A 144179-nucleotide genomic window follows, 5' to 3' on the forward strand; every position below is an offset into this window, starting at 1 on the left:
CACAAAGAGCCACTTCACTGAGTGTATCCTTAGACAGCCAAAACTTCACTGCCTCATGCATGAGTTGTCCTTTTTCCCTTGAAAAAATGGGAATGCTCCCAAGACCTTTATTCCTAGAGAGGTCTGCTAAGTTCAATGGACTTTACAAGTTACAACAGTGAAATCTCGATGGAGAGGGAATGACTTATCATTGTTAGATTACGGGATGTATTTTGTTACATCAGTGTTCTCTGTAAAAACTGAGGAAGAAAAAATGATTTCTCTACCTACTGTGCTTCATTTGTCCTTACATTTTTTTTAGTACTGCATCTACATTTTGCTTTTTCATTTAAGTTCCAGTTCCTGGAATTCCAGCATGATTTGAGCACTTCAGATTGTATTGCAAGAGAAAGTTAGTTCTGGCATTCCTTTGCAGAGAGCAATTTGAAAATTTGACTCAAACCCATCCTACAGACTCAAAAACAAAAAGGAAAGTACATATAATGGTATAATTTTCAAATCTGACTTTTAAGCCAGTCTCCTGGTTTTTTTTTTTTTTTTTTTTTTTTTTTTTTTTTTTTTTTTTTTTTTTTTTTTTTTTTTTTTTTTTGTTAGAGCTTTGTAGTAATTCACTGTCTTTGTCCAACTGCTTCTGACTTTCAGCAGTCCTCTGGAGTTGCTGTCTGGAGTTGGCAACACAGATTACCTTAAAGCATTATTTGCTATGTGGCACATTGAAATGCAACAATGACTTTAATTTATTTATTTTTAGATTCTTTATCCAGTTATGGAATCCGAGTTATTCACTCTTTTATAAACCTTACTTTACAATTACTTTACTTCATTTTCCTTGTGTGTAAGCTTTCTCTGGGAAGGGTCATATATCTGGATTGAGTTACTAGCATGAGACTCTTTCTTTCCCCTCAATTCTGTCTGTGGTAACTGCATATTTGCACTTCAGTCGCCCCCTCAACCTACAGACAGCACTTCATGCCTGACTCATTTCTTGGTGACTTGCAAAACTCTTTTGAGATGCGTAAATGTTGATAATTTTTTCCAGGCTTTAGCAATTTTAATGTGAGGAGCTAGCTTTAAATTCAAGCTTAGATCCTTTGCATGGACATACTCTTTTGTTTTCAGGCAGTCAACAACAACAAAAAAAAAAAAAAAAAAAAAAAAAAAAAAAAAAAAAAAAGGAAAAAAAGAAAAGCAGAAGTCCACAGCCAAATATTGCAACATAGGTTGGATACACATCCAGGGGTGGGAACAAGACAATCCTTTTCTACAGACTGTCTCTAGGGTCTGGTCCTGTTTTTCAGTTGGCAAAAAGTGGTTACAAAACATTTTACACTGACAGCAAAACCTCACTGCTGTTAAGGACAAGGTTGGCTTGGGCCTTTTGAAGGTGCAGGACCTCTGCAGGTTCCTGCTGCCGCTGCAAACACAGACGTTTGAAGCAGTCAAAATTGTACACATTTAAATGAATGATGGTTTCTGCCTATGAGTAAGACTTTGACCCAGTGTAGTAGAGAATCAGACTGCTAAAAAATATAAGACCCCTATGCAGCTGCTCTCTGGTCATTATTGGAACCTTGGATCTTTTTCTGATATATTAAACAAAGGGAGAAAGCGTTTGGTTATCAAAACTTAACTTTGAGTGCAGGTTATTAAATGAGAGTTATACCATCCAAAGCAGTCAGATTTTGCCACCTTAACAGTCAATGATGAGCAGATCAAATTTACTTGCCATCACCATCATGTACACAAATGGATACTGGAAGACCCACAACATTGTATTCTGAGGGTGGAAATCCATTGGCTTCATGTCCAGCAGTACAAAATAGCCAGCAGCTCACACAGAAGTCTACTGCTCCTCTGCCTACATCAATGAATCCTATTTAATCATCTTTATTTTACATCCTAGAGTAATTTACACCAGCTGACTCAACCTGAATTTTAGAAAGGAAATTAAAAATCTTATGAAGTGACATCCAGCATTTCATGTTCAAAGAGTTTTAGATCCTTTGACAAAGATAATCTGATATAATCTGATAGCATTTTTTTTTCTTTTTTTTTTTTTTCATAGAGAGTCTGGTTTTCCTTTTTCTTTTGAGAAGAAGCTTACATTTACTACTCACAAACATTTCTCAATCTTTAATAAATACATATATTATATACAGAAGACAGTTGGTTTTGAAAAGGTAAGCTGATAGGGGAAATAATACAGATGGAAGTTCTATATGTTATGGATTCTGAGATGGCACTATTTATTTTTCATCTAAGTGAAAATTTAAACAGGATTTTACTACTTCTGTATCGCTCTGTGTAGTCGCTTTGTCAAAGTGTTCCAAGAGCAATAACTGGCATTGCCTAAAACCTGAGGAATGTTCTCACAGATTTCCCTCTTTCCCAGGAATCAGAAGAACTGGAAAGAGTGGAGGCAGATATACAGTTAGTGTCCATAAAAAATGTGGCAAATACATTCCAAAGACAGAGCAGACTTAAAAGTGATAGCTGGGATTTTGAAACATCTGAAAACTGAGAACAAGAGATCCAGGTAACAATTATTAAATTTTCTGATTCCCAAAGTTCTAACTGTATTATAGATGTATTGCAAAAAAATACATTTTTATGCAGAACACTAAATGTTTTGTGCTTTTCCAACACAGGAAAAGGAACCCAAATTTCTTTCCCCATCCCCCAAAGTTCTTGCCCCATCCCCCCCACCCCGATGGCATATTTGTTATTATTATTTTTTGCATACAATCTCTGCACATGCAGGAGAGTTTTTCAACAAAGGAAAGGCTCGCATTTGAAGTGGTGTTATGGAAAATGTTCCACATCATCAGGTCCTTGACACATCACACCAATGTGTCAGCATGTCTTTATAAGGACCTGGAACAGTCAGTCTTGGCAACAGAGCTAACCAGCAAACTCTTTGACCCCAAATTCCTCTATTTTGATAATGCTATCATGCATTTGACATAGGGTCACCATTACTCTCTTACATACAGGAAACCTTCATAAGAGAAACTGAGTAATTCTTATTAAAGAGAAATCTAGTTTGAAGTGATAAGCTGGAATCTGAATAAACCATGCTAATTCCAGATAATTCTATTTGCCAAAATTCTAACAAAACTTCCATGTTCAGCTCTTTCTCCAAGCCTGGCAGAGACCTCTCCAGATCCTCAGAGAATGCAAGAGAGTTCAAAAGTTCATTTGTTATTTGCACTTCAACACATTTGGTTAAAATAATGTTTCCAATCTTTCTGAACACCAGAAGTGGTATATATTACAATTCTAAGATCAGAGAAAGTAGAGCAGTTCAGGGAAAAAATTCAACACAAACATTTAAAATGCATTTATGGCATTTAAGAACCAGTGTATGTATATATGTGTATATATGTGTATACATGTGTATATATGGAGCAACTATTCTCCAGTGTACTTGGCATTTTATATGTAAAGCTTATGAAGTATATCTGTGTATATTCAAGCCTGATTATTTTTCTAGAAAACACTAATACTTAAGAAATATTAACATCAAAAATTACTTGGGCCTGCATAGCCTAGAATGCGTGTTCCCACGCTGCGATTCAGTGGGTGATTGAGTAACCGGGAATTAGATGGCTCTGGGAGCCACAAAATATCTCACCAGGATGATACAAAACCTAAAAAATTCAGAGTGCTTTCTTTCCTACAAGAAAAACAGTTTATTTTATCACCAAACCTTTTTTTAAAGGTTAATTCTGTCTTGGTGACCTTTCACCAACCCAGGGAAGTTACCTGATCATAATGGTGAGGAGAAGTGACCCATAAAATCTTCTGGAACAGGGTATTTGGCATAAGTTTCAAGTCCACTGCAAAGATATTTTGTAATATGTATTCACTAGAATCTCAAATCCATGCCTACCTGTCAGTGTGGAAACAGAAATAGGCCTTAGGAGTTGCACTGGTAAGACCATCCTTAATCTGCCATAAATCTCTCCTTCTTAGGTTGATAGATGTGTCAGTCTCTCCTGATAGACTGGTCAACTCTCCTGCTACTCCTTGCATACCTACCTGGTATTCTGTTTTTGGGAATTCCAGCAGTTTCTATCTTTCTGCTCACCTTCCCTGTGCCATCAGCATCCAATTGTAGGGAACATCCAATTGCAGGGAACTCTTATCACACTTCTGAGTCTCCTGGGGACTCTCAAGTCATATGCCAGTAGTCTCCATGGCTGGTTCATGTCTAATCCCAAACTGCTTCAGTCTTGGAAGCATCCAATAACAGGGACATAACAAACTCTCAAGTCTCATTTTGGGAGATGTGAAACTTAAGACCTAAATTTCAAAGCCAAAGATGTCTGATTCCTTATGCTCTTATTGCTTCATTCCCTACCCCACACTCCTCCATTTGGAGTTTTCTGGGGACTCTTGCTTATCTTTGAATCTTGTTTATCTTGGCACAGGAAGGTGCCAAAGATTAGTAGGGTAGAGAGACTCTACCAGCATCACAAGCTTATTCCAGGAACAGTTAAGAGGAAGAAGACCCTTTTGGCTTTGAGCAGCATGAGACAAGTACAGACAGCACTCTGCCAGCACTGTGGCTGGCCTCCCAATGTTTGTTTCCAGAGAAAGAAGGACAAGAGTGGTCAGATCTTGTACAGTTCAGATGCTCTGACATGGACTCCTAAAGGGGCTCATTTCTGGAGGTAGATATAATCTCCCTCCAGAGACCAACTGGATAAATCAGTCTTGGTCTGACCACCCACTTTCAGAGGGACTTTTTCCTTTCAAGCTCTGCACAACAACAAACTGCCTTTGGCATCCAAGGGCTCTCCACTTGGAATGTACTTACAAACTTCAAAACAGTGGTTAAAATGCCAGTGAAGGACATGATTAGTTGCAAGCTTGCACATGTCTGTGCAACACTGCACTGCAACAGCAACACACCACAACTCACTAACTGATCTCACCGGTCCCCATTTTTAGAACCATGCTCCTGCAGCAGTTTGACTCCACCGGCTGTGTTGTATGCCTCAGGTCAGTTCAGGTATGAACGATGCAAGATGAAGTTGCCACACTGAAGGCAGCTCTCTGTAAGCTATTTATCTGCCAAAATGACCTGCAACAGAAGCAGGCTCAATTTCAGCTTGTGAGGCCTTTCATGTGTGACCCAGCCCTCAGTGTGCTTTCACTTCAGCAGTTCTGCTTTGACTTCCCATCACTGCTGGGTTAGCTCTGGTATGCATTACCAAATTTACTCATGACTGCTTCTGCCAAAGTCCTTAGTATAAAGAAGACTTCTAACCATCCCTTCTCACATCTCCCAAGACAGTCTCTATCCTAGAATTGCTCCAGGACTCTGCTGAAGAAAAGAAACTATTGAGCAACTTGTAGAATGGCCTCCTCCATTGTTTCAGAAGAATTCTTTTCACTGCATTCCTCAGGCTGTCATGAATCTTCCTCTTGCTCAACCAGCTCTTCCAGTTTGAGCAGAGCTGGACCTTTGATCTGTATCTTCTGAATCAGTTAGTTTAGGTTAATACACCATCACACAGGAGCATGCACATGCTAAGAGACCCTTAGTTACAAAGAAAGGCTTGTGGAAGTAAGACAGGGCAGGAACATGACAGTCTACCTTTCCCTTTTCTTGTAAGGCAGTCTTTAGCTACTAATTTTATGACATTCCCAATTCATTTCTCTAGTATATTTTGTTTATAAGAACAAGCTAAAAGCAGGAGCTGGATTTAATATGAAACATTTGTTTTCACTAGCTGTTTACTGGGGAAAGTTAACTTTTAAATTTTTGGGATCATTCCCATTTTCCATTAAACAAAGTAGGAGAAATTTTTAATTCAATAGCTCAGTTTTTTATTCAGTAACTTTTGAATCTACCAATTTATTTTTTGTGTGTGAAGAAAGATGAATCAGAGATTGCTGCAGTTAGTTTGTTCATCATTCTTTGAAACTTTTAAGTACACTGAGGGAAAATAATTTTTCTGTTCTTGAAATCAGCCTTGACTGCAATATTTGCTGCATGATATGGTTTAATTGATTTACCAAAGTTGCAGGATGAGGGATAAAGAGGGAGTAAATAATAAGAAATGAGAGCCCACTAAATGTCTTTTCAGTAACTAGAAAGTAACATTAATTTTCTAAAAAAGGTGAATACTATATGATTTAGGCAAAGATTCTTGGGCTGTGTTATTAGATGAAAAAAAAATCTTTCATAAATTGTTCCTAGGTAAGACAGTGAAACACACAGTTCTGCTGATGTAAAAGTTATTTTCAGTTTTTTGAAGGAAGGTCTTAGCAGCCCTGTTTCTCTTGTGAAGTTCACCTGTGCTTGATGGTATGCATACAAACAGGGCCTAAATAGTGTAGTCATAAAGAGCAAGGCTACTGTAAAATAATAACCCCCAAAGTAGTGAGTGGGGATTTCTTTAGAGCCCTCATAAATACTGAGTCCTATAAAATCTAGTCAGAGTTGTTAAGAATACTTTAACATACATTATAAAATTTGTGGAATTTACATATTTAGAAATTGAAAGTGCTGTATTTTTTTTTTTTGCCTCTAATAATTGAAAATTTTCCTTAGTATTATATATAGGCTGTATTAAAATAAAATTGCATTTAATTAGTTTACATGCATACCTTTTTAAAGTCAGTTTTTATTGCTAAAGCTAGGGCTACTCTGCACTTAGAACCATTTCATGGCAGAGAAGACATGCCAGAGAGGCAGAGATAGGGGACAGGAGCAGCTAAAGCACATCCAGTCAACACAGTAGTTCTTCTGGAATTTTTCCACAGTCACAGTGGGTGTGGAAGAGCTTGCCTATGGAAATATAGACTAGAGGAACTGTATGTACACATGTACATATATAACTTGGCATGTGTACGCACATCTACATGTCCATACTTTTTATGAACCTGAAATGATGCATATTCCTGTGGGGAGATGATCTGGTGTGGCAGGAACGTCAAAATCCCTGGATACACCCTGTCGCGCCACAGGCAGAAAGGGAGGCAAACAGCTGCACTTTACTGATACTGGTACTGCTGCCATCAGTAAGACACGTTCTACTTCCAAGATAATAAGCAAACTGACTTTTAAAAAAGAAAACATTAAAAGCGATTTGGGCTTCTCCTATGGTGTACTGCATTCTGGCAGGTGAAAAGGAATTTACTGCAGATCTGGTCTGTGATGGTTGCCTATCCTTGCCGTGTCATCATGAAATGCAACTTTAATGGATTTTGTTTCTTATGTATTAGAAAAACCCAACCCTAAACAGAACAATTTTGGAGCAGAATTTATTGGGAGAAAATGTTGGTGCATGAAGAGAGATGTTTTAATGACAATTCCTTAAAAATGCTTTATTAAATATCCACAAAATGACACTACCACAACTGCAGCAATGTACTATAACAAAAGTCTTTAGAACAGCCGATATCTTTGCTGTTAAAAAGCAAGCAACTTACCTTTCTCTTTTCCCATTGTGACCAACAGAAGAATGAACCATTCCCCAATGGTGACTGCAAATCTCTTTAAAGGCTTAGCTGAAATGGACTTCAGGATAGCAATATAATGCTAACTTAATCAAATATGCATCTACTCTGGAGGTTTCAGCAGAAAACTTCTAGTAATTACACTGCTACAGTCTCACAATGTCTCAATGGACATTTGGAATGCATGTTTTTCATCCAGGCTACTGCTGTAGCAACACCCTGCAGTGGTTCCCTGCCTCCCTTTTGCTTCCTGGGCATCATCCCTTCCTCCTTCTGCCTCACTGCTCTTTCCCTGAACTGCAGCTCTGGTGACAAGGCGACTCTGGCCCTGGAAGAGGCAGAGGAAGTCCCAGACGAGACACATGGCTAGAGAAGTACCGGTGATCCTGGGACAGTAGAGATGTAGAGTCAGGGCCATGATACTGATGGTGGGGCTGTAACACTGCAAGGGTGGTTTGGCAGAAAGGATTTGTCATCCAATCTACCTCCATGGGTTACATGGGGAATCCATCCCCACTCACTTGACAGGCAGTCTCTGCATCCCTGGGTGCTAGCTGAAAAGCAGGCCCAGACCAAAACCACAACCACTTTTTCCCAGTTTCCTGCATGGATTTCCACCAGCCCCATATCAAATTAGTGAGGACAACACACACTGCTCAGCATGACTGAGGTCCCTGCTCTGCTGTATTGCAGAGTAAAGAGTGGGTAAAGGAAAAAAATTGACACTTACCTTCAGAGCTCCAATTTGTTGTCATGACCAAATCAGCTGTCCTCAACAATTTTACAAAGCAGTGACTTGCACTGTGGTAACTTGCTATCACTCTGCTGGAAAATCCTCAAAGTTCCCTGGTGAAATTTTCTGAAATCTGATAGCTATTGCACAAAACTGGAAACCATCCTCAATTTTCTGTTTGCCTCTTCCACCAGGGAGATATATCACATGATGCTAATAGTGGCTACACTGACTACCAAAGGCAAGAGATTAATTCCAACAGGAAACACTTCTGCAGGAATACATATTTAATCCAATAGGATTCAAGGTTATCCAGAGACTGGAGACTGAGGCTAGGCAGATATCAGAATTAAAATAAATGCATTTAAAATAAATACTATCAAGTAACTTGGTGTGGTGGGACAAATTATTACATGGCAAACCCTTCATGATGGCTACCTGATTCAAGACTTGATGTCTAAATTTAGAGAGAAAACCAGAAAAAAAAGAGGTAGGGCTAGCTTAGTTTCTTGCTGGTGTTACATGTTATACTTGAATATATTTATTTTCTTTAAGGGTAGGATAATTTGATGTTTAACCTGTCTTTAAGCTTTGGAAAACCTTCAACCACAAATTACACTGCCTTATTTCTCCTTAAGTTGGAGAAATTTCATTTTATTAGAACTATCACAGAGAAGTATTTTATAACTTCTAGCAGAAGACCACCATGTCTCTTGAAGCCTAAAGTCCTTTTTCAGAAAAGGAGTATGTGTATAAAATGCATGTTGCTGAGAGTACAGATCAGTAGATTTGGCGTCAACATTCACTCCGAAGCAGAAATTCTTTGAGGCAGATGTGAACCCACACATCCTCCACACCCCTGAACACTGTCTCCTATGTTATTTACAGGGCTTCAACTAATAACTATTATACTTTTCAAGTTTAGCTTCCTGCTCTTGCCCTATCTTTTTCTTTCAATCAAGTCTGTTTCCAGCTGCTTGCTCTGACCCTGGCTGAAATTCTATCTTTAATCATGCCTGATCCTCTTCTGCCCTGTTCATCACTAAAATCTTTGCAACGCAGATCATTAAAGCGACCTTTAACTATCTTCCTCAAGACAGCTTGGGATGCTTTTTAAATTAAAATCTCATTTCACGACACAATCTATTCAACACAAGTGATTGTACTGTCAGTGCTTTGTACTGAAGCAGTTTTATTGCAAAGATCTTTTCATAAATAAAAAAGAATATATTTAAAACTTTTTTTTCACACACGAACATAAAAATTCTGAAAGCTTTTAGAAATGAAAATTAACTATACAAAAATTGGGCTAACAATGTTAAATACTTACACTTTTCTTCCTACTAACTGAAATACATTTGTATCTTCTATCAGTATAAAAATCTTCAGAGTAATGGTAATACCGCATAAGTATTTCCTTTAACTGAATGTATTCACATTTTCCATACACAGCTTTTCCCAGCCAGTCTGATCAGTCTATGCCTTTCTTTTCCGTGGAGTTCCATTAAGTTCTGAAGGGGCCATTTGCAGCACTTGCTGTTGCTGCTGCTTTGCAGGAGAGGAGATCCATTCTTCTGAGCTAAACAAAACAGCACAGTGGCTTATAAACAAAGCTTTTATTTTTTATATATATATAAAATATATATATAGCACAGAGCTCCCACAAGTATAAACAATATAACCCCCATATTCGTACACAGCTTTTTATTACTGTATTTATTTTGTTAAAATTAGGAATAGCAACAGGCTAATAGTTTAACTACATAACCACTTTAGTTCTATATGTAGATAAAATAGTAGCAAGTATAAAAATTAAGAGACACAGCACTACAGTGAACACTTGTTTTGAGAATCACATAACACTACTGGGTAAGATTTAAATAATCCCAGAAAAATGACCCTAGCTTAGCAAAGACAGTGATGTAGTCATGAGGAGAGACATGAGGAATGGCAAAGACAGTTTCATGTCACTTTAAAGGTACAGATATAAAGATTTTGCAAATTTGTGTGCGTGTTCAAATGCTCATCAGCACAGAGGGAATGAGAACAGATACATGGGTAAAACACTTTACCACCAGTTCACCTCAGACAGTTACTTAGCAAAAATAGTGTAAGAATGACTATTACATAAGAATAATTATTTCTGTGTTCATCTATTGAGTATTTGACAGCAGACCTTGAAAGAGTTTACAGACCAAGCTATCTCAAATAGTTTTGGGTGTAACAGTGTGGAATACACCAGAAAATATGGGGAATGTGATGAACAAAGATAACAATCAGTTCATAAAGAGAAAAAGAATTAGAATTAGTAAGCAAATCTTTATATGAGGCTTAACTTTTAAATGAGGCAGAAACTTTAAAGAAATTAAAAATTATCTTGAAAATCAGCTTTATGCAAACTCTATTAATTGTTGCTTATTAGATACAAATATGAATTAAAAATATGCAGAATAAACTAGTTTTTGTCTTGAATTCTGATTATGGGAAAATAATGACTAGCCTCAGAAAATACTTACCTATACAATTTTTTCACTGTGTCTCTTCTCATTCTTTTGGGAGGAATGGGGGTGTCAGATATATCTAACATTATAGGCTGAAGTAACGATTCAGCACCTTTATCTGATAAAGCAGGAGTCATACCTATGAAAAAGTTGCAAGTAAGAACCAGTTACAGAAAAATTAAACCTGTTGGTTGCCAATGGGCCCTATAACAACACAGTTAAACCTTTGACTTTAGAAATATCATGAATTTTATGGTTACCTTATATCTGAAACAGAGTTCAAAGATGACAGTTAAAACAATTTATTTATAACTGTCACAGAGTAAATGTTGATTTTTAAAGTATTATTTGATATTGACATAAAAGCCTTGTAACTCAGACAATCCTTGCAGACTTTGGGGTGTTTCTTTTTATAGCACAATGTTTTGATTGTGTTTCCTTAGCAAAAGCAATTCAGCTCTTTACTACACAGTCATTTCCAAAAGCATGCCAATGTTCTGTAGCACGGGGCCAGCCACACTAATAGTTATATAATCTCTTATTAGTGAGATCATAGTTTCATGTTCACAAGACAAACTGACCACATTCTTATTATCTGAACACAATACAGGGCAGTGCTGCTCTAGGCAATATCCACAGCATCATACTAGTACATACAGTTTTTCTATTCTTTCCTTAAAATGTGACATCTCTAAGCTACTATTTAATGTTAACAATTTTCATTCATAGTTTGAACTTCTTAGTTTGTAAGAGCAGAATTCATCTGGTTGCAGTTAACTGTTCTCTTCCTATAGCACACCAAAATTATAGTACAATAACCTACCCAATTTTTGTTTTACTAGCTTGAGGCTTTTCTCTTGCTCAGCAAGTTCCTGTTTTTTCTTTTGCATTTCTGGAGTGTTCAGTGACTGCAAATGTAAATCCAGGTCCTTATTCACATTATCAAATTTAATCACTGCTGCACGGTATTGCTGAAGAAGATCTAATTGATAAATAAAACAATAAGCCACAGAACAATAAGTAAATGACCATTTTGATTTAGAATGCTACCAATACAACTTAGGCAATGTATAAATCCACAAGAAAACACACCTTTCAACAACACTACTTAAAAAAAAAAAATCAAAATTTCTAGTGGCTGTTCTTAAAAATCACTGTTTAAAAAAATCATATCCAATATTTTGACTCCTCTTTTCAAGTCCATATCTTAGATGACCACAAACTCTGAAAATGATGTGGGAAACTGGTATCACTGTACACATCTTGTTGCCTGTGTGCTCCAAGTGAAATTCTCTACCTCTGATGACATTAAGTGCTTGTAGCATGTTGTGTTTTCAGTGCTACAAAGCAGAAGCTTGTATTACTGACTTGAATTGTATTCCACCTTGTGGCCCAAGTGAACATTTACTGAGTTTCACTCTGTCCCACTATGGAAATTTAATCAAGCAGACTCAGATTAACAAAGGTGTATTTTGTTGACAATCCTTTTTCCTCTTTAAACATATGAGACAAAAATTTTTCCACATCCAGGCATTGAATAAATATGTCAAGTAATAAAGGAAGTGTTCAAGCATATTAGCCTGGACTCATTCATTTTACTTTCACGTGAGTACGAGGTATTATGCACAAAGCTTAAATGAACACTAAATTACTTTAAGTTTGCCATGGGGTGAAAGCTCTCACACAGAGAGCTGCTGCAGACTGACAAAAATCTGCAGACTCTTAGTACAGCTTATTTTACAAGTACCTTGCCAGTGTAATAACAGATTAAGCAACTTTTATCCTACAAACATTGAAAAAGAGCATGTCAGAACTAATGCTACGTGTAAAATTAAGTTCAAAACAAGCCCTGTGTAATGAGATGCTGTCCTTGCTGCTGATGGAATTTTATTATGATTTTCCTTTAAATATCTAGTATCTAAGTGAAATTAAAGCATGCCCTTTTCTTCTACCACTATTGCTCCAGTGAAAATTTCAAACTATAGAAAATTTCAAATTAATTTGTATTGGGCAATATTTGAGTTCAACAATTGAAAACACGCTGATAGACAAAGTATGCTAAACCCAGTGTATTTTAGTCTGTGACTCACAGGCTTACTGTGTTTTCCCCAGGCATAATATATTTTTACTAAAATGCTGAGAAAAGACATTTTTAGTCCTTGTTTTTTTTTCCCCTACTGAATTGGTCAGTGCAAAGTAGTTTGCTCATATATATGGCTACTTTAATAGGTATGTGTGTTCTCTCCCCACACCCCTCCACTGCACTGTCATGGATACACTTCATGTCCTTTCTTTTTAAAATTAAGTATTTAAGAACAATCTTGTTTGCAAGTAAGACTTTTCAGTGTTTTACTCATCAGTCAAATCAGTTGTTACATGTCAGAAACTGCACCTTGTAACTTAATTTCTAACCTTTATTCTGAAATGAAGAATCCAAGCACATAAAGAAATGGAAGTGATCCCACAGGAAACAGGGTAGTTTATGAGATATTCTCTCTTGAGAACTTAAATTTTTTTACCACTGTTTCATAGAGCTCACTTGTACTTAAGAAATTTTAAACTGATCATGGTGTTTCCAGAGTAGAAAGACCTAAAACTTGTTTCTCAGTGATGTCAGAATTCAATCAGCTAAAGCTTCTCGTGCGACTGTTTGAATGATTATTACTGCTTATATTCCTTTAATAAGACTAAGAAAAAAGGGATTGTTTCATTATTACTACCTTTTATTTTAGGAAATGTAATAGCTATAAGCTTTTAAGAAAAGGCAAATTTATAAACAGAACACTGTACAGCTCCTACTTCTTAAAATAACTGCATGCTAAATTGAAGTTTTCCTTTCTGTATTACATCAGAGAATAAAAAACACAGGACAAGCAATATAGTTTTGTAAGTTTTATATGTTTGTGACTTCATTAACCCACCTATCTGTCCAGAGATAGTAGAGTAAAGTTTTGGCATTGGTGCTCCAAATACCATTCCTCTGAGCTTGTCCATTGGAGGAGCTTTATTCTGCAGGCCTCCAAATTTTCCATTGCTGCGAATCCTGTCTCCTTCCCTAGTCAGCAAGGTAGGGCAGTGTGTAATTTTTACAACCTGCACAGGTACAAAAATCGAGAATAAATTAGTAACTCCACAGAAACTCTAAGTTTTCAGCAATGCTGCAGTGAACCTTTGTATTTTTCAACTGCAATGCAACTTTGTCCCCTAAAGAAAAACATATTTTCTGAAATTACATTGTGACTTTGCTTTCAAGCAACAGAATGCGTATATTAAAATTAAGCATTATTGTCAATATTTATGAAACCAGTTTTTTTTTGGTTTGTGTTCTCATATTTTACCAGAAATCTGAAGGCAGAATTTAGATCTATACCTGGGAGAAGCTGATTATCAACATATATTAGGAAGCAGTGGCAATCAGTACAGTTCTACATTCTTATGCTCAATCATTTTTTTTATTCTAGCAAACTCATAGGCTGAAAGTACAAGTGCCCAGTGTCAGCACTTCCTCAGAAACTCTTTCCTGCTAAAACACATACCATTAAACCTAAATAAAATGGGTCTCTAAGATATCCAGTAAGTTTCACATCAAATTTTTAGTCAAGTGGACCTGAAATTTCACCATGTGCCTTAGACTCCTGTGTTTTATGACACAGAATGACTAGGAAAGTACAGAAGAACTTGTGCTTAACACTAACACAGCCAAACTGAAGATGCTTATCTTTGGAAACATGGTCCCACGTGCCATAGCAACATTCACATAATGGAATTTGTTGAATGGAGCAAATTTTGTCAGTGCCAATAACAGAGATTTCATTCACTGTTAAGTGCTTTGAGACCCACAGACAGTAAACACACTTACAGCTAACACAGCATTAAACTTGGCAGTTACTCTAAGTTTTTAATGTATTAAATATGTAGCTCTACAATATATCTGTATCATAAAATTTAGAGAAAATTTGAAACATACCTCTTTTCTGTAGTGGTTGGCAGCATCCAAGTTATCTATAATGATAGTATCACCCAAGAGCATACCAAACACTGAAAAATATAATTTTTTGAACTAAGAAATTTCACTGGAGCAAAGCAACTTGAGTTTTCAAAAGTCAATTCTGAGGCATCATTATTACAGCTTCTAAGATAAGTGCAAGGGAAATCACACGTAAATAATTTTTGTTTCAACAAATTCTCTTGAGGTTGAGACAGTTATGCGATCTTCTGCTTTCATCAGTGAATTCATAAGGAAAAACATTAGTACATTTAAGTGTCTTTTGGCATAATTGAGTGCATTTTCCAACAAAATACTCTTGATACTTTACATTGATCAAGACACACATAATAAAATTCCAAGTTTCATTAAATTATATAAATGCTATCTTCTTAAAAATCCTCCTGGAATGTTGAATTTTGTTCTCAGTTTCTTAATATTTTTCTTCGTATTTCAATGGTTTATCAAAGAAAAAAACCATTCCCAGGCAAATGATCCAACTGAGCTTAAGACTCTTCTGCTAATAAAAGTCTGTTCCACACAGAATCTAACAATGTATTCATGCACAAGATACGTCATGCAACGTGGTTTTTCAATTCCCTCAAGGGGCATGAAGAAGAACTTATAGTTAAAAGTCTGTCAATATCTAACTTTCTGAAAATGCACAGGGTTAAAAATTGGTCTTTATTATCAGTAGAGAGGAATACTTCAATAGTGGGAAGTCGTGAAATAAAATGCAAAACTTACTGAAGTAACTGCAGATGTCAACTCTCCATATAAAGGAGCAGACCTACTTAATTTTAAAAAAAGTGCAGGAAAAGGTAGGGATTGCTACATTGTTAGAAAGAGCAAGAGTACGATAGTTTCCTAAACTAAAATCTACATAAAAATTGAAAGATTTCTCACAACTATTAAGCTGTTGAAGCATAACATACACAGTTATGTACAGTTCAGTCTGCATGTACTTTAATCTATGTATTACATATTTCTGAGAAGAACCAAACTAGAAACAAAGCCTAACAAAAGGCTTTATGAGATTATAAAATTCATCTTGTGATGGTCAGTTCCCTCTGCAGGAATTTAAAAAAGAAAAAACCTGCCACACATCTAAGTAGAGAAAATGAAACTAAGACAACAAGCAGAAGAAAGTGGTCATGGTTGAAATTTTCACAGCTTTTGTTTAAAAATAATTAATGCTAATGCCCTCCTATTTTTATCAACAGAACTCAGGCGGAATGTACGTTGGTATTTGCAAATGTTGAAGGGATTATAATTTGTGATGTTTCTGCATTTCATTCTTTAAAAGAAAGAAGTTATTAATGATTTCTTTCTTATCATTTACCTGTTTGACAATGCTCTACATTATCTGGAAATGTTAACAGATCTCTGGCAAATACAGGATTTCCAATAGGCCTGAAGAAGGTTCTTCCATTTCTCATGTGAGGTAAAGGTCTGGTTAAAGAACGGGGACAGCAAAGGAGAAGAAAAAAAGAAAGCAATTTGTCATTATTCTAGTCCGCAATCTCCAATGGAATTGAATGCATCTTAATACTTCCACATTAGATAAATGATCGCACCATTATCTGAAATGCCAGTTACATTAAAGATGTTTTAGTGAAACGCTGATTTGTTATGAGACATTATTTCCAACAAAATCATATGACTAATTTATGGACAAGTTTTAGTGCACTGTATTATGAAAACTGAGAATTTGAACATTCTAAATACATTTATACATCAGATCTTTTGTAAAGGGCATTCTTATTATATTAGCAGTCACCTTCATAAGCAAATTATTTTCAGGAGCAGAAATACTGTACTTTATTTTTCAGGCTACTGAAATAGCAAAATGACTTTCTATTACTACAGATGATTTCAGGAATGTATTTTGAAACTGGATTTTTGAAAGTTATAATCTGATTAGAAGCACTATAATTATTTAAAATAAATTCCTGCTCTAGAAAACATGCAGACATGAAGAAAAAAAAATACACAAACTCCTTATTATATAAAGAACATCACACAGCAGTTAAAAACGTAAAGCTGAGATTTCAGCTAACACTTCAAGTGAGATTACTGTTGCTATAATAATAAACCCAGGAATTTATACATCAAATCTTAATTGAAGTTAACAATCAAATTAGACAAGAAAAAAGAGTTGAAGTATGTAATACAAATGCAGAACTTTCATTTTTTTTCCTCTACCTGGTCCAATCTGGAAGTGTCTTCTTGTAAATAGAATCAAGGGGTAACACTTGCTGTCGACCTTGAGTTTCATCGAAGATAGAACGCGCAGCTTCCGTGGTCAGTGTGACTACACAGTCCATGTCACTTGCCAGGTGCCAAGAGATGACTTTTGCTGCTTCGTTATCCTCAATTTGAGCTAAATGTGCAATCTGCACCAGAGAAGTTACAACAGTCAAAACAGAAACCAAGACCACATCCCCTTTTCATAGTAATTACAATAATCCTGCAACTTCAGACAGACATTTAATTCCCTGTTGATGGCTCTGTTAGGGCAGCTGGTCATTGGATAATTTTTCATCACTAGCACTTTGTGGAACCAACAGAACTCATTAGAAGGCTCCCTGCAAGAAAACTCACCTTGCCTAGAATATCCTGGCTACCTTTTGGGTAGTTTGGGAGTGTACAAGTTCTCCTTGGCTGCTTCATTACTCCTTCTTGTTCCAACATCTTTTTTTTCAGAAGAGAATCTACATACTGAAGCTGAGAATGAAGATTTAAAATCAGTAAGCATGTATGAGTGGACTGAGCAGCAGAAGTAGTTATCTGTCATCAATTAACTTTCTAACAATAACATTCAATAACCTGAAACAGACTTTTAATGTATAAGGGACCACCATGCACAATCCCAGAGAAGAGCAAAGGGAAAGCTCACTGCAATTGTGACCAAACTTTTTAATTACTTTTTTTTTTCTTTCTTCAATTTTTAAGGGTTTCAGGGAGCATTTCACAAAGAACTATCAGTGCTTGATTAGAGACAAAAGTGAAGAAAGTTTAAAACAGCAGGAAGATACAATCATGAATGCACAAAAAGAAACCATTTCAGAAGGTGACTATGTCCAGCCTTGAAAAATTTAGCCAGCAGGGGGAATTTCAGTACTGTGACTGCAATTTAATTCTACTGATTTGTGATTAATGACTATAACTTGGTCTTATTTGATCTAAAGATAATTGTTTACATAGGTGTTTTCTTCCCCCAAATGTTAGTAGTTTGAAAACTTTTTAAAGTTTCTTAAAACATAATTGGATCTCTAAGGGAAATTAGTAATGGGGTACATTGCCCTGAATATTTCCAAACTTACTTTTACATTAACTTTGGCAGTAACATATGCAATTCTCTGATTCTCTAAAAAAAAGTGCTTTCCTTTGGCTTACTTATGCCAGAATACATCCCATATATATTGACCAGCCTCCAAAAACCTACTGTAACATCTAGCAGTACCAGTAACACTGGTAACCTTAGCAGAAACATGACCAGCAGAAAAACAAGACCAGGATATAAAATACAAGGTTTTTGTTAGTTCTTTAACAGTATTTTAAAAGATCCTCACACTAACAGAACAATAAAAAAAAACCCTTAAGTTGGACATTGATTCACAAATTTTTCTACAGTTTAAATTTTCACTGTTTTGGTAACAGGTGTGATTCAGCAATATTATTATTGATATTAATTTCAGATATATTAATGGAGTTTAGTAAGAATCAAGTCATACTGTGTTTGTCTCTGGTAATTCAATTTGGTGCTTTTTCAGTTCATTCTTCAGGAGAGCTTCTCGCGTTTCAGCTTCTTTAACCTGACCTGAAACAAAATCAAAAGAGACTGAGGAAGTGAAAGGAAGCAATGGAACACTTAGAGAATTTCTTACAACTTTTCAGAATTATGCCAGCTGCAACTGACCCTATCTACTTAATTTCAGCACAGAATGTAAGAATTTTTCAACAAAAATCTTGCGATTTTGTCCAGTTTCTAAACAATTTCAGCAGATGCCACACCTTCAGCTTCAAGAAGCAAAGGGGCCTAGACCTTATATCAGTCTGAGAACATTAGCTGGTTCTAGTTTTCATCGTTAATTATCATTATAAATGGTTCTCCAACAGGGAAATGGCAAGACAGAAGAGAAGAGTGGTGGCTGGCACTACCTTCTTTTGTCTGTTATATGGGACACCACTTTCTCAACACTATTTCCTCAGCTCTCATATCTGAATTAATTTCAAAAACAAATGAGTAAACAGGTGAGTTGCTTTCCACCCTCTATTCACAACATGTTTATATTTGAAATTATCTTATTACTCAAACATGAAGTGTAATGCTGTACTCTAACTTACTTTCTGCAGATGTGCATGTATGAAACAAATATTTTATGCCTTTCACGCTGGAATTCAAGATTTTCCATTCATAATGGAAATATGAAATATTAAAATGACAAGAAACAGCAGCATCTTCTATGCCAATCTGCTTTATTTACACTTGGTGATTATTTAAAATAAAAATTTAAAAAGCAATTATTAAAACAAACCTTTTGATCAACAGGCAGGATGATTCAAACAAAAAAACCAGCAAAGAAAACATGTCCTTCATTCATAAAGAATTACATTTGCTGAAGAACATAAACAATTACACAACACTTCTGAATAATGTACAAAGGATCAAACATGAGGGGGAAAAGTAACATTTTGAAAACCTAAGACTTAACTTTTAAAAAGGTGATTATCTATAGTTCATTCTTCTTAAATTGTTTTTAGGCAACTGTTGAATTTCCAGATGTATGAGCACACAAAGATGGGAGTAAAAGGCAGTCATGGATAAAAAGAACACCAACTTTTTCTCCTTTTGATAATTCTGATGTAAGACATTCTACACCAAACCAAGACTTTTATAGGTAGGAACATCTAATGCTAAATAATTAGATGCTTCCCTGCAAGATATATACCCCTTCTGTACCCTCTAATTACTATCTCTCATGATTTCAATATTGATTTTTCTCCCCTTCTCTATATTCTCAAAATCATTATAGGATGGAAGTTTAATTCACAGAAAAATTATTTACATATTTGAACTTACATTTTATTTCAGCTACGAGCTGATTCGTAGTATCAAACATCTTTCTGTAAAGATCTATGGACTTAGATAATTGGTCTTTCTCCCTGGTCAGTGTTGCCATCAGCTGCTGCTTCTTGGAATCTACAGAAATAAACATATTCACTTTTAGAAAAACATACAGTAACATGTATGTTTTAAGCATTAGCAAAAATCTATTAAGCTATTACATAGTTCTGAAAGCATATTAGGGATCCAAAAATAGCTGATTCTAAGGAAAAGCAAGTATTTGAGAATACTTGAAACATACCATTGTAAAACATAAATGAGAGACAATATGGTTCCAAAGGTTTTTTCAAAGCTGGCAGACGTGGCTCAAAGACAAGAATATATTCAGTGCTATCTCTTCCAGGACTGTCTTCAGCCAGCACTAAATTCTAAGAAAATAAACAAACAAATATAAGTTTATGGCCAAGCTTGAGGTTACACACAAAACAAACATTCTTCAGATGTAAATCTTGTAAGTTACATAACACATGATGTCTATACAGTAGACAGCCTTTTATAACAATTAAACAAAAGTAAAAATACAAAGATACAGCTATTTTATTATTTAAGAATTAAGATTGTCATTTTACCTGTTTAAAAAGTCTTAGTATTTTTGGCTATATATTTTATTTCAGAGACACATGCTCAGAAATAATATCCTCTGCACTGTCTGATAAGCAAGATATCCTCAGGTGTACTTCATTCAGTATGTGAAATGTAAACAGATCATTAAAAAGAAAGACCCAAAGCATAAATGCAGAGATGGAAGAACAAACTATTCCCAGTACTTAGTTAAAGTTACTGCTGTTACCATGGAAATAGACAGCAAATCCCAAATGAATGAACAATATACATCCAAACACTATCATAAACATTTAACTTCTTATCAATTCCTTATTGAAAAGGCATACTAAATCTTTTGCCTTACTTTATAAACGTGAGAAATATCATAAAACCATACAGGGTAAACAGAAATAAAATTAGTAAAGGTACTATCTGAATGCGTTGCTACTTTGGGAAAGGTATCATGCATAAAATGAAAAATTCTTATAATAAAACTCATACTTTAACATGTAGAAATTGCTACTCAACTGGCCAAATCAAGACAGTGATGGTTGCAGCCTAAAAGAAGAGATAGATATATAACCTTCAAAGACAGCTTCACAGCTTTCAAAAATATTGCAGCTACATATTTTATCAGGAGCAGTCTGTAGTGGAAATATCTTTTCCTTAGAAAAGATATGCCAACAAACATGTTAACATTTTCCTTCACTAAACAAGTTTAGTATTCCTGAACTTGTGACTAAGGATAAACATGTCAGATTATCACTTTCATCATTTGTGCTAATTGCATACAACTGTCTTTACAAACAATATGGGACAATTTCAAAATACTTGAAGAAAACAAGTATGTCCCTTCCCTCCTCATTACAAGTCATATGAAAAGGACAGGGCATCACAACCAACAAATCCTTTCCACATGGGTTTTGTGAGTAGTCTGAAGTCAGTGAACTCAGTATAAACCAGATGCCTGAAAACTGCCTGAGGTGGGGAAGAGATACTGGGTTCACTGAAACGCAATTGGTCCCCATGGATGACTGGGGAACACAAATTACTGTCATAAGTAGCAGAATATCTTCAGATCATAGTAATAAAAAGGAATAAGCATGCAAAACCCTCCATCTTCCACCAATCCAGGAATACCTACGTAGAAAAAAAAGCACCCTATTGGCTTACTAAAAAAGAAAAAAAAGGGGGGGGGAAGGGCAAATCAAGCCAAACAAACAACCCCCCAAATACCATGAAACTCAGCACTCTCCCCTCCATTACACAGGTCAGGTTTGTCACTGATGGGGAACTAGAGAATTCAGGTCACAATTATGGAACAGAAGGTTACTACATGGAGACAAACCAAAAAAATTATTTCTGCATTAACAAAATCTTCAAAATCATCCAGTAATTTTATCTGAACCATCACAGGTTGTATACGGAGTTATTGTTACCCATATAAAGGTGTTCAATTTACACCTTTTACCACAGGTGTAAATAGAAGAATTGCAGTGTTTTGTTAGACCAGTAGTTTTAGCTGATCTTTTAGCTATACTTTTGCACCTTTTCTTAACTCCATCTGCCTGAGAAAAATGTCTTCACAAACCCGTTAATTACTCCTGAAACATGTTACGGAAACCAGAGAAACCCAAGAGTGTACCATAAATCAATCGGTATATTAATTTTATCTGATACCTCTATTCAGTCTCTGCGTTTTATTTTACTAGGTTGGTTTTCATCCATATTTTGTCACTTTTCTGTATGGATTAGAGTTTTGGCCCATTAATAACATTTGGCCATGTTAACTAGATGTTTCTGTTCCTGACTGTTACTGACAGAGAATAACTTATGCTGTGTCATTCAGTTTCATATATGTAGCTCCATAAAAGCAGTCAATGTACTGAATAAATATATTATAAAAAATTTTCTATGTAGGACCTGTAGATTTTAGGATTCTACTGTAGTCTTATGGTGGGGATTTCCAAGATGTATTTGGAGAATTCGTTTGGATTGCTATGCAGCGTCTGTCTCCACTTGGCACACACTGATGTTGGTCTGTCATAAAGCTGCTTCCAAAGAGCGAGCTAGAAAAGGTGGCTGAGAAAATGTCCTTAAAAAGTTGGATCCTCCTTCAGTACACCTTCTAACTGTTTGAAGACTTCTGTAGATGTCAGACTTTTAAAAGAAGTGACAACCAAATGAAGTAGGGGTATAATTTTGTTCTGCCATTCTTACATATTTCAAGTTGAAAAGAAAAATCAATATACAACTGTTTCACTACAGGAATACTACCGATTGAAGTTCTGTGCAGGCTTGAGATTGTAGACAAAGATTGTGACATTCTACACAGAAGAAACGCCACATTCAGTTGGATTTTCTTTGGTGTGTTTTGAACAGCTCCTGGTTTTGAGCATGTGCACATTTTACACTGTGTCTATGATATTTTATAGCAGCTGTGACAGATGGAACTTAGAGGTTTTAAAATTCAATTTGCATTTGCTGAAGAAAAAGTGACTGCAGTGACGTGACTACAATATGCAGTACTTTCAGAGTATGCATGACGTCAGAGATTCAAACCAAAATAAGGAAAGCATTTTTAACAGCCAGGTGCATTAATGAGTGAAACAAAGCACAAAGAAAAATGGCAGTTTTATCCTTGCAAAATGAGGGTAGGACGCCTTTCTACGAAGTATATATATGCCCACTACTTAGACAAAAAGTAAAGAGAGCCTAGCAAAATTTAATTAGAAATATATGAAGAAGTCATTCTAAATGATCTTAAGATATAACAGCCTGAGAGTATTAAAAATGAAAATGTAAAATGCCGGTAATAGTAATGGTTTAAGTAAACTGGTTAAGTGTTATTCACATGTGAAATTCAAAGGAAGAAAACATTTTTCCTGGATTTTCCTGAATGTACTGGTCCCTAACTGAAAGTATCTGTACACTTCCCTCACTTGGAAAGGATAAACTTTTTAAAGAATGTCCTTCCTTCAGGTTTTCTGAAAATCAGCAACCAAACACAGAAGAAATAAGTATCTACTTATTTCTAAGGGAAAGCTATAATATAAACTAAATCTCCACAGAACACAATGAGGTGTAAGATAACTTTAAAACTGCAGCAAAATAAGCCTCACACAGTGACAGTGTGAACAGAGCTCTGTATTTCAGTCACTTACAATTTCAGCTGATCCACTCTCCAATGGAAACTCTACTGTACTGACTTTCCCCTGAAACTGCGGGATCTCTATATCTTCTTCATTGGGGCTTTTAATTTTTGCTATTATTCTGCCAACCAGATCAAGTCCAGTGTGGTTGTTATATTCATCCTGTGAGTAAAAAAGAAATTAAAGTTAGTTTGGGACTGATAATAATCAATTCCTGTACTGCCCTGGATTTATATGGCAGGGTGCTAGCAGTTTCTGCAGAGGCAGCCTCTGCGAGGAGAGGCTGGACATGGCCAGTGCTCCGACTGCGCACTGAGCCAAAATGGTGTTTCTTTATGTTTAAGAATGGGCAGAAATGCACAGGCAGGTGAGAAGGGAAAAAAAAAAAAAGAGAAAACAGTAGATGGTGAGAGAAGGAACAGCAGGAGGAGCAGAAATTCCCCTGCAGCTCAGAGGGAAACTACACTGGAACAGGTACTTGCCTGTAGCCAATGAAGAACCACAGCGGAGCAGAGACCTGCATGGAAGCCCATGGAGGACCCCATGCTAAACCAGGCTGCTAATTCCTGGACTGCAGCCTGTGGCAAAGGCTTACAGTGGAGCAGTTTGTGAAGGACTGTGGCCCATGAGGGGACCCACACTAGAACGGGGAAACTGAAGAAAAAGCACTGGCAGGAAAGAGCTGAGGAGCTGTTGACTGTGGTCCCCATTCTCCATCCCCCTGCACTGCTTGGGGGAAGGTACAGGAATCTGGAACAAAGCTGAGCCTAGGAAGGGTGGGGCAGCAGGTGTTGCTTTAGTTTTTTGGTCTTTGTTTCTTATGACACAAATCTTTTTTAACTGGGAATTAAATTAAATTACTTTTCCACAAGCTGAGTCTGCTTTGTTATTAAGATAGCTTCTAAGTGTGTCCTTTTATCCCTGTGAACACTCAAAGTTCAAGAAACCTTATTTTTGGTAATATAAGATTTCTAACAGAAACTGTACCTGGGAAGAAAAATCATGGAAAGAAATATCTGCTGTACATGCAAGTGTTTTCCCACTAGAATCTATTCTTGAAACAATTTTTTTGTGTGCAATAAAACATGGATTTCAACTGAAATACCTGACAGCAAGGACTAAACATTTCATTTACATATGGATGACAGCTTTGGTCATCCATATGTAAATTGAAGAAGATGGACCTGTCATATGCTGAAAAATCACTGATTAACATCTTTTTTAATGAAGTGAATCTGCAAAGAAACAGTAGCAAATGCCTTACAGCAAAATTCAACATAGTTTCAGCAGTCTTCTATATTTCCTTAATTATGATTTTGTATAGTAGTATAGTTACCATTAAATGGAGGTATAAATCCTTGACCAGTGTACGGCTGGTAAGAGCTCGAACATTGGAAACTGCTGGAGTAGCTGGTAAAGAATCAGGTAACAAGCGTACAGGGTCATTAGGTACAACTTCAATTATAATCTAGCAGAAAAAGAAGGAAAAATGGAACAAAACAAAATAAAGACTGATATAATTAACTACAAATCACCTGCACACCTGGGTTGCTCAAAAAACACTGAAACAAATGTATGCAAAATTTACAGACAGACCTGAAATAAATTAGCACAACCACAAAGAAGTTCTGCTAGGTTGCAAATTATGCACCTCTGTTAGACTGTCAAATTGTTGGTTATAGAAATTAATGAAAACATATTTTGATAATCAACAGTTTGAAATGAGTAACTATCAAAAATAAAAATATAATTTTTTTCAAAACTTGTGAGTGAAATATTTCCATTCTGAACATAAAAAGTACCTTAACACTTTACCCAGATGATTCTGTATTATGTGTTCTTGGCTACTAGCAATTAATTATAGATACAAACCTGCTCACTGTTGAGCATATTTGTCTTATCCATTGCAAAGGTAAACTGGATCACATAAGTGCCCACTCTCTCTGGAACTACTTTATCCCTAAAAAAAACCAAAAATAAAACCCAAGCAAATATGAGACTATATTATAGTCACAAGTATGTAAGTACACAAGCAATTAAAACTCTGAGTAGTCCTCCAAACTAGTTAGAAAGCCCTACTAAGGCATAATACTCCTCCTTCAGCAAGGAGGCCATCAAACTTCCCTGAGAATTAAGAGTATGGCTTTTGGAAGCTTGAGCAAGGGAAGTTTCCTCCAAGATTTTGTCTCTTCTAGTTGACAGGAAGTTTATCATGGCCCTATTCAGAAATCTGCAAGCCTAGACCATTTAATTTCCTATTCAGAATTTTCATAAAGCTACCAGAACAAAACATAGACATGTCTAGATCTGGAACAACCACCATTTCTCTCCAAATTTAATAAAATTTTCATAAAATCAGAGTATCTAATTCCTTTCTTGGTCAGATTGTACAAAGTTGGGTGACTTGGACCACTGGTCAAGGCTGAGTACAGTGAGAGAGAAATAAAGATTTTTCCTTCTAACTTACAGCACTCCAGAGTGTAGACCACTGGCGAAGAACCCCTACCACCAAAACACGAAGAAAAGCCCAGACACCTGAGGTTCTGCTGCTATAATTTCACCCAGCAAGGAAGGTCATGCGCATCCAGAGGACCTTTGCAGTATTCAGCAAGGGACAGCAGTGACTTCAAAATGCTTGCAAACTTTTGAAGAGATGCAAGCAGCCAAGATGTAGGTATTTCTCCAAGCATGACATGTGGCATTCCTGAATTATTAAGAACTCTTGTTTTCAACATATAGCAGTTTAACTGTTTAACAACATTAAGTAATTTATTTCTTCTGATTTTGTCTGGGAAGGACTATTATGCAAGATTCCCTGGAATGCTGAGCTTGGAAAAAATGAAATCTCAAAGCTTTAATATTTCTAGAATAGCCCATGACTTTTCATTTTTTAGCTTTCACGTACAGAAGTAACAATTCTTTTCTTCATTTTATCTAGCTTAAGACTGACAGTAGCATCTGCCTTGTCAGGACACGTTAACACACTAATTAGTAAATAATCAGCTAAGGATCTCATGGTGAACAGACATAGGCTTTAGAAAAAGAAATTACAATTGCTATAGAAGTTGTTTAAGACTGTGTAATGGCATCCATGTTACTGACTGGCAATAAATAGATAATAACCTTCAGAGTGTGCCAAGAACAGGAAAACTTGAAAGGAAGTCAACTGATAGACAGTGGTGCCACAGACACTAGCAGCAACATGTAAAATGTACTCTTCTACAAGGGCTGCTAATGGGCAGTGTGTACTCTCCTTTCAAATTTCTCAATAAGGCTGGGAGTTTTAATTCTGGACATTTGTGGACAACAAGCAAACTACAGGCACCTATGTCAAGACAAGCCCACTCCCAGGAGGCAAAAGCTTAAATCAATAGCCAGTCCCACAACTATTTAGCTAATCCCATAGATTGTCTACTAGAAATAGATGGAGAAAGAATGTGGCAGTCAGGCACCAGCTTATGATGAGCTCTAGTTCTGACAACTGTCATTTAAGACACTATTTCTCACTAAGTAGCCCAAGGAATGATTACTAACAGGACCAATGTCATGGCTCAGGATTGATGCACAGCTAGAGAAGATAGTAAAAAAAGAGTTAAGCCTGCTTTGTCCAGCCTGCAACTCTACAGCAGTTAAAGCAATATTGAAAAGAATTAAAGAAAGTTACCTTATAAGTCACAAGCTGATTATTTAGTTCCCTCATTGCTAGTGTTTCTCAAAATGTATTGTAATATATTATCTTAGACTCCTTTCTTCTCTACTCTCAGATTATACAAATGTCAAAAGTATCTAGGAAATAATTCAATCTTCATCTCAATGCATCTTGCTAGCATCTTTCACCTCTTCTGTATCATGCTAATTCTGTGATGGACTGTTATTATCAAAAAAAAAAATAAAACTCTTCTTCTATTTCAAAGTATGTATTTTGTATAGTAAGTTCCATGAGTAATTACAGAATAAATGCTGTTATACCTGAAGTAGAAGAAGCCATCTTCCTTATCATCCTTCACTTTACTACAGCTAAACGTTGTAACCTGTAAAGATGCAAAAAAATTAATGCAATGTACTGAAAATACTTAACTTACAATATGCTACCAAGTCTTAATGATTTGCAGTACTGATTGCCCACAGTGAATCAATGAGACAGCCTGTATTTTAGACACTAATTTCATGTTCTTAATTCTCAGGCTTTTCTTTGCAAAATTCAATGTGGTTACTCTCCCTGCTATGAGTTAACTTCTGCAGAACAGCAACATTTTAGTCATTACTGTAGTACTGATGCTTGACCAATCTGACAAGTTGTAACAGGACAGACACTAATAAACATGTAGGGTTGACCTGCAATATTTGTTACTTAAAATCTAGAACAGGACCCAGATCTAAGTCAAATGAAAGACAGCTTCTACTATGTTTGTCCTATGCTGGCATTTTCATACCCATTTTGAAAATGCATTTTGATGACTTACATCAACTGGTGTCCTAACCCGGCTGCTCTGTGCTTCCCACATTTTCATAGAAATCCGTGCTGGATTAATGTTTTTAATAATGGTGTCATTTTCAGAAAGAACACTGACCATAAAATCTGTAGGATGAAAAACATGTTTTGAAGATTATTTTTATTCACAATTAAGCAGCTCAAACTTCGTTAATTTGTGTCTCCCTCATACTTAAGAGAAAAAAAAAAAACCACTTACAAAGCAAGCATTTCAAAAAGAGCCAAAACCACTAAGAATTTCAAGCCAGGTATGAAAAACCTTCCCTTCTTATCCCTGTAATCAGACCAGGTAACAATCCTTAGGAAAAACCAAACACATATTATATGACAGCTTAAAAAAAAATCCTAAAATTTCACATCTGCCTTTCTCAAATTACCATTCTTATCAAAACAGAACACCAGGCTGCTTCTTGCTCTCAGGAATGAGTACCAGCAGCTAGTTAAGTAGGTGATTCCTTCCTTCAAGGACAGGAAATCTAAATCCCACTTTTCCTTCACAAGTGCTTTATTTCCTGCAGACTAGGATCACACAGTTCTCTCTGTTACAAGTAGGCTATAGGGAGACTGTCAGGTTTTGCAGTCAAACTACCTGCTATTTTATATCCCAGTATGAAAAATTTCACTTTTCCTGTAGGTCCTATAGAAAGTGCAGTGATCTGAAGGAAATGGAATCCAAACTAGAACAAAGCTACCCTTTTTCTAGTTCAAAACATGAACAAAGCAAATGGGTTTAATGCATGTAAATGAACTTGCACTGTTCACGAAGGACTGAATTTTGCACTTTAAGGAAGGACTATGATTTGATGTGCATGAAAATTTTAGGCATGACCCCCCCCCCCCCTCCAAGATTACAGTGCCTGCCCTCAGGTATACCCAAGAGCAACAGTAAATTAAATAATTAGGATGTGATTTCATTTATTTAATATGAGGCTGTTAATACATAATTTATTATTTAATAATTTATTGTCAAATATACTATATATATTGTCCTGAAGAAGCTGTTTAATTCTCCTTCTTAACTAAAAACCTGGCTGATTTACACTACACACTACGTTTGAAAAATGTCTGTTTGGCAGGGAGGCTGGAGGTAGAGGACTTTACAGGTCCCTTCCAACCCAAACCCCTCTGACATTTTATGATTCCTCCAGGAAAAACTAAAATACCTTGTGAATTTAATCATGGTCATAACACTGTATGAAGTATTTTAAAAAACAAAAACTTCCTGACATAAAAACATTGGCTAATCAAGTTATAACAGCCAAGTGTGGGAGAATACAAGCAGGAGAAAAGAATATTTTGTCTTGTCCTCCTGCTGATTACTTTTGGTTTGTCTTGGCTCACAGCTGGCCTAGAATTTCATAGCTACTTCCTCTGCTACTATTCCAGAGAAAGAGATGAGGGAAAACATACATGCACTAGCTAGATCATATTTTAGTAAGACAGAAAAGAGATTCTGTAGTTTTACCATTTATAGATGGATAAAAGGAGCAATTTGGAACAAATAAATAAGGTCTTTTGAAATGCTTTTGAAAGATGACCTACGTATCTCTCCTGTCCAAGTGTTACATCTCAGACACAGCTGTTACAAAGAACTGAGAAAACAGACCAGAAAAAGAAAATACAGTAGGCCACTGTAACCACCATAACAGTTTACCACAGATTTTCAAAGCTCTTGAATGACTGGTTTCCACCAAAAATTTATATACTTACCAGGAAAGGTACCTCCTGCTGGAAAAGAAGGACTTTTGTCATGTTTAACATTCAGGCAGACAGGTTTCTCAGGATCAGGCAGGACATTTATTGTCATTACAAGACATTCTAACATAGCCTTGTTGTATGAGGCTTTAATCTGTAAAATGTGCTCTCCCCTGCAAAATACAGAAATCACAAAAACAGATGTAAAACTCTTCTGCAAAGACAATTTTCAACTAACTTGAAGTCTGAATAATGTACATGAAAGCATGCTAAACAATATCTAGTAATGTAGTAGTAAAGAGCAGAAAAAAAAGGAACTGTTAATGCAATGTTAGATAAGTATAGTAATGAGTTTAAATTGTTCTTAAGATATTAACTTATTTATACTAACTTATTAATTTTGTGTTAATATTTCATTTTTTGACCACGTTTCATTGCCTATAAGACACTAGCAACTGTAGCCTCAAGTAGCAGAAGACAGTAAAGTAGAAGGCAGTTAAAATGGTGAGGAGCATTCTGCTTTGATAAGTCACATATAGCAAAGTACACTGAAAGTATGTAATGTCTTCAATGCTATCAAATAACTGGTTTTTTTTACAGTATTAAACACTTAAATTTCAACTTTTTTCAAAAACTCCCAGTTTTTAAAAAAATACAACTGGGAATATAGTATTTAACTGCACAGAGGCTGTACTTCCCAGCCAGTTTTGATTATGCTGTAAATATTATGATGTCACACCTGTTTCTAACCTCCAGTAGTAAACTGGTAACTAATATTCATCATCCTTATATCAAGTCACAGACATCGTAAGTACACTGAGCACTATCAACAGCATTTAAAACAATGCTGTTCTAAATTTCCAAATGCGAGAGTATTATAAGTCAAATCATCCACATTTGAATGCAAAGAACAAGCACTTATTGCTAGTTTCAAAATAACCTAAAGCCAACTCAGTCTCCAAAAACTTGGGGATACAGGGAGTGGTTTGCAGAACTGTGAATATGAGGAAGATACAGAAATGATGAATTTGAAAAACCATATGGGATATAAGTGTGTAAGGGAAGCTATACATGAAGTGAGCATGAAGAAGCACAAAATGAAGAAACAGGAGCCACAGGATACACATCTGCTGGAAATGAGACTTGAGCAGTTGAACTGCAAGCAGGAAAAATGAAATACATCTATTTAAAATTTCTTTGGACACTCTACCTAATCCTTTAAAATGATGTCTAGCACACAGAGAAAAGTGGGATCTAAACCATCTTAGAATGTGTTCCTACTTTAAAAGCATACTGTCTGGAGCAGCCACCTAAAGACTGTACATTTCAAAACATGAAAGTGGTTTATACTACCACTTGCACTTGATGCAGGTTGACAATAACAAGATGATGTTTACTATCGTCAGAATAAAACAAGATTCAGAAAACTACAGCAGCAGCTTCTCAGTAGATCAAAAGAAGCAGCTACTGAATTTTATTTAGTTAAGCACTTAGATTTTTAGAACTTACTGTCTGGCCATCCACCTGCATATAAATAGTAAATCTTAGCTATAGATTAATAAATATTTGGTAGTACTTTATGAAATCCATCTGGTTTTCACTACTTACCTAGGTGCGTGAATACTAAAAACGCCCAGGTTAGCCCTACCAGCGTCATCTGTTTTATGTTGCTGGTTTGAAGGAACAAGCTGTCAAAAAAAAAAAAAAAATCTTTCAATGGTACAGAAACAGTCTTAGGATAAAATGTTTACCTCATTTGCCTGCAATTTGTCTGTTAATCTGAGCTGTAGCTAAAATTTTGTACTGTAAGTTAGGGAAAGATATACTATTATTAAGACAGTATTAAGGAAGAGGGTTCAAATTCCCTACCAGTTTTTAAAAGCAATCACTTCATCTGAATTAAGATATAAGTCTTCATTAATATATTCAAATATGTTATAAATGTTATTTTTTAAACTGCTACTGATGCTATCATATCATCCATAGCAGATGTTAATCTGAGTTTATTTTCAGATCCAAAAACTTTCTACAGACTATTTAGTGCTTGTTAAAATGTTCCTCCAGTTCTTATTCAGTTTTGGATCTGTAAGATAAAGGAGTACAGGGAATGCATGCTGCAACTGCAAAGTATCAGGCTTTGGAGACTTAGAGGGTGGAACCTGAAATATAGAGAACATCTTATTTGAGAATTTCCATTCCCAAAATCTTCTCATTTCTTTTGGGAGACTGTGCATACAACCTATTGGAAATGCCAATGCAGAGCATGCTGTAATAAACACTTTACAACAATGATCAACCTTTGCTTTCAGAACACTTTCTCCTGGACACATCCCACTAAGCTAAAGAACATGTGGACTCTAAGACATGCTGCTGGTGCTCCCTGAAAGAAGGCAAAAAATCTGAAAAGACACAGCATGCCACCACAATATCTCTTTGACCAGGCAGCAAAACCACGCAGTGCTACCGCCCAGGTTGTGTCTTCTCTGAAGAAGAACGTAACTGGAACCCACCACAGTGAGCTTCAGCTGACACCATAAAGGCCATAGTTGGTGTAAAGAAAAAAAATCCCCAAACTGTGACACAGGGTTCTGTGGCAATAGAGTAAAAAAGGCAGAAAAAAAACGTGTTCAGGATATCAAGAAATCTCCTTCAAAATATCCAATTAAAAAAATAATAATTGCATAGTTAAATTGGGCAAAAGCTAAGGTTGTGGCACAGCTCTGGAGGAGTGAGCAAAAGAAGGTTCTTGGCTGTTTTTTATTCTGAGAAAACTGAGGAACGCAAATGCAAGACAAGCAGGAACAAGAAGGGAACAGGACCCACAGCGAATGAAAAAATGCTATGTGCAGAGGGGGATGAATATATCCTGTGTTGGTAATATACATTCAATATAACAGTCTCTGTACTGACAGGTAGGAATGTTTGACTTCCCCTTTTTTGTTCAAACACAGGAGTAAATTTTTAATGAATGGGGTATTCTCTCAAAGTCCTTCCTTTGCACAGACTGATGTGAAAACCATCTGATACTCATACCTCACTACGGAACAGACAGTAACCACTTAAATCTGGGCATCCTCATTGTTTCAATTTCATTTATCCTGCTTTTCACAGGATAATCAAGTAGGGCCCAAAGCTGGTCAGCACCAGCTTTACATATAGACCAGTAAGTCATACATTCAGGAATCAAAATCAAAGAACCACCAGATAAAAATTATTTGGTTGCTAGTTGAAACTGTACCATTGTCATTACCATCATTCAGTAAATTACCTCTGATAACATGGGAGATGAGGTAATGTGATGTGGATGCAAAATTGGAAAAATGTTGTGCAGAATATCTGGAATGTATTTGAATTATACACAGACCCTATCCTATCCGAATTTTTTTTATTTGTGGTTTTTGTACTGGGACCAGTTTATGATATTTGTTGCCACAGTTCTTATACTGGACTAGCTATTCTTTTGTGCTCTTACAATATTTTATTAATATTTCAAAAAATGTCTAGATAATTAACATACCACAGACATGACAACAAAACTTGTGTTAAACAAAGTTTACCTAATAAGGCCAATGCTTACCTTTAAGTTGTTACTCTTTGTAAGGCTGATTTTGACATTAGGTTCAGGAGATGGATTTCCCCACTGATCACACAACTGAACAATAAGGGGCCTCTGCAATTCTCTACCATTAATCACTGCAACAGGCTGGAAGAGATACAAACACATGATACTCAAATGATATTCAATTGTACATATCTTGGACATTCACAGCAGTTCAGAATTCCCAGAGCAACAGAGTCCACCTTTCCCATACTACCTGTCTCCCAGAACAGCTAGACTATGATTGAATGGTACGCAGGCATGTATTTCTAGAGTTTGTTTATAGTCTCGTTTCAGAATAAAATGCACTACTTGAATTAAATGGCATGGATTACTCATGCTGATGTGACTAAAAGGAAGGACATTATTCTGAAGGCCTCATCAGTGTTCTTGTTGTAGGAAGAGCTATGGCCTAAAACTTTTATTTTCTGATATACTTAAACACCTGCCTAGAGAACAAAAATAGTTATTACACTCCCTGAACCTTTTGTTAAATTTTCTTCAGTAACTTCTTTCTCCATTTTCCCAAACACCAGTCTTGATTCCTGTCCTCTATTCAGACATAGAATTTTCTTTTTTCTACTTTCAATTTTCTATTCTGGTTTCTGCAAGAAGTTAAGCACTATTCTTTGAATAGCCAAAGTAAGAACTGAAAAATAATTTTAAAAACCTAAAGCAAATACATGCACAGCACCAAAAATCTCCAGCCATTTCCTTTAAGTCCTGTACTCCACTGTCTCTAAGTGTTTACTTTGTGACAGTAAACATATGTAAAGTGAAGTAAATCTGGGCCTGCCATCCTACATCCTGAACATCAAAAAACCCCAGTAAGAGACAGAGAGATGAGTGCCAGCCATTACTACCACTAAGCATTGTATCTTTGGAAAACAGCAGTGAAAGATGGGTATCAGGATCCAGCCCACAGCAAAATTACTGCACCAAAGTTACATTATCTGTAGAAAGGCAAATGGGGCAGAATAAAGTTTACAATACTTAAGGTTGTAAACATACACATACGAATTAGATTATTCCAAAATAAGTTTGCTTTTAAAAGCCTAATGTAGTTAGCTATTGTATGAAAAATTGAACTAAAATTCCTGACTAGAGACCATGTTGCTTTTCTTCCAAAGCAAAATTGTTCAACTTACCTTTTCTAGCTCTGGCCAATCCACAAACTGCAATTTAGCTGGGGATCCTGCTACTAAATTCACTCTGACAAAGTCAGAAAATTCACGCCAGGCAAAGCACAATTCTTTGCTTCCGAGTAAACAGGGTTTGTATCGAATACCTTTTACTTTCATTGTTTGAGTACTTTCCTATTGAGAAAAAAAGAGAAGATTTTATCAAGAACAAATAAAGCAAAGTAAAATTTATTTGTATTTTTTCAATATAGCACTTACGCTATATTGTTTGGTAGTTTTAAATACTGTTTGGTATTTTACTGTGAGACAGTGGACCAGTGGACTAAAAATTAAACTACAAGTTCTACTCCTTCTCTTAAATTTAAATTAACTTAATGAGTAAGAAGTGACCTATTTCAAACTCAAGAATTTCTCAGAAACCTGTTCTTCAGGTTCTATCCAGTGTATTTTAAAAGGTATAGATACAAGTCCGTTCTACAAGGTTCTTCAAAAGATCTTAAAATCAACTGTACCAACATAAAAAAACACAGAAGAAAAGACTAAAAGCAAGATGAAGAAAACATATGGAACAACAACCTAGAAACAAAGCAAACCTGACTGAAGCACAGAGTGAACTGGCCTCCACATTGTATAGCTGCAGCAGTGATAAAGTTTTTAACAGATGCAGCTGTGCTCCTTAGAACAGGATCACACAATTTTAATGCCTTAAGCAACCAACTAGCATGTAATTTGACTACCTTTCCATAATTTTGGTTCTGTGTAACAGAGTTAAGACAATTACCACACAAATGCTGCAAAGAAGTAAGCTATATGACATCTTATAAATACCTGCCAAGTTATTTTCAACTTTGATTTATCAAGTCCAGGCCCAGAAACTCCTAGGGAATTTACACATGCAGATGTCACTGTCTGAACGTGATTTCCAAACTGATCTGTAATCATTACATCTGTTAAAAAAGATGATGATGATTAAAATGATTATTAGGACAATTACCTCAGCAGCTGCTTTAATGAAACATTATACATCATACGGAATATAAAAGTACACAACACAGACACAATATAGAGAAAATTTAAATAACTATCACTAAATCACAGGCTGAGGTTGGAAGGTATTTCTGATGTCATCTGGTTCAAACCCCCTGCTCAAGTAGGGCGACCTTGAGCCAGCTGCAGACAGCTTCTGAGTATCTCTAAGGAGGGAGGCTCCACAAATTCTGGGCAATCTGTGCCAGTGCTCAGTCACCCTCACAGTGAAAAAGTGTTTCCTGATGTCCAGGGGGAACTTCCCGTGTTTCACTTGGTACCCACTGACTCTATTTACTGTCTCTGAACACACCCAGGAAAAGCCCAGCTTTTTTACACTCTCTTCAGGTTTTCATATACTTTGATAAGAACCCCCAGTCTTGTGGGTATAAACCAAATGTATCTATTTAGTTATATCCCATATTTGTGCTTCCCTCTTCTTTGAATAAAAAGATTATTTCTTACCAAAAAGTTAAAAGAAAAAAAAATCTTAAAATTGAAAGCTTATTTCAACCTCTTTTTTTTTTTCTATCTCTTTTTGTTCTATGTGTTTTCTTCATTCATACACAAGCTTTTAATGTCCCAAAATACTGAAAGAATTTTTTATTTCTCACTATGTCATGTGGCAACTGCATACAGAAACCAAAGGAGAATGAGAAGACTGATCCCTAATACGCCTTCCTCTTAGATTAAAGTTAAACTCAAAACGTGTCACTTTGAAGTCCATGCCTTAGCAATAGTCTGAATGCTGTTATGGCCTTTGAGATTTCAGAACACATGAACTAAACAAAAATTTATGGACAATTTGAACTAATTGTGATGAATGTCCTGATGTACAAAGTAAGAAGAAAATTTTATCAGAGAGTAACTCCGGTATTGTAAAATGGCAATTCAGAAGTCCGAACATCTTTCTTTGAATGAGAATGTAAACCTGTTTTTTATATTAAAGTAGTTGAAGATAATTTTCTCTATGACATCTGTATACATAACAGTCAAACTGCCAAGAATAAGAAATACAACTTAGAAGAAAATGAAGAATATGCAAACAACTTACCAATTTCACTCTGCAGTTCTTCACCCATCTGCAGAGTGTTTGAGCCTTTTAGTTTACATTTAATGTGTTTGGGTTCATCAGGAACTGGTCTGAGCACATGAAAATTGACTTATTTCTCTCATAAAGGTAAATATAACATCATAGCAGGCATGATAAATATCTTAAGGAATCTTAATGCTTGGTCATGTAGTGTATTTTATTTTCCGACTGCAGACCTCTGAAATTACTAATTGCTGCAAATCTACCCCTGGCATCAGAGTACTGTGAATTAATTAATTTTGACCTATAAAAATCACTTTAAGTACACTGAAGTAATTTAGAATCAGATTCCTCTTCATAAACTTTATAAGATACAAGTCTTAAACTCACTAAGAGTAATAAACAGGTAATTTTAAAGTTCAATTTACAGCCTATCAATTTTACTGAGAAACCAGATAAGAACTAAACTCTCAGAGATATTTCTTTCTCCTCAGTCACCAACCACCTTATTCTGTGAGCTAATGTTTCCTTCAACTTCACAAAAAAAATCAATAGTCTTCTGTGTATGTATATTTACACACGTGATTACAGGGCTGGATGCAAGTCAGCAATCACAATGGAGTCTTTCACATAAGTAATGCTCTCACATGTAATAAATTTACACAAACCCTTCCCATTTTCCAAGCTGACATTCTCCTGTTAATTTGCCAATTGCTTTCATTATTTCAGCTTCTCTAGAAAGACTTTTGTTTTACCCCAAAGTAATGAGATCTACAATGCTATGCCAATAACATGATTAATAAAGAAATATACCAAATGAACAAACCTGACTGTGAATGCACTTTCCAAAGACACGTGTTCATCAAGGTAAGTAATTAGGCAGTAACGTACATCTTTTACTGAAGTCGGTACTTTTAGATCAGGTAATAATCCCTGCATCAACAGCTCTCTGTCAATTTTAGGTGTCCAGTTCACCTAAAATTATAATTTTATAAATTAATCAAAAGCTAAATTATAAATTACTAGCTACATAATACATTCTGTAGCCATTCTAAATATGATAATGTAACATACAGGCAATAGCAGCTTTCAATGGAAAGCCTGGACATTTCCCAGCAGTAACCAATGCTATCTGCTGAAATATAGTCAATTACTTGAAAAAAACCACAAGCAGATCAAAACATAGATTGGGTTACCCTCAAAGAACTTGAGTTAGGAAAGATACAAGTGTCATATATTTGGTTAATATCTAATTGTTTTAGACTCCACATAAGTACACCCACAGGGGGATAAGATAGGCAAGCAAGCCCCCATGGGGAACATACCTATCTAAAGTTCCTAAATGTTGGGAAGGCTCTGGATCTGAGGAATTATAACTACATGATAATTATTTAATCCATTTAGGAGAAGCAGTAGAAATACTACCCTGATTTTCATAATATTACCCTGAAGCATTACTTGACATTCAATTAATAAAAATATTAAAAAAATAATTAAAAGGAGAGTTAATTTTCCATGTTTATTAATACAGTTTTGAGGAATTTTATTTAGTAGTCTGACATGTATGGATTTTAAGGGTATCAGCTTTGTGTTTCTCCCCCATATTATGCTGCTGTTTACTCAATAGTACTTGCCTTGATTTTTTCTGCAGCAGCTGCAGTTATGGGTACTTCCCTTTCTGCTTCATCATACATTTGAAATACAAGTTTATTCATGACTTGGCCAGCAACACAACTGATTTCATCCTGATGTTTAATCTGAAGAACTTTTTGTCCATTCATACTTAAGACCTGTAGTCTTGCAACATGACTGCTAGGAAGAAGTTTTATAATCTTTTCGACTGGTGACACATTTATGCAATTCTATTCATGAGTTAAAAAAAAAAAAATAGACATATAATTAAGATATTAAATTTAGATAGGTATACACATAATGCCATAATAGCCTATGGCTCTACTCAGAATTACCAGGTATGCTCAGGTATCCAAACATGAAATCAGCTTTACTTGTCAAAAGTAAATCAAAAAGATATGCCAACATACTTACAATTTTTAACAGATACTAGACTTGATGCTAGCTTTAGATTTTTTTTTCTATTCCAGAAGTAGTAGGTTATAAAATTTACAAAATACTTTTTAAGTGCAATCCTAAGTATCCTTTCATATAATTCATCTTGCCATACTAGCATTTATTCACACAGTTTTCCAGGGTAAAACACACACAAGGGTCTTATTTTCTCCAGCAGTGTGACTCTCCTGACTGCCAGAAAACTAGAATGTTCAATAGCATTAAAAAAAACTAATACTTCATGAGCTCTGCAACGCTACAAAAACCTATTGATTGCCATACCTATTCTTACACTAAAATGTTTACACAGTAAGGGCAATTTGTGAAAACAATCCAGGAATTAACAAAGGGAAGAAAAATCTCAGAAAACATGCATATTTCTGAAACAGCTCAGGGATTTAACAAATAGAGTCAGAACTGAAGAAAAAAAAGGGAAAAACTCTCTGACTTTTTATGATTTTCTAGTGATAAAAAAGCATAGCCATCTGATTGTAAGGTTTGTGATACCTAAAAGCCACTAACTTTGGTAAAGATAAGCTTATTCATAAAAAATGCTGGAAGACAGTAAAATAAACTTTGCAATCTTTTGTTAATCCAAACATTCCAACCAATACTCACAAGTACTTCAAACCTTGCTTTCAACATCTGGTCTTTCTTGATATTCTGTACATGTATAACTGGGCCAGTTAAAATGTTTGTTCCTCCATTACTGCAGTCCACAGAATACACGGGAAGGTCTGAAGCACCTAAAAACTATTTAAAATGTAAGATTAAGCATCAAGTTTCTTTTACAGAACTACCATGATTATTTCATAAATTATTATTTGCAAAGTCCAAATATATATACAATTATTTACAGAAAAAAATATATTTCAGTTTTCCAACAACTGTAAGACAGTTGGAAATACACCTCTATTTTTCTGCAGGTGATAAGAGATGTGTGGGAGGAAGGAGTAAGTTCTAAAACAAAGTATACTATATATTCACTTGCTTTAATATCATACAATAATTAGACTCTTCTGCAATAAATTCGATTAACTTGTGAAGTAATTTACTAAACACCACACATTAAAGGAATTTAAACATCACATTCAACATGCCATCATATCACTGCAAACCCAGTCTACAGGAAAAGCACATAGCCATATAAAGTGTAAATGGAATGCAGCCTGTTTTGCAGTGGGAAAACACTTTTATATATCCTTGCTGGATTTCACTAGAATTGGGAAAGTCACTTTCTTGAGGCAAAAAAAGGTGGCCAAAAGGAGAAGTTTTTTTACCTCTTAAAGTTAGAACAAGATACACATTCCCTTCTGAGCTTATATTGGTGCTTATGATAACTTCTAATATTATTATTAGGCATTAGACTTGAATTTTCAACTTAAAAATACCAGAAGTAAGCTTTCTGAAGTTATTTTTCTGAATAAATTTTAACATTGTGTATGATAAATATGGTCTAAAATTGAACCCATACAGAATTTTCTCTTCCTTTTCTAAGGTCATGTTCTACTGATTCTAAAACTTACTGAATGGCTCATAACAGATAAGAGGTAAGAGAGTCACAGCTATGGCTAGCAAGCTGTAGAAACTTCAAAAGCATTGCTAAAGATATTAAATTCTATGTGGATTCCAACACAGATTCTTCTTCCAACCCTTTAAAAGCAAGAATAGAAATCCTTATGGCACACTAGAAAATGCAGTTTACCTTACAGTGAACAATCAAATCTGGCTGCGCTGTTATATTTCCTGATTCATCCAGAACTTCAACCTGAAAGGGAAAAGCTGTACCATTCTCAATCTTTAGAATTTCTGAATCTGGTTTTACTTTCAATTGACAAGGAGGGCCTGTAAAAAATACATAATTGCAGAACAATAGTTACATTTTAGATAACTTGTGAGACAATAAACTTCAGTTTTTGCTATCTCAGAGATTATAAAGCCAAACTACCAAGATATTTGTGGTAACAAATAATTTCCAACAATTCAGGTATATATATTGGTTTGTAGTGAAAAGTTCTAGACCTTCTGTCCTTCAACACATATCATCTGCCAACTTTTTAAATTATTTTAGTAGAGAACACTTAGACAAACATGATGAAATTCAGTATACACAAGGTGTAAACACATGATGTAGTTCTGTTTACATGGTACATGGATTCACATTCATCAGAAAAGAAACTTTGAGTTTTCTTGTGACATGATAAACCCAAAAATATTAATGTTGAGATATCCATTAATTGCCAAAGCTATCACAGCTAAAATCTGCATTCAAAAATATAAAAAAGAAAATTTTGTTGTCATTACTTAGAAAACAAAGTGAAGCTAATCAGGTAAGTCTATCTCTTGGAACACATAATTATTTTATCAGTTTTTAAAAAGAGAAGGAAGTAATAGATTACTATTAAAAGACAGGCTCTGAAGGAACAAAGATGGTAATTTTTCAGAAGCACCCTTTATGCATGATTTATTAAATCTTCTATTTCAAGCTCACTGATTGAAGAATGAGAAATAGCTTTTATTATTCCTTCCTCAGAAAACAGCTTACAAAGCCAAGGACATATCTCTAGTGAGAAGAAAGAGGCAGTGAAGCATCTCTACATTGTCAAAAGCAGAATGAAGGATGAAGGTAAGTAACAGTCCAAGGTAAATAACACCAACACACAAGACAGTCTGTCTCAAGTCCAATCATTTCACTGTTTTCTACATAAACCCTTAACTCCTCAAAGGATAAAGAATAGTGAACTAAATTGCACATTGTTAGTCCTACAAAGTAGAAGAAAGTATCTCTGCAAAATGAGACGGACAAGCCTGTGGTAACAAGTGTGGTAATCTGGGAGGCCAAAACTTTCTGTTCATACGATACTTTATATCCCAAATCCAGCAAATCCCAGGTAACAAGGGATAACAGATCTCATGTAAGGGAATCCTCCGAATCAAGACATCCACAAAACATAAAATTCTGGTAAGGGCAGTGTTCTTACAGACCTCTATGTTCCTGTCTTGCATTATGATAAATTCATGTAATATTAAAATTTCAGACACAACTCAACTGCCAAAGCATCCCCCTTTGCTTGGTTAAGAAACTGAATGAGCACTTATTCATTCATAAGAGGTTTTCTGCAGGGAGAACAGGTTAACAGTCTTAATGCTAAATAAAAACAAGATAAGAAATTCATTTGTTCAGTGGTGCTAGGTATAAAAAGATTTAAAGTAATTATAAAAGAAAAATGTGTCTCAAATAAGCAGACAAATATTCTAGCCCCTAGAATAGTAGATAAGATTGGGCTGTGAGTACAATGATACTACTGCCAAGAATGAGATGCTCTTGGCTTTATTTGCTTTCTAGTTATCACCTGGATCCTTTTTTATGCCTCACTAAATATTTTACTTTCTTGGGAGAAGCTTTCGTTAGTGTCAGAATAAAATTTAACAGCATTTCACTAAATATTTTAAGGATACTTACCAGGCTGCAATCTTATTTTAATGACTTGTGTATCTTCTTTCAAACCAGGAAGAGTAATCTTCAGATTAAAGTTCTAATGAAAAGAATATTTTCATTATTAACCTTAAATAAAACCATATATTAGTTTCACATAATCATGTCAATTTGCATACACACTAATTTCAGAAGTCCCTAGAAATTGTCTTGCAGTGCTACAAAAAAAAAAAGTTTCCCCCCCTGTACTGAAACCTCTTTTCCATGTTATTATAACCAGAGATGTTCAATTCAGGATTTATATGCTAATCTACATGATTCTGAAATTACGAAAAGCAGCTGTCATAACTTTCCATTTCCTGCTTAGAGGCTGTTTTAATGGGGAAAAATGTAACAGTTAAAAAAAAGTTTTAAAATAAGTGTCTGCAAATTCTGTTTGTTATTCCTTAGCAAGGCACCACTATCACTGTCCATCTCATCCTTGATTAAACATGTAAGAAAAATAACTGCTGTAAACTGCATCACTAAAACAAACTTTCACATTAAAATCAAATAATGAAAAATAGTAGTAAGAATAATTTTTAAAATTATTATGGTATGATATTATTTCTGTACTGCAAGTTCCCTAAATGATTCTTGGTCTTGCCCCTCACCAAATTTATCTCTTGCTGAAGTCTGGCACATTTGCTCTTATTTCTCATAATCCACTCCATTTTATGTCATTATTCTTGGCCTTCACCTCAAATTCTGAACTCTGTCTACAAAATTTACTACACTGAACACCCTTTGATTTTCAATAAGTGGGTATATGCTCTTTCTCCTCTTTATACATCTTTCCACCAGCAACATTATTTGCTATTTTATAAGCAACAATATCAACAGTAAAATGGGGTACCTCATCTCCTGTCTTTACTATGCTAGACTATGGGACTAAATGAAAGGATAGGAACCTGGCTAAAATACTGTGTAATATGCCTTATAAATAATTTAAAAAATATTGAAATCTATATTTATCAAAAGCATTAAGATCTGTTTTATGAAAAATCTTTTTCACATGGAATGTACACTTTGGGTTTTACAGTAAAGTAGAAGCTTGACAAGGTGCTGAGAATCCATCAGTAACAGGCTGGATTTGGATAACATAAGCGGATAAGCACAACTGTCTAAGTGCAACAAGAACAGTGGAAACAATTAAAGAAGCTTGAGCAGACACCCTGCATATTAGCTGTTACTACTCATCATCTGAATTAAGTATGGAAGATTTCATCTTCTTTAGCTTCCTATGATCTTTCAGTGCAAAAGTCACCAGATGATTTGGCTTAAACCAATCTCAGCGCTAGTTCAAACTAAGACAGCTGATTTAGCCTGCTGGGTACACTCTATCACATATCCAAGTGTTGCTCAGCCCTTCTAGCTCCAGTCCCATCAGCTGTGAAAAGAGTGCAGGTATGGGAAACACAAATTGATCCAAATAGAGCTCTAAGCGATAATTTAATTATCCAAGAAATATCTGTAGAAATTAGCACAGACCAAACTTAAGCTAAAACTACATGACAATTCATTTTACACAAAAACTATCTTCTCTGTGTCTTTTTTTTAAAAATTATGTTACTTCAATTTTAAATTTATTAGCCTACCTTGCCCTGGCAACTATTTACACTGCCTTTAGCAGTAACACCCTTAATGACACACTTTGCTGCCACAGGTATGCCTTCATGCTTCAGTGTTAATCCACTAGAAAAATATATAGAAAACACAAGAGAATCAGTTTAAAAACAGTGTTTTCATATACAAGATAGTTTCAGACATTCTTATGAAAATAAAAGCAAAAATATCAGTTAATTTATGTGAGACATTCACAGTATATAATTTAGATAAACCCTAAAGTATTATTATATTATTGTCACATGAAGAAAGGGAAAAAATAAGATGGCTGAATTACCTAGCTTCCAAAATTGGTCTAATGTGATTTGTCAAGTGTGTTGCATGACCAAATTCATCCTGCAATTCCAAAGGAATATTAAAAGGTACTCCAATTCGAAAAGGAAGCTCCAAGAGACCCACCAAAAATTTCTCCGGTTTGCCCTCTAAGAGAAAAGAACAAAACATTTTCAGAAAGAATTATGTGTGCTCCTTGGCCTTTTCTTGATTAAGGCTGCAATTAAGCCAATAGTTTTTCAGATGCAAACAGGCTGTTCAGAATACTGTTATAACCAAAGTTATGCTTATGTTCTTTTTTTTAACTTACACTAAAATAAAAACAATAGTTAAAATATAACAGTGGGAGACTACAGTGTAAGAAACATAACAGGATAGTCAAAATTCCCAAAGTATTCAAAACACCAATACAGCACCTGGAAGTGAAAAAGTTCTGTGTGGACAGCTTTTCCTAAATATTTAATTGCTTTAATTCTTCAACTTATTTAATAAAATAAATCATTCATGCAACAGAACATTTTTGTTCTACAACTGCCTCAAATTTGAGAAATAAAGATATATAATGATGAGTATTAGAAAAAGAAACGTGAGTGTATCTTTCCTGTGAAACCTGGCCTCACTACAATGCCTCTAATTAGGCACTAATGAACAAGACCAAACAGTGTTAACAAGTGGAGTGTCTATCAACTGGAGCATGTAAATTAAGAGTCATATTTTGTGGAAACAAAATGTCTTGACCAAGTAACCTTGAAAAAAAGAAGAAATGCATGCTGAGCTAAATGGCAAATTAATATCCTACCAAAAAAATTCAAACTCAAATTTCAAATTAACAACTATTTATAAAACCTAGGGGTGCCCATTATCAGGGAGCTTCCTTTGCACAAGGGACAACAGATACCTTGTATTGGCCAAAAGTTACTGGTTGTAACAAGAGAAAGACCTCAACCTTACAGTGTCTACAACTTTATCATTGCAATTGAATGATAAAACTGTAAAATGATTTGAGAACGTAACAGCAGAATAACTTCCACAATATTGAAGTTAGCAACTGCCAAAAGAACATGTCTGAACTAAAACCACAAACCTTGTAGACTGACTTAGGAAGCTCAGTTTTAACCAGCACTTATGGTGATTTTTTAGCTTATCAAGAACAACTGTAAACACTCAGCGACAACCTTCTGTTAGAGAAATAGAATAATTTGTTTCTCAGCCAAAAATGCTTTTTCAGTTTACACTGTTTCTTTTCTGGATTTTTTGAATCTACATCATAAATAGTAACACAAATGCTAATATTTTGGAATAACAAGTGTGAAGCTTTATGGCTGCCTCTGAGAAAACAGAATTGCAAAAATAAAGACTTGAAATATCTGCCTTTATAAACTGACAATGTTAAAAATGTTGATTTATCTTCCAAATAAATAAAAAAGCAGCAATAGATAGCTGAAGTTGATTTTGGTATCCCACATGTTAGAAGTACCATACTATTAGCTAAATCAGTTTTTCAAATTTTTATTCCTTTCCATTGAGATTTGTTCATTTCAGTTGTTACAGCTGAAGGAATTTTTAATTGAAATGCTGCCATACTGGGGGAAGCCACACAATTACTGGAAAACAATAAGATTCTTTTTCACTTTGATGAAGAGATAAAAGAGGAGGGAAGGTTCATTTTTGTTCAGAGAACCAGTTTTTTTTTCTCTTCTTTACTTGAAAGTTCACAGAAATATCTTGAGCCTTCCATGGCATGTTTTCAGACATATGTCTTTATAACTACTCTTTTCAAGTAATGCCAAACATTTTTTTTCCTTTACTGTCATACAAGAATACCTCTTTCTACTCTGCCAATAAGTAGAAACTTTCAGAAGAATATGCTACAAAGAACTATTTTCTGCCTCAAGAATTTGCATTCAAAGCCTCTCTTTTGTGGAAGAAATAGAAAACATTGATTTTTTTCCCCCCTTTGATCTTCTGAAAAGAGATGTTAGCTGTACCTCCTAAAACGGTGACACAAATAACCAATTTAATATTAAATGCTAAGAAATTAGTTTTTTTTTGCTTTCCCTCTTCCTGTCCCCCTTGTAGATAAAGTTCACAGACTAGCTCAGGTCAGATGGGTTTTCTGGAGGTCATCTTATCCAATGCCCCTGGCTCAAGTCGGACCACTTAGGATCAGTTGCCCAGGGACACCTTTAGACAACTTTTGATATCACCAAGAAAGGAAACTCCACAACTTCTTGGGCAACTTGTGCCAGCACTGCGTCACCTTTATAGTGAAAAACCCACTTCCTGATGTCTGGAGAGAACCTCCTGCATTTCAGTGCGTGCCCACTGGCTCTGGTCCTGTCACTGAGCATCACTGGAAAAAGCCTGGGTCCACCTTCTTTACACTCCTTTCAGTTTTTTATAGACATTGGTAAGACCACCATGAGTCATCTCCAGGCAGAGCAGTCACTGCTCCCCCAGACTTTTTTCAGGTAAGAGATCATGGAATCATAGAATGGTTTGAGTTGGAAAGGACCTTAAACATCATCTAATTCCAACACCCCCTGCTGTGGACAGGAACACCTTCCACTAGACAAGGTTGCTCAGAGTCCCACACTACCTGGCCTTGAACACTTCCAGGGATGGAGCTACCACAACCTCTCTGGGAAAATTGTTTCACTGCCTCAGCACCATCCAGTCCCTTGATCATCTTCAGGGGCCTGTGCTAGACTATCTCCAGTATATCCATGTCTCTATGCTGTAATGTAATGTGTCCAGTTCTGGGCACAGTACCCCAGCTAGCCTTACCAATTCTGAGTGGAAAGGATCACCTCCCTTGACCTGCTTCTAATGCAGTCCAAGAGGTTGTTGCTGCTTATTCTTTTGAGGGCACATTGCTGGTTTGCGTGCAGCTGCTGTCCACCAGGACTTGCAGGTCCATTCCTGCTGCTTTCCAGATACCTGGGTGGCAAGCAGGGAGTTGTCCTTCTGCAGGTGCAGGACTTCACCCTTCATGCTGAATTTCCTAAGGTTCCTGACAGCCGATTTCAGCGGCCAGTTGAGGTCACTCTGCATGGTGGCAAATTCTCAGGTGTATCAGCCACTCATCTCAGTTTTGCATTACCAGGAAGACTTGCTAAATGTACATTCTGTCTTGTTATCCAGATCATTAATGAAGGCATTGAGCAGGGTCAAACCCCATATTGACCCCTGGGGTAACCCCTACTTACTGCCCTCCAACTAGACTCTCTGGGCTCACTGTTCATTAATTTGCCTCACTCTGTTGCTGCCCTCCAACTAGACAGGTCATCACTCTCTGGGCTCACTGTTCATTAATTTGCCTCACTCTGTTCATCCAGTCCAAACTTCACGAGCTTCTCTGTAAGGATCTTATGGGATCTTACTGATGAGAACCCTGCTGAAGTCTAGGTAGACAACATTTACTAAGCTAGTCCTTTTACCATATAAGGTGAATCCATGCTAACTACTCCTGATGATCTTCTTGTCCTTCACATACCTGGAAATGGTTTTCAGGATTAGTTACTCCATCACCTTCCCACAAATTGAGATGAAGTTGACGGCCTGTAGCTCTGTGTGTGCTCCTCCTGATTTCTGTACATGGGAGTGATGCTTTCCTCAAAACATCAGGCAATTCTCTCAATTGCCGTGAGTATTCATTTAGTATGAGTGGCCTCATATGGACATGGGCCAACTCTCTCTGGCTCATGAGTGCATCCCATCATGGGCCATGGACTTAGGTATCACCAGTTTGCTTAGGTACTCCCTGGCCTGATCATCTTGCACCAAGGGTGTATCTTCCTTGCCCCAGACCTTCCACCAGTCTTTGGGGTCTGGGATTCCTGAGGTCTGTCTTACTAGTAAATACTATGCAGACAATTTCAGTATCTCAACCTTTTCCACATCCTGTGTTCCCTGCCTCATTCAACAGTGGGCTCATGTTTATTTCAGGCATCCTTTGTATTTAAAGAAATCTACCTTCTTCACTTTGATATCACTTGCTAGTGATTCCATTTTCAATTCCAAATGGACTTTGGCTTTCCTAACCCCATCCCTCCATGCTTGGATATGTCTGTATTCCTCCCTGATTACTTGGTCCCATTTCCACCTTCCATATACTTCTTTGTGTTAAGTTTTGCCAGTAGCTCCTTGTCTATCAAAGCAAGTCACCAGGATTTTTTGTCTGACTTTCTAGTCATTGTGATGAACTAGACTTGAGCTTGGAAGTGACTGTGAATACTAACAAACTTGTTTGTTTGGGCCTCCAGTCTGTCCAGAACTCTAACAGGTAGATCTTTGAACAGGCCAGAGTCTTCTCTTGAAGTTCAGGTTGTGAACTTCCTTTTTGTTCTTCTTCCAGCCTTTCTGGATTCCTCTGCCCTTCAGAACTACCTCCCAAGGGACTCTTGTCAACCACTCACCTAAACAGGCCAAATTCTGCCTTCTGGAAGTCCAAGGTGACAGTTCTGCTAGCTCTTCTCGTTACTTCAAGAACAGTGAACACTGTAAACATTCATTTTGTGATCGATGTGCTCAAGGCAGCCTCCCACCACCCACCAGTCCTTCTCTGTGGAAGGCTCAAAAAGAGCCTCCCCAGTTGGCTCCCTCACTAATTGTGTCAGCAAGTTCTCTTCAACACACTCTAGGAACCTCCTAGACCATTTCCTCTCTGCTGTGTTATATTTCCAGCAGACATGTGGTAAGGTGAAGTCCCCCACAAGGAGCAGTGATTCTGACACTTCTCCCAGCTGTTTATGTATTTAATCTGCCTCTGCATCCCAGCTGGGTGGTCTGTAACAGATTCCCATCACAGTATCTGCCTTGATGCTTTCCATGCTCTTTTAGCCACAAACACTCAACATTAATTGTCACCATCATCAAGCTCCAGAAAGTCTAAACACTCCCAGGCTACCCCACCAGCTCTCCTTTCACTCCGATCCTTTCAGAAATGAGTATTCTAGTAAGCATTGCAGTAAAGAGATATATCGATTACAACCAAATGAGAATTTAGTTTTGCATAGGATTCTTCCTTAATTATTTTAAAAAAGACTTCAATCTCAACATGCTTATTTTAAACGTATAACCTGGTTTTTAATGAGTTTCTGTGGTTTATGCATGAAAGTTGGCCTAACGAATACTAGTTTTATGAATATTTGTGTCAATGGCATGAGGAAAAAGGGTGATTCTAATGAAGTTTAAGTTAATTTTTTTAAGTACATTTGGGAAAGCTCACATCAAGGAGCTTTAGATTCCATCAAAAGTTTATTTTTTATGTAAAACTGCCTGCCACAGAGCCAACACATTACATGTGAGATCAACACCTACTACAAAAAAAATTTTTTTCCTGTAAATTCTTCAAATTTGATATGCAAATGTGACTTTTTCAGTGCAGAAAATCACATCTCAACTAGGACATGACAAATTTTGATATACTATGACTCAAAACCACTAAAAGTAGGAAAAAAAGATGGGAATACTCACCTACAATAGTAAATTTAAATACTTTAGATGGCAGAGGCCTTCCTGCATAAGTGTCTGCATTACTTTCATTCAACACTACTTGCAGTTTCAAGGAGTAGTTACCAAGTTTCTGAAGATTTTCTAAACAGATATAAAAGTACAATTAGAAAGAAAAAAAATTATAAACAAACTGAAGGTATTGAATATGCAACTTACCCATTTTTTTAAACCAGTATGGCCACTTGCCTCCATGCTGACTGATATGAGAAATTATTTCTTTATTCTCAGTAGGTGCTGCAAAACAAACACTTAGCTCATGTATTTAAATTTTAAACCATAATTCTTAACTTTTTCAAGCATTGGTATCACTTGTTATTAAGTATTACTATCACTTCTGGATCTAAGTAACATCAATTCAGCTTTACAACTAAACACATTGATCACAGCTAAACAAATGAGTTCCCCGTCTAATCCCATTTTAATTAAAACTTGCTAGCCTCAGGCACATTGCACTGAAAGTAGCAGGTTTGTAAAGCTGAATTTTGTTAGTTCTTTGGTTATACGTTCCCTGTAAGTAGAAGCACTCTGCACTCCATGCTGGCAGTGGATCAAACTTACAAATGACTGCAGCAAAACTGCTTAAATGGGAGCAATCATAAAAATTTGCAGTTGACAGAAAATAAAACTGAAGAAAAAAAATTCCTGTTTTGCTCCAAATTGTTTTATCTGTCTTTATAAACCTCTGCAGAATTAAGACACATACAAAAATAGAACACACTGAAACTCTGATACAGTTTTAGTGATTGGTTCTATAACCCAACATAAATACAGAAGCAAGATTTATTGTTGGAAGTGTCAAGAGATAATAACACTTTTTATTTTCTCCCAAAACACACTTCAGAATGTAGAATGTGACTGTAATAAGACTACATAGAAATGCAGCAGAAATACAAATTGTTTATAGCTAAGCAAAACTGTTTCAAGACCCTGTTCTTGCACCAAACGGCAAACATAAGATAAAGTAAGAGCTGTCAACGAGACTTTATCATTCTCTTACCCTAATTCAAACCCTAATTTTGAATCAAAGATTGTATAATAAGACTCCCCAGTAACAAATTAGGTTTCTCATAGCTCAGGTCTCTTGGTAGCCCATAGTACAGTTCACCAAGTATTCCACTCTTCAAAAGATAAGAGAAACCTTTTTTACATTATGTTTGCTCTTGGCCTTAGTATGGGTGCAACCACATTTCTCCCATTTATACAATTAGAGGTTTGAGTTTTGTTAGGTGTGCTATGCCCAAATCATCACTTATAGGACTTATTCATTGCTCTCCTGAAGAATATGAGGATTACACTACTGATTCTTCAACTGAGTAGAGAAAAAAGCTAACACAGGAAGCAGTAGAAACAGTTAAAAATACAAATTCCCATCAAGTAATGGGTCAGGAGACATGAAAAGTCTGAAGGTGGACTTTTCAGTGATCCTAGGAACGACGCTGACAAAACAGAACAACAGAAACACCATACACCATGTCTCTCTCAAGTCCATAGTTCCTGACATCAGGATGCCGTATCTTATTAAGCTTGCAAAACGCTGTTTTGTCACACATGCTAATAGGACTTTTTGATAATCTATATTAAATGAACAGCTTGTGTTCAAGTCCAACCTCTTTATGCCCCAGCACACTATGCTGGACAATGGTCATACACAACAGCCAGCTGCCGTAAACAAGTGCCACTAAAATACCATGTGTAGCCTCATGACATACGCTAAACTTTAACCAAGATACTTCCATTTGGTTTCCTTGACATCTATCACTATAACAACCTCAGAAAGCTGTTTTTACAACTCCTAACAGGTGAAGGTATTGGATACTCCTATGGTGTATGGAAAGAAAGAAGATTTTAGGTTTCTACAAGTTTCAAATACATTTGACATGTGCAGAATTGGAGTTTTCAGAGAATTTAGTGTTCTGTGTTCAAAACAAAACTTGAGTTATTTCAGCTGCCTTGGACAGAATGCAATTCTTAACAATGTGAAGCACCCACAAAATAGAAACCACAAAACAGTAAATCAAAAGAAACTTAATGTTTTAAAGATTCTGAAGCTAATTTATGTTAGATATTAAACAAGTCTGATCCCCACTTTTATGCACTTCATGTAAATTGCTACACTTTTATGCACTTTTATGCACTTCATGTAAATTACAGAAACATTATCCATTTTACAAATGTTCTTATGCAGGTTAAGTAGACAGGCTAGAATTAATAGGCCCTCCTTACTTGTGACAGAAGATGTAATCAAAATACAGCATTAAGACAATACATGGTATTGAGGCAGTTGTCACTTCATGAAAAGTGGCTTTGAAATGCTACATGCACTGATGGAGTATTGTCTGACTACCACATGCATTTATCAAATTCTAATATGTATTTTAAATACATACATGTATTATACAATGAAATACCTTATTATCCATTATGCACTTTAAAAATAATAAAGATACAATTAAATATAATTAAATACTCACAATGCAAAATAACTTTGAGTTCAACAAGAAGTTTCTTTGAACCTCCGTGGCTTGTACCTGGAAGTTTTTGCATTGCTTCCCCTTTTTTATTTAAAATTTCTATTCTTAATGCTCCTGAATTTAAAATGAAAAACAACAGACTAATTTTAAAATATGTTGTGGATTAAAAGTGATCAGAGATTTCTGTATGCATGTCCCTTTAACAAGGGTGCACAAAGTATTATTAAATTGGCATTTAATGTTTTAGTATTTGGAAGAAAAAAATATACCTATTGGTGTACCAGCAAATCTTGTTTCATTTGGTAACAACTCATCTCCTTCAGGCCATGTTACTGATAATTTGTCAGGAAGTCTAACAAAAAAAAAAAAAGGTGAACATTTTTTCAGTAAGTTTAAATAAAGAGCAATTTATCTTCAGTTAAATACACATGAAACTATTTTTGTGGTAGGGAAAGAAAAACCAAATCCCAACCTATTTCTTCTTGGTTTATATTTTGTTTTTGTTTCTACTGAAATAGCTGACTGCTTTCCCATTTAGGAATAAAACTGAACTTTGTTTGATTCCTGATGAAATGCAAAAACTATAATTAGGAACTCCACAATTATGTAAATGTTACTTAGTGCTTACCTTGCCATTTCATCCTCTATGTATTTTTTAACAACTTTGTCAGACACTGTTCTGTCAAGTTTTGAGATTGGAATAATTTTTGTTTCAGCATACAATGCCTGTGGCTCCTGAAATAAAAATTCAGTGCAGTTATAAATGGTCAGACTTTATAATAGGTCAGACAAGAAAGACCTCCCAATCAAGGGACTAAACAAGTCAACATAGACATAATGCAATATGCTAACACATACTACCTAGTAAAACTACTGTTTTAAAACCACGGTTTTAAAATTTGCTGAAATCACAAGGGTTACAAATGGATGCACGATATACTATTGATGCTAACTGTGATACTTTATTTCATACACAAATCTTAATAAATCAGACTGTTCATAACGAATAATAATTTTAATATATTCACATTAAAGCTCAAGTTGAGTATTTCTAGACTGCTGATTGTAAAAAGTTACATTAAGAATATTTACTGTTATTTAAAGTAATTTAATCAGGTCAGACAAGGGATTATGTTTAAAGATTTAATATCCACACTAGCTGTGTGAATCCTTTCTGTATTTCTTCTTACCAAAGCAATTTGAACCTCTCCCCCAGTGGCAAATATATCCCCATCATGGTCCCCATACAAGTAAAATTTCTCAATGCTTCCATAGAATATTGGATGAGTCTTAGTAGTTTTCACCTATAAGCAGAAGACACCAATTAATTCATTACTCCTGCATCAAATGCACAGCACCTGCCTTTTATACGGTTCAACTATCTCACCAGCTGTCCTGTTTTGTATGTTTTTCCATCCCACTCTATTGCAGCATACATTGTCCAAGGGCTCTGCATTCTTTTGGATGATATGTCACTACGTACAGTTATTCCTTTAAAGACTGTGAATTTTATCTGTTTGTCATATTTTTCATGACAGTCTTTGAGCCACAGAGCAAATTCTCTGTCAATTTTCATTCGCTGCTCCTATAAAGAGATTACAAAATTAGTACATATTAACAATATAAAATTTCAATCTGACCACATCAGAAGCCTGAACAATTGTAAGAGTACAGAGATACTGTACTCAAACAAAAAGCCAGAAAGACACACACACACAAAAAGGACAAAAGAACAAACAGAAAAGAATGAAACACAGAAAGAGAAGCAAAGAAAAAAAAGGATTATTCAGTTTGAAAACTTTAAAAAATTCTAGGAAAGCTACACTTCAAGTAAAAAAAAAAAAAGTGCTTCCCCCAGCAGTCATATTCCTTTAGGAAGAAGGTCTTCCCACAAAAACAGTCATTAACAACTAAATAAAGTAATTGTTCAAGAAAAGAAAAGGAAAAATACTGAGTCTTAAGTTTGCAGATTTAAAGACTCAGCTTTACTACTCACTAAACCAGAGAGACATGAACAAATAACCAGTGAGCAAAGGTTTCTGTATTACATGCACTGAACTTCACCAAGAAGAAACACAACAGAATGCAGTAATTACCTGTCCATTGAAGATTCTTGTGAACAGAGTATTCTTATCCTTTAGCTTCAGCTCCAGATCCATGAAAGTGAGTTTGTTTGTGCTGACCTGGAACTTATCATTGGTAAACAATGCACCAGAAATTCTGTTGTAGCATTCAATTGGTGCCAATCCTCTCTTCTTTGGAGGAGCGCACCAGTCAAAACTTAAAAGGAGAAAGTCATTACAATCCTTTTTTATAAAGAGAGGTTTACACTACAGAAAGAGACTGTACAAACACATCACCACTTACTCTTCCACAGTTGTGTATGGTATTAATCTTCCATTCCAAAAACACTCAAAAATAGGCCTTTTTCCTCTGGCACCTTTTTCTACTAAAAGACAGTCATCGTCATCATCATCATTTAATCCTTGATTAAAAAAAAAAAAAAAAAAGATAGTCTCCTTGAATATATTTCCTTAAAAAACCAAAATAATACCAAAACCCATAGCAATCTTAACGAAGAAGTACTATTATTATTACATTCAGCACAGTAGCAATGCACATTCTATCAGGCTCATTACATACAATATTACATTTTTTTTCTTGTTTTAGAACTACCAAAGCAGAAAAACTAAGGAAGGTAAAGAAAAATTCTAAATGGAAGTTAAATATTACCAAATCCAAAAATTTAAAATTTTAGTGTTACTTTTTCCTTAGTTTCAACTGATGTTCTTGTAAGTATCATGAAATCTTGTCCCAATTAACTCAAGATTTATTTTGTCAAAAAAAAAAAAAAAAGGCACAAGTATTTTAAAACCCCTAGCATTTGAAAACTCACAACTGAGTAAAACAAATTTTAATCAAAAGACTTCAGACTACATGTTGTCCTTTGCAGTATTTCGATACTACAATCTCTTGAATCTAACTGCTCCTATTTTATTACGTTGTTGGAGCAAAGATATAGTCAAGAAAGTGTGAAGTTTAACTGGAGTTGAAATTCCATAAGAGTTTATAATGAGTTCCGTAAGTGTTTATAATTTGAAATCAGATGGTGTTATGCAAAGATCAAGTTTACAGGAATGAGTTACCACAACAGCCAACTCACAGGATCTGTTCATCCAAAAGAATGCGAACTTTTCTGTTCTGTCACAACCTAAATCCGGTAATATTTTGCACTTCAACTTAAAACTGTTCTGATTTTTATTTCATTAAAATATTTAGAGTAGTAGGACTGTCTACGATAGGACTGACAAGCAGCAAAACATTTCACTTACTTGATGGAAAACATGGATCATCAGGGTATGTTTCTTTATCATAAAGGAAGGGATGGTATCGGATGATGCCTTCAACTATACCTTCTTCTTCAACATGTGCCTTGAACTCAAAACTATCTGCTGCAGTGTTTATATACAATGTCTGCATGTCATCTTTGATCTCCCTCAGATTGATAATCTTTGGTACTTTTCCCTTTTCAAACATTGAAATCTGGGAAAAAGGAAAACAAGGTGATTTCCCTTAGAGCAGAAAACTTACAGTAATAAGCACTTTGACAATTGACTGTTAGCAAAGGAGTTAGTTCCTACACTGCAATGCTAAACAGAATAACTTAAAAAATTAAACTACATACACATCTTGAATGCTGTATTTTAAAATGCATGATTACAGAGAAACAGGCACAATATAAAATAAGTTGCCATCAAAGAGGACTTTCAACTAACATGTATAAAATCTCTTACCTGAATATCGATGTTGTTGAAAGGGCTTATTTCTTTTGTTACAGCATTAGCTTCATTTCCTGTTGGTCCATGGATATAATAGTGATAGATATGTCTGAAGTACATTTCAGAAAAAAAACAAACCAGCAAGTGAAATTTAAAAATTGCACATAATTTAAAAAACATTTCCAAATAAGCTTATATTTTTATTAAAAAATAACTGGTTTGTTCCACTGTTATAAATCAACTCCTTGACAACATATATATGGTACAGAAGATTTAATAAAGGGAGTGATTCCTTTTCATTCCTCTCATCTCTGTCATGCACAATTACACTAGGACCAATTTTTTTAGCAAAATAATTGGAAACAAATTTGAAAAAAAAAAGAGTAATAAGGGGAAAAAAATACAATTGTTACATGGCTACAGATCCTTTACATCAAAGGGTAAACTAAAAAAACTACTGTAAATTGTTCTGCACTCTGGAAATCAGAAAGAACTAAAGCCACAAATCTTTCCACACTTGGTCTCTGATACCAGTTTTATATCCATTTTCTAACAGTCACAGAAATATGTAACAATCAATCACTATCTTTACATTATTTACACAAATTTGAATATAGGTAGGAGTCATGGATGTGATCTGCATAATAGAAATGATTTTTCAGCTGTAAACATTGCTTTCTAACTATCATTTTTCCTCATTTAAGCAGTTTCAAAAAATCCACATGGTCAAATAATTTCATAGAGATATGCAGTCTGAGAAAACAGAGGAACTTAACTCCATTTACTTCAACTTTTCAGCAAGCTAGCTAGTTCTTCCAACTTCAAAGACTGAATCCTTAAACCTCTGGGGGATGGTTTGGAGAAAAATGAGATTGTATGAGACAAGGGGACCGAATGCATGACTAAAGTCAAATGCACCTGCAAGTTTATAGCTGCTTTGCTCTTGACCTCCACTGCACTAAGTGTTCCCCAAAGAGAAATCCTGGTTCCCAGAAAAAAGCACCTCCTGGTCTCATTGGTCAGGATTTTATGGTATGTCCAAATTGTTTAGTATTTTGTGAGCATTTATTCCAGACTTCAAAAGGCAGTCTTCTGGCCTTAAGACATTGTTACTTTAGGGGTTCATCTCCACTTCAAAGCATCCAAAATGACAAGGGTTGCACTGCAGTGCGTTAAAATGAAATTAAACCGGTATCGTGCACGTGTGGCAGAAGGGGAAAAGAGTCATTACAGCTGAAACAGTGACACAGGACTATGTAGCACTGGAAGGCTAAATGACTGGTTTTACTGTAACAGCTACAGGGCATATATCTGAATAATTGCACCTGGGCTCCACCTCAAACAGAAGCAGCTCTTTCACTTCAAGAGATGGTTGGAAAGAACTAACACACATTTAAGTGTGTGTGTTCACTTGATGAGCACCTAGATGTACCATTTATTTTCATGAGGTTAAAAATGGTTCCAGTAACAAGTTTTTATGTGCAACACTGAATGACATTTCACATAGTAATATATTACCTAATTCTTATATTAATCCTCTTTTTAAGTACACCTTTTATTATCAGATTGTAAGTATCACAAAAATAAAATCATAGATTGAAAACAAAGTTCTGTAGTTTGCCAGATTTCAAAATTGGTCTACAACTTCGTATTTCAGTTTACATTCACAGATGGATCCTTTATCTTAACAGGTAAGCCCAAACTATTCACAGGTATCTCCAAGCTCTGCGGGCCCACTGATGACATTATTACAGTACAGACCAGAGAGTGTCATATATCCTTCTTCCTCAAACTGTGACGAAGAGCAGTACTTTCTTTTATTGTTGTTTAAAAAAGTCAACCAACCAAAAGATCCCCCTAGAACTGTAAATACAAAGCTAGGTACCAAGGCTAGGAGCACAGCTGTGAGCAAAGTAACTGATGAAGTTATTAGTAACTAGATAAACAACTTCTACCATTAGTAATACACCATTAAATGAATAGGCTACTAAAAATTACAGTGGATAATTATGTATCAATCATCAAGTCACATCTTTGGTTGGGGGTGCCCCATTCAATTGTGTTTGCTTCTGTAAAATTGGTTAGACAGGGAGGCTAATTGTAGTATCAACAGCCTTAAAAGGAATAAGGCCAATATCAAAGTACAAAAACGAAGCAGTTCATAATTATTTGACTTTGTCAGTAGCCCACTTTTAAATAAAATCTTTTAAATCACCAACTTACGCCAGCTGCCTTGTCCAAAGATGAAAGTAGTTTTTCAAGTATTGCATGTGATCTGGTTGTACACCTGTAATGATAACTGCTGTGAAACTCTCTTTATCCCTTTCTTCTAATATTAGATTATGAAGAAATCTTTCATCATCACTTGTGATGTGAGTAGAATCAGATGGCTACAAAAAGAGTAAAATAATAAGAGCAGGGATGTAAACTGAATTTCTGAACTCCCATCAACTTGAAAGGGATTAAAAATCATAACAGAAAAGTAATACAGAACACATGATGCTAAGTATCACAAAGGATTAAAGCTTAAAATAAAAGTTTCCAAATTAAAGTCAACAAGCTGAGAATGTGACATCACTAATGTTTATTTTCAACTCACTTTCATCACAGCACTTAAAGTGTGCAGTCTAGAAATGGATTTAATCATGTTGAATGCAGCACTGTGTGACATCCATGTTCTCATCCATCAAGTGGAAGCATGAAGTGTGCAAGACATTAAGTCCTCTTTAAGAAAACAAAGCCAAAAAAATTATTGGCTTTTAAAGGGATAGGTTGCTTTCTATAGTAGAAAGTCAAGTGGAAGAAACACTTTTGCTGTAAAAGAAAAAATGGTGAATCCTCAATTCCAGATGAAATGTTGAGTAGTCTAACAGAGAGAGAGATTACTGATTCCAGAAACTACTGATTGTATTTTCCTGAATGGATGCACTTTACTCTTTTGACAGTTTTCTAAAGTGCAGGGGGACACTGTGGTTGATGTCATGCTTCACACTGGACCAATGAGTAATCCCTTACATTGGTACATCCAGAAAAAAACCTATTTTTAAAACAAAGATTAAGATCTTTCTAGTGAATGCGAACAATTGCTACAACTGAGAAGATATGTTGTAGTAAATGCATCTACATGCCTTATTTTGCAGGAAAGCAGACAAACCCCACATTACTAAGGCAGGAAAGGAGACATGTCCTACCTAACCATAGTTATGTGAAATAGTTAAGGGTCTTCTATCAAGACTTACTTTCCCCAGGGAATCAAAGAGCTCTCCTTAGCTAAGAGGATAATTAAACAATTTTTGAGACTTTTCATCAAAGAAGACTATCTCTTTTTCCTGTCCACACCATAGCCTGGACTATTCTATATTAGTGATAGGATTGGTCATAATAAAGAAAAGCCAGAGCTGCTTGGTCCTCATCTCCATGTGATCTGACAAACCTAGAAGCTGCACAAGTGCCACTTTGTACAGCATGGAAGAAATTTACAGACTGAAAGAGCCTCCAAAATATACTTCCTAAATTATCTGATTGCCTTCCCGCTACATATGACAAACTACCATGCTACCTCCCCCTACATTACTGCCCTCTATCTCAACTAAAAAAGTACTATTTACTTCTTTGCAATATTCAATGGTCCAGAGAAATGACTGCAGTGAAGACAGGTGCCTATTACCCATCAAGGAAAGATGACCAGCAGGGATACCATTAATACTACTTCTCTTCAGTGTTATGGCCTTGTTCTAAAGTCCCTTTTGTTTCATATTAATTACATCTTGATTTCTTTGCAAAACTAGCTTCCTTCACCAACTGAATGGCTCAAAGGCTCAATTATTCTTCTCACACTAGTAATCCATTTACAATTTCTACCTCTGCCACAGTATTCTCATGCTTGATGTATGTGCAGTGCAGACCATTTTTCAAGTCATTAGCAATATGAATTCACACATTTTATTTCACACCAATATAATGAACTCGCCTAGATATTTCAATGATTTGCAAAAAAAATTCCTAAACCTGAGTTTTAGGAATCTTTTAGGGGAACCTCTATTATCTTCACACTTCACTTTTCACATCATCTCCTCCCTCTTGGATAGGTACAAGTTCATCTTTTAGTCCTAAAAGGACTTTACTTGCATTTATAACAGCGTCAATTTAATACAATTTTATATTATTACAACTTTTCAAACAGCTGATTGCACCACCTTCTTGAACTCTTTAGTGGTACCTATGCATCTCATTCAGCTACTTTCTTCCATCTTATGCCTGCCCATTTGTCTTCTACTTTATATCATCCAACCTTTGTCTTTAATATCAAGTAGGGATGGAAAGCACTTGTACCCCTTACAATAAAGCAGATTTTGTCAGTTTTTATTTTCTGTTTCTAGTTTTTGAGTCTGATATTAGAGAGAGAATAAAAACAAAACTCTGGTAATTCATTCTTTGTTGCAACTCACTGTAGTTATGATATTTTATGAAAAATTCTTTTTTAGGATTTTTCCCCTCCTGAGGAGCTGAGGGCCTCAGGAGAGAAATGTAAACAATTACTATCTGCTGTTGTGGAATGCAACAGGTGCATCTTTGATTGGTCCATGTGGATTGTTTTCAATTGATGACCAATCACAGCCACCTGTGCCAAGGCTGTGAGCAGTCACAGGATTTTGTTATGCATTCTATTCTATTCTTGTTCTTTGTAGCCTTCTGATCATTCTTGTCTCTCTGTTCTTTTAGTATAGTTTTAATGTAGTATTTTAGTATAATATATAACATAAGATAATAAATCAACCTTCTGAAATGGAATCAAGCTTCGTGTCTCCACACATAGAGTGTTCACCTCAATAACTCACTGACCCAGAATTGGAATGATAAAAACTTTATTTATCTATTGTTCCTTTCTCATCCATATGAAACACCAAGAACACTGATATAGCCCACCAGATATGGGCTCAAGGTCTGACTACTTTGTCATATACACCATCCATTTTTCCTCCCATCTGCACCCTTAGCTAAATCTTTGCCTCCCTCCTTGCCCAAAAATAACCAAAGAACAGTTCTTTTCAGTCTTCCTTCCTTATCTTACAGCTTTTTTACTTAGCTCTTCATGAAAAGCACCAGGACTGCTGAGTTTAGTTTTCAGTTAAACAGTTCATTTATTTTACAACATTATGAATATTTATAAATCCAACACGTTTTGTTGGTCTGACTGGACTTTTCTCCCATATGCAGATTAGTCTTACATATTTCTAAAAAGTACAATTTGGTTCCCTAATTTATTCCTTACTGCTTCAGAGAAAATTCATTTTTGTTTCATACACAACAAAAACATTTGCTGTGCTTAGAAAAGTATTTTTAAGTGTTTTTCTTAACCTGACATGTAAAACTGTAAAGCATTTCTATCATTTAACCTTAACTGAAAAGAGGAAAAAGCATCACATAAAAATACGGCATAAATTGTCTCTAGTGTCTTCAAGTTCCTTGTTACTTCCTTTTACACTACAGGGTGCAAATGATTCAATAAGATGAAGATATCCCCAGATAAGCATTACAGGAATTATACAGTTAAATCACATTAACCTGGGAAAGGCTTTCAATTATAAATGTGAGAATCTTAAGGCTATTTACCTTTCTGTTTCGAATGAATCCTGTATATATTGCTTCTTTGTTTTTCTCCTTCTTTTCAAAATCCTCTTTAGAAAGGACAAGTTCATGAACATCCTGAGATGCTGCAGGCTTGCTTATCATCTGATTTTATGAAAGAAACAGCATTTAAAACCAAAAAAAGACTTAAAATTAACATAATAAAATACTTTAATGCTGTGATTAAAAGTTAGGAAGTAACAATCCGATTGTGTGCAAATGTTCTAAAAATAAAATTAAAGTCAGACATTGACTTACTCTGGCAGACTGTCCCACGAAGAACACTGCTTGCTTGCCTCCAACTCCAAAATATGAGATATCACTATTTAAACTACGAGGCACTGGCAAAGGGCGCACATATCCTGAATGATCACTAAGAATAAGAGTGTCTTTAATAATTTTTTTCAAGACAAAAGTAAATTAAAAACCCAAAGATACTTCTGATCTAAAGCTTCCATTAAATTCTTCCTCCTGGCATTTTGTTTAAAAATCCCTCATTTTATACCTTTTAAAATTGCAAGTTTAAAAATATGTGCCTGAAATTCCTGATGCACTGTTTTCTTTTTAAAAGGATGACAAGTATTTTCCTAAGTCATTTTATAAATCATTTCTGCCCCTCCTCGCAAACCAAATCTTATTAAATGAAAATGGCTTAAAAAGCAAGCCTGATCTTTCTGACAGCATCCTTTCATAAGAATACTTTTAAGTCAAAGTGGGAAATAATGCCAAGCAACTATTAAATGCAGACTTGGAAAGATAACATATGCTATCAGTAATGAAATTCCATGTCATTTAAGTCACTTTGAACAGTCTTATCTAGTTTAGGAATTGATTTATTTTTAAATCACATCAGTCCCAAATGAAAATAAGATGTAGATGGTATCCTACTATAATTTAGACCTCTGTTTCCATTAAGCGGTAGTAATCCACAGTTGAAATCTGCATTTTAGGAATACTACACATTTCTGTTACTAAACTCATCTACAGCAATTTCAAAAAGCAGTGAATTTCTTTACAAATGACCCAGAATCACTTTTTATGAACTTATCTCCAGATGTTTGGAAGACGTTGACTTTCTATTTGGAAATGTTTTCAACTCCCCCAGCTATATTACCACTTCCCACAGCCCTATTACTTTTTACACTACCTGCTCATATGACAAAGTAGTTACAACTGAGACTGTAATTACCATCTCCACATTTAGAATCCTAGGCTTAAGGAATTTAAAATGTGACCGAAGCTCAAAAACTGTACATAACTGATTTTGTGGAATTTTATACACTAGGATTGAGCCTGGCTGCGCAGGTAGAACATCTCTTGAGAACAGATTCAAAACCGTAAAGTTAATTCATATAAGTAGCAAAACCCACTAGAGAACCTCCACTTTCTTCTTTAAATGCAAAACATTTATTTTGTGTAGCCTGCATCATAAAATAGACATCTTAAGTGTAAGTTATATCATATTATAGAGAATTAAAATTTAAATTAAAAACAAAGAAAATCTGAACTAAAACCATGTATCTGTTTATCTGTTATTGCTGCACCTTAAAAGATATTGAATGTATCATTTAATGCACTACTGAAAGGTTTTCAGGTGATGAACACGGTACAAAAATTCCCTGCAGGACATAGCATGTCCTTAAATGTATGCAGGCAAGCAAAAGACAGTTTAGAAAAGGTCTGAAGAATAAAAAAGTATTCAGTGTGTCACAGTAGCAGAAGAGCAGTTTTGTGTCATAAAACTTCTCTATTGCCTACTTAGAAAAAGTACGGGTCTATTTACGTAATCATAAAATGATGTGGTTTAGCTAAGTGTTGGTATACAGCTACGCCTTAAAAGCATATTTTGTGGACCTCTGCAGAGTTTGCTAATTGTTGTAGAAATATTTAGAATTTGCTAACCTTTCAAAGTCACCTTGTCTTGTGAACTTTGACAATCTATACACAGCCCAGTTGTTAAGCTGTTTAGAAGTCATTCCACTTCCATTATCAATCACAGCAACAGCTGGTTTTCCTTGGGAATCATCAAACAACTGTTTTGGGGAAAGACAAACAGCACAAATCAATAAGGAACAACAGGAAAAAAAAGGATACTGCAAATTACATCTGAAAACATGAAAGTATTTTTATCTTACCAATTTTATCTGTATACTCCGAATGCCAGTATTTTGAGATGTAGCTGACAGAGAATTGTCAATCAATTCAGCAAGGGCAAATGCTAAAGAAATTGAAGAAAAATAACCCTATTAGTGCTCAGAAACAGACACCCACTTATAGTAGTTTCTTTCAAGCAATTAGGAAAACACATTACCTAAACACAGACAAGACCTAAGCCCTATCAGAAAAATCAAAATTGCATAACATCTTGTTTAAAAAATAAAATAGCTTATGTACATGTACTTTATGATTTGTTTCATCACTGAATCTCTCACATCTCTTAATGGTAAGGTCACAATTATTAGAAACAGCAATGATAAACTGTCTCCTTACCAAAAGACAGATTTGTCCCTTTCATGATTAGAAATTAATTTTTATGATTCATATGCGAGTCAAAAGTACATAAAAATGGACTTTGACTTGTTAAAATACTGAGGGAAGAATTAATTAACTGAAGAAACCTGAATCTAAAATCTGAAAATTTTGTGAAACATCAAACTAAAATGTTAATTGTTTATAAAAAACATAAAAGAAAATTGTAGAAATGGTTGAAGGATTTCAGTGAATGGTAAATATAACCAAATTTCTGTCAGATTCATGACAATACACTGCAGAAATAGGCAAGCTGTTTGCACAAATTTATTGTTTCTAACCATTAATGCCTGGAGAACTCACCTCATTAAAGTAAAACTACCTAACTTTACTGGAAAATTGCATTTAATTGGAAAAAAATACATCAAATTCAGATTAATTCAATCTGACCAACCGGCTTATGTGAACAGACATTTCCTTTCAGTCTCTCTAAAAAGAAAACCTTATTTCCTACAATTTGCAGAGTTCTACAAATTTTCTTCAATTTGCAGAATGCTACAGTGCAATTTACACTGGCCACACACTTCAGACATGTAAAAGAAAACCCTTGAGTATCAGTGTAACACAGCAACACTGAAAGCACATGGCATTTTCCCTCAAGCTGTTACTGAAGTATAAAAACAGTTATGCACTTTTTTGTAATTTTCTTCATTGCAAACAGAGTAGCTGAGCATCAGTTATGTGACCAATATTTACTATTCCATATCAAAGAACAATGGCCCTTCATCAACACTCAAAATTGGTCAGGCATTGGTTTAGTACTTCAGTCTTCTCCATGTCAGCTGCCCCTAGACCCTCTCATCTCACATTTCATTTATTTAGGGCGCAACTTTTTTTGTCATCCTTTTCTATTGTATCTGTAAAACCCTTATTATTCCTCCTCACATCCCTTGCTGATTTTGCTCCAGCTGTTCCTTAGTGTTCCGGATCTCATCCATACATTCCCAGGCAATATCCCTGTATTATTCTCTAGCTTGCTTGCTAGTTATTGTTGCTATATTGTTCTCTAGCTTGCTTCCACCAGCTGTGCAACTCCCTCTTGTGTTTTAGTTTGACCAGGAGGTCTTTACTCAGCCATGCTATTCTCCTGCCTTCTACACCCGATTTCTTCCACACAGAAATCAATTGTTCTTGTGCTCTAAAAAGTTAAGTGCATGCATTTAAGTAACTGCATGAACTCTACTCCTCTATCCCCAAGGGTGTTTCCCGGTGTTCCATGCACCACACCCTTTAACAACTGAAAGGCCTTTCGCTGAGGTTTAGAGTCCTTACAGCACTTTACACTTGCCTATTTAATTGAATTACACCAGGGTGTGGTCGTTGCAGACCAAGCCCAGTTTGGCCTTTCCAGTCAGCTTCTGTGTTAGAAAGTAACAGGTCCACTAATGGCTGCTGGCAGGAAAAAAGCACAGATCTCCACAGAATGCTCACTCTGTGTGGCCTTACACAGCAATTCCTGTGCACGGGGATAGATGTACCACTGACTCAACAGTACCACCAAACCCAAACCAATACAGTGCCTATCCTGGAGCACGGAACAAATGACGTGCACAAAGAGGAAAGACTGGTCCTTAAAAATAACAGCTGCTATTTATAAACATTTTATATTGTTAAAACATCAGGAATGGTATCATGCTTGATTCTTGATTTTTTTTTTTTTGCTTTTTTTTCTGTGTAATTTTGAACCTGCTGTACCTATTAAGTACATAGTACTTAGAAGGTAATCACAGACACATACAGAATTTTCAGAGAAGCCATAAAAAGGAAGTAATTTATTCAATAAAACAATACAAAATGCTGGTTACATATTTCATGCACCACTTCGATAAAAACTACTTAAAACAGCATCTTTTTAAAGAAATGCTTGCACTTGTTGGTAAGTTAAGCTCTGCAGCACCCCAGATGGGAGGGCACACAACATTCTATAGTAGCTCACACAAAAACTGGTCACGAAATTCAAAGTCTACAGTTCAGTACAGGTGACAAAAGTCTAATAACACAAATGCTGACCTGTCTGAATGACATGCACAAGATTTATTCAGGCTAAAGTTATTTTACTTCTAAAATACTCAAACTTCTTGAACAAGTATTTGAGAAGGTACCTCTATAAATCTGGATTCTTAGGTGGCTACTTTTAATAATTTTTAAAAGAAAAATTTGTATAAAGAACACAGCTAATTTTTCTTTTACAGTTAAGATTAATTTTTTTTAGCAGCTATAATTTTAAGTTGAATTGTTCATAACTATGTTATATTCATATAAACATAATTTACAAAAGATTACTTTTGCAGGTACTTACGCAAAGGATTTTGGCCCTCGCTGGCATAGTACTCGTACATGCCACTTTTGACAAGTGTGTCGTAGTGGGGCAGAAAGTCGATTCGTTCCTTGGTTGCCAAAAGCAACATTTGATCAACTGACTGTAGCAAATATAAAGTAACTCCATCGTGAACAAGCTCGCCTGCAGTGAAGATGAAACAAAGTACTTTCAAGGGCACTGCATCAGGCAACTTCTGCTCTCAAAGCAATTACGAGCTTTGCCGTGTAATCTGTGTATTGTCCTAGGCGCCGCCCACTCAGCATTTAACAACATTTAAATTAATATATTTTCACATTTCCAAGATTTATAATGCAAATTTTCCCAGGTGACAGCTATGTACATATAACTTTTTCCTATAATTTACAGACTTTGTGACAGGAGATACGTAGTATAACTGTCATCACACAAACACATCAAAAACACATATTTCCTTTGGCCCCTCCAGTTTCCTTCTGTACAGGAGCAGGGTTGATTTGAAGTGAACTGAGAGTATTCACTGGCTCCTGTAATGACGAGCAGATCTGAGTGTCTCACACGTATTTCTAGAGTACAAGTAACACCAAGGTGAGGGCACAATAAATCTGGGCCCTTTTTGCTGTTGAGCCTTTTTTTTTTCTCCTCTGTCTGGATTCTTGCAGGCACCTGGAGCTTGAGACCAGCTGAGAGCTCTCAGAATAGCTCTCCCTATGTATTTTCTTTGTGAAAGTAATTTTAAAACAATTTTTGGCAAACTATTACAGGATTTGTACTTTCAGTTAATTACTGTATGTCATAGAGCACAAACAGTTATCACGTGGCCTTTATGATCAAGATAAGAAATAACTGTAATTATTTTGCCATCTAAGATACTTACTGAAGTTATCTTCTGTAATTTCCTTCCTATTTGTTGTGGTGATAACAAAGGTTTCATCAGAAGATATGCCAAATGCCTATAAAAATTGAAAGTTATTTAGTTACGATAACTAAGTAGTCCAAAAACTATTCAGATATATTAAAACAAAAAAAGGCACAGTCTATTTACTTTGTCACAAGTTACTGATGAGTAATCACATAATCGCTTAGAACACAGTTGAATTTAGGATCACTTGTTTTCTCAAATTAGCCAAAGCTGTCCATACTTTTACCTGCATAAAATAAAATATGCTCTAGTGAGCAACAGGAATTTTAAGGAGGAAGAACTATCTTATAGATAAGCCCCCTTGAGGGCAGAGGAATGAGACTGTGAAACTACAGCAATAGTTATGACCTAGAGGGTGTCCCATATTTAAATGCACTCTTGAGACACCAAACCAACCTAATATTTCTTAGCATTGGATATTAAAGTCTTTCTTCTTCAATTATATCATACATCTACAAAAAATAAAGACTTCTTTCAGAAAAATTCTTTACTGTTAAAACACTTTTCTGAACCTAAACAATCTTTGCCACTTTGATGCCTTCTTTCGAATGTGTTTACTGTCGCTTTAGACTTTCTATCCTGCTTTCTACCTGCATTTAAATGCTTCTACTTTTACTTTCATTTTTGCTCCCTGATGCTCTTTCCCAAAATAATAAAATTACTATCTGTCCCTTCTCCTGCCTTTCCAGTCTTTGAAACTCAAGTAAAAGACAATCCTAGTCTCATCAAACTCCATCAACCCTGTCAGTCTTGCAGTGACAACTCAGGTACTTTATGCAGTTTTAGCCAGATTCTCCCCTGAAGAAAGTTCTAGCATTATCTGCAGCAGCTTGCCCTCATAATTTCCCACATCTCTTTCCATCCCTATTACTCAGACTCATGAAAATATTTTTGAACACTACTTATGGTTTCATTAAGAGCCTACTTTCCATATTTCAGTTACTTTCTCCCTGTGACCACATTAAAGATACAGTTATTATCCATCACCAAAACTAGAAAAAATGTTGAATTTCTCATAGTACTTGGTGCAAGTGAAACAAATGCAGATGACACAGAGACTGATGTTCAGAACTTAAGAACCTGGACTAATACTTTTTAACTCTTCTGAATTCAGATCACTTCAATTCTACCTCTCACTTTACATAAATTTCCACATAGCAAATCTGTACAGGAAAAACTACAAAACTGCTCAGAGCAAGAAATGTAAGCATTAAAATATATGGATTTTAGAAAGCTAACATCCTCCTGTGCCATTCAAGGTCAGTGGTTAATATAGAGTAACTAGAGTTTTACATTTGAAAGCACAGACAAGCATCTTTCCCTCCAGCTATAACTACAGCTTCCTTGTTTTCTCAGTCTCCCAAAGGCTCTTCTGCTCTCACACCCTTATGAAGAGTGCAGTATTTACTTGAAGGCAGCAAGAAATTAGGATCAGCTAGTGCATGTACAAGACAGCAGCCTGCTATGGAAGCAGGGGCAGCCTCATCCTTCTGGTCCTCTCCCTCATTCCACAGGAGAGCCTCAACTAAACCAAACCAAACCAAACAGCCTGGCAGGCTATGCTTCAATTTCCTGGGTGAACCCAGTATTTCAGTGTCCACTGGCATCAGGTCCTTTCCACTTCACAAGCTGCTAAGTTGGTACACAGACCAAGTTTGGCAGTCTGGACTGCAGATTACTGTTTTTTCTTGCCCATGCCACGGTTTAACAGGCCATATCCTTTGTAAACTTTGGGGATTACTCAGTTTGAATGCTTCATTTCTATATAAGACTTATTTGTTTTACTTCCTCCCTCCCTCTATCCTACATTCTTGGTTACCCTAGTCCCTGTCTCTTCCCACTATGCCAGGTAGCAGTGATGCAGCTGCACAGTATGTGGATCTGATTTCCAGAAGGAGAAGCTGCTGGTCATTCCTGAGTTAAAGTGAACCTACTGGGCAATTTACTTGTACAGTTGGTGATTTTCATTCAGTTCTGACAGACAACTTCCAGCATTGGTCAAATGTTCAATTTCTCAGTAAGATTTATACATGTAAGAAATATCATTATATCTTTTGTTGGTAAGAAGTTCAGCTTTCACTGCCATGTCTTTTCCAGCCCAGCATGGTGCCCTTTTCCAATTAAGTACTGAAGATGCACACAACTTAATTTAATAAGATTTATGAGACAACTCAGAAACACATTCATATGATAAATCTGTGAGTTATTCTATGATAATCCAGACACACAACCATGATGAAGCTTTTATTGTCACCAAAATCTTCAAGAGTACAATCACTACGCTCACAAATGCCTCTGCACACTCACAGTGAAAACGCAGTGAATGTTTGGAGGTTACTATGTTTAAACAACTAAGTGAAAGCTTTTATCTTTTTGTATACAAAAGAAGAGATGTTGGGGAAAAAAACAGATACAAACTTCAAATAAATCCAAAAGCTAGAAAAGGCAGACGTGTGAAAAGGCAAGGATCCCTACACTGTTGGTTACATATTGTTACATGCAAAAGCAATAGTTAAAGTGCTACAAAGATGAACTGTTATATGGATAGAGAAGAGGAAAAATTATGCCAAAAGCCTGGAAAGTATAGATTATGTCAACAAACCAAAATTTTAATATTCTGGGAAAACAACCATAGCTGTTGACTGAAAAACAAATTAGCTGCCAAACCACACTTGGAAGCATGCTGAGTGTATGCTGCCAGGCTTTGATGTCAGAGAGCTGTAGGGGTGACCAGTGTGAGAAGAGGCAATCAATTGCCCTGAGACAGCCATAGCCAGTTCCAGATAGCTCTCAAAGCCATGGAGCACTCCTCATCCAAGTTTACACCAGAAGGGCACATGGTGCTTCTGCTCTAACTTATCAGGGAAGAAATAGAAGAGACAAATGAGAAGCAACAGAGGAAATGCATCAGGAAACATTGCCAGGGACAGATGCATTGAAAGTATGTTCTCCACACCAGCCCATGGAGGGTCCCAAAGGTGCTGAGGCCCATGGAGGATCCATGTCAGGGCACAGAATTTCCTCTCTGCCCTCCTACTCCCATGGAGCTGAGACCTATGGCAATTCATCATAGCAGGAAAACAAACAGTAAGAGCAGCAGAATAAAGCTGATGTCTCACACCACCTGTTACCTAACCAAAGGAATTGGGATTGACCATGAGATGTGCATTAGGGGAACACGAATAAGTTAGACTAGGAATGGGAAAAGAATGGTGTATGACAGAAGATGAGTTTGGAAAAGGGGAAGGAAATGCACCACTTCTCTAAGTGATTAATTTTCCCCACAATCAATCATTAGAAGTTTGTGTTAACAGGCAACAAGTTAAATTTAAAAAAACCAAAACCCCTGAGTTTAACCTGTTTTGCACACAGCAGGATATCAGTACTTAAACCCATGGAATGATACACCAGCAAAAAAGCTGCCTGTACAAACAAGAAAAATGTCTTCCTTGTAACTGGATGATCAGTCTGGAGCACCACCTATATTTCATGATAAATAAAGTTAATAGCTCTCAATTTGCTGGTAGATGTTTATGATATAATGCTAAAGGAGTTTGAGACAATGTCACACGCCCAAGAAGCTTTCAGCAGAGCACTTTACAGGTATAACACAAAGTGTGAATCTGTGGTATCTTTTAACTTTTACATGTCAATCAAGAAGTAAGGTTCAGTTTATGTACAAGCTTCAGTCACAGGTTTTCTTTATAAACTAAAAAAAACCCCGACAAACCTCAAAACAAAACACAACCCCTCAAATCCAGATAACTCCTCAGCAGCTTATACTTCTTCAAACAGGCCTCTGTTTCTTTTCTCTTTCACATATGAGCACAAAAGCTCAAAAGTTCTACTGCTACTTGATCTACACATGCACAGCAAGTCTTACCTGCCTACTGAGCCAACTAAAACACTCAGCATGAAGTCAACATAGATTTTGCCTCTGGATTTACCATCTGCCTTGGAAAAGGTGTTCAAAGAGCAAATATTTAACTTTGTGTGCGTACCACCACAGCTTGCAGTCACATAAACAGGCTTGAGGTGGTAAGTGAAGGAGAAATAACACGCTGTAAGGACAGGGTCAATGGTCTGCTTCCTCTGGTCCTTTTGGTGGTGACTTTTAAAACTGAAGGAATAGAACACTCTCCAACATGACAAAGGTAGAACAGTGAAGCCAAAACTACAGTATCTTCAGAAAAGATGTTTAACCCCTTAGAATCCAAACCTTTCCAACACAAACAGTTGTTCCCTACAATATGCAATTTCTGTACCCTTAAAATTCTGCATCTTCCTACTGTAACCAATCCAAGCAGACAGCACATAAGAATAATGAGAATAAATGGCCGCAGAGCTTGGTGATGCAGCCAAGGGATAACAGAGACAAAACATGGAGTCACTTTCCACAGCCAAGAAGTATTTTTGCTGACTATTAGAACCGTATTGCTAATGTAAACCTCTAAAGGGGAACGTGAACTGTATTAGTTAAACGTAAAGAAATTTGATGATGTGATTTTCAATGCTCTCCTTCATAGTTATACACTTAGCTACCCAACATGGCAAAAGGCAATATAGCTTCTTCAGTATTTCAAATTCATCCGGCAGCTCCTTTACAAAAACATGTCCAAGAATCTGAAAAAATGAAGCTAAGAGCCACATCCAAACACTGAGAAGCCTGTAGCCTTCTGCAATTTTGCACTGATTAACTGAATATCCCAAGCCATTTACCAAATTATCATCTGAAAGACATGCATTTATCAGTTAATTAGCCCATTTCATGAAGATTTATCAGTCCAAATTGCGAGAAATCTCTTACATCAACAAATGGATGAAATGATAGTACTCACTTAAGGGAAACTAGTTCATTCTCAAATCCCAGATTTTCAAGCCAAGAACTGTGTTTTGTATCGTCTCTCTCAATTATTCATACAACTATATAATATTAAGGTAATTAACAGAAGTAGCAGATATGAAAACTAAAATATAAAAAGATTAAGTGGAGACCTTGCCAGAAGTAAATGAGAACAACTGTACGTGCCTCATAAGAATGCTGATCAAATAAACTCTTCCAACTTACTGTTAGGACAGTTCTCAACAAGATGACAACTTGCTGAGGACCTGGGACTAAGCACTCATGGTAGCAGGGCAAGGAGGATAAGAGTCATCTCTAACGATAAACTCAAGAAGCTTCCCTAATGTCAGAACACAAACTTATATACAATATCTTTGGACACCAACAGAAAGAGGAATCCAAAAGTCTCTAGAAAAGTAGCTGAAATTAAAAATAAAGGTAGAAATTATTTCTAAGCATTTCTTAGAGCTAAAAGCAAAAATTTATACATTACAGAAATACACAGGAGCCCATATCTTCTGGTCAAGTGGTTTTTAGAGACTATCTGCAGACAAAAACTAGCAATGAACACTAACGCTCTAAAATATTTTCCAACCATCCTTTATTGACAGCACCATCTCAATCTAAAGAACAAATTACAGAGGATAACATTTGCAGAACTTCAAGGTCCTTTTCCCCTGTCATACTTAAAAGCTTCACTACTTTCAGAAGTTCAGTTGATACACGTCCAAATATTAACAAAAAGTAATCAACAAAAAGTAATCAACGTGGCAAGTTTAAGAACTAAGAGTTGAACAGAAACACGTAGAACATTGCTATGTATCACAAGATTCAGTAATAGAATAGGTTTTTGAGGTTTTTTAAAGTTTTACCACAATTTTGATGGAAAAAGACAAAAAAGGAAAAGAGGCAAATTGTATGACAAAAGATCTCTACAGAAGTCACAAGTGCATTTGTCCAGAATGATGTGTTAACTCAGACATCTTTTCAAAATCTGCAACTTTTAGCAAGCAGAAAGAAGCTTGGGACCCCAGAATTTCTACAAAGAGCATGTTACTAGATTTAATCTAAGTCTAGACAATAACTTCCACAAGACCTTCACAAACTACCGTGTCTAAAATCACAATCACAAATACTCAGTGCAGCTATCAGCCAGAATTTTAACATTAACTTCATGCTCACTTCTCCTACCAAAATACTTTATATGGCACCACTTGTTAAAGAAACAAAAATTCAGAAACCACTCTTCAAAACCAAAAAATATTCAGTCACATCTAAAATCTGCACCTGGATAACTAATCCTAAAGATTGCTGATACTCTTCATCTGCCTGTGTTGCCAGCACTCAAATTTGACCAGCCAGGAACCTACAAGCCACTCAGCTTTCCAAATCAACTGATGCACATAAGGCTGTACCTAAGTGCACAAAGGTCGGAAAACTGCATTCTTCTTTCCACCAAAACATCAGTAACAATTTCAGTGAAGTCTGAAATACAGTGTGATAGTGTTGGAAAAAACTTCCAGCATTGTTGCATCTTACACAGATCTTACAGTATTTCCAACAATGTCTAAAAATCAAGGAGAAACTTGCTTTGCGTATGCACAGCATGTTTAAAATACACCTATTTTTAGTTTCTGGTTATAGAGAATTGCTAAAATTGCTAAACAAACACAGGGCTTAAAATACAAAAATACAATTATTGTAAGATGGACTGATTTCATCATTAATGGAAGTATCTCTACTAAGCATTTATTTAGAATGATGTTTTGGTGATACAAACTTGCAAAAGTTCCTAATATTCTTCTTTGATTGTAAATAATTTAATTACACTTTATTTATTATGCATTGATAAGCAAATATTCAACAAAAATTCACTTATTTCTTGCCTTGATTTGATACTACACTTATGCTTATTTTCCATACACCATCTTAATGAATATCCTTTTCTGCTTCTTGGCTCATTGAGACACTGGAATTTATTTGGGCGGATTAGCAAAATAATCTATTTAAATAGTAAGTAGACAGGTCAATGGGAAGCTCAACAAAAGATGTGACAAAAGACTAAAAGCAAAAAACTTTGTTTTATTGTGATACCTGGTTTTTGAGTATCTACTTCAATTACAGATATTTACTTTTTATATAGATTACACATCTATGGGTTGGTTTCTTTTTTTTTGTTTTACACAAGGAGATCACAACAATGAGGAGAAGTTTCAGAAGAACTAAGGAAGCATTTACCAATGAGCTTGGTTCCTATACAAGTAGTAACCCTAATCCTAGTACCATTACTCTCTTCAGACTGGTAGCTGAAGCACAATACAAGCATTATAACGTTACCCTAGGACATTAGTTCACCTCAAAGCCTCTCAAAAATACCTTCACGTGGCAAGTTTCAGTGCCGTTTTCAGCACAGCCACCTTTCTGCTCTAAAAGGAACATGACCACTCTTAAGTGCCTGAAGGATTTCTGCCATCTCAGCAACAAACTGAAGTGGTCCAGCTCCACTGTGCACCTGGATAATGCGAGCAAGGCATCTCAGATTAGACGCCAACAGTTTAGCTCCATTCCGCTTATTGCTACTAAGTATTTTTGAATTATACTCTAAACATCAGGACAAGCAGTGGGGCACAGACCTAACAGATGTTAACAATAAGGAGCACAAGAAACAGTATTGCCAAGAAGAAGCAAAACACAGTATTTTTAGCCCACTTAGTCACCTCAAAACTTCACGGTTCTGTAGACTGAAATTATATGACTACTCCACATGAGCACAAATGGAATACTAATACTCAAGCTAGCATTATTCTTGATTAAGAGGTTTCTGCTTAGGATTGACCACTACAAGGATGAAGAATGAAGACCATATAAGCTCCACCCTCTTATAAGATTTTTTCCCTAAATCTTCCCTCCTGCAACACTGAGAATGAAAGGCTAATTTATCAGTATATAAAGCCACTTCCAACTACACAAACATGCATTAACTGCTTAGGAGATAGTAAAAAAACCCCATTTGCTTAAAAAGACCCCCCCCCCCAAATTTCAAAAATTAATTAAGAATACTTTAGTAATAATAGAGAAATATTATATAGGACAACAGACACAACACGCATAAGATCCTAAACACCTCTGAAGTGGTTGAATCAGTTTTGCTCTACAAACAAGAAAATACCTTCTCTACATGTTATTTTAAAAACCCCTAAGTCTCAGAAGTAGAAGCCTAAGACCATGCCTTCAGGTACTTAAGTATTTTCAACTCAGGATCATCAGATACCACAATCAGGTTTAATTTCATAATTTTTTGTAGGATTTGACTGCTGAAGATCCAGTTCTATCCAGAAGAATCCTCTTGTGCCATAGGAAGGTGTTCACAACATAAATAGTTCCAACAGCTTATTATTTCTGGTATCCTTGTCAGCCATGACCACGTGGGAGTGCCTGTGCTGCTACAGTCACATCATTCAGTTGCATGACAAATTGCCAATCAAAGTCCATTGAAAGCTGAGCCACCACACAGGAGACCCTCGGAAACCACATTGCTGCATACTCAGTGTCTGCCCAATCAAGCAGTCTGACAGTGCCTAACGCCTTTATTTGTCTAAAAGTGAATACAACATTGCACTTCACCTTAGTTTGAACCAACTCAAAAGCAGCTTAACAAAAGAATCGTCCTTCCTGAGCTTTCATCACTTCCCTGCCGTGTTTTCAGCACCACCCATGGTTTCAGGTGAAACCATTCATCTCACTTTCTCCTAAAAGTAATTAGTTGCAACTTTCAAGATGCCAGAAATTGAGAACTTTGGAGTACAACACTCAGAGAAACACAAAAGCTCTTGGAGCTCTGAGATGCCAGAATGCTTTTCTGGAAGTCCTAGAACTTGTATACTGTTGGTGTGGGAGATATGAGATAGCAAACACCCCAACCCTCTGCCTGTCCAGTTTTCACTGTACCAACATTTACAGGTCATGCCATTCCACCTGTCTCAGAATCCTTTCAGAGTCAGATGTCCCACATATCAGATGATGAAAGATCCAAAGTGTGAAGAGTCATCACACTAAAACTAGCAGTGACAGAGGCACCTCTGACTGCTCTCACTGATGGTAAACACATTATTGGAGAAGGTCCTTCTCTAAGAGAATGATCAGCTGAGGTTCTCGCTGCACAAGCTTGTAAGAGCACAGACCCTGTTATCCTTAACACCCAAAACAGCCACAGGACTGGTGATAAGGCTTGTGATATTAAACATACTAAAAAAACTATACTTGAAAATTTTACTTGCACAGGCATCACATTCAAACACAGCAAGGTCTGCTTTGCAGCATCAGGCTTCTCAAACGCTCTGCTGTCCATGCGAGAAGTCTGCCCAACAGCATTAAGGTACCGACTTCAAAACGTCAATACATTTCTCTGGTAAAAAAATCCCCGAAGCTCTTAGTACCCGAGATGTGTCACAGCTGGTGATGATGGCTTAGTTCTTAATGAATTGCAAATGTGCCAAAAGCTGTGTGAACTACTGCACACCATAAGGAGGCATGGAAACGTTATGTCACTGGAGTGTGCAGTATATGTAAAAAAAAAAAAAACAGAAAAGACAGACTCCGTTCTAGAATAAATTGTAAATTAGTGTTAAACTCAGCCCATTGATTAATTACAAAATCTAAGAGAAAAAAGGGGTAGATTCATCATGTACATATTTGCCTCAACTACTGAAAATACTTAGTGTTCTTGAAGCTCATCTGCTAGGTACTAGGTGTATCTATTAAGACAATTCTTGGAGAAAATTATGTAACACTCATTAATTACTCATAGGAGATACAAACCCTTGGAAGGTCATGAACCCACCCTATTGTCTAGCTTCTCAGAATGCTACACTGTAGAGTATTCATTTCTTTATTGGGCACTGATCAGACAAAGGAATGTGCTAACACTCCATAACCCCTTTATTTACGAGTACAGAACCACAGAATCCAAAAGACTTCCAAGACTTCACACTCTCTAAACCATATCATACCACAAAGTGCCACCTCTGCTCCTTTTCTGGACACTTCCAGGGGAGCCAACTCTGCCTTAAGATTCAGTGACCCTACCAGATCATGGCTATGCCATTTTGGACACAGAACTCTGCAACATCTACCCCTGCTGACATTGGCAACTCAAAGCTTCTATCACAGTAGGAAGCCATTGCATTAAACACTGTCCAGACATAAAACAATTTATACACTACTTATTTAGGTTTATTTTTCCCAATAAATACTTTGCCTGTATCTTGTATATATTTATTATCACATATACTTATATTAATCACATATTTCATCATGACATAGTTGTATTACAAATAAAAGTGACACTTGGTAATACTTACATTGTTCATAAATCGATACATTTTAATGAAATTTAGAAATAATTCCATTTATTAAAATGTAAAACAGATATTTAATACAGCCCATCTATATGCAAAAAAATAGAACTTACATGCTAGAAAACGAAGAGGAAATTATACTGGATAAAGAAACTAAAATTAAATTTTTTATCAGACTAAATTAGTACAAAAATTCAGAGCTGATTTTCCTGCGCATTTCACATGGCAAAACGTGCAGGCAGCTAGCAGGTTTATGGCATTTACCACTCGCTCAGAAAACGAAACCACGACAGAAACGGGCGATGCCCACTGGCAGCGCCAGCAAACTACAGCAAACAGCCCGTACGCGGAAAAGAATCTCCACCTCCCCGAGCTGTGAAGATGGAGCAAGTTTCGTTTCGCGTTACGACAGAGAAAAAGAACCGAAAGGACACGCGACAGGTCGGCAAAGGAGCCTCCAGACACGGTATTTAAATGGCAGCCACCGCTGCAGACGGGAAACGGCGCTCATCGCCAACGCTTTGGAGAGCGGAAACAGAGCCACACAACCCTTTAGGTTGGAGGTGACCCCTGAGACGCCCGAGCCGGCGCTGTGGCCAAACGACAAGCACCGCGCCGACGACAAACGCCCTCCGGAGCGCGGCACCGCGCCCGCCGCCGCCGCTGCCCGCGCGGGGGCGCTCGGGGGCCGCCGGCTGCCTTCCCGCCCGCCGCCAGGGGCTGCTCCCGCCGCCGCCCCGCACCGGCCTCTCGGGCTGCGGGAGAAAGGCGACGGCGACGGAGCGGCCGCGGGCTCTCCGCCATGGCCGCCCACCTATCCCGGCAACAAAGCTGGCGGGCAGGCGGCGGGCGCGGCGGCCCCCGAGCCGGCTGTGACACCCCCGCTCCGCCCCGGCCGCCTCTCAGCCCCAGCGCCGCAGGGACGTACGCTCACTCGTGAAACAACGCCACCGCGGCGCCCGACGCCGCCCGCCCCGCCGCGTACCTGGCAGACGGCGCTGCGGAAAGCGCGGTAGTTGTCCCTGCCGTAGCTGAGCACTTTCTCGTCCGGGTCCGCCTGCTCCCGGCGCCGGTCGAAGAGGAACACGGTGCGGTCCCCGTTGCCGCGAGGGGTCAGCAGCGCCGGCCTGCGAGGTGTGCGGCTGCCTCCCGCCGCTGCTGCCATGTTGGGGAGCTGAGGAGACTGAAGCCGTCCTGCAGCGATGGCGGCAGCGACGGCTCCTGCTGCCGGGCCCGCCAGCGCCCCCGCCCGGCGAAATACGACCGGGCCGGGGAAGGAGGAGGCGGAGCCGGCCTGGAAGCCGAGGAAAAAGGCGCCGTAGAGACCCGGAAGAAGAAAGTGCGAGGGAGGGAAGGAGAGGGACGGCGGTGGCTGTGCTGCCGGGCATACGAGCTGGTGCGAGGGGGCGCTGGGCAGGCGGGTGAGAAGGGCCTGGAAACAAAAGCGCCGGTTCGGCGATGCGACCTGGGAATGAGTTAGCGCCCTCCGCCTCGCACCACTTCCACCGCCGGGTGGGGCAGGATCGGGATCGGGATCAGGATCGTCATCGTCTCCGCAGGAAGTGCAGGCGGGCTGGGCCATGGGAGCGCGTGCTGCGCCCGCGGCTGCCGCCCGCCGGCCGTTGCGCGCGGAGCGGGCGGTGGCGCGGGACCCGCAGCGCGAGCGGGACCGGCGCCGTCACCCGCGGGCGCGTCCCCGGCGCAGCCCGGGCAGCGGCCAGGGAGGGACCAGAGGTGTGAAATCCCGCTTCTGCCTTAAAGTCCGCCTTAAAACAAAGCGGCCAGTCCGGATCTGAACAGAGTTGTTTTACATAATCACAGAATCTCACAACGGTCAGGTTGGAAGGGACCAGAGTGGGTCACCTGGTCAAATCTGTGCTCAAACAGGGTCATCCCAGAGCAAAGAATTGTGCCCAGATGGTTCTTGAGTGTCTCCAGTGGAGGAGGCTCCACAGCCTCTCTGGACAATCTGTTCCAGTCCACGGTCACCTGCACAGCAAAGTTCTTCCTTGTGTTCAAGTGGGGCTTCCTGTGCATCACTTTCTGCCACTTGCCTCTTGCCCTGCTGCTTGGGACCATGGAGGAGAGCCTGGCTCCATCCTCTTGGCACCCCCCCCTTTAGATACGTGCACACATTGGTGGGGTCGTCTCTCACTTGTCTCTTCCTGAGGCTGAACAGGCCCAAATCTGTCGTCATAAGAGAGGTGCTCCAGTCCCTTAATCGTCTTTGTTGCCCTCCACTATATTCATGGCAGGATCTCCATACCTTGTACTGAGGAGACCAGAACTGGACAGAGAACACCAATTGTGGTCCCACTGGGGTTGAATAGAGGAGTAGGATCACCTTCCTTGACCTGTTAGTGATGCTCTCTTCCTAATGTACCTCAGGATCCCATTGGCCTTCTTGGCCACAAGGGCACTGCTGGCTCATGGACAGCTTGTTGTCCACCAGGACCGCCAGATCCTTCTTTGCAGAGTTGCTTTCCAGCAGGTCAACCCCCAGTTTGTGCTGGTGCAGGGGGTTATTCTTCCTGTGCCAGAACCTTTGTATACCTTTGTTGAACTTCAGAAGGTTCTTTTTCCATTTCTCCACCCTGTTGAGGTCCTTCTGAAGGGTGGCACAGCTCTCTGGGATATTAGCCACTCCTCCCAGCTTTGTGTCACCATTTAACTTGCTGAGGAGGCCTCTGTCCCTTCATCCAACTCATTGATGGACAAGTTAAACAGTACTGGACCCAGTATTGAGTTTTGGGGGACAACACTAATGACAGGCCTCCCTCTGTGCCACTGATCATGACCTTCTGGGATCTGCCAGTTGCCCAGTTCTCAATCTACCCCACTGTCCACTCATCCAATCTTCACAAAAGCATAGCTGCTTCTATTTCAAGGAGTCTTGGTTTTGAGGAAAGGATTGTGATGGCATATAGGGGAGGTTTGTAAATCAGTAGAGGTGACAAATGAGTAACAAAAAATTTTGCCTTTTGAACACTTCCAAGGACTGGGATTTTACCACTTCCCTAGGCAGCTTTTTCCAGTGCTTAACTCCTTCAATAAAGAAAGTCTTCCTGATGTCCAACCTCAGCCTCTCCTGGCACAGACTGAGATTATGTCCTCTTGTCCTGACGCTTGTGTTTTGGGAGAAGAGACTGACCACCACATGGCTAGAGCCTCCTTTCAGGTGGTTGATAAGGCCTCCCCGTGCCGCCTTTTCTCCAGGCTAAACAGCCCCAGCACCCTCAGCTCTTTCATGTCAGATCCTTCATCAGCTCCATTGCCCTTCTCTGGACATGCTCCAGCACCTCAGTGTCCTTCCTGGAGTGAGGGGCCCAAACTGAACACATGATTTGAGGTGTGGCCTCACCAGTGCCCAGTACAGGGTAGACTGTCCTGCTGGCCACACTGTTGCCAGGATGCCATTGGCCTTCTTGGCCACTTGGGCACACCCTGGCTCAGGTTCAGCTGCTGCCAACCAGCACCCCCAGGTCCTTTTCCTCTGGGCAGCTTTCCAGTGCCTCTCCCCCAAGCCTGTAGCACTGCCTGGGGATCCAAGGGCAGGATCCAGCACTTGGCCTTACTGCACCTCAGCCCATTGTCCTCAGCCCGTCGATCCAGCCTGCTCAGATCTACAAGAAAGGAAATTGCATAGTGGAACTGAGCAGTGTGGGGTTTTGTGAGAATGAAGAACATTTGTTCTGACCATTTAAGAGAAGAAGGGTCTGTTGAGAGTTTTTATATAGGCTGTGACTCTGAACCCCTCTAAATGATGACCTGATGAAATTTGGAAGAGTGTGTCAAACCTTATTGCTTTATGAGTTCATCAAACAAAATTTAATTTTACACTGCACTTGAGACAGCACTTCCATTTTGGAATGCTAAGTGCTTTGGGGAAAAAAAAAAACTTAACTATTTAATCTAGTTTCAAAATTAATATTGCAAGGAGGAAGGGATGTTTCCACCTGAAATGCAGACACTTAATGTACATGAAAATAAGTTGCTCACCCTTCAGCCTATCTCCAAGCTGGTTTAAAGAGTGCCTGCAATTGCAAAGTTTTCATTTTGCAATATGAAGTATTTTGTTCTTGAACAACTGAATAATTATTTTCATCCCTATGAAAAAGAATTTATCTACTGTATATTAAGGTCAGATATCATGTTATTTTTCAAAATTAATAGTAACAGTAGAGTAACCAATAATTTGTTCATCTTGCAGTTTGATATTTCAGATGATGCTCAGGAAAGTGGGGTTCTTTTGTGTATTTGTGCAAGGATGTATTTAATTTTTTTTTTTTTTTCAAGGATTAAATTAAATGTCTGATTTCTTTCTTTCTTTCTTTTTCTTTTTTTTTTTTTTTTTTTTTTTTTCAGGGAAAAAATTAAAATTTGGTTTTTTTTTTTTTTTTTTTTTTTTTGTAATTGAGGGCAAATATTAACTAAGTTCCAGCACTGGACATTTTTAGATAGTAAATATTTTGTATACAGATAATAAAAATTGCTGTGTTTTCACTAGAAGAAAGTGCACAGCCTGTCTAGTAGCTTGTTGCAGTGGCACAGTCTATTGAGTGATTCTGGATGCTAGTGCCTACGTATGGTTTGTAGGTGCAATTCTATCAATTCCAAATGATCCAATTAAAAATGCTGTTCCTCTTTCACGTAACAAAGGTTTTATTTGTAAGAAGAGTTGGCATCTTGGATTTAGAAGTCTATGGACCTTTGACCTGGCCTGTTAGAAAAAATACCTTAGTGAGAACTCCTGAGGTGTGAGACAAAAGAACATCATTATCTGAGCCACTGAGGTGTGAAACAATAGCATTACTATTGAGAAAACCAAGCCATCTGACAGACAAAAACCAAATCATAGAATTGAAGAATGAATTATCATCATAACAGGAAAACTAAGATAGATGTAGAGAAGTGGGTTACTGAAGTGCTATCTAGTAATTTTTTTTATTTGCTTCTCAGAAACTGGACAAAAATTAGTGAGCAAATAAAGTGACAAAGTTTTGAAAAACAATCCACTTAGTCAAGTTGAGAGGACTGTAAACATAGTCCATGGTTCTGAAATACTGACTGATGTGATAAGAGATTAAATTAACTTTTAAAAATCGAAGGTAGCTGAGAGAGAGATGATGAAGAAGGAGGAGGGACAACAAGCCATTAGTTCAACCTCCTGTGGTCCAAATTAAGTTTGTCAGCTGGGCTTTGTGAGCAAAACTCATGTAAATTCTTACTGCTCATTGTGTACTTCATTAAGAAAAATATGAAGTGACATGCTCATTAAAATCCAGTGGAAATAAAGGCTCTGATGACTACAGATAGGCTATAAATAGTTGTGGAAAGCATGCCTAAGATGACTGGGATTTTCAAACTAAGAAAGTGTTATGGTTAAATGTATAAAAATAGGAAAGATAATCAGGACCTTCTAGTATATCTCACAAAGCAAGAAGGAACATGGATTTATTTTAAGAAACATGCAGAACTGACAGGAAGATCTACTCTTCATAAAACACTTGATTGAGCTATAAAATATGTAATGAGAATGAATAATTTACTGAGGTTTCAAACCATTTTTCTTCCTATGAATAGAAAAGAGATAAAAAAACTAGAAAAAATAAGAATTAAATTATTCCCAGGAGACACACAAATCATATACTTTGGCCTTAGAATAAAATATCCAAATATTACTGAGTAGGAAGAGTTTAAGTTGGAAAACAAGTTATTCCATATCTGATCGTTGTAGTGTTTTGCACTATTTTCTAAAGACATATTTGGAAGGAGGACACCACACTAGATGGATAGTTGTGGGATTTAGCCTGTCATCTCTCCTAGGATAGTCATGTAACTATTTGAGGGAAACCATGGCAATTGCAGGGAACTTCTCTGAAAAGCTCAGCAAGAAGCTGCTCTCAGCAAGAAGCTGCTCTCAGCAAGAAGCTCTTGTCATTCACCTCTGACAAGGGCAAATGAATGCAGCTAAATATTCAGTGGTCATGAAATAATTTTGATGGCAATCCACTGCACCTTGTGAGTTCCAGAGTCAACTTTCTTATGGGAAATCAATAAGGATGTACCAAACCTTGAAAACTTTCTTCCTCTGTAGACAAAGAAATGTGAATGATTCTTGAACAAATATATGAGAACATGTATCTGGCAAATGCACATTGGGAGAAAACAATTTTTTAATTTGTGGAAAGGCTGTTGCAGTGTAAGATTTATGTCTTCAAGCATTACTGTTCTAATAAAACACTGTTGATGTTATGATTGCAACATAATATGTTGATGTTATGGTTTTTAAGATCATGTCTGAAGAAATCCCTCCAATCACACTTTTAAAAGTCTGGGATCTTCTCTCCTGTTAAATGTGTAAGAAATAGCAAAACTTGATAAATACCTTGTCAGAGAGAAGATCCTGCCTCATATGTAAGACCTTATGCTTTCCCATTCAGATTGCTATTGATGTTCTGTAGTCTTAGCTGAGTGTCTTCCTGGTGTTTTGTAGCTGAGCATGACTAGTATTTCCTTTTTTTTTTTTTTTTTTTTTTTGGAATATTGCTTCCTCCTTTTTCTCTTCCTATTACCTTCCTTTTAACACACTTATTTACACTCTTTTTTTTACCCTTTCTCTTCCCCTGGCTGCTTTCTCCTGTGCCTTCAAGGAGTGATTTTATCACAGGCTCCAGTAGCAGTGGCACCTTGGACCTTGGACTCCAAGAAAGCCCAGGCAACCCCAGTTGACTGCTTAGTTATTTGTGACATGTCTCTGCATGACATTGCCACATGCTCCGGATTTTGGGATAGTCACACAGTAACCATTGCCCTGTCTTTGTCACTATGGGCGTGTTTTGCCATGCAGAAATTCTTCAAGTATGTATCACACAGTTTTTGTTGTAGCACTGTGGTGGGTTGATGCTGGCTGAATTCCAGGCATCCACCGAAGATGGTCTTTCACTCCCCTCTGTAGCTGGGCAGGGGAGAGAAAATGCAATGAATTAATGGACTGGGATAAGGCCAGGGAGAGATCACTCACCAAAAACAGTCACAGGCAAAACACACTCCAGTTGGGGATATTAATTGAATTTATTACTAACTGAATCCAAGCAGGTATGAAGTAAAATGGGAAGTAAAGTAAACCTTAAAAACACCTTCTCCCCACACTTCTCTCCTTCTGAGCTCTACCTCCTCCCCTCAGTGGCACAAAGAGACAGGGAATGGGGGTTATAGTCAGTTCGTCACACATTATTCCTGATGTTGATGAGTAAAATGAGTCCTTCCCCTGCTCCAGTGTGGGGTCCCTTCCACAGAAATCAGTTCTCTGCAAACTGCTGGAATGTAGGTCACCTTTTCACAGTGTGCAGTCCTTCAGGCACAGCCTACTCCAGTGTGGGCCCCCCATAGGGTCACTAGTCATACTACGAAACCTGCTCCAGTGTGGGCTCCTCTCTGCACAGGTCCCTGGCAGGAGCCTATTCCAGCATGGGTTTCCCATGGGTTCACAGCCTTGTCTTGGGCATCCACCTGTTCTGGTGTTGGTCTCTTCCATGGGCTGCAGGTGGATCTCAGCATCCCCGTGGACCTTTGTGGGCTGCAGGAGGGGACAGGGTGCTTCAGCATGGCTCTCACCATGGGCTGCAGAGGAATCTCAGACCTGAAGCACCTCCTTTCCCTCCTTTTCCACTGACTTGGTGTTAACAGGGTTGTTCCTCTCCCATATTTGCACTCTGCTGTTCTCTGGCTACAATTTCTGCTGTACAATAACCTTTACTTTTTTCTTCTTAAATATGTTATCACAAAGTTGTTGTCACCGTTTCTGATTGGCCCAGCCTTGGCCAGTGGCACGTCCATCTTGGAGCTGCCTTGGACATTGGCTCTGCTGGAGATGGAAGAATCCTTCAGCAGCTTCCCACAGAAGTCACTCCTGCTACCAAAACCTGGCCATGCAAACCCAATACAAGCACACACAAAAGACAGATCGTATTTAAGGAGCTTCTAGGCTAAGTATTTGTTTTCTCAGCACCCATAATAAAAGACCTGAGGAGTAGCTTCTGCAGAATCAAACCATCCAGCAGTTGCTGGAAGAGATCCTCATTAATGCCAAATTGTCATTCCTTGATTTGTTGTTTATACCTTTACAATTCTATATTTTTCAAGTGAGTGGTTTTCTCTTAAAATACCTACTTGCATGATCTGTGCAACCTCTTGCTGTTTTCCCTTTCTTGTCTTGTGTGACTCAACTCTGCAGCTTTCCTTATGACTTTGTTACGAGTGATGGCCTAACCTTTGGGAGGGGGGAAGAAGATGGTAAGTCACCACCCAGCAGTAGTCAAGCAGACCCCATTATTTGGTGTCCACTCTGCATTTCAAATGTAATGTGATTTCCATTGCTAATCAAGACCTTCCAGATAGTTAGAACTAGTAACTCCAGATGCTTTTTTCCAGCATAGTGAATGCCTTTCAGCTGGGCATACCAGTTGTCATGCATGACTGTGCTTGTGTTCAGTGTTCTCAGAACCACATGACTTCTACCAGTACAAAGGCATGCACTATTCTGAATCTTTGTAGGAAAAGTGAAATAAAATTATATACATCTTGCTTGTTTCAAAAGACTTACACACATTCCATCACCTTTCCTTCTGCTTTGGAGTCTTGCCAGACTGATAAGTGTTTCTTTGGAGGTGAAATTAGAGTAACAGACATCCTTTTAAATCTTTGCCTTGTGCAAAGGGTTCTTGAGACTAAAATGCTTATCAGGTCACTGCCAATTAAAACTGTGGTCTCGTGTATGAGGTGCTAGGGAAAACAACATATGGACCACACATCAAAAAGGCTCCTTGTTATCATTAAGCTGTTGATAAGAACTTCTGTAATGAAGGGACAGTGCAGCCAAGTGCAGCCAATCATCCTGTAGACAGACATGTGATCCTGTCTACCTCAGCAGAACCATGGTTCACAAAAAGGTCCACTTTCCAGTGGGCAGTAGTGGACAACAGACCTGGCATCTGTCATGTCTAGAAAAATCCTGCAAACAGATCAAGTCCTACCAAAAAAAAAAACCACCAAACCCCACAACCTGTGAAATTAAGAGTTTCCTCAGGCTGAGTGATTGGTCTCTGTGAATCTCCTGATAGAGGACTGAAGATGTCAGTGCACAGCCTTTAGATATGATACTGGCTAAGACATTGATAGTCCCTCATCCAGTGGGGGACACTGAAGCCTTTGTGTCTTCTGTGCTTCTTCCATTTCTTAAAAAGGAATAAATACCATCAAAACTTCCATCAAGCACCTAAAATGTAAAATCCTGATGAAGATTCAATAGCCCTATAAGATGGAGAGCTTTGCAAGCAAAAAAGACTCAGTGATACATGATTTCATCATACCAGGACCCTTTCACAGCCAAAAATCTGTAGACAGGAAGTATTGAAAAAACAGGTAAATTCCCTGTTCTGTACTACTGCCAAAAGAGGAAGGTTAACTGGCTCTAAAGGACACACGAAGGTTTCCAGTATTAAAGCAAACAAGTGTAACCCAAAGAGGAGATTATATATAGTCTCTTCAGATTGTTTGCAGAGCTCAAAATGCTTGAATACCAAATAACCTGTAGATTAGGAATGAATAAGCAATACCCTTGTTAACAAAATCTCCATTGCTTTAGAATCATTTAGCGTGAGAGACCAGAGTCTTCCTTTTTCACCAGAGCATTGCACTGAGGGAGCTGCCCCTGTTACTGAAAAGGGAATGTCTTCAGCTATTGACTTTTTCCTCTTTCTTACTCTTTCAAAAAAGAACATAAAAAAATATAGCTTTTTTTTAATTCTACCACAGAAGTTGGAGCAGGGATGAGAGCTCCCATAAAAGGCCAGAGCAGGCAAACTCTTGGAAGTATTACAGAACCACAGAGCACAAATTGTTACCCAGCTCAGAACCAAAGGCTTGCATTGGCATGCCATGCTTTATGTTGGCAAAACCAATGAAAAGCATTGCGGAAGCCTCATATAAGACACTGCAAAGTTAAAGCCTGAGCAGGCACAGGTTGCAGCAGAGGAGGTTTAAATAGGCTATTGGGAAAAGTTTCTTCACAGCAGGAGTTGTCAAGCATTGGAACAGGCTGCTCAAGGAAGTGGTTGAATCACCAGCCCTGGAGGCATTTATAAGTCATGAGGATTTGGCACTCAGAGACATGGTTGAGTGGTGGTCTGGGCAATGTTAGATTAACAGTTGGACTCAATGAAATTAGAAGCCCTTTCCAACCTGAATGAATCTACATGATGCACTCAAGAAATGAACTACCACATTCTTGATGGTGATGAGTTTCTGACAACAAAATATGAAAAAAAACCAACATACCCTAGAGAAAAGAAGAAAGCTACAGACTTCCAGCATGCTTCTACAGCATCAAGTGTTATTTTTTATAGCTAAATAATAATAATAAAGCAGATGCAAGAGTAGTCATGTAAAGGAAACAATTATGTAATATGAAGACAGCAAAAGGCTGGTTGGTGAGATTAATGCCAAAAGAACACTACAAAAATCATTGTCAAAGTAGCTTGGCCCTACGCTCCCAAGAATTTTTAAAAAGCCATCTATTTTTAAAAAGGTTAAAGCAATTTTTATTCCTCTAAAACTTACCTGAAGATGTTTTCTGTATTTTATTTTTCCCCTACACAATGCACGTTCAACAGCAAGGAGAGCCAGGGAATTAGTATCTGCTGCTAAAATGATTATCTAGTTCCTTAAGGAAAGTCAGATGATTGGGATTTTATGTCATATTTCTACACTTGCAGTAAAAATCAGTAATTTTATTGAGTGTAAGAATACAAAAATTGACACATTAAACTGTACAAAAGGTACACTAGCACTAAATGAGGCAACTGTATCCATACAAGAGCCAACATTTACAAATGACTCATACTACTGAAATGTACAGGTGCCGTGGTACTTTCTCATTAAGACTTTATATTCCAATAAAGAAACAAAACTAAAACCAAGAGCAATAATTATGTTCTAGTGCCTACTGCCTAAATTTAGAAGTCACATTCCAGAACACAAATCAAAAATAACTGCCTGACTTTCAATATCACAGAGAAAACATGTTGAACAGGGATTAAAAAATTCCCTCAATTTTTAAATTGTGAAGACATAGTACCTAGCAAGCATTGCCTGATGTTGAGCTGTTAGATTACAACACACAGCCCCATAGTATTTTACAGAACCTAGATCCAAATTTGAAGTGGTTCTAAAGGCGGTTTAGCTTAACTGACATACAGATTAATAACAAACACATTACCAATGTTACTAACATGATTTTTTTTTTATTATTTGGACTACTTTAATTTCAGAATGTTACATTGGCCAGTGCATTAAGCAAAGGCATTGTGATTCTTTGACCCATGTTCATTAGGGCCAATGGAAATGCCATTTATTTTGCTCTCATTTAATCAACTGACTACTGCACATGGCAAGGAACATACAGATGCTAAAAACACAAGATCAGCTATAGAAGCAGAGATAAACAGGTATGGGGGAGTCAAAAGAGAGCATAGCCCCTAAATAAGCACATAGTTTAAAGGAATGTGGTTCTCATCTGCGGCTCATAGTTTTGCTCCCTTAGATTATCTAAAGCTACCTCGCTTTAGATAACAAAAATGTTAAAGAGATCACAAAAGGAAAAAACTGAAGAGAAGGAACTGGGATGTAGTAAAGACTAGTTTGTTACAGAAAACAAAAAGTAAGTCTGTAAAGGAAAGAGAAGAGGACAACAAAAGAAAGCATAAAAACTTCCCACCTGTGGGAAGACTTTTCTAGCTGTCAAATTAGAATTTTGGAGTATAAAAAAAGGAACAGAAAATTAGAAGCTCAAATAATGTCATCATTATCATATCTGAAACAAAATACTCGTACCAGGGCAAGAAGATTCACGCACTATGTTAAGAACAACTGAGTTTTAAACTCATTCTGCAAAAATAGCCTAGAATTAGACAATTCAGTTTTTATCTGCAGTCTGTGTTTAGATGGTGTAACTCAAGTTTTGTTGTATATCCTAGGCATCCGTGCTGCATTCAAATATTGTAGAATTGAGGAGCAGCTTCCTTTGTCTATCAGCTGCTAAATGCCTTTAAACAACTGCAAAATTGTTGTTATCTTTGTATATTTGAATGTCTGTCCTCTAAAAACACTCAAATACTTCAATGCTTTCATTAGGAAATACCATCATAAACTATCCAAGATATGGATGCTGGGTTTTACTTATTTATTTTTTAACACAAAATTATACACAGAATAGATAAAAATATACTACTTTCACATAGCATCAATCCACTTTTTTCAAAGTATTTGGACCAGAGCTGCCTATACAGTAATTCTACTGCTACTTTCCTGAGGAAAAGTCAAAGTCTGTCCAACTGGCTAACAAGAAGAATACAGAAGAATACAGACATTTTAGAGCATTTTGATGTATCTAACATGCACCAAACCTACAAATTATTAGATATACAGCCAGCATTTATATGATGTCCTATTTAGAGCTTTGTCTGGTACACATATTCAAGAAGTTCAGTGAAGTTTCATCTGGGAGTATGAGCAGCTAAAGACAAAGCTTGGTTTTCAAACTACTGTGTTTCTTTTTCTAGATTATTTACAAGACTACTATGTAAGGACTAACCTTTTCAAAAGAGGTTTTGATTTTTTAGTCATGTAAGAGGTGTCTCTGTGCAGTTTCATAGGTAACTGAACAAGCAGAAGAGAGACATTTACATTTAGTCTTGCTAGCAAAATAAGGCTTGGAGAAGGATGTGAACTGTCTGTGATGTGTGTGCCCTAAACGCATACATATGCTATTGAAAGTACAAAGTCTGAGCAAAGCATTTTTTAAGAAAATGCAAATATTTTGTTTAATTCTTAAATGTATTTGTGTCAACAAAACAAAGAACGTTCATAACTACTTCCTTCCACTTAAAACCAGTTTCAGTGCTAAACACAGCTAAGTACCCATCCCTTTAGAAGGCAGCATACTAGAGCTTCAGAAATGCAACATTTTTATCTTCATCTCTCTAGTGATTAGATACTTTCAGCCTTCTTTTTATAAGTGTCTAGAATGTTGCTCAAGTGTGACAATAGATCTTCAGGCATGAATTCTTCATCATCTTTGTAAATTCTTACATTCTGTTCATCAAGGTATTTCTAGAAAAGAGGTACAGAAAGTTTTATTAGCTTTATCATAGTCTGCATTTTACTCATTCTGCTAAAACATTTTAAGCAGTCATTGCACGGGTTAACTGATTTCAGTTAAACAGTTTCCTGAAAGACATCTATCAGAAGCAGGTTTAACCTGACAGGATGTTACTGCTGAAACTTAATGATCAATTCTGCTTATTTATACCAAAGGTTTTGTCAGAAAATTTAACTAGAATCCGTGGACTCAGGGCAGCAGCTAAATAATTGATACTTCCTTAGAAAGAGTAAGCTCTAATTTCCAAGTGTTTAACTGCAAATGCCTCTAGAGAGATTTAATTCTGAATATCAAATTTTAGCTTACCACTATAGATGCTATATGAGTAGCAACTGTTTCTATAAGACGACTCAAGTTAGCACCAATTTTTCTCTTCTCTTCTGTTGTTGTTTGCAAAACAACTTGATATCTAAAAGGTAAAGATACTTAGAAGGTCATGTCCATAATTAGAGAATTCCTGACATTTAAAACAATCACTTCCAATCTGATTTATCATCATATTTAGCCATACTTTTTTCCCATTACTATTAATTTGAACCATGTTACAATATATTAACACTCAACTTAAAAAAAACCAAAGGACTGTATTATGCTCACTGATAAGAAACAATGTACCTTAGAGTCCGAATGCTCTTTCCAGACTTTGAGGTATAAAATGCAGTTGTCACGTAAGTTTGGAAACAAACTAATTTCTTAGCTATAACCATATATAAAAAAAATATTATATGGAAAACAGGAGTTCTGATACAGCAGAAAAATATTTTAGCAAAATACTGTTGAGGAAAAACATCTTTCAGTTGTTAACTTGTGAAATTAATACACTGAGATGGATACGTGCTGAAACAACTTTATGTTACATTCAAGGAAATATCTTTATCCTTAAAAACCAAAATAAACAAGGCAAACATGGAAATTATGAATCTTACTGTCTTTGGAGATCATGCAATTCATTTGTGGCTTCACTGAGACCTTCATAGACGCCACTCTCAAGTAACTGTTTATGCTTCTTTAACGATTCCAGTTCATTTGCACATTTCTGCTCTTCCTCTTCTATCTCCTATAGCCATAAGGAAAGAGGAGAAAAAATGGCCTTTCTCAGGTATATCCTATTGCTTGAATTCAAAATTCACAAAAGCGGCTCCAAGTTCAGAACTGAAAAAAACTCTCAAGGACATCCCCCCCAAACCTAAAGTTTCAGCGGTTTTCTGTATCATCCCCATCCCAGAATAAGCCTAACCCCCTCTTTATTCCTTTAATCAAATTTAAAGGCTCGTGTTGCAGCTATTTTCCCTTCAGAGGAAGGGAAACCTTTCCCTTCAACATTCAAAAAGTGTTGTTTACTACAAGATAGTCTAAATAGCTTAGAAATGGCACACCATGAACAACTGTTTCTAGGTTAAAAAAATACAACCACATTTGAGTAAGAAAACAGGTTTTCCTTTTTGTCTGAAAGAGAGTACAATTCCAAATAATCATCTCTTCAAGGAGAATATGTCTGTTGGTGCTATACAATCCACAAAACCAACAAAATTCTGCCTTCAACTCAACATGCAATTCTGGTAGATTACTGAAACATCATCCTTCAAAAATAATTTTAATACTTAAGACTTACAAACAGCATTTTAAAAATTAGAAGAGGAATTACATGACTATGTCTTATTATAAACATCTGGCGGCGAGCGTGTATTTTATGAACTTAACTTTAGAGAAAAGTATATGCAAGAGCACAGATCAAAAGCTAAATGTCATGTGGTTTTGCAAAATATAAACTAAATTAATTGCCTTTATATACCTATATATACCTGCCTCAGCAGGTATTAGTAGTGAAATAGCCCTGTTTCATGGCTGTAGCACAGGAGTTTGGATTTACAACAGCATTTATGGTAAATACTGGCTTAGTTCAATGAACATTTTTCTGCAGGGCACTGCAACCCCACTAAAGCAGTGTTGCCAGAGGAGTTGGGAGGTACCGAAATACCCAGTCAGTTTTTAACAGCGAGGGCTATGTTTTGTAGCTGAACTGCAAGTGGGGAAAAGGATAGGGATTGCTCCTGTGCTGGGAAAGGAAGCAACAGTTTCAGATCATTAAAACAATTTAACATGCTTTTGGTCAATCCCTGTTTTTCTTAGTTTTTACAGAAGCTGATTAAACATGTTTACTAAAAACTGTAAATGTATTTATTATATACAAATTGATTAGACAAGGCAGATCCTGTTAATCCTAAAATCTCCTTCAAGCACATGTCTGGAGACATCCCGAGGTCAGATGATTGTTGCTGCTTTTATTACTGGATGCAGTAATTTATGATTTACAGGATCTGCTACAGTATGATGCCAGATTCTCTTGCAAGAAAGTGAAAACTGATGCAGTTAAGATAGCAGTAAAATCACTTTTCTGAAAAGAATGAAAAAATCCTGTAATAGGAAGGGAAGAAGGCAAAGGCAGAAGCCCAAACAAAAATGCAACCCAAAAATTTATCTATAAATACTAAAATTAAGGATAAGGGTATCATTAAGGATAAGTTTTCATCAAGCTGTAAGAAGTTCTACCTTAAGCTTCTGCTGGTAAAGATCATCCAGCTTTTCAGCTTCTTCTGTCAGCATTTTCACATTGCGTTTCTTGTCCTCTAGCATTACATTCACCTATGATGAAAACATAACCAATGAAGTATAGTTCAAAAAGTATTCCAACATATAAATCCGTGCCATCACAAAGCACATCTGGTAGCTCCAAAAAAACCAATTAAACTAGGCTAGGCTGGGATGGCATTACCTTTCTTCATAGCAGTCTGTATTATGCTTCGTTTTGGATAAGGGGCTAAAACAGTGTTGGTAACACACCAATGTTTTGGCTACTGCTGAAAACAGTGCTAGCACAGCATTCCAAGGCCTTCTATTCCTCCCAGGGCCCCTCACTGAGTATGGCAGGGACAGGCAAGAGACTGGGAAGGTGCATAGCCAGGCCAGCCGGCCAAGAGGACATTTCATACCACATAACATCATGCCCAGCAATAAAAACTGAGGTAAAGGTAGAAAAATAAGGAAATAAAATTTTCCTTCGTTCAATCCATCCCAAATCCAGTATTACTAAAATTCTTCCTGATGACAATTTGTCAGTGATGGTAAGCCACACAATCAACTGGAACGGGCAACTTATTAAAAACAAATGCTTCCAATGTTTTTGGTCAAATATATGTAAGCTACATAAACTGTAATTCAGGGAATACACAATATTTCAACCAACAAAGACCCCAGTTCTTAGAAAAACTTCTAGGTTCCATCACAATTAAAGCAGTTTTCTCACAGCTTCTCCCCCTTCACTTGTCCTCAGAAAAACCCCAACCAATCCAAAAAACCAACCCACCACACCACACTTTACCCATGCAAAAGGTTGAATGAAAGCAGCAGATAAGGTTTTAGGGTTGGTATCTTGGTGTTAATCTTCATTAACCAACGCACCTGTTCCAAAGTATCTTCCAAAGTAATCTTCCGTTGAGTAGCTTTACTAATTTCTTCCTCAGTGTCGTTGATGATCTCCATGAGGGGAGCCTGTAATACGCATACAAGAAGATCCAACAAATGCAATTTGCTTATTTGAACCAAGATGTACCCCAGTACATCTTTTTCTGTTATTTTTTTTAGGCTACTGTATTCTCCAATACCAAATTTCTTTCACATACTACAATGTAATTATGGTGACTCATCACACAAGCTTTTCAATGACATTTCATTGTGAGCTTGAGAGACCTTCCCAGCATTTCCAAAGAAACACACCTTTTTTGTGAGTGGTATCTAAAGCCTTAAGTGTTGACTTTACTTACCTTGATCTGAGTTCTGTATTTGACGAGGCAATTTGGTCCCGCCTCAGGATTAAACTGAATCTCAAAGTCGTGGCCTTTGGAATTCTCAGCACTTACTGGAATTAATTTCAGCTTTCGAGCCAGTTTATGATACTCTGCCAGTTGCATTTCGATCTGCTCAGAGAAAAGGGCACAAATCATAGAAGAGATACAAGTGAAAAGATTTGCAAGAAGTATTCATATAGTACTTTAAACAAGTTCCCGAGTTACTCTCTATAGCCATAATGTCTTGTTACCCCACAGTATTCAACAGCTGTATGTAATGCCAGTCCAGCAATTTGCTGCATTAGGTGCTGTTTTATGATTCTTTCACAGTTTTCACACTGAGATTTCTTAGTGTATATGGCTGAGAACACTGAATGGTTTCACCTGTGGTTTTCCATATTCATTTGCCTCAAGTTTTTGAGAATTAGCTGATAGGGAACTAAAAACATGGTGGAAAATAATACTAAACCAATGATCAATTATCAGGTCAATATGCCTTCCCTCATTACTTTTGACAGGAAATGCCACACATCATAGTAACAAACTAACTTGAGCATGCCTCTAAACAAACTTTATTAAATGCTCTAATTTCTAATTAATAAGTGCTATTTATATGCAAATGTTAAAAAACCCACGGGTTTTTTTTTCCAGTTTTGTGTATAAACTCATACTTTCACATGAGGATTTAAGTTAATACAAGTGCTTGATAAAGGGTAACCCTACCAAATATATTTGCAACTTTTTTCTTTAGTTCACCAATTGGCAAAGCAGAAGCTTTTAAATCCCATCACTTACAGGACTATATCTTTTCATTCTGTTTGAGGGGATTGAACTTAGCCCTTGAAAAATGGTACAATTTCTACACAAAGAACTAATCAGGCCTTAATGCGTGCAAAGCTATTGATTCAAATTCACTGGTTTTGCCTTACTTCCTTGCTCTGAAATATTAACATTAGCCTGTAATTTCTTGTGTTATCAAAGCATGGCATGCTAATGTTACCAAAGCTCTTAATGCTATAGCAGTGAGAGCGGATGGCTCTTCATATTCTAGATACATCTCTTATGATACAGAAAAAAAATTACATTTTCATTAAGCGCAAAACAGAAAATGGAAAATAAAAAAGGAAACATTTTTCAGAAGTATTGTAAACAGAGGCCATTCTTGTCAGTGTTGCCTGGTTAGATACATGTATGGTGGTGTTAGATTATTTAGCAAAGAAATTATCAAGACTCCAATTTTAAGCGTGCATGATGAAAACTGGCAGCCACCTCTGAGTGTAGTGGGGTTTTCACATACCGCCTCTTTATTCCTAGCATATTTTAGCTCTTCATTCCACAGCTGATGTTCTTCTGCTTCCAGTTCCTTAGTCAGCTTGTTAATGGTTTGCTGCAGCTCATTTCTCTCATGATTTATTCTCTCAATGTCCGCAGCTGAGTACTTTTGGTTATCTAAGATGTGCCGGAGCCGGGCATTCTCCTGCTTCGTTGCTTCTACTTCCATTTCTAAGTTCATAAAACATTTGTGAAATGGACATAAAATACCAGCCTATATACGTAAACCTCACCTCTGTATTTTATGAGTAAATAACATAATTATTACATGTCAGTACTGTTTCATTAATCCAGTGTACAAAGAGCTATTAGACAAAAAAAATCTTTATTAGCAATCCATTCTGGAAAGTATATTTGTAGCATCATCCTACTCCAAGTATCTCGCTCTGTGCTCAAGCTAAGATCTACAATTATTTGAAGACTATTTCTAGTTTCACTGTCCTGACTGTGATTAAGCCTCCTTACCTGCTGTCTCAACTTCATCATTAACACTTTCCAGTTTTTGACCAAGGATGGCTATATGAGATTCCAGATTAGCCAAATAAGCCTGGTATTTCTGGACGTCTGCTTGAAGAGACGATTTCACATTTCGTAGCGTAACTCTACGGTCCTAGGAAATGGGTGAAAAGAACAACCACTCTTAGATAAATATAAAATAATTCACTTTCCAGACAAGACAGTAGCATAATTGATCAATATCAGTAGCACAAATATAAAACTAAAGAACTTTAATAATTTTTTATCTCTGTGACAGCTAAGTCAAGTCAAGCATCTTTAACAGCAAAGAAGGCTGAAAAGATTCTTGCATTTCAGCATTAAGTCTCTCATTTGCATCAGACACTACTTTAGACAATTATTACTACAGGTAGTTCATAAGTTAACTCTAATGATATATGGAGGGCAGATAAAACAAGGGCATGGAAAGCTGGGAATATACTCAGCACATTTTGCACAGTTGGCAGGAATCTCAATTTGCCACCTGCATAGATACTAACCCATTTTTGAACTCAGGATGTATTAAAAGCAGAATCCAGCTTCTCAAGCAAAGTATTTCCCATAAAATATATTGTTACTACTGAATCCCATGCCTCATATTTGAATACCAACACATTTGAAAAAATAATATTGAAATTTATATTAAAAAAAAAGTGGTTCAAGCATTTTATTAATATATCAGTCAATATAAGACATTATCGCCTGTAAATATCTGCACATTATCAAACAAATGGTTACTGAAGACTCCACAGAAAAAGCCTTGTTCTATAATGGCATGGAGTCTGTAAAAACCTGGCCTAATTAAAATCACAAAGTACTGCAAAACTTCCATTTGTTATGTGTCATAAGTATCTTCATTCAGAAATGGTCAATATTATAAAATTCAACTCCACCATAAAAACAGACACAATTTACTAACCGGCTCACTTTCCTTTTCTTTTTCTAGTCTTGCAATCTCTTCTTGAAGCCTTTTGTTTTCAGCTGCTAAACTTTCCATCTGGAATGGATCTATATTAAATAAATCCTCTGTGGGAGAGCAGAATAGAGAGTGAAGTTACAAATTCATCTCAATATCACTACCTATTTTGAGTATCTGAACTTTAGCTTCAGCACAATAAGTACCCATTATCTGGATAATTATTTTACACTAAAGAAATATCTAAAAACAACCAAGAAACTTATCATTAAAAAGAATCAGGCAAAAACCCCAAAACAAACAAGAAGAGACATGGGTTCCTCATGTCAAAGTCACTCCCAAGAGGTAAGGGTTTCCAAATTCTCATACAGCCCACACCACAGGAGAGTATATAAGTCTGGACCATCTTGTGAAGCTAGAACAAATCAAGCTTATTTAACAACCTCTTTCTTATCCATATACTTCCTTGCTTCTTGAGGCATCTTTTCCCTAACTTCACTTGGCATTTGCCAAAAAATGGGATGATTATTTTTTCCTAATATCCAGTAACAGTATGGTAGCTTGTTTCCTCTCCAACTGATGACTCCAGTTTGCAAACAAAGGGCTCTTAGTCTGGCTTTTCATAGGAGAGCAAAGAAAGTAAGACATGTTTTTCTTCCTTGTTCTCACATTGTGTTTGTGTAGGTGGTGAAATGAGTGAGTGAAAAAAACCTAATAATTTTCTACATCCCTGAAGACAAACACCTGTGATTCAGGTGCATGCTGAATCACATACAGGAATCCTCACAATGGAGTCTGGAACTCCTGCAGACTCTTTTCAGATCTTTCAAAGGCTGAACTTTCTTATGAGGTCTGCATCCTCTGAAAATATTTTTCTTTTTTTAAAAGTGTTAACTTTGCCAGACAGAAACAAGAGTCATCTGCATAGATGGCATTCACATCTGAAGAACTGTATACTGGTCTTCTGTGACAAAGACATTAAAAAACAAGGTGACACAGCTACAGCTGACAGCAGATCATAACCTAACCATCTGTACTGCTAAATATATATATAGATAAATATATATAAAAAAGAGAGCATTAAGTTGAAGTAACTGAAACTTACTTAGGAATTTCAGACTCCCTTAGATCACTTTCACTTGTAAACTGAAAAAACTGATGCCAGGAGAAAAGAAACCAGTAACACAATTGCATACTTAATTAAAATTTGAAAACTTACTTAATTTTGACTGTACTTCAGCATCCAACTCTTCAAAGGTATCTCTCCCTTTCATGAAAAGATCATAGCACTTCACACAGTAGTCCATGAAAAGCTGAAAACAATTTAAAAATCTTTCATTTCAACAATTCCAAGGCCTATAAAATATCTGGATAGTCTAAAGCTATTCAATCAGTGGAATTAAACAGACAGCAAAAATATCTTTAATGCTTCGATTGTACTTTTGTAAAATTAAACTTTTTTCCTCCCTTTGAACATAGAATGTCAAGATTATATTCAGGCAGAAACAGACACCTATAATTCACATTAAGAAAGGTCTGGAGATACTGTATTTTTTTGGGATAATTAACAAAGATTGTAGGTACAATACTTAAGAATTTTTCATCTTGATGCATATGATTCTCTCATAGTTTATGGAAACTGGAAATCTGTTTAACAGACCTCTTCTATAAATATGACCATTAAAATTCAGATCTGCAGATGTCAAAGTACTTATCTAGAATTAAAGAAAGGTTATGCAAAACAAATTCACTAGACACTAAGATACAGATATTTCAGAAGCAATTACACCAAATTGTAATTTTGTATCAACATACATGCATAAATGTCAGTGTAGAAGAACCTATTTAGTTTAAAAGCATTTTTACTTGCCAACCATCAGGTTGTACCCTTAGTCCAAAATTATGATTTTACGTGATTTTTGCAATTTCTAATTAAATGTTTTAGCTTATAATGCAGCCCTCTCCAAACACCTGCTGTGAGTTAACACTGAGTTAAATCTGAGTAGTTCTAATAATCCATGATAAATAAAGAAGAAAGCAATCTGTTGGATTTTTAAGAGCCTGAATTACACTGCCACCCTATTTTGTGGCTCAGAAATAAAATTTTACAAGCAATTTTTACATAGTAAACTGAGTAGATATTGGCACAAGTCACTATATTTAGAATTAAGTCACTGTCTTTACACTGCACTGCTGTTAACTTCAGAAGTCTTGAGTGCTAAAGCAAAATACACCAGAAACTCTACTAAAACAATAAACAGCATAATGATTCCCTTTCTCCACAAAGGAGAACTGAAACAGTAGATACTTGGAGAATAAGGCAAATATAAATTAAGGAGAACATTTTGTTTAATACCCAGTCTTCACCAATAGACTGATCATGATACCTGCTCAGGAAATAGTTGATAAGGTTTTTATATAATGCTACTCTACTTCCTAGAAAGCATTGTGAATATAAAAGGCAAAAGAATCTATAAATACATGACACAACAATCTAAACTGTAATTAAATTTTGTTGTTGTTACAGCACATAGCAAAATTCAATTGAGCAATTCTGATTCTAATTTCCTTTTCATGGTACCTTATTATGTACAATTCCATCATCTGTCTCTCCTCCCCAGCTCTGTCTGTCATCAAAGGATGGTGCATTTTCCCTGATCGCATTGTACAGCTGAAAAGCAGAGGTGCACACACAAAGAGCAAATGTGAAGACATCCATTAGTTTCCATACTGGTTTCATGAAAAGAAGCAGAGTAACACTGGATTATGATTTCAGCAAGCAGGTTGGAATGAGCCTGTGTTGTGTTGACTAAACACACAGGTAAAGAGGCGTGAACTGAACAGTCAACACTGCCAAGTTGTCTTGTGTCTTTTGCACAAAAAAGGACAGGATTTTCATGGGCGCTCAATTCAGCAGCAGTCAGCTTCTGTCACAGATGCCAAATTTTGCTCAGACCTGAGCTGGCAGCAATTACCACTGCTAAAAAACCCAAACAAACCAAACAAAACCAAAATTAAATAAAAACACCCCACCCAAACACAAAAGTTGCCACTTTGTATCAGAATCATGGGATATTTGAATAATTTCAATTGAAAATTCAATCCTTAGATTTCAAATTTAGGAGAGAATGGCAGATGTCACATTTGCACTGCAGATACACGTTCTATTCCGTGATTATACTCATTAACTTCTCATGTTTAATGTATTTATAGATCATCATTTTGCCATTTTTTTTAATACATTAAAAGAAAAAAATGATCATACTATAACATGAAAAGCTCCCTTTAAAAGTTACTAAAACATAAGGCTAAGGGTCATCTCCCAGATGACAGCTAAGAACATGTATGTCTACATATATGTTAAACAAAGAGATTTGTAGAAAATATTTACTAGATCCATATTGAAAATAACCTTCCAGCCTGGAAAGTGGAAATATTTATCTTAAGACAAACATTACCTTGACACAATCAATTAACCAAACCAAAGCTGCCACAATCTGAGGCCAGGTGTGTGGTGCTCCCACAGTGTACATGGAGCTTTTTGACAGAGCAAAGGGGTACCTGTATGGCCAAAGAAGATGCATTTTAATAGCTGTGGCAGTGATGAAAACAAACCAGCACATTTTTATATGTAGATGAAAGCACAGAAGGAAGAGCAAACTCAATTGTACTGTACTTCAAAGGAAACAAGTTGCGTTCTTCCAGTACTATTTTATTCAATTATCATGGATTTCTCGTTTTGTGATTCATAGAATATCTTGGTTTGAAAGGGATTCGTAAGGATCAACAAATCCAACTCCTTGCTCCTCATAGGACTGCTTACAACTAAATAATATGATCAAGAGTGTTGTCCAGATGTTCCTTGAACTCCCAAAACTTCAAGTGACTTGCCAGAATTAGTCTTTTTATCCAGAATTACACTCTTGGTGGAGCAGAGTGTAATCCTTTTCAACATTTCAAGCTATGTCAGCAGTTTCAAATGTTATAGATTAAAACAAAATTTTATTAAAATGCTGAGAAGTGAACAAAAAAGATTTACACCAACATTTAAGGAGCCCTGGCACTTTGACTCCATCATAGGTTCAAATCTACAGCAGTAAAATATGCTCCCTTTTTTTTTTAATGAGACTGAAAATTCACAGTTATCAACAGTCAGAGGATTTTCTTTCTTGGAAAGCATTGGGGCATCAATGATTTCAAACACTGAACAAATTCAGCAATAAACCACTCAGCTACTTAGCATTTTTCCCACCTCAACGGTAATTTTTGTTATTTCCACATTCTGCTTTGAAAGCAGAATGAGAAAAATGGCAGGAAAACATATTTTAAACTAAATTAAATTTATTTAAACTAAAATGAAATTTAATTGTCTTGATCCAAAATTCTGGAAATTTCAGTTCTTAGATTCTAACAGAATGAACAGAAAGGTCTGTAAAAGAAAATTGTGTCTTGTCTTTCAAAGTTCTATATAAATATTCAATTAAATTTTACATTACAAAGCAAGATTCCAAGAGCTTATAGTTGTGCAAGTTCAAATATAAAATGTATAGCAGACACTGAATACAAGAGAGTAAACCTAGAGCTAAAGAAAATCTCATCTGAATAAAGAAATCTATCCATTCTCCCCAGCTATCAATGCAGAATTCTTAGCTTTTAAATTTCTAGCCATAGCATATCTATTCAGCCCAGGAGACTAACAATAATCATCTTACCCAAGGTCTTTAAAAACTTTGGGAATCTCCTCTTCAAATTTTGAGTCAGGCAGCTCATAAGAAGGGCAGAGGAATTTATAGATAAAGGTGAAGATCTTTAAAAAGTCCTTAACTGATGGAGACTGTAGTGATTTCATGGAAACATTGTGGGCATAAGCATTCTCAACAAGGAACTGTGTAAACAAAACACAGAATACCAGTCACTAAATAAAATTTATAGTTGAAACCAAGGGAAATAACCATTTTGATTAGCACATTTTACACTTCATAACATAAATGCAGAATAAGTTAATATGTTACCTCACAAAGCTTCTTGATACATTGCTGGATGAATGCCTTGTCATGAAGGGGCCTGGGATCCTTTATCTTTTCTGTCCCAAACACACCGAACTGGCTGCTGCGCGACCCTCCAGCCCCACTCGCTCTAAGGACAGACAATAAATACAGGTCTTGTGACAATACCTATAAAGAAGAACTCTCTTCATGTTTAAGTCACAACAACTGCTATGTTTATGTTTTCTTTGCATTTGTAATACAAAGTGATACTTGAAGTTTTCTGTTCATTTAAGGTCATTGGAAAGACATCATCAACCTGGAAGCTACGATGCCACATGTACAACAAAAGGATTACTGCATCCTAGATGAATACTTACTTCATTTTATGGAAAGAAATAAACTTTTAGAGAGCAGAAAAATACCCCAAAGATGAAGAAAAAATCATGTTGGCAACTGTAAATAAACTCTAAAATATTTAAGGAATATTTAAAAGGAATAGACCCCTACAACATTGGGGTACTATCAAAGAAGATAGCTCATGACTTTCTGTGTTGTGGGTAAGCAGAAAGATTATAGATTTTTGGAAGGTTTGTATCTTAGAGAGAGGAAACTAACACAGAGTACACTTCAGATGTCATTCTTCCTTAAACAAGAAATGTATTGAGATACTCTTAAGATCTGCAGTGCACATCATTCCCAAACTAATAAAAAAAAAAAACAGCTCCCAAAGCAATTCCTGCTCCACAGCATTGTTTAGTGACCAAGGACTGGAGGAAGGCAGACCTGGTCTGCTTGCCTCAGATCCATTATTCCCTATAATGAAAATCTATCAAGAAAGAAAAATGACAAAATTACCTGCGGACCTTTTTTGTTTTAACAAAACAAGTGCAGTGAACACTTACAGTGCAGAGAACAAAAGCTATCCGTACCTGTTCCCAAAACAGCTGACTTTTCTTTCTGAAGCTCCAGATGCAGATTTGGTCATGCTCAGCTTCCCAAAGGTGCTTCTGTCCTTCCTGAAGAACAGAGAGAAGGATTCAAGTGATTAGTTCCACCAATTCATATTTTACTCGTACAAGAGCTATACACTCTCTCATGTATTCCTAAGCACCTTCATCACAGCAACCTCTTAGAAAGGTCAACTGATGCACCCAGCCACCTCTTAAGAAACATGTAAGTGTTACCATTTGAAACCTGACACAGGTACACAAAAAGGTTAAAGCAAGTAGTTTTGCAAGACTGGGGCATGTGTTCAAACATCCTTGGATGTAAGGAGCCTTCTTCTCACTGTTTCAATTGTTTTCCCTCAGTTGCTACTCACACTCAAACACACTATGATAAATCTCTTCAGAATTAGTTGTATATACTTATTTTTAGGAACATGTCCAGCAAGACTTACATCTGAGGTGTCTGAAGACCCATCTTGTTGTTATCCTGCACTCTCAGTGCCATCATAGATTGTCGACTGCTGCTTCCAGCAATACTTGAGCTTCGCCTCATCGTGACTGCTGTAAACCACAATCCCTCAGTATTCCAGCAGTATCAGAAAATCCGGGACCTAAGGGTATTTTCTTTTCTAAATGCCACAACGATTTTCTAAAAGGTTGGAATAAACAAGTAGACCTGTACATCAGACCAAAAAGAAAGAAGAAAGAAAAAAGATTTTGTTAGACTCTGGAAATATATAAGAGCAGCCACAGCCTTTTAAATCAACCATTTTATTGATAAAAGTGTCAGTGCTTGTTCCAAACCTACTGTTTTGCCTTTCTTTATATTTGGTCACTTCAAACCTACAGGTTCCAAAAGCAAAAGAGCTTGAGAATTTTTCATTTCAGTCCACTGGGAAAAAGGCCACATTACCACGAGTACACAAGTACTGCTTACAGCACTTCAGCCATACATCAGCTCCTGAGCTGCTCATTCTGAGCCTACCCATTTCTATGCAACTGATCTCCCCGTATTATAGCACAATAACTGGAAAACCTGTTCTGAGGTAATATTATGGCTCTCTTCAGACTATGCATGCAGACTATAAATCAAACTGGAATATTAATATCATTGTCCCCACTGTGGCATTAAGGGGGAATTTGAAGTAAACAGAACTCACGAAACATTAAGTCACAAAAAAAATGCCAGCTTCTGCCCTCTACAGAGGTTCTACTTTATTTGTGGGGTGGGATTAAATGACTGAATTATAACTGATAAAAACACCCTCTATTATAGATATTACACCAAACATATTATTAATATAAACTGTTGCTTCATTTTGCTTCCAGTTCCACTGCTCACAGACCACAACAGAAGTTTAGCTCAAGCTTAATTCATAGGGCAGCATTTCTCACTGTATCTGGGGAAGAATCTGCATTATTCCATTACTTTAACTGGGACCAACCACAGAGAGGATGAATTTTCACAATCATAGCAAGCAATTAGCTTCTAGAATAACAGAATCAATTAGGTTGGAAGAGACCTGAGAGATCATCAAGTCCAACTCATGACCAAACACCACCTTGTAAGCGAGACCATGGCACTAAGTGCTACATCCAGCCTTTCCATGGACACTGACTCCACCACCATGCCGGGCAGGTGTGGTGGTTGTTGGAGCAAGCTTAACACACTCATTCACGACACCAGTCCATTCCAGTGTATAATCGCCTTTTCTGTGGAGGAATTCCTCCAAGTGTCCCAGCAAAGCCTGGTGCAGTTTGAGACCGTGTCCTCTCGCTTGTTGCCTGGGAGAAGAGGCCGACCCGCACCCGGCTACAGCCTCCTTTCAGGTGCTCCAGAGTGATAAGGCTCCCCAGAGCCTCCTTTTCTCCAGGCTAAACCAGCTCCCCCAGTCACTCCTCACAGGACTTGTGCTCCAGACCCTTGCCCAGCTCCGCTGCCTTCCCTGAACACGCTCCAGCCCCTCAATGAATTGCGGGGCCCACAACTGGCCACAGCACTGGAGGCGCGGCCTCACCGCCGCCGCGTACAGGGGTCTGTCACTGCCCTGGTCCTGCTGGCCGCACTGCTGCTGACATAAGCCGAGACGCTCTAAGAGCAGAGATTTAAGACCAGTTTGCCAGAGTCAACCCGCCAGCGGGAAAAAAAAATAGGAAAGCATAGGAGCGCGGCAGAGCTGGGCGCAGCTCCGCCCGCTCGCCCGGAGAGCGCGTCTGAACCCTACCGAAGGCGACCGGGGGGACTCAGCAGCGAGTCCGCAGCCCGGGACTCACCGCCGCCGCACGGACACTTGTCCCGGGGCGAAGGTGAGTGAGAAGTGAGAGGTGAGAGGTGAGGGTGTTGGTGTTGCTGCCGCTGCCCTCCCGCTCCCCGCCCTGCCGTTACCGCCAGCGCCGCCGCCGCCGCCGCCTCGTCGCAATTTCAAATCCGCCCGCCCGGACGTCGCCCAGAGCGTCACACGGAACTGCGTCACAGCCGGGCCGCGGGCCAGCAGCGCGGCGGGCGGGGACGAGGGGCGCTGGGAATACAGGGAGGAGGAGCGGTGGAAAGAGAGGGAAGGAGGATCCCACCCCCCGGAAGGACCGTGGCCGTACGGCGACTGGTTGTGCCCGCGGTGAGTGTGTGCCGGGCGCTGCTTTTCTCCAGCGCCGAGAGTTTTCCTAGGGAAAAGCCCGAGCTTTTTCTCCGTCCCGGTGTGCCGCCGCGGGGATGGGAGTCGGCGCTCGGCCTCAGCAGCGCTGGGGCCGTGGCTGCCCCTGCCCTTGTGCCTGTGTTAGTGCCCCCGGGTGCTGTCTTAGTGATCCATGTCTCTGTATGTATATATATATAGATAAATATATAGATATACGTGTGTGTGTGTAGATACAGTGTATGCACATATATATAGCGTGTATATATGCGTATATGTGTGTGTTTATGTGTGAATATGTATAGCGTGTGTGTATATATAGTGTGTGCATATATATAGTATGTATGTAGTCTATATAGCATGTGTGTAACGTATGTAGTAAAGATATGGAGTGTAAATGCATGTATATGTGGTGTATATACTGTGTATAGATATACACACATGTCATATAGTGTTAGATGTAATTGGTGTGCCATAGGGCTGTTTTCTGACTTGTCAAAGAGTAAGCGCATACCGTGTAAAAGTATAAAAAGTCGTGTAAAATTTAGTTACTATAAAGAAAGTAGTGGTAGGGATGAACATAATGGGGAAATCACCTGAAGTCAGAAGTTGTAGCAGTGTGCCCTGTGTGTGCATGGAAATGTCTGTCAGAAGGTAGGTGCTAATTTATGAAACAGTGATAATTCTGTAAAGTGAATTCTTATAAAAATTCCCACAGGAGGAGGTTGCTCCAGGAAGGGCAAATGGTTGGTGAAGGCTGTGGTTTCAGGGAGCTGATTTTTTGGCCTGAAAAGGGGACTTGCGATGTCTGTGGTACATCGTCTGACAGCGGGATGGCTTGTGGATCATCTCTCTTTCATCAATCACTGTGGCTATGAGATCTGTGACTCCTTTGCACACCATGGTGGTGTCACTCACAATACTTCTGTCACATCTACTGAAGACTGTCACAGTATTTCTGCTTTTGCTGCCACCCCCTCATCAAGCGACGGTCCTTCTTACGGTCCTGGAAATGCCCTAGAAACAGAAGGTAAACGAGCAAAAAAGAGATATGTGTTTCGGGAGGAGTTCTTTGATATTTCTGAGCCCCATATAGCTGCAGCTCCTGAGGAGCAGCTGTGTCAGGGATGCCCTGAGGTGAGTCTGACAGAAATAAAGACCAACAGCAACAAAGAGGAATACCAAGAAGGAGCAAAGAGTGACATTGGGGATTCTCTTGCCACTGCTAGGAAGGTATGTTATCTGTAAAATAATAAATTACAGTAATCTCTTGATAAATAATATACTACTAATGTTGTTTTGCATACCTAAGTCTTTTTAGGTAGTGTAGAAGAGTGGGAACTTTTGAGAATATTCCTGTGTCCCTCATGTCAGTAATGTGCATTCTGTGTCTCATAAGCAGTGGATTGCTCCTGAAATGTCCTGACACTGGTTGTGGTCAGGTACACAGTCTGAAGATGTGGTATCTGCTGAGATTGTGCAGATTAGCAATTTGGGAAGGACAGTATGAATTTACTTTCAGTGTTGTTCACTACTGTTCCATATGGACAAAAGAAACTAAGAGTCACTGGTCTAAACCAATAAATGTAATCATGAAGACATAGTTAATTTTTTTCTTTTATTGGTAAATTGCACTTGGCAGCTGAAACTTTTAGTATGGGCCCACAGGAGGCATGAGCACAAACTGTGCACTAGGTACCTTCAGATCCTAATGCCATGAATAATTTAAAACAGCTTTAAGCCTATGTACCTTGTGAAAGTCTGCAGCAGGTTAGGTATTTTCAGATCTTTTTGCTTACTTGACTTGTACTTGTGATAGAAAAATAGATGGAAACTTTCTTCTGCTTTTAAAGAGTTCATTTGTAATTCAGGTATGTTTGATTTCTTTTCGCCTTTTATTTCATTGTGGAGTGATACGGATTTTGGTGTTGTTGGTTTTTGCTAATTCTGCAGAAACGTAAAAGGAAATGTGTATTCAACCAAGGTGAACTGGATGCTTTGGAATACCATTCAAAGGTAGGTTGGAAAAAATGTATATTTTGTAAGTACCTGCTATTTGAATTTGGGCATGCAGAGTGGAGGGCATGGTTGCAGACAAATTCTGGTTTTGTAGCTTGTTCCACTGGTGAAAAGAAGGAAAGGGAAAGGAAAGTCAGTCTCTCCAATCCTTATTTGAATTTGTGCTTACAGCATATATCTTCTATGTAGATACACGTGAAATTGCATCTGGGATATTACAAAGCTGCATTCACAAAGTAACTTGGACTGTTTAGACAACTGGACATTGTGTTGTGATGAGTTGACTATTAGGAATTGGCTGATTTGAAATTGGCAGCATAACCTGTTCTGAAGATCAGTTCCTCAGTGTTTCAGGACACTGTGCTGGAGTTACTCAACACTTTTGTGACCAAATGTGCTTCAAAATAACTTATTCTGCAATTGAAAAATAAATTAATTCTCTAACATTTCATATTGTCCTACTAAAACATTATGAATGAAATGGAATTCAAGTCCGTATGCTTATGTCAGTTGTGTACTGGTGAAGATAAAACTGAATTACATTGAAGCATAGTAGTAAATCATAGAAGTGCAATCAGTAGGTAATTTTTGATGTATTCTTACTGCTTTCCCAAGTAGTGATGTGAACCTGAACTAGGAGCTATACTTGCTTCCTTTCCTTTGACAAAGGTTTAGTCATATTGGGCTTTTTGCTTAAATCTGTTCTGCTTGAACTACATTTAGATGACTGCGCTTTTTTTCTTTTATATGGTAAGGTCTTGTAGTAAATATGTGCAGCTTGCTGATACAGTGTAGGGGTCCTGTGGTTATCACCTTAAACGAGAAAACTTTGAAGTTCAGCATCAACATGAGTTTGAAAATGCTAAGGCTACAATGAAATCATTCAACAATAGAAATAAGGAAAGAAATTAAGATAAGAAGTTTGATGCCTTGGAGGCCTGTGTAACTTTAGTGGTATTTGGTAAATATGTAGAAAAGACAGAGTCTGAAAAAATCTGTGACTCCAGTTAGCGTTTTATATCATCCACAGATTAGAAAGTATTGGGTTTTTATTATATTTGTGCTATTAAAGGTTATAGCTCTGCAAGTTAACCCAGATTATTTTGGCACTTATTTATATCTGTACATTCATCAAAAATAAACCCAAGCAACTGCAATTTTTTGTTTTTGCAAGTGAATCTGTGAATTTCAGCTGTTGAATCCATTTATGAATTTCAGTCAGTGTCAACATAGGGAACAGTACAAAATGTGCTGAATTCCTTCAGCAGCGATTTGTTAAATCTCCTGCTTTGATTGCTTCATAGTCAAGAGACTTTGTCCACTTTGTCTGCCTATGACTTAACACATGCATGTAAGAACGTATAATTTCTGAAAATAATGTTTATTAATTCTGTTGAAGCAGTATGAACTTTTTTTATCACAAACCTAGGTACTAAAAATGTATGACTCTGTACTCTCTGTTATCTAGAGGTGGCACTATTAAATTATAAAAAAAAAAAATCTTTTTCTTCCTCTTTCACTAAGCTGGGAATTGTAATAAAGTGCATTTTGTAAAACCCTCTTGTAATCTTGAAGATTCTGTAATCAGAAGCTTTTGAAACCACAGTATCATGGCTTTTTACAGGGGCTTTAAGAAAGCTCCTGTAATTGACAATGGACAAATGGATAAACCCACCTCACTGACAATCAAAACTCATAAAGGCTCCATGATTTGGAAATAAAATGGGTCTCTAAATTTTGTGAAGGGGAGATGCTGACTCCCCAGCAGGTGAATGACAGTGTATATGCATCCAAGAATCGTGTCATCCCAGACTGACTAACAGGCTATTTGAGATGTTTGCCGCTTAGGAAAGCTGCAAAAATTGAGTTCTGATATTTTAATTTGATTTACTGATTGTACTTCTGTATGACTATAAAATGCATAAACTGTTGTTTTATGAAGTGAATTGAAATGTGGAAAATGATTTTTAGATTCCAGTATACATTTCAATTAAAAAGATGTTCATGGGCACAGTAACTTGAAATTAAATTAGAATTTTAAATTAAAGTTCTGATAATTGCTTTGAAATTTGTGTTGGGTTGAAACAATGATATTCCATGTCTGTTGTCTGAAATGTTTTATTCAGTAGTTTCTTGCTCTTTCTTTCTCCAGCCTTCTAATTATTCTAACTTTACCAAAAAATGAAAACCAACAACAGAAGTTAGTGTGTTGTCCTGGATTTGGCTGGGATAGAGTTAGTTTTCTGCTTGGTAGATGGACAGCTAATGCAGAGTTGATGGAGTGGAAGTGCTGCAAATGAAAAATAAACCTAAGACTTTTAAAAAGCCCGAGAGTTAGCATATTGGATGCTAAAGGTAGATGTGTTGCCCAAATGTCTGCACCCAGCTGCAGCTGCTTTGTCCCTTCCAGCCTGGTCAGGATAGATCAGAAAACATCAAAGATTCTCATTTTGGGTTTAGCAGGAGGACAGTGTTGACAGCAACAATTCAAACCTCAGTGTGTTAAGCCGTGCTTACCCCAAGTCAAGGAGTTTTCAGTTTCCTGTGCTCTGCAAGCAAGCAGGTACACAAAGGAAGCTGGGAGGTAACATGGCCAGGACAGGTGACCCAAACCGGCCAGAGGGATATTCCATGCGTAGGATATCATGCTCACTATATAAACAATGGGAGTTGGCCAGGAGCCATGGATTTGCTACTAAGGGATAGGCTGAACTTCAATCAGTAGGTGGTGAGCGATCTTGCTGTGTGTTAGTTGTTTCTCTTGGGCCGTACTTCTCTCTCCCACTTTTCACTAATAATGATAATAATTTTTTAGTTTCGGTTTTTAAACTGATCTTACAGTAGCCCATGAGGTTTGCTTTTTCCCTTGGATTCTTCTCCCCACCAGGGACTGGGAGGCATGCGGTGTGAGCGAATGGCTGTGTGGTACTTGGTTGCCAGCTGGGGTTAGACCAAGACACACACCTTATTATAATGCCTTTGCAGATTTTGAGCCAATGATCTCAGTAATTGGCAAGGATCCTTTTCCCTGCCTGCAGATTGAAAATGTTCTGATTTCAGTTGCATTCCCTGGTCAAGTAGATACTTGAAAGATCTTTTTTTTTTCTTTCCTTTGTGTTCTTTTTTTTTTTTTTTTTTTTTTTTTTTCACCATACAGGTCAGGAAGCTCATTTGGGAAGGGACTTTGCATTTAGTCCAAGAGGGACTCAAAAGTGGTTTTCTTCACCGTAAGACTGCAAAACTCAGTTGCAGGAAGAATAATGTTCCTCAGCACATTGTCTGTGGCTTGGCTGAATTATGTGAAATGGCAAAGCATTTTCCAGCTGTGAATGAAAGTGACCATCAAGCTGTATGTGTGCTAGAGGAGGAAACCTCCAGTGCAGAGCAGGACCTGCTTTCATGTGTTACGGAAAACAACTCAAACTCTGCAAAGATAATTGTGTTAATGGGGCAGAAATACTTGGTGCCACCAAAAAGCAGTTTCCTCTTATCTGATATTTCATGTTTACAGCCCCTGCTGAACTGTAAGTATCTTTAGGTGTTAGAATTTACCCCTTTTCTCCTGCCCAAGAAGGGCACTTAGTGTCAAGATAACTCAACAGATTTTAGCATAAAGCATCTCACTGATAGCAAATGCTGCTGCAGGCTTTCAAGGTGATATTTCTAACTTCGTGAAAATGGGTAAGGACTTTCAAAGGAGTCTTGAGTGGTTAGGAAATCATGTCATGAGAGGATTATTTATCTCCAGGAGGCTCCTTTAAAAGTCTCAGCCAAAATACAGCAGTTTGTGAGCATGTTCTGAGCCACTGTCAGCATAGAAGTCACATAAACACGTTGAATTGGGACTAGCTGTGCTGCTGGGTCCCTGTCCCGCAGGATGAGCCTTTGGCATAGGTAGGTCCGTGCTGCTGCTGAAGTGGTGGTCCTGGTTTTTAGCTAGATTAGACCATGGGGGAGGGATGAGATAGTGCACCATAAAGCAAATGTTCACTTACAGACTCATCCTGTTCAGTGGCAGGGTCTTTTTAGATTGGAATAAACTGGTTGTGGAACAAAGCCCGGTATCCCCCAGGGAAGATAACAGTTTGAGAGGCTATTGCACCTGGGTGGAGGGCAACACTACTTTAGCAAGACCACCAGTAGCAAACATGACTTGACTTTTCAGCTGCTGTGTTTCACAGCCGAGAGTATTGGCTTATGCAGAAATGAGTGACAGGGAAATGAGGGGATTTTAGAATAATAAAGTACTCTGTTTAAGTAGATCAAAAGCTATCCAAGGCACTATCCTCAGCCCTAAGCTGACAGCATGCATCAGTCTTCAGTGCCATTCCATTAGCTTTCAAATTGGCCTTCATTACTATTATTTTTGTCACTGTCACTCACAGCTAGGCTTTATCAGACAGTCTTACAGGAAAGATGTTGCCTGTGAGCAAGAGCTGGGCATTACTGCTCTACCCTCTAATCAGTAATTTTAGATTTTTTTAATTGCACATGAGAAGAGAGGAAGCATATGTAATTTAGACATTTTTTTTTTAATTTTGTTTTTTATTAAGAAGACATTCAGCAGGTAGAATCTTACTATCTAAATAATAATTTTGCATTTGAAGTCCAAAATCGGGCTAGCTACCTATCTGTAGGAAAGAAAGATTATTATCATTCTGCCACCACTCTGCACAGTGGAGCATGTAAGATTCTCCAAGGAGTTACAGAGCAGTCCAAGAAATCTGAGCAAATGCTTTTGAAATAAACAACAGTGAATGCTAACATAATGCCCTGACTGTAGACTTTTTTTTCTGAGTAGATCTGCTGTGCATTTTAATTATTATTTTTCTTCTTCCCTTTCATCTGCCAAAAGAGAAGTAATTCTTGCTGGTCAGTCCACTGTAAGGATAACACCTCCAGTGTTAAATGAATAATATGTAGTATGTAATATTGTAATCACATTTCATGAACATCAAATACTAAGCTGTTGTTCTGACCATCAGATTCAATGAAAGAACAAATATGTTCTCTGGAGAAATAAAATTGGGGAGTTCTGTTTTTTCCTGGATGTGTTCTGTATCTTCTATCCTCCAGCTAAAGTAAACTCAGCTTCTCCTATGAAAACTCTTTTGGTTCTTTTATTCATTGATTCCCATTTCACACGCTATGTCTAGCTATCTGTCTCTCTTTACCTCCAGTAGTGCAAAACAGTTTTCTAGGGCTGGCTTGAAGCTCTGCATGTCCCTGTTGGCCTGACAAAAGATCAAACAGGGCAGGAATCTTGCATTCAGGGCTGTAGCTTTTCACTCAGCTGGGTGCCTTATTGCATAGCTTCTGTTGGGAAACTTGGAAAATTTTTTATTTTTGAGACTTGCACTCTGCTATCCGTTTTTTCCCTGAAAGTCCTAAAGATATTTAAAATTTTTTGGAGGGATCTGAATCAGACCACATAAAAGTTCTTTCCTTAGGTAATCAGCCTAAAAATATTGAATTTTCTGGATATGATTATCTGAATTAAAAAAAGCATGTCAAAAGTCTTTTTGATATGCTTTTCTTATTTGGAAAGAGAGAAGAAATTTGCAGGTTTGATATATATCTGTTTTAACTCATAGATATTTTTAAAAGCTACTTTACTGATTTTTCTTTTTTTTCCCCTTCATTTCACTTGCCAGACAAGAAAAAATATGATATTATTGTGATTGATCCACCATGGGAGAACAAGTCTGTTAAAAGGAGTAACAGGTATGTTTTATAATAAAATCAAACAAACTTTGTCATCGTAGCTTACAAAGGGTAATTAACATTTTAATGTATTGATCCAATCCAGGACCAGTATAACTGTGAGACTGTAGCTCAAGTTTGTAAATATTTTCGCACATGCTTACCTTCAAGTCTGTGGACTGTCTTAGGTATTTTCACTGAAGTGTGTTGGATACTTGGCATACAAGATATTTGCAAGAGTAGATCTTAAATTATCTAGCTGGTGAGAGAATGTTAGCCCTTTACAAAGAAAGTATGGATTCAGCTGTTCTGTAGGGCCCAGGTAATGCACATATTAGTTTGTAATTAATAGGGTTACTTCAGTGGACATAAAGCTAGATAAAGGTGTAAGTATTTCCAGGACTGAAATCTTGCTCAGAGGTTTGAGTGCATTTTTATTTAATTTGAGGTGTAACTTAAGCTTCAGTCTAATGTTTAGAAGAACATGATAATGCAGCAGTGAAATCCTCTAGTGCAATGGGAACTCTTGAGTGCTGTAGCTTATGAAGTTATTGACTTAAATTTTTATGGGCTTCCTTCACTGCTGAGTAACATCATGTTTATGCTAGTGGAGTCCTCTTGATTACCATAGAATTGTGTCTCTTTGAAAGAAGGGTAGACAGGAAATATGGTCTTGCAACTTTCTAGAATGAAGTTCGCTGTGGCTTTTGATGCTTATTATGAAGACATAATTTGAAGATGTAGAGACTGATGTGTAGTCTTTCCTTTGAAAGCCCTTCAGAAACCTCTATAAACTCTCATTCAGATGAGACATTTCTCATTCAAAAATGTCTTTCTTGAGTATATAAGTTACTCAGAGAATAATTGCAGTTATGAGTGTAAGTTAGTCACCAAGATTCTTTCATCCCATATGAAATAAAGGCAAAGAGTGGAGGAGCTATCACTGCTCATAATTATCTTGTTGCCAGCTAATCATTGTGAAGCATTTCTCATCTAGGTGAATATTTTCTCCTCTAGACAGTCCAGGGGGTATTTGGATTTTATCCTTGTTCACTGTTTCTCACTGTAGCATTGTTTAGGGTCCTGGCTACCCCCACGGGGGCTGCCAATTTTCATTAGGCAGTGTGCCAGTAATTTTGGTGCTGCAATGTGTAGGTTCCACGAGCTGCAGTTTATTGATAGTGTAGAATTGCATCATGAAAAAAAATGGTAGAACAGGACAGGATCTGGAAAGCATCCTGAATTCACCAGTGTAGCTTTCAGTTAGCTCAGAAAAGTGCAGAATGTGTTTGAATAACCTAGAAAACTTCTAGCATGGCTGATAATTTAAAAAAAATGAACAACTTGTGAAAATAATTGGAGAAGTTATTATCTCTAATGACCTCTTCACTTGCCATTCAAATTAGTGTGACTCACTTGTCATTTTCATTGAGAAGAGAGTTTATTATGAGAAGTGAATTGTATTACTTTGCCTAAGAAGCTGCTGTTCACTAAATAGCTTTGTTCTGGCACAAAGATGAGAATATTGAGTTACATCTGATAATTCTTAAAATGAAACATGGGCTTCTACACTTCAGAGTCACAGCTAATAATGCTTTATTTCAAGAGATAGTGTAAATACGTAGTTCACGGTTCTGCTCAGTAAAACTTATGTACATACACTAATGATTTTGTATAAAATCTCTCAGAATTGTCCACTGGGTGTCAGTCTTGAACTATTTTTATGACTTAGATTGTCAGGAGGTAATTCTTGAAGTGACTGGTCTGTGTAATTTTTTAATCCATTTGTTCTGCTTTGCAATTTTTATGGTTGGTATATGCTAATTTGCTTTCTCACTTTATTGGCGTAGGTACAGCCACTTGTCTTCATGGCAAATCAAGCAGATTCCTGTACCAGCACTAGCTGCTCCAAATTGTCTTGTAGTCACGTGGGTGACTAATAGACAGAAGCACTTACGTTTTGTTAAGGATGAACTTTATCCTCACTGGTCGGTGAAAACACTTGCTGAGTGGCACTGGGTAAAAGTAAGTTCTTAATTTATTTTGTTGCTTTCTTGGAGACTGAGCAGACTTGCACTGTAACACTTTGTTTTCTTCTAATTTGTCTATTTACTACCATTTGCTTTGGTATTTGAAAGCTGTAATACCATTACTATCCTTCTTTTTATAAAGGAAAAGGTCTTGGAACATTATGGGATATTAAAATTTTCTGCTGTATATTTTTAACTCTCTTGTGTCAGATTACTACAGCTGGAGAATTTGTGTTGCCTTTGGATTCTTTGCACAAAAAGCCCTATGAAGTTCTCATATTGGGGAGAGTTCAAGGAGAGGTAAAGGAAGCCTTAAGGTATGTCAGGCTATTTGTGGTAAATGTCCTTTTTTTTTGCAGCTGCTAGGATTCCCTTTATATGTATCACTTACTCATAAGGCAATATAATGTCCCAAAATGTTTTGGTTGATTGTGGACCTAAAGATAGCCTTATTAGCTTTGGAGTAAGGGAGTGCCTTGGTGAGACTGAAGAATGGAACCCCCTGACTGTTCCTGCATCTGCTGTCTTGAGAAACTGTCTTGGACAAAAGCCTTGTGGACAGGGCTTCCTTTGCTGACAGGTTCTCTTGGACCACAAGTTCTTTGCACAGGCTGATGCCATTTTGGGGATGCTGCTGTTGTTCCACACGTGTTCCATGACGTACAGGACTGCATTGTTTGTTCTCAGTGGCTTTGCATGGCTGTTGTAAACCATGTTTTGGCCAAAGCCTCAATGATTGCATAAACTGTCATTTTGTATATTATGTCTGAGCAGCATTTAACTTTCCTTGGACTTCCCTGAAGTTTGTGAATGAACACTCTGTGTGTTATCTCCCATCTCAAATAACTCTGCAAGAGCTGTAGCATCACATTGGGTTAACATTCATTCTCATGTTTCTTTTATTTTCTGATTTATATGACAGGAAATCTGAAGGTGTTCTTCCAATTCCAGAGCATCAGTTAATTGTCAGCATACCCTGCAGTCTGCATTCACATAAACCTCCTCTTTCTGGTATGTTTTGGTTTTTTCACCTAATGTTTCTGTAGCACAGTGATCTTGAATTCCTCATTATGGGATGTACCTAGAAATGCCTTAATTTCCCATGTGTCAAGCAATTTTACTCAACAGAACTTGTGGTTCCTCTAAAAGTCTTCCAAAGCACCTCAGTCCTGGTCTCAGAAAATTAATATGAAAAACTAGAACTTCAAGTAGTACTGTGTGAACATTTTGGGTAGACGCAGAAAAAATGTTGCCTTTTTCAAAATTTGTCTTTTAAATGCTGCAAGACCAGTTTTACAGATACTTCATATATGAAGTTGTGACAAATGACCTAATTTACCTTGTGAGGGAGAGAACTTTGGGAATACATAAAATAAGAAAGCAGAAACCTCTTTCTTTATTATGTCATCCTGAAATAAGTGTTTACATATCTGCATGAATTGATTATATGACTGCAGTACAATTATGCCTTTGATTATATGCCTGCAGTACAATTATGCCTTTAAATCCAAAAACTTAACTATTTTAAGACTGCTAACAAGAGGCAAAAAATAAGGCATGCCCTGCTTGGTTCTGAGGAGCTGTATTTCACTCACTGAAATTGATGCAGTAATTCCAGCCAGCCAGTTAGTGGGGGTATAAATTCAACTTTTTAGAGCTAGTCCAAAGACTTGTTCTGGAGCACTTCTACTGATTTTGTCAGTAGGAAGTGGTACTTCTTTCATCATTACAGCACCGTAGAGCTTAACAAGTCTGTGGTAAGAAATATGTTTAATACCTCTAATAAAATAGATTTCATCCTCCACCAAGGGGGAAGCTCACGACGAGACTGCAAATATTCCAGGTGTTTTGTATTCACATCAGAAAAGGCAGGTAGAAGAAATGTTTAATGCTCTTGGAGAGGAGAGGTGTCACACTTTGCTTCACTGATATGCTTTCCTTTTTCTCTTCCCAAGAGGTAGAAATTCTTTTGATCTGAACAATTGTTGTACCTCCAGGGATGCTCTAACATCTGTGTTTGGGGGCTTGCATTTATTAAATTACCATATATGTATATATCTACATATACACACACCCCCTTGTTAAAAACCTAGTAGGAAGGATATACTTTGGTTAGCTAAAAAATAGAAAAAAAAAAAAGAAGGGCAGTTCTAGGAGGATCTTTGTGCCATCCTGAAGCCACATCTTCAAGAATTAGGGCTACAGCAGGGGTTATATGTGTTGATTTAAGCTAATGAACAGTGGGGTTGTTATTTATGAGGCTGTCACCTAGGGTCTCTTTAGCAAGCCAATACTTGGCAGCAAACTTGGACACAAACAGGAAACTTGTGAGGTATCCAAGGGTGCAAACCAGCAGTTTGGATGTATTATGGAAAATTTTAGTGCAACAGTGGTCCATATTGGAGAATACTTTGTAAATTACAATTCTGACTGGACTTTGAAGGAAACTGTCCTTCCTAATTTCTTGTGTGTATTTCTTGAGTCTTTACTTGAGTGATGGGATTTGATAACGTTATGCAGCATTTATGTTTGTCTTTGAAAAAATGAACTTGCTGTGGAGCAATATGAATTATTTAAAAGGTTTTTGTGAAGAACCACGTATAACCTACAGGGTTTTTTTTGCAGGTCTGTGCAGAATATGGTTATGTAATGAAAAGGTAGACCATAAAGCAAAATATGGTTATGTAATGAAAAGGTAGACCATAAAGCAAAAGCTGATTGTTGATGCTTTGACTTCTGTGCTGTACAAGCTGTTGCTTTCATGACCAGGCAGTATTCTCAAGCAGCCAGTAGAGAGCAGCTGAGCTACATCCTAGAGAGGGGTTCAGAAGAAATTTGAACAGAAGCAGAGATTTGGCAAGAGGGGAGAAGGACACTTGATGAGTCACACACATTCTTTATGCTTTGTTTAAGTAGTAGCAAAGCCAAAAATATTAGTATTTACTGATGCTGTCTGGCCCTTTGTTTCTTATTACAACAATAAAGGTTGTATGTTGGTACATATGTAGCCACTTAATGACTGATTATAAGAGTTTATCTCTCTGGGGGAAGAGAAAGATGTAAATTAAAGTAAGCCATCAAAAAGAGATGTTTGTGTTCCTACAGTGCATTTAACCATGAAATTGCAACTGTAGGGGTTTTTGGTGATGCATGTGCTGTGTTCAGTGCTTAGAGCTCTAATATGTCATTGTAAATGTATTTAAGCTGCTTTATGCAAATGTGTTAAAATCAAATTTTATTACTCCAGGTTTTGATTCACATAACAGCAGGTTTTCTTCCTAATTCAATTCAATGGTGCTCTTAGAGAGCAGAAAAGATACTGTGTTACAGATATGAAGTTCTACATAACTTCACAAGACCTTTTTTCCTTTTCCTGTATTATAGATTGTTCTTGTTACAGCCATTGCTCTTCTGGTTTTTAAGTATATGCATTTATTGTTAGAAAAGAATACTGTTGTGTAGACTTTGCCTGAAAGCAGTGGAATTAATTCTTGGCTATGTTCTAACCAATTTGCATATATTCAGCAGAACTGTGCAATGAGGAGTCATGGGAGGTCCCCCCTCTGTAGCAATGATGGTTTATCAGGCCACGTTATAAAGATTTTCTTGGAACTAAAAAAAATTTAAAAAAAGAACTAAAAAAAAGTAAATGTCTTTTGTTTCCTTATGGGCATTGTGAGCTCTTGCTGTAAGATTAATTGATTGGTACATCAGCATCTAGGCTTAACTTGAAGTTCAGGAAGAATGCAGTGCAGATCTTTGAGCTGGATTTCAGATAATTTTCTGGTCCAGGATTTAGACAAATTGGGCAATAAGGACCTCTATGTTGCAAACTCTTTTGAAGGGTTATTTTAAACTGAGATAACTTGTGCTTTGTGCTTTGCATGGCACACTGATCAGGCAGTGAAAAAGCAGACAGTTATTTTCACTTTATATATCCAATTTGTCAATGAACCTGCTTTTTAGGCAGTGGAAGTTAAAAAAAATAAGGAGAAACTGTTGCTTGTTTCAGAGATAATTCTTTAGCTCATTTAAACATTTTAGGAGCATGCATCTTCAATACGTGTCTGGGATTAGGAGTATGCAGGTGTGTCAAGTCTCCTGCCTGGCCACTGGATTGTGCTTCAGAATGAAATGGGTTTTCTGGAACTGTTGTGTCTGCCAGCTGGCTTTGTGCTCACTTCACATGTCCTGGGGCATTAGATGCTCAAGTATAAGTATCTGAGTTGCTGTCATAGTGTTTGTGACACCTGTAAGTGATAAAGAATAGGCTGTTTATCATCTATTTAACCTGTTTCCTGTCAGTGGTATCTGTAAGTGGGTAGAAGTAATTGTGTTCTGGGTTTTGTTTTTCAATCTATTCCTGTGGTAGAAAAACTCAATACTTAATTTTTCTACTGATGGAACTCCTCTAAGCTGTTTTCAGATGAAAAAACCCCAAGGGTTTGCTTGAGGGCTGCAGATCAGATCCATGTGTCTTATGATAGCCTACTGGTAATGTAAAGGTCTAACAAAGAAGACATAATTTGTGACTTGAACACTGATTTTTCCTATTTGAAGGAAACTAATGTAATGAGATTTTAAGCCAACAAAATTCAGCTCTTTTGATATGGTAATTTAGTTGCAGTGCAAGTTACTGCCTGATGTGATTATGTAAATGCCTACAACCTAGCAATGAAGAATCATACTATAATATGATCTCAAATTATATGTAATATGTCTGTTTTTTTTAAAAAGCCCTCTAAGTTTAAAAAGATGCTGTCTCTGCCAGAAGGAGAGAGGGAGATTCCTGCGACTTCTTTTTTAAATTGTAGAACCAAATTGATAGAAAGACTGGCACACGTTTTGTGCTTCTGTTGAACTGATCGGTTTCTTGGCTACCTCTTTTTTGCTTTCTAGTGAACCAGTCTTTGAGGTTGGTTGAATCTCTGAAGTGTGCTTTTCAAGTTTGCTCTTTTAGTTTTTGGTGCCTGTTGAAACTGCTTTGGATTACTGAACCTAATGCTATGATGATTATTTTTGATTTATGAGTTTTAGGATCTACCACCTCTGTGGGCAATCTGTTCAGTGTTTCAACACCCTCATTGTAAACAATTGTTTCCTTATATCTAGTCTGAATTCATCCTATTTTACTTGAAAACCTTTATCCCCTGTCCTATTCCTGCAGGCCCTGCTAAAATAAGCTTGTTGCCTTCTTTCTTATAGGCCCCATTTAAGCATTGAAAAGCAACAGTAAGGTCTCTCTGAAGCCTTGTCATCTTCAAGATGAACAACCCCAACTCTCAGCTTGTCCTCCTAGGAGAGGTGCTTTGGCCCTCTGAACAAATTGTCAGCAAATTATGCACAAGAAGTTCTCATCTTAATGGAGCTGTGAAAAGAACAATAAATTTTACCACTTTTTTTATTGTGATGTGTTTGCAAAATGGTATTAAGCAACTACTCATAAGTGGTGTCTAATTAGATGAACACCCACGACACCAAACAGTGCATGAGTTTTCTGTCAGAACGTACATTTTCCTCTAAACTTCCCAGACTCTTCCCTGCAAATGCTAGATTTGTTTAAACATTTTATATTGCCTCTAAAAGAAGCAGGTTTTTGGAATAAGATTCCTTCTGGTAGCAGTATTTTTTAGATTAAAAGCTGCCTTCGTGATAACTCATCTGAGACATTCATGTGACATTTGTTAAAGATTGGGGGAAAGCGAATAGATTTTTGTTTTTTTTTTATTCTTATGCCAAAATACAATAAAGCCTGGAAACACCCATTAAAATTATTTACAGAAAAGTTTTTAATATATTGGAGCTTTGGAGGAGGTGATCATCCCGGAAGGAAATGCATCTTGGGGTTGGCTAACACTAGAAAGTAAAGTGGGTGCTCATCTTTCTACAACAGGAGCAGTCTGTGGCCTGATCAGCTGGAGTCTCACATAGGGCATCTGTGACTGGCAAACTTGATGCAAAAACTCAGTACTTGGATTGCACAAAAAAAAAAAAAAAAAAAAAAAAAAAAGAAAAAAAACATTTCCTCTCATACTTTGGTGTATGTTGACTGGATATATTTTTGCTTTCTGCAGTGGTCATATCTGAAGAGACTGAGTGAAGCAGCAAAATGTTGACCTTATGAGCTGTATGTTTAAGTGACAGAGATTCAGAAATCACTGGCAGATCTGATCTAAAAATGACCAAAGTATCCTTTGGAAAGGGATATATTTCCATAATTTTTCTTCTTTTATCTTCATCAGCAAAACAAAAAACTTAACATGCAATTTTTAGTATAGATAAGTTTTTCAGTCTTTCTGCTTTCTCTGTGTTGAGTGCTCCTTATGTTTTTGTACACAATGTTTTTGTAGCCATTTCATGAAACTTAGTTAAGGGGTTGCTCAAACCAGCCATAGACTAAATGGCTGTATATGACAAGTAACACATTTAACAATAAACTCTTTGCAGTAATACTTTTCAAGCAAAATGCAAGATCTTTTTCTATCACTCCAAGAATACCAGTCATAATCAGTGACACGGTTGATGTTAATGGCAGGCGTCTTTATATTTGGATTTAGGCATTAAAAATGCCTAACTGCAAGAGAAATTTGAGATATATGTTACTGAATAACAGTAGCAGTTATAGAAATATCTCTTGCCAGATTGATATTGGGGGAGAAAATAGTTCCTGCATTTTTACATCCATTTTAGTGCTATACTTATTTAACTGGTGTTACTTTTAACAGTTGTCATTACAAAAATACTTTTATCCCCTTTAAGGTACAGAGGAAAAGAGAGTGTGCTCTTAATTAAGAAAAAGGTTTATGTATGTATGTATGTATTTATTTATATAAGTATTGCCTCCATGTTATTGGAGCTAAGTGAGGCTTTAGGATGTCTTTGGTTGATATTAGTAAAAAAAATTCAGAACTCATCTATGTAGAGGCTGAAATAAATCTTCCTTCCCTTTTGCTAAATGAAAACCAATAAATCAAGGCTACTGAAGGCCTTGACAGTATTTTTCAGAATCTCAAGGGCATTTATTTAAGATTACTTTCTCACTATAAATAGTCCAGCTATTTGATGAAACCTCTGAAATTAATTTGCTGTCTCTCCCTTTTTTAATAAAACATTCATTTTTTTCATATGCCAGCATCACAGGGGAGGTTTTACTTTTTTACTGTTGTTATTTGTGCCATTGTCATTGTTGGTGTCTTCTTTTTTTTTCTTTTTTCTCTTGCACAGCAGTTCTGGCAGAGTTTATCAAGCCAGATGTGGAATGCTTGGAGTTGTTTGCTCGCAACCTACAGCCTGGCTGGACCAGCTGGGGAAATGAGGTCTTGAAGTTTCAGCATATTGATTATTTCACTCTTCTGCAGAATGAAAACTGAGCAGGGTCTCATCTATACATCTGTACCTTCTGAAATTCCACATCTTCCCAGGGGACTCTTGAACTTAGCTTTATTACTGATGGTGCACCTAAAGGTAACAGAAATAAAACCAATTGCATTTAGTTAGAATTCTTTAAGTGACAAGATATTTGTTTAATGCTGTCTCCCCTCTGTGCAAGGTGGTCCCTTATTTTGATGATCTGAACATATTTAGATACCGATGTTGTTACCAAAAATCAGTAAAGATAAAACTCCTTAACACCAGTGTAGCATTAAGAAGCAGGCATTCTTTATTTGCCCAGACACGAGGCAGTATCTTCTCTGAAATATTGTGTATACTGATTACAGAGAAAGCTCCTGTTTATATGCTGTATATTACATACATATTCATTGACCTTCCTGAATAACATATAGATGATATAATTTCCCCAAAGTCATTAACATTTGTTCCCTCCCCTTTGCACACATGTTCTTCTGTAACAGGGGTTTCTTTGGTGGTTCCTGGTGGTCAGCCACCCCAAAATCATATTTGACCATCCAGTGAACTGGTAATAAAAGTTGGCATAACTGGGCTGGTTACTCTGCAGTTTTCCTTCTTGGTCAATGTTTAACATGACCTAGAGAATAAGCCTTTTGTGGTTCTATAGGCTTGTGGGTTTTGAAGAATAATCATATTAACCCATCAGGTTAACATGGTGGGTTAAAACAATTTTTCATCTGCCAGCAATGTTAAGAGTGTAAGTTCATCCCTGTTCTTTTTCAAACGTCAAGAAAAGAAAGATATTTTAAAGTATTCTCACTGCAGCTATCAAATCTGAGCTGATAGCACATTGCTGCTGCTGTACTGTAGCTCTTATGCTATTTTTAAAGAATTATAATGTATTGTTTTTCAAGAGTCAATGGAAGCAAACAATTCAGAATGATACATGTTTTCTTAAAGTTTTTTTTTTGCAAAACAATGGATTTTTAAACTAAAATAGTTATGAAGGCAGTGCATCTTTCTACATATTTTTATGTGTTTGTCTGCCTCAGAGAAAATAAAAGGAGCAGTGCTATTATATTTACTGGCACATGAATTCTTGACTGACCATATTCTATGTAAAATTATACTTTTAAAACAATTGGTAATTCTGTCTTTGTGTGTATTAATTTTTGGACTACATTGTAAATGTAGTCCAACAGTCTCAACATCTTAAAAATTCTGAAATTTTAACAGATTATATGTATTTTTTAAAAGATTCTTTCATTATGTTCTGGCACATTATAAAGCCATGCAAGTGAGCTGTATTTTTCAGCTAACCAAAAAATGATCCCTTAAAAAAAAATAAAGAATTGTACACTTTGTGTATCCTTTGCTGTGCTTAGATTTACTTTGAAAAATACAAAGAAAATGTAATGAGGCCTCTGCCACTTAATCATTTATAGTAGTAGAGGCAGAGGTGCTGGACAAACTGATTTTCCTGATGGCAGGTTCCTGAGTTCTGACTGTTTGTAATGGAGAGCAAAATACATTGCCTAACTTCTTTACCTTCATTTCCATTTTGGGAGCCTGGTGAGCTGTGAAGATTTTTTTAAGTTAAACTTCAAATGTTAGCAGAGTATTTTTTGACAATTTTGTAATAAAGATGAAAATAAAAACTCGGTCTTATTTGCAGTTTCTCTATTACTGTTCAATTCCATGTTTTGCCTATTGGAGCAGTGGAGTTAATAAAACAAGGAAAATGATTTTTTTGTCCCTCCCTCAACAGTTAAACATATACTCAAAATAAGTAAATAATGTAAAAGTGGAAGTAGTTACCCAGGAAAATGTTTCTTGCTGCATAATTTTATTTAGTCTGTGTTTTAAACTGTCAGTATATAAGCAATCTTACCTACAGCTACAAGGGGTAGAAGGTTCTTTATTTGCTTTTAGTTTTAGAAGATATTCCCTACCTGGAGCTTCTGCTTTCCCAGTCCGAATTCCCCTGCCCTCCCAAGATGCTCTCATCCAGTGCTAAATGATGTATGGGACTCAAGCATGGAATAAATGATAACTGCTGCACTTATCTTGTTTTCTCTTTGTACTCTACAGAACAGCACAAGAAATGACAGTGTTGTCTGTTCCACATCCGCTGCTATGAACAACTCCAGATTATCTTTTTAATTCCAACTAAAAGAAAGATGAACAATCTTAGAGATCAAGAAAGCACCTTTCTCCTTTGAGCTAAGCAGCAGAACCCTTCTAAGGGAATAACCTTCTTTAGGCTTGTTAAGAATTGATGACCTCATTAATTTCTCTTTTCTGTGGAGTCCCTTTGCAAATAGTGGCTTTCTAGAATCTTAGAATAATTAAGATTGGAAAAGACCTCTAAGATCAAGTCCAGCTGTTAACCTAGTATCACTGTGTTCACCACTGAACTGAAGCAGCTGAGCAGCTACTTCCAGCACCTGGGAATCCAGCCTCCTAAGTATGGCTTGTATGTAGAGGACTTGTGCAGACAGAGTCTAAGCTTCTCATGCTAAGTCAAAAGTTGAAGATTGGAACTTGTGTCATACCTGATCCTTTCCTAAATAGTTACAAAACTGTGCCTTGGACACCTAGTTTGCTGCTTTTCCACTGCTCTGGCTGTGAAGAATATGACAGAAGTGGTGTTCCACATCTGCAGCCAACCTGGAACCATTGCATTTTCTGGAGAGGAGAAAGCCTGTTGCTAACTTGGAAATCTCATGGTGGTATTAGCAGTTGATAGTTTGAATTTATAGGGTCATCTTTTGAACATAATTATTTGCCTGTTGTGCTGAATTCGTTATTTACATAGCCCCTTACACTTTTCCAGCTCTCCAAGACCTCAGCTGTTCCTAACCAGCCATCAGATCGTTCAGTGTCTGTCAAAAGATTCTTCTGAGGCAGAATCTGCAGCATACTGAAAGATCAGTGGTGAGTGAAACCAGCTAATATAACAAGGCAATTTAAGATCTGGTTTCCTTTTATGTTGTATATGTCAATTGCTCAGAGGGAAAAATGCTCTCTGTTGTGTCAAGCCTTGTATAAAAAAGCAGACTTGCTCTGAAGAGTTTACAAAGTTGGTAAGAAATGAAAGAAAAAGGGAGAAGATAAGGATGAAGGAATACAAGATGGCAATGAGATGTTAAAGGTGTATTTAGTAAGTATGAGCCTAGGTATTATGCACATCTTCAGTGTTCCTAAGGAATTGTAAGGTTGTTTCCCCTGTTTTAAATGGGGTTTTCTTATTTTGTATTCTTGTATCACACATTCAAATAAAAAAATTGGTGGAGTGTGTTTTTTACTTACAACATTAACAAAATAAAAGGGTTTTTTAAGCTATAAATTCTTCTTGTGGCAACTTGGAGAAGTGACAACTCTGATTACTCAAGAATTTTCAGAAAGTATGTTTGGTACATCTGTTGTTGTTTTAGCAGGACAATGGTAAAAGTTTCTTTGGCTAGGTGTTCTCTACTATTTAAAGCCTTTTAAAATTATGTCTTATTGCAAAAACACTCAGTTACATTACAAAAAGAAGTAATTTTAAGCTTTTTCTATATGAAGAGTACATCAAGTATCATAATCAAACTTTTATGAATCTTCAGGTTTGAGTGTGATTTTGAAATGTCAAATTAGCATATGACCTTTACTTGTATTTTTAAACTTCTGTGAAGTAAAAAGAATTATACCAGTAAGATATATTTTTGGAATAATGATTGCTAGACATGTACTCCTGTGGAAACAGCAAAACTTCTTTTGCAAGATTAAACATTATTAAAGAAGTGAGGTACATGAGGAGGTCGTACCTCTTCATAGCATTCAGCTTGGGTAGGTATCAGCAGCAGCAAAGGGTTGACTTTTAAAAATAGATTTCCAAATTACATAAACAACTATAAATTGCAGGAGATAAATGCCTTGATAATTGCGTTCATTAGCCTCAACATACCAATAAAGACTTGCCTACTGCTTTTTTTGAATTGGATGTAAGAGGAAGAGAATGGAAGGTGGCTGGAGAATATCCAAGGAGTATGAGGTATGTTCCAGTTGCTGAAAGAAGTCTTGTGGTGTCCCAGCTTGCAGGTTTTTTCACAGAATCATAGAATAGTTTGATTTGTAAAGGATCTTTACAGGTCATCTAGTCCAACTTCCATGCAATGCGCAGGGACATCTTCGTCTGGATCAGGTTGCCAGGAGCCCTGTACCCAGCCCCTACCTGACCCTGAATGTTTCCATGGCTGGGTCTGCCAGTTTTTTGTGGAGGGAATTGTGTATGTGCATGTGTGTGTGCAGTAAAGCTGACCTGTTGGAGTAGTGTGAACCAGTGGTATACAGTGCTTTGAATAACAACGATAAGTGCATTGCTAGAAATTTAATATCACCATATTTTTATTTGTCAGTGTCCTAATGTTACCAGTTTGTGGGGAAAAGGTACTATTTGGTTAGAGATGCCCCAATACCATACATGTTTTGAAAGCTTGCCTGGGGACTGTTTAGTTGATATATTTTTGCTTGGTAATCTTCTGAAAGCATCACATTGGCACTGATGAGTGAAGAGCATAGCAGCTGCCAAGGTGTGTTCCTGTGACCCTGGCCACATCTCAGAAGCATGGGAAGCCTGCAGGAGGTTAGGTGTGGTTCCGTGGGTTCTTTGGCAGGTTCAATGTGCCTTGACATCACTAAAATGACATCAGAGCTGTTCTAATGAGGCTGGGTTCCTTTGCTGGGCCTAGCTATGAGGACTTTAATTCCTGGCATAAAGGATTTGAGGTTATCACTTTGTCAGGGTTTTTCTTCATGTAGACTGAAAATTTTCTAAAGAAAGTTGCTTTTTACTTGCAAACATTTTTTATTCAACCTGCTGAACTCTTGGTGTGCTGCAGAGCCTGGGCTTTCAGCTCTGGTTCTGAGCCTGCCACATGGGCTGTTTTGGGATTAGAGAGTCATAGGCCGTGCTCTGAGGTCTGAAATTCAAAATGCCTCTGGTCTCAAGACATCTAGGTATTCTTGGAAGTACTCTGGCTACCAAACTGCAGGCAGAGCTCTGAAGTTGTCCTCCCTTTTGGCTTTTTAGCTACCTGTCTTATGAAAAGAAGGGCTGGGAGGCACTGTTGACACTGGGGTCTTGACAGTGAAATCACAGTGCCTTCTTAAGAAATGTGTCATCTTTCATATTTTCCCTGTGATGAGAAAATCTGAAATGTCCATTACTTGTTTCAGACCATTTTTATATTTCGGTTAGTAGTTTGCATTTACTTATAACAAAGTAAGTCTGACTTTCCATAAGCTCTGGTTTTTGCTGTTTATTTCTTCCTCCTTCTCTATTTCTCAACTGGTTTTCTTCAATCTAATATTCATTTACACATTAGTAACCTTATTTTGTTAAATATTTGTTACTGGAGGTGCCTTTAGATTTCTTTTAACTGTTAGGAAGGCTTGTCTGTAAAATTGCATGGTTTCAATTTGTTGCCTTTTTTCACAAACAGCTGTAGATAACAGAGTGTGGCATGGGATTGGAACCATGAATCCCACATGGCCTGGGATTGGAAACATGAACACCACATCTGGTGGTTAGCGGGGAATGAGGGGCTACTTAGTGAGTGTAAGCCAGAGGATGGGAAGTTGTGGCAATAGCAAAATTGGCTGCTGCCGCAAGAACATGAAATGTGCAAGCCACATGAGAGAAAGGTATGATTTCTCTGTTGTGTTGCCTAACTTGTGAGTAAAAAAAAGTTAAATAGGACAACAGTACCATAGCAGGACTAGTATCCACAAGGGAATTTTTATTTATCAGTTCTCTGGTGCTGCCTGTTTGATAACAAAACAACAAAGTAAGGCCTCATTTGATGACCTTTTTGGAAATTATAGCTCTAAGAGAATACAGGAGACTTTTTCCAGATCAGCTAGGGATATTCATGGTTAAAATACTACTACAAAAAGCTGTGAAAGCAAATATTTGAGTAAGATTTTTCACCCCTGTTGTTCAGTATGCAGTGGCATGTCTTCCTTTTTCCCATGTCAGTAAGTAAATTGTCTTAAAAGAAAATAGCAGTACTGCTTATCGCTAAGTCGGGCACCCATATTCCGTTTTCTTGTGTAAAACCCAAACAATAACTTCTGCTGAGGGACAAGGAGGTCAGACATTCTCGTTTTGTCTGTAATATTGCCTCCATTTGCCTCAGATTGTGGAACCTACAGTCCTTTAAGCACCTGGGATCTGTGGAATACTCACTTTGGCCTGTCTTAGATCACTGTTTTCCCTTCTCTGTCCTTCCTTAACGGGTATTTCTGTAATATATAGTTATGAGATGAGAAAATGAGTTATGTATGAGAAATTGAGGATCTGTAAAGAGGAGAAAACAAAGTGGAAAACAGTGCCCAAAAAGCAGTGGAATAATGAGGATTGTACTCTTCACAGCAGGTGCCCCTGCAGTGCTCATAGCTCTCTAAGCCATTACTGTGGAAAAGCTCATACACACATTTGAGACTTTATTGTGAAGATCTGTAAAGATCCATCTCTTTGCCTTTTTGGAGATGGAGACATTTTTCAACCCAGGAGAGTGGGTGCAGTCTCCTGGCCAGAATTTTTAGCACAGCAGATGTTGCACACTGCTGCTTACAGGTCAACTGCAGAATTGTACAAAAATCTGAATTTCATTTCTGGCCTTTTTTTCAGCACAAATACAAAATATGGCTACACACTGGCTACTATAGAAAATGAAATGCATCCAAGGCAAAATGAGCACAAAGGCAGAAATAAGTCAGAAATTTAAGAATAGTTAATAATGTAATAGGCTAAAAATATCAGCATCATGGGTCATGATTTTACAGGATCATTAAGTGAAGTTTATAGCAAAATTTTACCAGTTTATTTAATAGCACTGTCTTGTAACAGCTCTATGCTGTTAATTCAGGAGACAACTTATTGGAAATATGGCACTGTTACTGCCCTCAAATTATTGCATGTGTGTTTTAAACCATTTGCACCTTCCATTACTCTGCACTCCAAAAGTTAGGCTGAATTCAGAAAGAAAGTAAGTTCATGAGGTTCATGGTTCATCTATTGGTTCATATAACTTCAAAAAGATAGTTTTGACGTTTTTCCACATCAAAGTGACCCAGTCAAAACTTCAGTTGAAAATTTTTATAAGATTACAGCTTGATTTTTTAAAAACACCCAAGAGAGTTGAGATTACAAGGAGCTATTTTTGACCAGGTAAACTGGCCAGCAAAATTATGAGGATTTCTAAATTTCTAATAAAGTCAAGGAAGTGTACAACATAAGAGAAGTATAAATATTATTACAATTTTCACTGCATGATGCAACTTCCACATATCTAGTTTTTTTTTTTTTTTGGTCCTGTGCTTTTCAAGGTTAATTGTGATAAACCTCAAATTAAAATTGCCACAGGAATCAGCAATGCTAACATTACCTCTAGCATTATAGGAGGAAACTTTCTGGTATTACAGTGCTGAAAAACCTCATTTGCAGAGACTGGGAACAGTCTTACACAACAATTTCATTTTGTTGATACAATCATGGCTTTGTATAGCCATTTACATAATGACATTATAGGTCTGTAAGAGAAATAGGATTATATCATCCCATAACAAAGTTACTGAGGTTTTGGTATAATATGAAGGCTCCACTTTTACATATGATTTTCATAAGAACACTCTTTAAAGGAAATTATTTACCCACTATCACACTGCTCTTTTTGAGGTCTTAAGTAGACCTGCAAAACCTAGGCCTTTTCCTAAGTGCCTTTTCCTAAGTGTCCTAATTGAAGGTGGCCATTTCACTCCAAATCACTGTGGTAACAAACTTCTTTCACATGAGTAGTTTGTCTTTTCTTTTCCTCTGTGTATATATAGAAGGTGAAGCACAACAAAGCTGAGGCTTTTTCACACATTTCTTTACAGGAGGATTTGCTGAATGTATACAGTGTGTGCAGAAGAGGAAGATCTTTTACAAATTCAGAAAGGAATGATGGGCAGTGAATAGTGATTGAGCAGGGGGATGGTTCCTTTGCAAGGGGGATGTGCTTCCTTGTTGTTGATCTTTCTGTAGTGGTGAGTACTCTGATTGGAAAGGTTGCATCAATAACAGGAGATTCACTTAGAATGAAGATGTTACCTCAGAGTTTTAATTCTCAGCCATAAATCTTTGCCAGAAATCTAAATAGCTCTCTCAGTTTTCCAGATCTGCTCATTATACAAAACCTCTTTGATGATAGTACTAGCAAAAGCAAGAGAAAATAAATCCAAATGCATTTGCAGAGTTGACTCCCTTTGCAGCCCAAAGATGTGAGATTATATCTGTTATCTTCATAATTTTTTACTGTCTAGCCATTTATGAAATGCTTACCCACTGAAGATGTAATAATTTTCATTTAAAATCTTGGTACTAGATATGTAGGTCGAGACCAGCTGTGACACTTAAGTATTTCCTTCTTTGATGAACCAGATGATGAAATAATCTAATTAGTCTCCTCATGAGAAGTAGTCAGAAGTATGATAGCTTTCCTATTTAAGAATCAATATAATGGCAAGATGGTAAAATCTGGCAGGGCATCTGTAACATGAATGCTTTATTATGAAGAAACGAAGGCTTCATACAGATTTGATTACAGAGGATTACTTATCTTCCTTTGCAATAGCCAGGGATTAGCAAGCAGTCCTTATCCTTCTGCATACTGTGTGTGTCTGTTTGTGAGAGAAGGGAGTATGTGAATAAGATTTAGGGTTACAACTATTTAGTTTTCTTTCTCTGAGTGGGTACTATAGGTGATAATTTCATATTTGCAAGACCTTTATTCTTTCTTCCATTTCTTCATAGCAGCAGCACATGTGATGGTCTTCAACTGGAATGAACTTGTGAATTTTCTTGGAAGCTGATGAAATGGTGCTAGATTACATAAACAAAACCTTTGCCTGGCAGCTCCTGGTGTCCACTTTTCTCATCACTGATCATCCTTTCTGTGAATTTCTCAGCTTATTCAGACTGGAAAACATCTGATAACTCCCTATAAGGCAGGCGTAGTATTTTCTAAACCATCTGTAACTATTTTTTCACTCATTTTTTCCATGTAATCCCAACATTTTTACTCACTGTATCAGACATAGCTCCTTCCGTGTCTTACAAGGGTATCAAACCAAGCTATAATTGCCAGCTACATGTGATTTTAATTAATGCTTTGCCTTGAAGGAACTGAGCTGCTGGTAGCAGCTGAGGGTGTATGAGTTCCCCCTCTTGTGAACATTGCAGCCTCATGTTATAATCCACATCCATAACCCACCTCCTTTAGAAATGAACTGCAGTTGCTCCTGATATCTACATTTTTAACTTCTTTTCTATCCTTTATTGGCCCTTAGAAACATCATGGACCACTATTTTAGAAATATTGAGCTAAGTAGCTAACAATTCTTGCTTCTAGGTCACATGGTGTGTTGGAGTTGGGTAACACTGTCACCTGCAGACATTCCCTTTTTTCTGCTTGTTCTAGTAGAGCCCGCTCATGCTGAGATATAAATCTCTTTAGATTGAAAAAGACAAATAATTCAGGAGGCTTTCCAAAAGCAGCCAGAGCATTTATCTATTTCAGTTACAAGTATTCCATCTCTATGTAGCAGAGCTCTATGTCTGGGGAGAGCTTAATATCAGATACAGTTTTCCCACCGGATGGGGATCTTTAATGTATCACTTGTGAGTAGTAACTCTCTTCGCTGACATTTACAGTTGCTGTTGATATTTCTTACCTCTTAATGTTTCCAGACACTGAGCCTTCCAGGAGGGCCTAAGCCGACTCAGGCTGGGGCGCATTTGCCTCCTCTGGGAAGCTGTTTTGCAGTTTTGAATATCTCAGCTATTCATAAAAAGGCAATGTGACTTTGCTAGCCCTCCCGAGTACATCTGTCTCACTGACTCATCACAGAGATGCTGAAAACAAATATACTTGCCAGTCCTGAAAGCAGTTCTTGGCTTGTTGGCTTTTTCATGCAGTTGTAAGAACACAGCCAAGCTTTCTCAGGAAGGGCTTTGGGCAGACAGGTCAAGATGGCAGAGGCACTCAGCCAGGAAGGCAGCTCAACGGGATTGAGCGCTGGACTGCTGCAACACCTGGTTCTTTAGAGGATGAAACACTTAATTGTCACAGCTGGTGTCATAGTGGATCTTTGGCACCTTGGAGAAGAAAGAGAATTATTGAGTATGACCAACATGGACTCCAGAAAGAGATGACTGGTAGCATGCAATGAAGGAGCTTTGATGAGGATGTACGAGATAAGAGTAAGAAGTCTACATAAAATTGGAATTCTGAAATAATGGGTCAGTATAAAGCTTAGGATTCCAGGTGAAAACTTGTAATGCTGCCAAACTGGTATTAACAGGTAGCCTCCAGTACTAACCTCTAAAATATTTAATGAACTTTTCACTTGAAAATTTGACCTATGATGAAGATTCTCTTTAGTTTGAGAGGCCTTAGCTAATTTCTGAGTTATTTTCTCTTCCCGGTTTTTGTTTGCAGTATGCTTAGCCAAGCATGATGCAAAATACTTAGCCATGTATGATGTAAAAGATCAGAAAGGCAAAAAGGCCTTCAGCTGTTGTCTTTAAAGAGCCATCATTTACATGCTTTTAGTACCTAGTAAGAGGCTGAGAGTCATGTGCTAAGTCACTTATCTGGCTTGTTTACTCCATCTTTGGGAGCATGATTGTAGGGGGGAGAATGAAAATGGAGAGTTCAGAACCAGATAAGAAAAAGCAGTGATGATTTCAAAGCACTGAAATGAAGGATAATATTTCAAATATAGTCATGGTCCCTTGTCTTACCTAGCATGTTCTTCTTAAAGTCTTTTGGTCTACCTTTGTCAGAGGTGGCTGTTAACTGAAGAAAAGCAGCTAATACTTCAAACCACTGATGGTGGCACTAGAGCCCTATCCCTGTGTTCTCTTCTCCAGAAAGCTAATAAAGAACATCAGAAATAGATGTTATCAGGCCATCAAGAATTAACAACATGCAGCAGATGGTAACACCTACCCTTTGCTATATACCTCATTTTAGCCCAGACTATTTACCAGCAAGTTGTGGCAAAGGTTGAGGAATCCAGCGCTGGGGAACGGGAAGCGAGTAGAGGCAGGAGGGAGCAAAGAGGTTTTCTCTCACTTCTGGCCCCCTTTCAGATTATCATTTTAATCAGTGCCTTTGCACACCATGATTACCCCAGTGAAATGAATGAAAGTGTTTCCTTCAGCCTCAAATTATCAACTGGTAAACTGCCAGTTGAAATCTATGACATACCCAAAAAAATGGAGCTATGTTTCAGGGCTGAAATAGAACTATCTTCCTGAAGGTGTTATCATGGGAAATGCAATTACATTATGCAGTGTGTGTGTGTAGGGTGGGCACAGGTGCTTATGGATACACATACATATTTTCACTCATCATGTTTTGTCCTTACCTCCTTGCTTTATTTGCTTTCCTTTCCCGACACTAGCAACAGTGTGATTTAGGACAATGCATTGGTGCATGTTGGATCTGTCATTCTTGTGGTGGAGTATTTAGACTGAGACTGTGTCTTCACCACAGGCTTAACTCAGGCTCCCACATGCATTTTAGTAAAAACCTCTCTGTCAGTAGCACACTCAAACCTTTCACCTGTGCTTATGTGAGCTCAGATCTTTGCTGGCCCAGTGAGGGGCACAGTCTCAAGTCAAGGTTGCTGCTGAAGGGTGGCCCTACTCAGCAATGCAGCCTGTCCAGTGCAGGGAATGGCTGAAAAGTGCTGGGCAAGAGAGAAAGAAAAGAAAAGAAAAGAAAAGAAAAGAAAAGAAAAGAAAGAAAGAAAGAAAGAAAGAAAGAAAGAAAGAAAGAGGTCAGGATTTCTCCACCTGAAACGAAGGATGCCACAGTTGGGGTTAGCAGAGCTTGCACCAGATGTGTTTGATAGCAGGTGGTGTAGTTTCTCATATGGAGGAGAAGCAGGTGTCACTGCTGGAGGTGTTCACCCCAGATGCTGCAGCCCCCAGCAAGGGATGATTGGCATTTATCTCTGTGCCTTATCTCTAGCCTTATCTCTGTGCCCCTTCCTCTCACTGTTCCCCGAGAGCAGATCACACCAGCTTTGCAAGAGGCTTGGCTCATGGGTGTGCACTCTCACCTCCTACAGTGCACGACTGTTGCCTTGATGCTAAACAAGGGGCTGGCTGGATTCCCTGTCCCAGCCTGTACCCTTGCATGTGAATTTTCTTGCTCAGACCCTGCTAGGTCTTTTGGCCATAGGCTTAAATGAGTCCATACTGCGAAGATGCAGGGAGGGTCTGCAGATTAGAAGAGACCTGAAAATTTGTGAAGGAGGATGTAAGAAACAGGAGAATTTTCCCCAAAGCACTGCTAAACCTTCCTTTGCTCTGCCTTTGAGAGGGTCATGTATAGATTTAATTTATTTTTGTTAAATTGCCATATCATCAGCTGTGTTTCCTAGTGGGAAGTTCCGTACACAAGATGTTTAAAATGTTTTTCTGCTGCGGATGCTTTGTGTAAACAGCAGTTCAATGAGAGACAAACTGCCCTGAGTTGCACAAGTGAATAAAAATTACTTGAATCCCTGGTTCTGATCTACTGACTAACTGCTGTGAGTTTTCTGTATTTTGTGCCTGGTTTGCAGTGCCTGAAAGTTATTGGGGTTTATATTTATTATTTAACAGACTTCTCCTGGGAAGACAGCTCTTGCCTCTCTCCACTATATTTTTCAAGAATAAAAAGCTCACAAACCTATTCATTTGAAAGTTATATTAATGGAAAAAGGACTGTTGATTTCTTTTTAATGTTGAGTTTTCACATTTACAGTTTGAAAAATCATTCATAAGGAATCAGTTTTCTTTATAGAACTTCTGCCAACTTCTCAGGTACAAGTATTAAATTTGTGTATGGGATGCAAATTGCTTTTTGTGAGTAGTCAAAATGTGAAATGATAATTGTATTAGTTAGGTAAAGTAGAATTTGTTGCCCCTGACTCAACATAGTAGCACTGGTCATTGCAAAGTATGCAAGAAACCCAGTGATGCCAATGATTCTTACATAAATGCTAACCTATGTGAGCATTTAAGAAAGACAGATGATTAATAAGATAGCACAGCTTTGTGTCCCAGGATTCCCATAGCTTCAAGATCTCTTCAGCTTGTATTTTCAGAACACTGAGCAAAATGAGTTGCTGGGAAAATACTGCTGTTACAGCGGAGCAGCTTTTTTCTTGTAGAGAAGATAAAAACCCCCTAACTTTAAGGTTCCTTATTCCCATACCCCTTTACTTAAGATCTCAATAAGTTGATAAATTCTGATAGATGCTATTAAAAAAAAAATTCAGAGAACATATGGTATTTGACTGCATAGCAAACAAAGATGCATTTTTGCCTTTGTCCAGCTGACTACACCATCTTTGGGCAATGAGCAGTGAGCCAGAGTCTGATTTGCTTCCTCAGCTGCCTTAAACTGCAACAGGCTTTAAAAAGAGACTTTTTAGCACCAGTAGTGTTGCAATTAAACTTTCAGAGGACTCATTCAAGTTTAAAGTTTGAATACCTTGACACACAAGAGGCAAACGCCCTTTCACTGAAGGACTTTATGCTGCAGCATGCTCAGGAGCTCGCAGCAGCCTTGAGTTAATTGAATGCAGTCTACAAGAGAAGTGTAATGTAGCATCCAGACACAATGCAATATATTCAAGTGTTTGTCCATATGTAAGTAGTTAATTGATTGTGTTGCTATGAAGCACAATTCAAGGTTATTGTATTATCTGTAGCACAAAGCTGTACAATTACAGAATCATAATACAATCAAAATACATTTAAGGGCAAGGTAGGCTTAACTACTATGTTGGGCATGACAATGAATTATTTTTCTTCTCTTTATTTTACTGTACCCTTCACAGCTTAGAGACATCACCTGCTGCTTGGTAAAATCCTACTTCTATTTAGATTTTCTGCTGGGAGGATTGACAGTAAAAGAAATTGTGTGTGGTTCCCAAGGGCATGCATTCATGTTAAATACGGTTTGCATTTGAAGTCTTGATTCTTGAACAGTCCCAGTCATTCATGTATTGTGCTTTAAGCCTCTCAGTAATGTGTAGATGTTTAAAAAAGCATACAAAAATCCTATACAGGGCTTAGCCTTTCTGTCCTCTCTTTTTAAACCTTTTAAGCACTTTTCTATACGACCATGAAGTCCAGAAACTTACATAAAAGCTGAAATTTTCCTGGAAATCTTTATTAAAAGGAATGGGGAAGTGCTGATATCTCCAGAATTCTAATGAGATCATGAAAGTTTGATTCTCTTTTTTTTCTTCTAGCCAAGCATCCATCTGGGCCTTGTGAAGCTCATGTGAAGACAGATTTGAAAGTAACACTCCATCTTATGTTCCCTTTCTTTAGATCAAAAAACCCCACAAATATCCCATAACAAATGTGAGGGGTCTTGCTGGGCTATAAATATTGTAATTTTGGGTTGGATTTCCTATTTTTTCTCCTATTCACCATCATGCTAGAAATATTGTATTTTTGGGTTGTATTTCCTATTTTTTCTCCTGCTCGCCATCAGTGCAGCTGCACTAAATGAGGAACAGCGTGGGGCAGCAGGCAGAGGGAGACAGGACAACAGGATCTGTGGATACTCCACCAACCTCTGTCACCCTTGTGGTACAGTGGTGAGGAGGAGGCGAAGAGATCAAAGGGAAGATTTTTCTGTGTTCATGAAAAAGCTAAACCTCATTAAAGGTGTATGGCACTTCCAGTAGCCAAGCACATGACACAAGTTTTCTTCAGCCTCATTCCTGTGCAAGCATAGATATGCTTCAAAATGTCCCATTTTTGTGTGTGTGTAGCTGGCAAAAAATGATATAATGTAAATTTCACAATTGTAGCTATAACTGAAAATGGTGAGGTAGCTACAAACATTGTCATCCAGTACTTGGCATCTTAATCCCTTGCTATTTAAGGCAGGCAAAAATGTTTGTGAAATGTCTCAAAAAGCCTTATTTTTAACAAGCGACAGGCTGAAGCCAGAACATAATGCCCAGGAACTTTTTAGCAAATTAAATAGCATTATGTTCTTAGTATGAGTGCTAGATAGGAAATACTTCCCAGGAACAACTATTTGAGGGTATTCCATTGGGGAAGTAAAATTATTGTGAATTTTAAGTAGCTTTGTGAAAGGAATTTCCATGCAGAATTATTTTAATTACCTTGTTTATCTTATCTATTCATCAGGTGTGGTCTGTCTGCATAGAACAGAATATATATCTATTTATTTCTGTATATAACAGAATGAAATGCCTTCTGCATTTTCAGTTATGAAGTCTGTCTCAGCAAATCTCCTCGAGACTGCCAATGCCATGTTTTCCTCAATGCATTAAAAAAGAATATATATTGCATGCTACTGTATGTATTCTTAGATCTCTCCTTTGAATTTGATAGGAAGTTATGGGTTTTCACATCAGTGCTGAGGCCCTAAAGCACTGCACACATGCTAACAAATGCCTCAGACCTAATCAGACAGGAAATTGAGAAGCTGAATTGAGAAAAGGAAGATGAGTATTGATGCTTGCATAATCCTGGAAAATGACTGTTATGTTTTATTACAGAAATTAAAATAAGTTTGGCAAGGATTTACTATTGAAGAAAAGTACACATGGAACTAAACCTAGGAGCAGAACCAAAATATCATGTCAAACAAAAAGCCTTTGGAAGAGAAGAGACACTAATCAAGATACAAACTGAATTTAAAAAGTATTTTTAATTAAAATGTTTCATTTAATATGGACAATAATACAAGAGAATTATATCTGAACTTCAGGCTGATTACCTGTAGATCTTCTAGATGGTGGTTTAGGAGTTATGATTTATATTATCGAAAATGAACATAGCTATAAAGATATCTATATTGTGTCTAATAGCAGTTTTGAGAATGCATCTACCATTTTGGTGCCTAAGTATAATTTCCTCTTTTTATTTGGTGTAAAAAACAACAACCAAGGGCCTGTAGAGAGTTCTCATTTTTTAAGAGTGTTCTGGTCCAAACTGTTTGACACAGCCGCCTTCAGTAATTGCCTGGCCTGGCTCTTCATTAACCATTTGTTGAATTTTGTTTCCATGACAACTTCCTATATTATACTATCGCAGAAACTCAGTAGAATTCAGACATCAAGTTAAAACACCTAAATGTTTCTCTGAGTTGCATCTCTTGTTTCCTTGGCAACTTCCTCTCAAGTCACCCTAGGATATTTCAAGGCACCCAAGACAAATTTCATCGCATTGATCTTTTTAATGAATTTACACTGACCTGCAGTATACACATTGTACCAAACTTAAAATATTAGATGACAGAATCTTTATTGATTTCATTCAAATGCTGCTTCTCAGCCGAAATCCAATTACTTTGCCCCAGTACGTACATTTTCCCCATTAAGGCTGCAAAAACAATGCTGTAAGGCGCTATCTATACGTATGCAGACCAATCTGAAGATTAAAAACAACTTTGCATACCAAGTGCAATATTTCTGACAGAAACAAGGGCACGTTTTTGCTGCTGTGGAGTAATGTGTGATTATTAAAATAAATTCTAATGAGAAAAGGTAAATGCAGAGGAAATCTCAGGAAGCACTGGCACTTGCGTTCCTTTTGGTACATTGCAAAGGCAGCAGTTAAAGAAACCATAGCACAAAAACAAAATAATTCCAGATGCTAAATCCTATCCTTCAGCCCTAAAGAAAATAAGAGCTAACACTGATTCCATGCTGGTCACGAAAGTTGGTGACTCAATACATCTTCTCTAATTCTGCACTTGCTTTTCCTATCTTGGAGTAGTGTAAGAGGCTGAAACAAACAAGATGAGTCTCGTATCTTGATTCCAGTCTCTTCCTCCAAAGTCCCCTAAGGAAAGAATGGGCAGTTCTGAGCAAATATTTAGCTGTAAATGTTGTTTACAGTGGGTAAACAGCATTTTCATCTCCCTCTTTTCTCCTTTCACTTTGATTGGTCCCACAGCCTAAGGAAGTGACCCCAGGATCTGTCATATATGAATGGAAAAGTGGAAAACAGATCAGACCCTGAAAATTAATTTCTTCTGGAGAACAGAAAGGACTGAAAATCTAAGATTCTCACACCAGAATCTTATCCCCACCTGCATCATTGAATCCTACCATTCTTGCTTTCCCTAGTGTAACCCCACATCCTATTATTTCTAAATGTGGCCCACCTTCTTACATTGGCATCTGTTTTTTGCTGACTTCAACCTTGGTTTAGCATCTTCCCATTTTTCTCATAGTTTCCTTTTACCATGTTTACTGAGTACGCTTCACTCTAAAATAAAACCATAACCAAACACAGACAGCACAATGGCTTCCTCACAAGGGTGCCATAGCCCTCCTTACATGGCAAGGGCCACTTCCTCCTCTGACCACGTGTTACGGAGATGAGTTGGCCCAAGCAAGAGCAATTTTCTGAGTGTGTCTGAACCTGAGGTTTTAATCTGAACCAGGTGACCTTCACAGGAAAGGTGCCTGTGGAGGTCTCTGTTGGTGAAGACCCTTTAAATCTTGATCCACCACTGTGCATGTGAGATCCAAAGGAAGGGAAGAAGCAGTGGAGGACAAGGACCGTGTTTTTACTGCAGTGCAAATTGGCTGCCACAGTGTCAACACTACAGTATTTGTTTAAAAGTAATAGAATTTCTGCTGATAAAGAGATGAATTAAAGATATTTTAAGAGAGGAAAGTGAGATTTTACTATTTTGAAGTTAATGCTTAGAAGCAACCTGAGAGGAAATGAACTACTTTAAGTTCTCATGAAGCCTAAAATAGAGAACATTGTATCACATTAATGCTAATTGACAGATGTACAACACTTGAATATAAATATTTGAGATGTACAGTTATATATAAAAACTAAGTAGCAATGGCTTCATAAGAGGTAACTGGAGATGATTAATTCATACCTTTTAAAAAAAATAGTGAGCTGTTTATCTGAGCTGGAGCAATCATCCCTCTACTGAGTGTCTGCTGCTTTCTTACTTTTGCCTGGCAGGAAGTGATCCTTTGAAGACATAACGACTTGTCTAATTTTCTGCATGTTAGAAGTCTCATTAAGTACAATAAATTATTAATTCCAAAGAGATTATGGTGGAAAGAATTTGTTGGATCAGAGCTACAAGTGTTAAGCCCTTCTGCAAAAACACCAGTTTACTGGGACCTCAGCCCAGATAGCATGGTAGATTTGGGTGGATAAATAATAACATATATAAGGACCATTATATGATGTGTGTGTAATTTCAGGCAAACCTAAAGTGCCGGGCAATTTGAATGCTATTAAACTTCCTTCTCTCTTGAGATAAATTATGTATTTTTAAAAAAGAATTGTACATACTCTTTTCAAATTTCAAATGCAATTCATTGTGTTTTGTAGATGACTTGCACTGCCAAGGCTTGCTGTTATGCAGAATGCACTTTAATTAAGATTTTAATGGATGTCTTATGTCAACATTCATGGTTGTATTATGCTGTTTTAGCCTAGTGGTAAAATACTGATATTAAATTTTTAGTAGAAACTGTTCTTTGAAAGTACTTTTTGTTCTTGCTTTTCTCAGACTAATTGTTCTTTGACGAACACATATTTCAACTTTTTTTAGGTGGGAGTATCAATGCAGGATTGCGTGTGATGCCTGGAAGGGATTAAGACTAAGTTCAGGAAAGACTGTGACAGTCTTTCCAATGGTTTCAGTTGGTTTTGGATCATGCTGAAGCAAACATTTTCGAATACTTCTCTTCAGTTCCATATTGACACTCGTGTAATGACCGGTTCTTAGTAAGATAAGGTATTTATCAATATATGATGCCAACATGCATCATTAGAAAGAAGCTTTTCTTGAATGAGATCATCCATTTGTTTTGTTGCAGTCTAGCTCTGGGCAAGCAATGCAAATATATTTGTGTTTGAAATAAAGGACTATTGTTGTACATATGGAATCAGTTTTTGAGATAATATCTTACTACACCACTACTTTTAAATCACTGACAGAACTGTAGGCATTTTTAAGAGAAGGAACAAAAGTAGAGCGTGATTTATTTACCCTGAAGACAGCTAAAAATCCCACAAGGTTAGAGACATTGTGTTGATCTGTACTTGCACTTCCAGTGTAAAGGAGTGTAAAATATACTGCTTTTGTCTGTTCCATTTTGTTTCACTCCTGACTTAAATTCAGAGGGATTGCTAGAAACAACAAAATGCTGCCTGACACAGTGATACCTCTTTTACAGCTGGGCATGTGGCAATGGCCTGAGGGTTACATCTGCTTTGCATGTGAATTTGCACGGTATATTCATGAGAGCTTAATGTGAAGGGTTAGCCTTTATGTATTTGTATGAATTATAAAGAAACTGCATCAAATATGTTTCAAAGTCTTCAGGGGAAAAGGGTATAAAATGGAAAACTGACACTTCTTGTGTCCATCCTTTTCTTCATGCATTATTTAACATGCCTTGTACTGCCAATATCCATCAGGCTGAAATTCTTCAGGAAAACCCCCAAACGCTAAAGCTTTGTTTGGAAGACAAAGAACCTCACAAGTGAGATAATACTTGTTTGGAATCTGGAAGCTGAACATTTATCCACATAGGTGAAAGCACCATCACAGTAAAACAAGATGATATTGGTGCCAGCAGCACTCTCAAGTATATGAAGGAGTTCTTGGAATCTTTTCCAAGACTGCTCATCTAGTGAAGTACAGCATTCACCCTCATTCCCTATTATTTTTTATTTCATGAAATGAAGTGTTAACACAGTGAAGACTTTGGGGTGTAATTTCCAAACCATGATTAACCTCAGGAGATCCAAGTTTTGTCTTCTCCCATGCCCGCAGAACCAGATGGACTTTCCATCAAAAGTTCTGGTGGCTGAGGATTTTCCTCCTTCCCACCCCCTTATTTTGGAGAGGGTGATATGAGAAGGTGTTTTGAGGAAGAAGTGGCTGTAACCATTTCACATTGCATTCTGATAACCTGGGGCTTCTGAAGAGATTTGCTCTGAAGAGAATTTTCTGTTTCCCTGTAACATCTCTTGTGGTGTTCAGAATGGGTGCTAGGAATACCTCAAGGAAAGTCCGTTTTTTGACCAGGTAGCTCAACAGCATCAAATCACTTCAGAGAATTTCAATTCAGAGAGAAAAAATATAGACATGCCCCTTTTGTCTGGGTGGGTTTTGGTAGATTGGTTATGTGTGGTTTTAAACCAGATCTCCAGCCCAGGTGAGACCTCAGCTTGAGACCAGCACCCCCAACCCCAGGCCCATATTCTCATGAGGCCTGAAGAAATAGATATATTCATCACAGCAGAGTCCTGCTGCCAGTAAGGGTGTGTTATTCCTTTGGAGAAATCCATCTGAGCCCATTATAACCTTGTCAAATATTTGCCTTTCACTTTGAAAAATTACATGGCTGTTGTCAAAGTCTCTTCTTTTTCTTTTTCTTTTTCTTTTTCTTTTTCTTTTTCTTTTTCTTTTTCTGTTCCTTTTTCTTTTTTCCTTTTCCTTTTCCTTTTTTCTTGTTTTTCTTTTTGCAAGGGGTTGGTTCAAGTGGTACCAGATCTTCTTTCCTGTGGAGAAATTTATCTCTGCCTAAACCACCCGTATTGTTGCAGTGCTAAAAGTAAAGCCTTAGCAATTTAAACAGGAAAGTGCCTCATGATTTGGAACAGACACTAAATCTTTCAGGAACCAAGGGTTTTGGGTTACAGATGTGTGACCCAATAGATGATGAAAATCCATTTCGATTCATCTACTTATAAGGGTTTTTACATCACACTCTCAACTCAAATGCTCTTTTTTAGAAGACAGAAAAGCTCTTTGTCTTTTAAACTAGTAATATACCATTATTGAATGAATGTGGGTTCTATTTATGTTTGACTGAAGTGCTTTTGTCGTGGTCTGATCAATCCTTCCTGAGGCTCACAGAAGCCTTCCAGCTGGCTTTGCTGAACTTTGCATTGTCTTTAGCGTATGATTGTGGCTCGTAAGGGAAGGCTCCAGAAGGCTTTTCTTACCTTAGATATTATTCCCCCATTTAGACACCCTGAGAGTTATGAATTCACATGACTGTAATATCATTTTTTCAAACCCTTGTGAAGATTATTATTTATTACAGGCAGGGTAATAGGACAATTTTTTATACTGTAACTAGCAAAATTGTTGAAATTGAGTGCCTTATTTTTGCCAATACTTTTGACAGATACTGCTGTGCTTCCTATACTTTTTATTGCACAACATAGCAGCATGTAAAATGATGGAGAGTGTAGTCTAGTGACTCCAAATGAATATTTGCTCAGTCTGGGACTTTAATCAATGTAAAAATGTGAGGTTTTTGTACTGAAAGGTTT

General features: G+C 37.3%; 3 protein-coding genes across 6 annotated transcripts; 1 reads left to right on the forward strand and 2 right to left on the reverse strand.

Annotated features, from left to right (window-relative positions):
* Positions 1 to 4972: 4972 nt before the first annotated feature.
* On the reverse strand, positions 4973 to 78518 carry SMCHD1 (structural maintenance of chromosomes flexible hinge domain containing 1). Of its 2 annotated transcripts, XR_005952255.1 has the most exons (49): positions 78273 to 78518; positions 67043 to 67118; positions 66169 to 66330; positions 63476 to 63558; positions 63243 to 63373; positions 61599 to 61713; positions 61326 to 61445; positions 57936 to 58102; positions 55728 to 55821; positions 55266 to 55476; positions 54301 to 54418; positions 54030 to 54213; positions 53321 to 53518; positions 53124 to 53237; positions 52562 to 52668; positions 52203 to 52285; positions 51934 to 52047; positions 49619 to 49696; positions 49424 to 49543; positions 43950 to 44094; positions 43645 to 43741; positions 42035 to 42107; positions 40277 to 40416; positions 39190 to 39324; positions 38139 to 38366; positions 37331 to 37479; positions 36526 to 36614; positions 35274 to 35392; positions 34452 to 34619; positions 33283 to 33408; positions 31314 to 31393; positions 29721 to 29878; positions 27982 to 28097; positions 27488 to 27549; positions 25391 to 25478; positions 24855 to 24986; positions 23531 to 23680; positions 20065 to 20191; positions 19779 to 19898; positions 18430 to 18515; positions 17297 to 17419; positions 16898 to 17088; positions 16035 to 16144; positions 14675 to 14745; positions 13629 to 13800; positions 11531 to 11689; positions 10723 to 10846; positions 9537 to 9785; positions 4973 to 5089 (listed from the first exon to the last, which is right to left on the reverse strand). XR_005952255.1 is itself a non-coding variant. In XM_041399391.1 (48 exons), exons 1-48 carry the CDS (start codon positions 78450 to 78452, stop codon positions 9683 to 9685), a joined length of 6096 nt encoding a protein of 2031 aa, XP_041255325.1. In that variant the 5' UTR covers positions 78453 to 78518; the 3' UTR covers positions 9367 to 9682. The 2 variants fall into 2 exon arrangements, 1 of the variants encoding a protein (XP_041255325.1); XM_041399391.1 differs by lacking the exon at positions 4973 to 5089 and having other exon boundaries at positions 9367 to 9785.
* An 11638-nt stretch (positions 78519 to 90156) lies between these two features.
* Positions 90157 to 103691, reverse strand: NDC80 (NDC80 kinetochore complex component). Its single transcript, XM_041399359.1, has 16 exons — positions 103482 to 103691; positions 103012 to 103098; positions 102107 to 102230; positions 101807 to 101979; positions 100553 to 100655; positions 99676 to 99765; positions 98314 to 98407; positions 97098 to 97204; positions 96149 to 96293; positions 95649 to 95854; positions 94328 to 94480; positions 93966 to 94055; positions 93057 to 93149; positions 91433 to 91563; positions 90813 to 90915; positions 90157 to 90457 (listed from the first exon to the last, which is right to left on the reverse strand). Exons 1-16 carry the CDS (start codon positions 103580 to 103582, stop codon positions 90335 to 90337), a joined length of 1923 nt encoding a protein of 640 aa, XP_041255293.1. The 5' UTR covers positions 103583 to 103691; the 3' UTR covers positions 90157 to 90334.
* A 1972-nt stretch (positions 103692 to 105663) lies between these two features.
* METTL4 (methyltransferase like 4) lies at positions 105664 to 126602 on the forward strand. Of its 3 annotated transcripts, none has more exons than XR_005952254.1 (10): positions 105664 to 105842; positions 106378 to 106892; positions 107613 to 107675; positions 110836 to 111202; positions 113333 to 113402; positions 115232 to 115406; positions 115622 to 115728; positions 116334 to 116422; positions 122636 to 122875; positions 124853 to 126602. XR_005952254.1 is itself a non-coding variant. In XM_041399381.1 (10 exons), the coding sequence occupies exons 2-9, from the start codon at positions 106464 to 106466 to the stop codon at positions 121509 to 121511; spliced, it is 1326 nt and encodes a 441-aa protein (XP_041255315.1). In that variant the 5' UTR covers positions 105664 to 105842; positions 106378 to 106463; the 3' UTR covers positions 121512 to 121538; positions 122639 to 122736. The 3 variants fall into 3 exon arrangements, 2 of the variants coding, with proteins under 2 accessions (XP_041255315.1, XP_041255314.1); XM_041399381.1 differs by lacking the exon at positions 124853 to 126602 and adding an exon at positions 121486 to 121538 and having other exon boundaries at positions 122639 to 122736; XM_041399380.1 differs by lacking the exon at positions 124853 to 126602 and having other exon boundaries at positions 122636 to 124435.
* The last annotated feature ends 17577 nt before the right edge of the window (positions 126603 to 144179 follow it).

The sequence above is a fragment of the Onychostruthus taczanowskii genome, unplaced genomic scaffold (assembly GCF_017590055.1).
Source record: "Onychostruthus taczanowskii isolate IOZ18803 unplaced genomic scaffold, ASM1759005v1 scaffold16, whole genome shotgun sequence".
NCBI lineage: Eukaryota > Metazoa > Chordata > Aves > Passeriformes > Passeridae > Onychostruthus > Onychostruthus taczanowskii.

What these genes read in the sequence shown, in the direction of transcription:
- SMCHD1 (XM_041399391.1), bottom strand. Translation starts at nt 78,452, where the DNA reads ATGGCAGCAGCGGCGGGAGGCAGCCGCACACCTCGCAGGCCGGCGCTG. An exon ending in TCAACAACATCGATATTCAG is followed by an intron (nt 55,477 to 55,727) that starts GTAAGAGATTTT and finishes CCTTTTTCCCAG; the next exon opens with ATTTCAATGTTTGAAAAGGG. An exon ending in TAAATAGTTGCCAGGGCAAG is followed by an intron (nt 42,108 to 43,644) that starts GTAGGCTAATAA and finishes TCTTTTCATTAG; the next exon opens with AACTTTAATCTGAAGATTAC.
- NDC80 (XM_041399359.1), bottom strand. Translation starts at nt 103,582, where the DNA reads ATGAGGCGAAGCTCAAGTATTGCTGGAAGCAGCAGTCGACAATCTATG. An exon ending in TGGAAGATACTTTGGAACAG is followed by an intron (nt 93,150 to 93,965) that starts GTGCGTTGGTTA and finishes TTTTCATCATAG; the next exon opens with GTGAATGTAATGCTAGAGGA. An exon ending in CTCATATAGCATCTATAGTG is followed by an intron (nt 90,458 to 90,812) that starts GTAAGCTAAAAT and finishes CCTCTTTTCTAG; the next exon opens with AAATACCTTGATGAACAGAA.
- METTL4 (XM_041399380.1), top strand. Translation starts at nt 106,464, where the DNA reads ATGTCTGTGGTACATCGTCTGACAGCGGGATGGCTTGTGGATCATCTC. An exon ending in TTTACAGCCCCTGCTGAACT is followed by an intron (nt 111,203 to 113,332) that starts GTAAGTATCTTT and finishes TTCACTTGCCAG; the next exon opens with ACAAGAAAAAATATGATATT. An exon ending in CTGAGTGGCACTGGGTAAAA is followed by an intron (nt 115,407 to 115,621) that starts GTAAGTTCTTAA and finishes CTCTTGTGTCAG; the next exon opens with ATTACTACAGCTGGAGAATT.